This window comes from Drosophila eugracilis, unplaced genomic scaffold, assembly GCF_018153835.1.
Source record: "Drosophila eugracilis isolate 14026-0451.02 unplaced genomic scaffold, ASM1815383v1 contig_367, whole genome shotgun sequence".
NCBI lineage: Eukaryota > Metazoa > Arthropoda > Insecta > Diptera > Drosophilidae > Drosophila > Drosophila eugracilis.
This window is the reverse complement of record NW_024573224.1, coordinates 6,030,026-6,167,549: the sequence shown is the minus strand read 5'-3', so window position 1 is coordinate 6,167,549 and position 137,524 is coordinate 6,030,026. Positions and strand designations below refer to the sequence as shown.

Genomic DNA, 137,524 nt, shown 5'->3' with positions numbered 1-137,524 from the left:
AAATAAATAATAAATCGGTTACAATTGTTAAGAATCGAATAACATTTGGATTCACTTTCGTTTCAACCCATCATGTGAATCATTTAAATTGCCCTTCGACGGCAATAAATTCGTTAAAATTGATCTAATTAATTTAAATGCTAATTTCGCCTCAATCCAATTTAAATTTATGCTATCAACACATTGCAAATTGGACTTGTTCAATATGTGGGTTGTAATAAATAAAGAAATGACGAAGTCTTTTGATTAATAATGAATGCATATTGTTGTTAAAAACTAATTAATATGAAAGGGAATTCAATATTTGATTAATACTCCCTTTTGATTCATACCAAATGTGTTATTAAGTCATACTGCCCTCTTTAAGGGTATTCAAATACGAGAAGATTAAGCCAGGATGACTGGCAATATGACTCGTGCCCGGCAGGATCTTCCCAGATGATTCGTACCTTGGCAAATTGTTGGCCTGCCGCCGAGCCGGGTTAAATTGGCTGAGCAGGAAGCGCTGTCGCCTAAAATGAAAGGCATGTCAACAGCAATTGGCACTCAGCAATGCAGGAGGAGATGCTGCTGCGGAGGAGCCGGCTCAGTGTGCTACCCCGAATCCTGCCAAAGGCCATCATTATGCCAGATGCTGGACCCTCCGCGTTTAGGTGCGGACACATCCCAGCCCTCGGCTCCCTGTTGCCAATTCCCGCAAAACTCTCTCTATCTACACAGGACATTTCTTTTTTCGCAATTGAAATATAAAATTGTTATTTTTTAAGTTTATATCGTTGCAGTTTTAAAAGACAATAAAATCAATTTGATGTAGAAAATTTCTATGAAATTAAATGATTTTTCTTGCACAAAAATTGAAAACGAACCCAGCCTTTGAGAAATGCACACCTACTCCGGAATCTTTGGCAACCAAACTAATGTTCAAATCGATTTTCAAGCCAATGCACATCAAACATTTTCTTTTAATATCAGAAAGAAAAGAGAAAGAATTATCTGAAAAGTTAAAGTCCATTAACATCAACGAGAATTTATCTGATTTTTATTTCTGTGTAGAGACAGCGGCAGTATCTGCATCACTGGCAGCGGTGTCCCATGATGGACGGCCGGCTCAAAGGAACGGCGTGCTTAATGGTGAGCTTCAACCGCCGAGAGCCACGGCGGGGCAGCTCCTGATGGGGCAGCATTAACCCACGGCAGCCTCAGCTCCGATGGATTGGCCAGGAAACGTGCTGAAGTGGCAGGACACGCAAAGGCCGCGGCAAACAGCTGTATCAGCCCCTCCGGGCGGACGAGCGTTCAATGGGGAAATGACGCCAGCTCCAAACTGGGACAGCTCCACGGGCCACCTGCTTAGATTGACCGGCTGGGGATCCACTTGACAGCTGGAATAGCCACTGAAGAGCCCTATTATTTCGTAGTATGATGGCAGTCAGGATAACCCTTATGAAAAGTTTTCAATTAAATAATAAAAAAAAGTATTTCAAAGATTTTTAAAGGTATCCAAAGATGTTATAACTAGTTTCTAAATGATAAATTAACTACCAATTAAAAAATAAGCAAGTTTAAATTGACATTTTTAAGTTACCGAAACCTAATCATTTTCAAGTGTGTCATAAGATTAGCTGATCAGAGCCCTAAAGCCACCACAAAGCATCATTTAATCAGCCTGGTGCAAGATAAATCAGCTGCCAATCGGGGACATCTGGACAGGAGGAGGACACTCTGTGGCTGGAGGATAACCAGCGGCTGTCTGTCGATTCGAATTAAGTCCAGTGCTGAGCCCAGAGAGTTGATTCGATTTGCTAGACATCATGTCGTACTCTTATGAGTACCGAGAGAACCGGACTTAATGCGATGGAAGGGGCACAATGTGCATTGCATGGACTACCATTGGGATCTCACACTGATTGGTCCTAAATCAAAGCAAGGATTAATGCGTTAGTCGAACGGCAGCCTGGGGAGGTGGCGATTACCACCCAGTCAGACGTATACAAATAGAGGGCCAGGACCAAACACAGGCACACACAAGCGCACAAAGGACTGCAGACAAAGTCCTGCCAGGAAGTGGGCTAAAACAAGCCTCACACATGGGCGGGGCAAAGACGTGAGGCGTGACAGCGCATGCAGCCGGATGGATGGTCAATGAGACACTTCCGGTGTAGGAGGCCACAGCAAGAGCATTGATGTAAATGAAAGCCGTTTCGCTTAAGCCGAGCACAATGGTCCGTGCGCACTCCGGAAGCACTGCATCCACGATGGGATTGGATGTAGGATGGGAGCTGGCGGACGGGGCAATGGATATGGAAATGGAAAAGACGGGGTGCCCATCGCCTGTCTCGACGGACAGGATCGCTGAGCACACTGTTGCTCGCCTGTTGGACATTCAAGTAGCAGTCCCTTGGGCACTTCTCTCTCTCTCTCTCTCTCTCCAGGGAGCAGTTCAGGCAGTTTAGCTTTTTTCTATTCATTCTCTTAAAAGATAATTAAAAGTTTATTAAAGTTTTTCTATATAAGGAAAGTGTGACTATTTTTAGGTTTTAAATCGGTTGATTAAAAGCAGAAAACATATATTTGATATCTTTTCAAATAATATCAAAATAAATAAAATAATATAATTTAATTTAACAGAAAAACATCACTAATTTCTACAGAGGTCGATGCTGAACTACTCTTCATTAAAAATGTTACTCACCTTTATTTTTTAAAACTCAAACGAAAGGCAAAAAATGTCCACAAAACCAACTTTATATAAAAACCAAATAAAATCATTTTTTTCCAACTTAAATATGTTGTTAATTAAGTGTGTTTTTTTATAGTGTTCCATGTGGACAAAAAGATAATTTTTTGTGGCATCACTAGAGGCGTAGGAATTGTGAAGCGCTTGCAACCAGCAAATCCCAGTTTTGCGGCGGGACTTTGTCTGAATCGAATCAGTGAACGAATCGTTGCGGTGTCAGTTCGCTTGGAAATCCGCTCGAAAGCCATTCACAAATGTAATCCGCTGGCCAGCTTCAATATGCGGGTATGTAAATAATTGCCACCACCGTTAGCGATTTGTCCAATGCCCCAAAGGGCACTTGATGCGATTCCGTGCCGCCCATCGTAATCATCCTGACCGCCTGAATGCCTTACTGCCTGACTGCCTGGGATGCTGGGTAGCTACGGCGAAAGGAAAAGCGACATGTTGAGTGTCAGCTCAATGAGCCGACGCGTTGATTTCAAATAAATAAAAATGTTAATTTTAAAACTGCGCTTCTCCACTGGAAATTACAGTTATTCGCTGTACGTGTTTAATTATTTTTAAATCACGGGTTCACGGGTCGAGTCCTTCGAACTACGGGGACTTACCAAGCAGCGAGACTACGGCTGTTTTTGCAGGCTCATCACGTGCCGATTGTCAGCTATTCGAGAGCATTCGACGCTGGCCCACAACTGTCCACTTAAAGTATTATTTCCGCTGCCGGATCCTTAATTACACGGACTATTTCGTGTGGTTGAATTTGCGTGTTTTGCGGCCTCGTATTATAAATAGTAATTATTACTTCTTTGAGGGCAGACGACGGGCCTCTGCACATGACACAACTTCAATGCATATTAAATAAAGCAAATAATGACTTTAAGGTCCAAGACAAAGAACTTTCGATGGTTTCATTTGCATAACTCCGGCGCAAAATGGAACAAAGTGAAAGGGCGGCGCACACACACACACTCAAATACCATTTATGAGTGAAAAGTCAAAGGTCAGGCCCAGGAAGAGCATGTAACTTTGAGGACTTAAGCCGAAATTTATGATTTCGCACAAACAAACGGACACTTTTAGGCCCACGGGCAAATGCATTTGACGTTATGCAAATGACGAACTCACTGGCCAGTAACCGTAACCGTAAACTGCTGTCCGGCCGGACAGGAGTTGATTAATTTGTTGCAGTCGTCCGTCGTTTTTTGGGGCACTTTCTGTTTGTGTTTTCCTGGCTGCATAATAATGAAGCCTTTTGTCGAATTATGATTCTATTGTCTTTTGCTATTTATTAATTAAACCGAAACGTTTTATTTGAGTTTCCCAAACAGGAAGAGGATAACCAACCCCCCGAAAAATGTCCTGTTTGCTCTGGTGGTTAGCCACCACCCTCTCTCTGTTTGGTCTCTGTCCAATCTCTTTTTGGGGTTACTTTGCCAACATCATCATCATCATCGAATCAATCTCTTCTCGTTTTCAATCAAATAATTAATTGCAAATTTGCGGTTCAGTGCAATCAGTTGCCTTTGACAGTCCCTTCCCCTTACATCTCTACTCTACCCACCCCCCACATTTAGCTGGGCCTGCTCTTTTCCTCTTTTTCGGATTGGAGAGCCTGGCCAAGGCCGAGCTCCTTATGCAAACTGGCTGACAGTTTCTATTCCGGCGAAAATATGTATCTAAGTACATGTGTACATTCATTTCTTGGCTCTTTCGCTTTTTATTTCCACTCAGCCCAGCAGTGACGTCAATGGCAAGTCACTTGAACCAAATCGTAATCATGTAGAGCTCATTTGCCTTGAAAGCCGAGTGCAGGCAATTGAAAACTGGAAAAAGAGGCTAACAGGATAACAGGTGAACGCCTTCGCCCCTCCCCTCTAGCCATCTCCACCACCAACTCCTCCGCATCTGCCAGCTGGTCGTCGTCGTCATCATTATTGGCAGCGATGAACGTAATGGCCATTCGTGTATAATGTTGCCAGGAATCAATTGAATTATGGCGCTGCTCAAGGGCTCCCAATCGACAGACAGACAGACAGGCAGGCAGGCAGAGCTAGTCGACCTAGACAATCGAGCAGCAAATTGCGTAGCCCGAAACCGAATGCTTGACTGGATGTGTCTACCTCTCCACTTTGAGCTTCCCTTGCTCGCAATCACCTTGCTGGTGTTTGAGGGATCCACCCTCCACTCCTTTCCTCCTGGCCGCACTTATCTCGGCCATTGTCTTCCCGAAATGCAAACGCCATCCGAGCATATTGAGCATCTTGAAGAGCTTCTGCCCACTGCTCTGCTTGATGCTGTAAGCGCCTTAGCTTTGTACATGTTAAGAAATAAGAATGAAATCTATAAATATTACTTTAAGGAAAACAATAAGATAGGTCTAAATGAATATTTTTATACTACGACTTTGGTTTCTGGTTTTGTATACCTACATAGTTCCTACATCAAGTTGAAATAAAGATTTTTCCCAGTGTTTTAGTACTGTTTCATAACGTGCATTCGTGTCCTCACTATTTGCATGCCCCGTTCCCCAACGCCCCCCGATTCTTTGGTGGTGCGCTTCAATGGTTTTGTTGTCCCTCGCACCGGAATGGTATGTTAAATCCTTTTTGCGAACAAATTCAATTGTGCTTGTGCAATTTTTGTTTGATAACTGCAAGCCGGTGTGTGTCTAAATCTTTGATTGCCTCTGTGCGTGTGTATAGTATAGTATATAGTATAGTCTAGTATAGATGGCATTGTAGGAAAATACTTTATGCGATTATGAAAATGCCTGATTGCACCTTTTGAACTGGCGTATTTGGAAGCTGGCCGATAGCTCTAATGCTATTTAAAGATTACCCCACGTCTGGGACGATCGAACCCCTCAACTCCTCAACCACTTGCCAGATTCTGCTCGTGCGAAGTTGGGCAAAAGTTTGCAGCTTAAGCAGGATGTGCCAGGATGTGAGAGTGGATTGCTGGATTGTTGGCTGTTGCCAACTTAGCCACAGTCAATTAAACGCGAAGCGGGGAAAAAGTGCGCCCGCAAGCGAATAAAGCGAAATCTAAATAAATAGCTGGGGTAACAGCTCAAAATGAAAGTAATACGGATCCTTGGGGTCCCAGTCCCCAGTCCTCAGTTCCTCCTTGCACTCCCTGCACTCTCATGTCATTGCACGCGTTATCCTTCAAGCCAAGGAGCACAGCACAAGCAGGAGTGAAGTTTCCGCCAGCAGCTGTAACAAAATTAAATAGAAAACTGGAAACTAAACGAGATTATCGCAGCGCCAAAGCGAGATTCGTATACTCTGCTCCGCCAAGGACTCCTTGAAGTGCCTCCTCTCAGCTGGCAGGATATCCGAGCAGCTCGTCCGAGCCAAAATGCTCGGACCCAAAAGCCATCAAACTCGCAACACAGATAAATGACGGGGGTACACACATATATATATATATAAAGAAGTGGAGCTGAATGGGGAGTGTGTTGCCTGGCATCGAAGGTCCTTGCAAAGGCAAAGGGACATTGCTCTGCTCATTGAACTGCGGCTAAGAATGCAGGGCGCCAGCTCCTTCGCCAGTTGGTTGAATGGTTGGGCTCTTGGTTGGTTATGAAAATGACAAATGCTCTGGTGCCGCTGTTGCTGCTGCTGCTGGTGCTGTTGCTGCTGCTGGTGCACTTATAATTAAAATATGCAAATGTTGCCCGGTATGTCAGCGGCAGGGCTGCCACATGTAAATATTTATGCAGCCCGCCGCTGCTGCACATAGCGCATTTTATTGCCGAGCTACCAGAGTTGGCATAATTTGCATGTAAACGCGCCATTTTTCTTGAGGTCGCCCATCGCAGGCCAGCGTTTAATTATTTTGTTTGCCTGCTCTGCTCCTCGCTATTTATGCAAATGCAAATGTGTTCACATCAATTTCCAAGACTGTGCGGTGCTCATTAAGCCGGCTGTACTGTCCTACCCTGTCCTGGCCCTTCCATTCCATTTGATATTATAACACCCCCGCCCCACACCCGCCGCATTCCGACGACTACAACTACAATTATAATTGAGTTCCGCCAAGTGTTTTGCCGCTCAATTGATTGCGCATACGCAGCTTGGTACAATATTTACGCAATGCCAATTTTTTTCCTGCGGTTGACTTTGCCATCATCGTTGTTTTTCCTTGTTTGCCACCATATTGGGGCCATAAATTACGCAATTGATTCGTGCGTGGGCCCAGCAGTGGCCTTAATCAAATTAACCGGTACAGATGTAAATTAACTTTTCATATCAATTGCAATTCAATTAATTAGCATGAAACGCATCCTCCAATCTCGACCAGAATCGGTGGAGGAATCAGGATCTGTTGGCCTTAAAGTGGCCCCGGCAATGGAAAAGTCATTAAGCCAGACTGCCCGGCTCAACGCTCACAATTCTTTTTATAGCACGCACTGATCTTAAAAAACAGGAGATATATATATATATACAAAAATAAAATAAAATAAAAAAAAGGAAGAGAATGGTAGCAACAGGAAAAGAGGAAAACCTGCGAAACACCTTGCGACGTGCGGGCAGCGGAACGTGAACGTAAATTACAATTAATTACATTTTAATGACGCTTGTTTAATTCAGCGTTTACAATTACATACACAATTATGGTGCCGGGTAGAAAATGGGCGTTAAGATGCAGGACACTCGCTCATTACCCCACTCGCAGTGCACTTGGCCGTCTGCCTGCCATTTTTATGCACTTGCCGCCATTGAATTTAACAAATTTCGCCTCGCTTTCCGTTGGACTTGCAGCGATATTAACGACCCGGGAAATATTTTCACCAAAAAAACCCACAGCCCCCTACCAGCTCCTCGACCAGCTCTTTCGTTCGTTCGTTCTCAGCGTAATTAACTCGGACCGGCACTTTAATTAAAGTGCTCGCAGAACAATCAAAGGGAATTTAAACAGGGGGCCACACAAATAAATGACAAACCGAAAGGCGAACGAGCCAAGAAATGAACCATCCAGCGATCCGGCAGCGAACAATTTCCCTGAAATATAAGCACATTAATTCACCGTGGCCTCGGGTGGAGTGTACTGGGGGGACAGGGTTTGGGGGAAGGAAATCAGACAACAGGCAAATTAAGGTGCGAATCCATAAACACACAAGTGCGAAGCTATAAAATGCCGGGCGTTCAACGGAGTGTGCCATGGTGTCTGCCTGCCAATGGGGCGTATGCGTAATGCAGCACCAGCTGATAGCGGTCGTCCTCCGGCTCTCTGCTCCGCCGATTCCTCTCTCTCTCTCTCTCTCTCTCTCTCAGTGTGAATTGTGGCCATTGTGGCAGTGGCAATACACTGAGATAATTAATCAGACTCATTGAAAAAGAGCTCATATTAATGAGATGACAGCAGGACAAGGGTTAAGTTATGGAAGGCGGTGGAAATCTCTAGAGATTTTACCTTGGCTTAATAAGTTGCTTAAGGAAAAGTGGAACGACATACTTTAAGTAATTTTTGGTTAGATGATAAATCAAGAAATTAAACTTAAAATTTTAATTTAAATATTATATAAAAATTAATAATTATATTTCAGTGTACTTATCAAAGGAATGGCAACAAGGAATGGCGAGCTGGGGAAGGGAAACAATAAATACGCTTCAACTATTTGGCAATGGCGGCTGGCAAGTTTAAAACGAATTCAACAACAGCAAGATGATGTTGTGGAGGCCACAGCGGGCAGACATTAAATTGCAATTTATGCCAATGAGTTCTTAATGTACAGCGGCAGCAGCAGAGCAATTGGTTCCCCCTAATGGCCGCCAACTCGCTTGTAATTTATTTGCAAATTATTATTAAAAGTTTGCCTTGACTTCTTGCCGCAACAGCTGCCCCCTTCCCACAGTTTGCCCCTCTTCTGGCACTGCCAGTGTGTTCATTTTCAGGGCAGTTCCTAAATGATTCGCACTTAGTTTGCTGTCAGCCACAAAAACACAACCGCAAGAGTCGCAGCCATAAATCAAACAGGAGGCTCACGATTGTACCGAGTGACCTTCACTTTCGCCCTGTTTACTTCAAATATCCGGAATGCCTTCAGTTTCGCTTCGAGTTGATATTAACACGCTCGCAATTAGTTGCCAATTAGTTGGCTCTAGGGCCACCGATCCTTCTCCTTAAGTAAGTGTAGGTTCTAAGGGGTGGACTATGGGTTGTTGGCTGTGGGCGGTACCCAATATGTGGGCGGTGATAGCTGACATCGTGCTTATTCAATTAAATGCTCTGCACCAGCTCAATTTCAAAATCACATTTATCAAGCCATTAGTGTTGAATAATCGCACACTCAAATCGCGTTGAATAGTGCTTACACAGGAAGAAATATTTATGCATTTTATAGGAATTTTGTATAGATTCTTACAGAAATCGAGTTACGCTTAAAAATAGTTATGAATCATGATAATATATCATGAGATTGTTAGATACTTTATGATATTAGAAGTACTTTTATTATATTTCATGTACCTATTGTTTTCCTCAGTGTAACGAATCTGAAATTGAGGTAGGTGGTTATGTCAGAAGACACTCGCATTAAAAGCAGTTGCCGCTTTGCTGATAACGAAATTTGCCTACCATTATAAGCAGGCTTGCATTGCCATTGACAATCCCCCTGGCTGAGACTGAGGCTGAGCCTGAGCCTTAAGATGGCTCGAAGGATGCGGATGGCGGATGGCGGATGCGGATGTGGATGTGGATGTGGTTGTGGCTCTGTTAGTGGCAGCAGAGCACATAGATGAGGAGCTCAAGCACCGACGAGTGCACTCGAGGTTCGCAGACAGGCAAAGGCAGCAGAATAACCCAATAAGGTGGGATAAGATGGGGACAACGAGTACGAGGCGCTCCGCAAAAACCAATTGTTGGCCCGGCCATAATGCACGGCAGCAATCGCATTAGAAATAGTTGGGAAATCAAAAAGATTATCAGAACGAGAAGAGAGGGCCGAAGGGCAGGAGAAGGCTCTAGAAAGGAAGACTAGCTGGCTGGCTGGCAAAGAAGAATGGAAAATGAGGACCCAGCAACGCCACAATGGCGTGCGCCGTACAATGGAAGTCAATTTGAAGTGGTGCAAAATCCCTGGAATTTAAATTGTATTCCTTGCCAATATTGCATTGCATGTATTCTTGATAAATTACTATTCTGAAACTTACAAACTGGTTATTACATTTACAAAATGTATCTTTCATATAGAAAATTAGTCATTAATGATTATACTTGACTAATAGTGTTAGTCACAGTTAAATAGTTAACTTTAACTAGATCTGTTAGTCAATGACCGCACTGATGAATAAATCAATTAATATAACCTGCCCATTTATCAATTTGTTGCTGCACAACGTCCTACATACAGCCACATTTGTTCTGAGCTTATAGATCTGTGGTAATTGAACTAATGCCCAAACAAATAATTGACCCGCTCGAACTTGCATTCAAATCTGATTGGGAACTTTTCAGCGTAAAATTGCATTCGCAGCCATTGTGCGGCTGCCATTCTGTGGAGCCGCCAACGTTTACCACCGACCGCCATTATGATAAATGCGCCCGGAATCAAATGATGCTGAAAAGTATGCTATGGTTTATAAGGCAAGCAGACAGCCGCAGAAGCCGAAGGATGGGTCCTTTCGCATTCGATTGCCTGGCATTGCCGGCTACTGGCTCTACCACTGCCGCTGCCATTGCCACAACGAATTAGCGCCGTAAATCGCATTTAAATCGTAAAATTCCCTCAGCCAGCAAGTCACTTTACATGCAGCCAGCCAAAGTAGGAAACCGAACTAAGAAGGACGAGAAGAAAGAACGATGACAGGACGAAGTCAGAGACCGAGATAGAGATAGAGAAGAGCCCAAAGATTTTGATCCTATCAAGTAAATTGCATTTGGCAGTTTGCGAAAAACTTTACGCCATAATTTCAGCCAAATCCTCGCCGAGCTGAGAAAGCAATGAATCAGACAGTGCAGAAAGCCAAAGGAGAGGGTAATGAAAGTCAATGGCATTGGCCATAGCACGCCTCATTTGACCGAGAAGATGACGTGACATCGATATCGGCGATGTGTTCTGTAATTAGGTCGATTGCCAAAGCCCATTAAAGTTTACGGCGTGTCCCGTACACACTAGTATCAGTAAACACTTAAGCCAGGGGTGCTACACCAAAATTACGACTTCACAAAGCAAATACCTCACCGAGATTACTCACGTTTGAATTGTTGAATATCATCAAAAGGAAAAATGCAAGTCATTTGAGTAATCGTGCTTTAATTTAATTGCACTCAGTTAGATTTCAATTCTTAATTTGAGATTTTAAGGGAGAGATTTTAGGTTAGGATGAATGATTTTTACTTTCTACTTTCATTTTTTCGAGAAAGCACTCTTCCCTATAATGATCGTAGAAAGATATTATTAATTTAGTCCTATTGTGTTCAAGAGAGAATCTTCCCTTATATAAGCTTAGCCTTATGATAATTTTTTCCTTCATATTTGCAAGACTCTTTGATTGCTGTGGTGATTCAAAACTGGCCTTAACTGGCTGCTTATGCCGCCGCTGATGCTGCTGCTGCTGCAATTTCCAATCGATTGCGCCATGTTCGCACTTCATACGATAATGTTGAAGTTTTGCAATTTGCGGCAGTGGAAAGTTGGTCTTTGTGCCTGGACGCTGCTACCTCAAGATTTATAGAATATTTTTTCTTCGCTGCCGTTCGTTCGCCGGCAAAGTTCTCTTTTTTTTATATGTTTTTCCTTTTTTTTTTTTTTTGACTTTGGTAAGATTTATGCGGCAAAGTCGCCAGGAGTTGTGGAGTGTGCTTGCGCATGTTTCGATAATTTGCGTGATTTTTGCATTTATCCGGCCCAGAAACGAGCAACGCGAGTGCATGTGAAAGTGGATTTGGATGGGGGAATGTGGAATGGGATTTGCCGAGGATGGGGCATCATTAAAACTTGCTGCCACTACAAATGTGGGCCAGGCCCACACTCCCCTTAGCTGTACACAGTTTAAATAATTTTATAATGATTCCGTATTTATTTCAGCTGGCAATTAAAACTGGCTTGCCGCATAAAATATTTACTTGCAATTAGAGCAGCAGCCAAAGCCACTCAAGTGCAGCTCAGCCGCGCCTTCGCGGATGCTCAGCGGATTGAGGAGTTGTGCAGGAGAGAAGGATGGACGATATGGAGGATATAAGAGGGGTTTGGGAGGGTCAGAAGGCGTGGTCGGGGGTCGGGGGTCGAGGGTCGCCATGACAGACACTAATTATGGATTCTGCAATTTGCGACGTGCAGCTAACCGCAAGACATGGCAGCGACACAGGAAGGATGTGCCACAGGACACACCTCACTGCCATTCGCGCTGCCATTTTGCGGTTCTTCGAAGGGGATTGGCCGCATTACCGAAGCCCAAGCCCCATCTTGGTCAGGGGGACACCCTGAAATTAAAAGTTTGCCGGGCTGCAGCGGTGCACGGAGGAAAAACAAATAAATATTAACTTGCCATCGGGGCGAGCTTTAATTGGGTCTTAGTTAAAAGAGCTTTAGCTTAAACTTTAGTTTGAGATTTTACTTTCGCTATGTTGGCTTTGATTTATGTCTTAGTTTGGCGAAGTATTTAAGCTCTAATTTAATATTTATAGAGTTGAAAAATGAAGGTAGGAATAGTTTCTTTGAATAGTTTCTTCTTTGAAAAAAGGTTTATAATATTTCTTTGAGTGCATTTTGGTGGTACTTAGATGTTGCAATCGCCGCCATTAATAAGAAAGTTCGGCGACTGCCTGCTGGTAATAAGCAAATTGAGATGACAAAGTTTATTGTTGATTTTGTGTGGCCACATACTCAAGAGTCCATGCTCCGTCTCCCCCACTCGCCCAGCAGCCTTCTCTTTTTGGTCCTCTGCTAGGACTGGGCCCCTAAATGAGTTATTTAAGTAGCACTCGCGCCCCAGTTTAAATGCGCTCGTAATTTGCCTTTGTGCCATCAAAGTTTCCTCCGCATGTGTGTACATACATGGCATAGAAACACACTCACACACACTGGTGTGTATGTAAGCTATTAATGCGCCTCCTTAGGAGACGGCCTCGAAAACAGCCAGCATCCCCCTACCAGCCACCTACCGCCCATCCACCTACCACGAAATGTGGAGTGTACAAAATGTGTGGCGTACTTTTGAGCTGCTTTCATTTCGGTCTCTCTGTGCTTCTGGGTCTGTGCGCATGTATTTTACTTCGCTAAGTACGTGATTTGATTAGCGCCCAAAAATCCTATTTCGTCCCGCTTTCGAGGCCAAATCCGACCCGCACAGCCCTCCAGCTAAGCCGGAGAAACATGAGCGTTTAAATCCGACGTGGAAATTAACCCTTTGTTTCGGATAACTACAGGATTTCGTTTTAATTTGATTATGTATATGGAATAGCTATTGGATTACCTTATACGAGATATCCCCTACAATATCCAATATCCCAGCCATAAATAACAGTTTTAATTAACTTATAAAAGACTTGACATAGCACTCTATCCTGTTAATATTTGTACAGTTTAAAGGTCTTTATATTTTTAACAATAAAACACAAACTGCATGACAAAAGTTTTTTTTTTTTTGACAATTTATTGTATATCGTTAGGCTATCACTTTTCAAAATGTAATAAAATAATAAACTGTGTAAAAAACTAAAGTAACAAAGCCCATTCTATGTTCTACACTTTCATAAAAAAATATAAATGAAAATTAGCACTTTGTCAAAACGACGGGTTAAATGAAAATCCTTTGTTAAGTGCTGGCGAAAATCGCCTGTTGATGCTGCAAATTATAGCGGGCAATTTCTCATTTCATTTTTCACTCGGTCAGTGTCCGATATATAATGCTCCCCCGATGTCCGATGTCCGATGTCCGATGTCCGATGTCCGGTTCTATAGCTCTTCAGTGCACTGGAATGTCAACAGCTGAATACGTGAGCAAACATAGAAATGGCTGCCATTGACATAGCACACCCATATACACACACACACTCATTGCAAAGAGAGTCCTGGGAAGAAGTAAACGAGACATTAATGCTATTACGCTTGTGTTGTTGGTGAGTGTCGCTTGTGTAAAAAGCAACTAATGAAAACGGAAATAAAAACCGCTCGAGGAATGCTGATGACTCTCCAAGGATGGTATTTAATATGCGTAAATGTATATGTGTGTGTATGAGTGTATAAGTGTGTGTTGGGGAACTAAAGAGTGTGTAGCTCCTCGGAATTGTGTGTGAAAGTCTCGTGTGGGCAGGACCTTCTTTTCAGCTCCCTGCCAACCCATTTCGCACGCGCACCCAAGCACTTAGCATCAATTTGGTGGCTCGTCCATAAGACTCGGCAACTGGAGTGAGAGGCAACTGGAGGGAACTCGCCGCAGACAACTAAGTAAAAGCATAAGTAAGGCACATAAATCAAAAATTCAGTGCCGCCTCGCATTGCTGCCTGTCAGTGTGGCACGCACAAATACTCACTCAGTGCCACGGAGTCCTGGCCATTGCTCCTGTCCAGGTTCTGTGCTCCGTTTTTCCACCAATCCTCTGACCTCCGGTCCCCCACCGTCTCATCATCATTGCGAAATTCCTGGCCAGCAAAGCGCTTGTCCAGCCCTTGGCCAGAGCAATTACCAGACAAGTACAGAGGTAAGCCCACGGCAAGTCCAAGTCGGAGCCAAACACAATCGAAAACCCAGCTAGCGTGAAATATTAAGGCTCAAGCGGAATAACTGCACTGCCACAAAATGAGATATTATTTATTTCAATATAAGAAAGTTTTAACTTAGCTTCTACATTTTAACAAAGCCTTTTAAAAAGGAATTAAGCCGCACTTGCTGTAATTATGGACTTAATTTATTTGGCGTGTGCAACAGCAATATAAATATTCCTGTAAATTAAGCTAATTGCCTTTAAAGTTTTGTTTACTTAACGCAATAATTTGTTTATGATTGCTGCATTTACCCTAATTAGTTTTTACAAAATTTGCTCTTTCGAAGTGCAAACAGATTTTAAAGCAAATATTTGTCGGGCAAACTATTAATAAGAACTTTTTAATAATGCTTTAATAGTGATGAATTGCTGTAAATCATTCTGCCTAGTTTTTTTCTAAGTGCAACTAAGACCTTCCCCTTCACACCTGCTATTATCCTGCAAAAGGACTTTGACTCGGACGGCGGTATCCAAAGGGACAGGACGAGGACCGCTCCTTGGCATTTTGTGGAGACGGCACCTGCGGAATGCCGCCGACGCTCGCTGGAATCTCTGTGAAAAATATTTCTATGCACTCCTCCTGTCTTATCTAGCTCCTTCTACTCCTGCTTCTCCTGGAATCCTTCCCCCAAGTCATGGCCATAACTCTGCCAATGCGGGGGATATATAAATTTGCTGTGGCCAGACAGGTGTGTAATTTATTGATTATTCCGCTAGATATGCCACGCCCATGCCCCCACACACACTGCCATATAGACGAACTCCCACTCACTTGTTTAGACATTTTGTCATCTTCAATTTGTGTCTGTCACTCCGGGCCTTCCTGGAGGCATTGGATCGCTCGAGGGGTATTGGGGATGTATGTGCGGTGCATTTCCGAAAGTGGATTACAAGCTGAAGGCACTTGTAATCGCTGTGTTAAGCCAAGACGAGATGGGGGTCTGGATGCTATTGAACCGGGCGAAAGTGGATGTGGAAGTTCCTGGCCTCGAGTTGGCAGATGCCACTGGATTGCTGACTGGCTGACTGGCTGGCTGGCTGGCTTGGCATCTTCATCTATTTGCCAGGATCTGGCAGGCGGCGTTTATTGAGTTTTAATTGGATAAGTTATAGATGCTCATGTTGCATAAATTCCGCAAGCTCCTTTGTTTTGACACCACCAATGCCAATCCAAAGGGTGGTTGGAACAGCTGCAGAACCTTGGGCAAAATTGTGCGGCCGTGCGTCAAGTTCTAGGGAACGTGCAGCTCATTTACCTGACCAGCAGCCGAGAAAGACTCCTTCCACTCTAACTCCCTTAACCCCCTGACGACTACTGTCATCCCCACGTCAGCACAATCATTGAAAGTTCGCCAGGAATCTCGCTTAATTAATGCCAACTATGAAAAGCGTTTGCCGAGCTCATTTTCATTATATAAACGCAGCCACTTTGATTTCCATATAAAGCAAGGCAAAGAGGCACTAAAAAAACACACCAAAAACAAAAGCAATAAATATACAAAAGCTGGGAAAAACAAAAGCGGCGAGAAGGGAAAACAATGGGAAACATTTTACTGGCTTGTCGCTGTCTTTATTGCCGCCTAATCGCAATGGACCGCGCCGAAGTTGTTCTTTTTCCAGGCTGCACTAAGGCGGCATCATCAGTCATGCTACTTCATTATTATCGCTGACACTGCCACCCCATACCATACCATCCTTAAGAGGACCCCACCCACCCACTCTAAACACCCACTTCCTCGCCCGCTTGTCGCTTATAATTCATTTCTATTGTGCCCCGTCTGAAAGTCCTTTTTGATCCAGCAGACTTATTTGTCTTGAGGAAACTCGCAGTAAAATTGCTTTTCCTACTACGCTCTCACTTCCTGTTGCCGCTTGTTGCGCTCCACTCTCGAAAGTCTGGAGCTGACGCAACTTTCCCATTGTCTTGCCGGCTTTGTGAGGACCGGCCAAGTCCAAAGGATCGGTGTTAATAGACGCCTGGTTGCTGGACTCGCCTGCAACACGCAGCATCAGCAACAGAAAACAGCAGCAGAAACAGCGTCAGCATCGTAACACTTTACGAAAAAAATGGAAACTTAAGAAAACTATTAAATAAATGAAATTCAAATATTTACATTTTGTTCATCAAAGACATTAAACAAAGCACTCAAAAATCTTCACTGTTTTTTTCTAGGAAATTACAAATTTGTACATTTCCAGCAGTTGGTTTTCTCAGTGCATCACCCTCAGCAGCGGACGCTTCAAGTTGGCTCTTCATTTGTCGCTTTGTGCTTATTGTCATTGCGCCCGGCTTCATTTTCTTGTGATTAATGTCGTCATTAACTGCAATTAACTTTTTTAGTTGCCAGCCGCGACAAATCTTTGCCGTTTTTGCCTGAACTTTGGTCGCCAACTTGACTGGCATGTTGAGCAATGTCAATTTGAGTCCTCCTCGCCATCCTTCACTGGACGTCATCAGTCATGTATGTGAGTGTGGGCGACTGTACGGGCGACAACTTAATAGTTTTTGCCCTAATTATTTGTCAAGCATTCTGCTAATGGCCTGGGTTGACCTTCCACCACCCAAAGTTCTCAAAGTTCTTCGCAAAAAAAATAGAAAGAGAAAGGGAAGCGCTAACCATTTTCGGATAACGAATCTGACATGCACTCGACAACTCATTGGGGAAATGGTCAGTGAATGGGAAATCGCAAGTGATCCACAAGTTCTTTTTAGTTGCTTTAACTTCTAATCGACACAGGAAAAAGGACTCATTTGCAGCTTATTCCACCTTATGTATATTCTCTTAATATACCTATAACTTTTAATTTTTATTTTAATAATTATTAAGCCATGTTCAGGGATATGTGATAGTTTAAAGTCCTTAAAACTGTATCTTAAAAGGCACTCAAAAAGTAAGTGTCAAAACATTATTCATAACATTAAATACTTTTGAGAAATACAGCAAAAATCTTTCATCACAATTCTGAAATCATATGGCAAAGCTCTATTTGTTCTTTAATTTAAGATAACAGGGTGCCGAATTTTTTAATTTAGATTAATCAAAACAGCGCCTTGTATGATAAAGCCAAGCCAAGGAGTCGTGAGTCTCGGGCGAGAGTAATTCCACTCCGGGCAAGTGCACAAAAATGTCCTGCTAAGTACGAAATAAAAGCGTTACGTGTGTGTCCTGACGTGCACTTGCCGGAGCCATAAACTGGCCGACATCAAGGGAGTCGCGGAATGGTACGTATATAGCCATATAGCGCAACTACAACTGCGACTCCGGCGAACTTATGTATTTACAACGTGGACGCACGCGTGCTCCTCTTGTTCGCCGGCCTAGAATTATGCTACAAATTTTATAATTTCACACCTAAAAGGAAGCGGAAGGAAGAGCAGCCTCCCAAAAACGGAAATGGCTCGTAAAACAGCGGCAAACGGCATTGAGAAGTTTTACGCCGAGGCCGTGGCTTTGTTGTTGTGGCTTCCCAGCCAAAAATTGCGCCATAGGTACTTTTTGGATATTTTTTTAGTGCCCCTCCTCGAACACCCCACACATACTCATACACACTTGCCAGCTGGGACTGGCTTGCATTTTCTTACAATAAAGTGATGTTATCTTGGTGCCTGCCAGCTACTTTGCGGCTTAGGCAACAGGCATGTGGGCGTGGGTTGGTTGGTTGTGGTGGCTGGTGGGTGGTGGTTGACAGGATCTAGGGGAAATTACTCTGTGCTTTATCGTGCATATAAATCTATTTGCTCAGGTGTTTTTAGCTGCTAATATGTTTGTGATGACTTTATTTTGCGTTTACCGCCAGCTTTACCTTCATCTGGCTCTTGGCTCCCGGCATTGCTTTTGCCAGCTTTCTTTTTCTTTATTTTCCCATCGGTCCGCCCACGGTCGCATTTTTCCTTTGCCACTGCCTTTAGCTTACCTTATTTAGATTGGGCTGGGCGGCGGCAGCTTAGCAGTTTTCTTCTTTTTTTGTTATTATTTTATTTGGTTCCAGAAAAGTTGTAAAAAGGTTTTTAGAACAGGGCCAGATGCGCTGCAGGCTTAGGGATCGCACTCTCTCGAAATGCGAAAATAGAATATATATTCCAAGACCCGCCTTTAATAATTCTGCAAGCGGACGATGCGGCGTATGCGCAATTTGGTTAAATACGTGACGAACCCGGAGCAAATTAAAAGGGTCGGGGCATTAAGCTAAATGTTTAAAGCACTTAGCCGGGCGCATGCATGTTGTCATCAGGCTGAATGAAATATTCATAGGGAACTGGGGCCAATATACTCGTACATACATATGTGGGCTTTGGGGCTCTGAAAAGGCTCGTCAAGCTTTTAAGCCTTTTTTTAATGCCTTAACTACAACTAGACCAGGTTGTACATTCCATCCTTACGCCCATTTGAACGCACACACTCCCTGCACACCCACACACGCACCACACCGCAGTGATGTCGTCGCGACCACACAGCATTTGCTCAAGGGATTAACTCTAAAGATCTTAATGCCTCTATTTCGACGGTCTTAAGTAAACTTCCGACCAGGCCGTTGTCCCAACAACAATGTGTGACAAGTCAAGCAGCGCCAAACCATCTCCTCTTTTCTACCGCTCCCCTTTCGAGGAGTAAGCCCAACCACCGACTACCCCTTGGTTTTTGGCTTTTTATTTGTGTTTGTATTTGGCCCAGTGTTTGTTTTGCCCACTGGCTCCACTCATGCCTTCTTCTGCTATTGCACAAGGAAAAAATAACTTAAAATATTTTTTTATATTCTATTTTTCGAACAAAAAATAAATCAAAAAAGAATATTATCACTTGACAGCTTGCACTCTGAACTCTCAGCTTTAAAACATATAAATATAGAAAAAATGCAGATTTTCAAGCATAAAATTTGATTTTTTGATAATATAAATTTTGAAATGTGTTCTTAACATTCTTTATTCAATATGAAACGAAGACGAACACAATAAATTTATTCATTATTTATTATTATTTTTATTTAAGAGTTTTCAATTCTAATATTGTTCTAACTTTTAAACTTGTATATTCGTGAACCCACTTTCTGAAGTGTAACTGTGATTCTAGCGCTGCTGCTCTTGTTGCTAAGCCTCAAGCAGCACTTCCGCATCCTGGCTTATGTGTGTTCTTGTGGCCGTTGGGCCTCCTTCTCATACTGGGCCACATATGCACATTGTCATTGCCAAGTACCACTAATATTATTTACTTTTCGTTAGGTTGTGTTGTGCCAGCTCAATAGATAAACACGTGTCGCCATCAGCCATTTTTCGTATGATGGTGAATGGGAATGGGTCTTGGGAAACCCACCTTATGCTTATGACATCCCCTGTCATCCCATAGAACATTGCCGGAGGCAACAATTATGCCGAATTAAGTGCTGGAACTTTGCCTGCATTCTTTTGGCCCCGTTCAATAAGCCAAACTTTTCCCCGAATCGGAAAACAGAAAATTATAAAACGTTAAAATTGAAAAATCGCGGGCACCACCAGCACGACGCAACAAGAAGCCAACATCCAGATGGTGCCCACGGCCAGCAGACGAGGCCGGGTGTAATTGAAAAATATAAAGTATCGCCGCAATCTGATTAAAATTACATTTAAATAATAATAACAAAAACAAGGCAGTCAACTGGAGGCGGGAAAAGGACAGCAGCGAGCCACAAGCGAATATTCTGTGATGTGCGTCAGGCACGAAACTTGCAATTACAGTTTGTAGCGCGGTGTCAGGTAAAAAACTTTACAAAACTTTCCAATTGCTTTTCATTGAATTGTTATCGATAGTAAAGAGAATGAAAAAACCTAGGATAAAATGGCCAAGACAAAACAGAGAAAAATGGGAAAATATACCTGCTGGATAGCCGCAGGTAAGATATTTTCCAAAGGACTCGACAAATTCTTAACATATTTCCTATCGATTTGTACATTTAACCACTTAAATTGAAGTTCCATTTTGAATTTTGCTGATCCAGTTGAAAATATTGAATAAATTTAAACACTTTTAAAACAATATTGAATAGAAATATGAATTATAAAAATAATATTAGTACTTTCCCGTGTCAGCTTAATGATTTATTTATAAATACAGATTGATCTTACAAAATATGGATCGATTAGGGGCTAAGGCTTTGATTTTGATGGGCATGGAATACATATTAACAGATGTATGTATGTTATGCTTTTGAACTGATTGCTGATGGTGGTAAATGAACACAGCTCAACTGATTTTGTTGCGCAGATAGTACTTGATGAGCTGGATACACACCTCAGCATCCTCAGCACTGTCATGACCGGCCTCTGTGGACGAGTAAAAAATATTGAAATTGTAAACTCTGCAACGTGAACTCATTTCCATATTTTAAGCAAACAATACTAATTTGTGGAAATACCCAGAAAGTAGACTGACCATTTTCCTGTATAATCCTTTTGAGGTTTTCTATGCACAGTGTCTTTAAAGCACGCTTTTTGGGTGGTCCCATCTTGTGAGGAAATAGCACCGAAGTGTCCACCACAACGTCATGAATGAGTTTGAGTGCCTTCAGGTCGCTCTCCAAACTGTGACCAACGAGCACAGTTTTGGCATGAAACATGGACATCAGAACGGCCTGAACATCGCGTATGTTACGCGTCTCTTTTGAGAGCATGGCTTCTGTAATGCCCGAGTAGCTGAAATATATGAATTGGTTATTAATAAAGGTATTACAAAAATCGAGGTTCACCTACGTGGTATTATAGTCTACAATCTGGTTGTCCGGCTTCACCAAAGCATCGTAAACACTGCGTCCATTAATGTCTACCACCGTGACACGCGTCAATTCAATTCCGTGCGTGGTGTAGCACATCTCGCAATCCAAGGCGAATATGTCCTTCTTGGTGGGCACCACCTCATCCCCCGCTCGATCGTCTTGACGAAGCAGGTGAGCTTTTCCGGATCGTAATAGTCGCTAACGTGGTAATTCGCATAGGTACATCCCGGCGTTCCCGACGGCTGTTGGCAGCAACGATGGTGGTTGTCGGTGAATCCTCGTCGGTAGCCTGTACTTTTCGGGTGGTAGTTACACATGTCGGAACCCGGGTGCTCATATATGTCCAAGCTAAACACCTTGCCGCAGCGGGAGCAATAGCGTTCATGCTCGTTAGGTCGACGGTTGGGACGGCAAGCGCGAATCACAGCAGATCCGCGTTTCATACCCGGTCGCGGATATCCGTTTTCCACCAGCTGCTCTTCTGTCAAGCGAAGATCGAAGACCATTTCATATGCTTTTTCAGCGTTTAAAGCATCGAAAGGTTCACCATTGCCCATGGAGCCAAGTTTTCTGCAAAAAATAGATTATAGATTATTTTTTAATGTTTTTCTTATTAGTGTAATACATTTATATATTGCTTATATGCAAAATAAATGCCAACATTTTATTACTATCTTCTATACACAAGCAAATGCAAAATCATAAAGAATTGATTCAGTTTACTATGCTCTATTCCCAACGGCATCGCTAATAAAAAATCTTTTAATTGCATATAAACAATATCAAGTTTTTAAAATGTACACCCACTCCTTTTTCTCTACACTCCAGGATGTGGTGAGCGCCCGCTTGCCACCCAACATCATCTCATGTGACACCGTCTTACTGGCCACGCTTGGTCTGTTTCCCGCCTCAATGGCCTCCTTGCGGAGCTTGTTTATAGCCAACATACAGCTGTTCTTGTATATGGCAGGTGTGTTGCACTTCTTGAAGACTGCCAACTCTTCAACCTGTGCCCGCTCCCAGGCATCTGCCAGCTGTGGGTAGATGACGGTGCAATGCTTCACCATCATCTCGTAATACTGCATGCGAACGTTGTACGATATCTTAGAACTGCTGGGATCAAGAACAGGGGGCTTTTCGGCATTGGCCTCACTGGCCGCAGGAGCAGCTTTGTCCAACGCAGCCGTGGGTTTATGGGCCACCCGTCCGGCACCCTTGAAGGATTGCGCAGGCGTAAAAGCGGGTTTTTTTTCAGCTTGAAGCTCCTCAATCTTTTTCTTGGCCCGAGCGATGGCCACTATGTTGGCCACGGGAGCAATGCTGCGAGCTAGAAAAAAAAACAAATGAATAATTATTAAACTTCTTTTAAAAGATTTGCGAATGTGGTGAAAATGCCTTATCTTTTTTTTGGCGTGATGATAACATAATAAACTATTGTAAAATAAAGCAGGTTAGATTATTCAATAAATTTACATTTTCTTGTGAAATTAAAGAAAATATTATATGTACTCACCTGAACGCACTGGTGGAGTCAAAGCACTTCGCGGGATGAGGGGCGTGAGGTTTGAGTTAACCTTGGCCTGACGGAGTTCCTCCTGCGCTTGGCGCACTCGCTCCTGGGCCTGACGTAGCTGCTCGGCAGCGGCCTCGGCTTGAAGTTTCTCCTGGCGACGCAGCTCTGCGCGCCGATCGAAGATCGCCTGCATAGCATTACGGATATGATTTGGCTTACGCACCGATACCGAAGGTGCCAAATGTGGTTTAATTCTGTCCGCATTCTCGTGGGCCACCCTCCGTTTCTGGAGAGCCGCCGTCGCTGCCTCGGTGAAGGTGTCAATGTCCGGCGAAGGAGCCTTGCGCTTGCGAGAGCCTTCTGCGTTGGCTTCTCCTTCTCCGTCTTTGTGCATCTGAGCGAACTTCTTCTCCATCTCGTCAAAGATCATCTCGCATTGACGCACAATCTCCCCCTCGGAGGTATCTACTTCGAAGTCAAAGTCCAGTTCATCGAGATCATCAATGGCATCCGCTTGCGGTACCGCAGCAGCTTCTGCTTTCTTTTCGGCATCTGTATCGCTTTTAGAATTGCTAGTGCTTTTGCTGGACGACGAACTGCTTTTTGACTTTGAGCGCGAGGAACTCGAGGAACTAGAGTTGTGGTGATGACTCTTCGATGCGGATGATGAGGAACTGCTTTTGTGCCTGCTGCTGGAGCTCTTCTCGTCGCGATGCTTGTCGCTGCTGGACGACTTCTTGCTTGAAGAGCTAGAGGAAGACTTGTGCCTTGAGGAACTGGAGCTTGAGGTGTGCCTCTCCTTAGAGCGTTCCTTGTCGCTGTGGGATGACTTTCGCTTGTCCTTATCCTTGTCCTTTATTTCCTTATCTTTGTCCTTGTCTTTGTTTTTTTCCTTATCCTTATCCCTATTCCTGTCTCTGTCCTTCTCCCGGTCCTTGACCTTGTCTCGTTCTCTGACCTTTTCCTTATCCCTTTCCCGCTCCTTGCTCGATTTGTGTTCCTTTTTGTGGTTTTCCGTGACACTCTTTGGCTGTTCGTCCTGCTCAACCTCCTCTTCCTTGGACACCATTTGGACATCCTCTTCGAGATCGCCGTCCTCGCCAGGGTCGTCAATTTCCACCTGCATTTGCTCATCGATCTCTTTCTCAAGATCAGCCTGCCAGTCGTCGTCGCCTCCGTCACCATTTGTGCCAGATGGATGCGCGGGTACATATTTGGGAGCACTCTCCACAGCCGCCTCTTGCTTTTTCTTAGCTGGCGAAGCATTCAGAGCCGGCTTTTCCGGGTGGTACTCCAAAGTGGACTTCTTTCGAGGCGCACATAACGTGATCTGGGGCAACGGCAGGGAGAGCAGCTTGGGCGCCGGCTTGTACTGGGGCACGGGAACGGGTTCGGCGGGCGGAGCGGCCTCTACATCGTCTGAAACCGGAAGTAGTTAGCGTTTTATGCAAATCGAATGAAAGTTCTTACCTTTGCGGGCGTGCTTGAAGTGACAAAAGGGTCGCCGGCATGTCTCCGCATCCTGGCCATCAAAGTATGGACACAGGAAACCCTTAAAGAGGCCCGTGGACGGCAGCATTCCGGCCGCTGGCTGGGATTCGGTATTTATTTAAGCCGCCCAATAAAGCAAGCGTCCCGATTTCCTTCTAACTTCTCTATGCGTCTCTTTCGCTCGTTTCATCAGATGTCAGCTGTTGCTAGCGATGCCAGATAGACGGAAGCTTGGTTGCTTAGGCAGGAGTATACAGATTTCTATTACCATATTTTGTGAAGTGAAATTAGTGAAAAAAAATGTACAAAATAAAAATAAATAAAAATAAGTTTATAACCGTACTATATTTAAAAAACTATCAAAAGTATGGCAACTCTGACAGACTGCGGTGTTGCGCGATTCATTTGGTTAAATTACACATACCGTTAAAATGAAAAATGAATTTATTTAAAATTTAAAATATATTGTCATGCTTTAAAAATTTTTAAATATTTTATTTCTGCTTGAAATTACTAGGAAAGATTATAATCAAGCTCGACAACTCTGGGATCAGCTGCTCGTGCTGCAAATTTCCCACCGGGTTTGTCGCCGCTTGTAAACAAAGTAAACTGGGTCTCGTTAAATGATTAAATCTTTAATTGAAACACCTATCAAATCGTTCTTTTATCTATTTAAATGAACCTGATAACTGCCAAATCGCATTAATTAAGACCGATTGCACTGCTCAGTAAAGTTAAGGTACAAAATTCAATTGCCTGTTCGTTTGTTGGTGTGTGTGGGTGTGTCCGCTGGAATCTATAATCTAGAAATTTATATTGAAATTCAAATGAACTGCGCTCTATCAGAGGCCGGCTGTCTGCTATTAATGATTTTGGTGATATATTATCAAACTGAGTCAGTGGCCGCTGGTGGCCGATCCCACGATGCGATAACACAAGTGGTTCTCCGACGAGGTGTGCTTTGATATCAGACCAACTTATAGATTCAGTCGTATAACGGCAGTGTGACTGTTCGGGTGTCTCCGGCGAACGTAAATTCTCCATCGAGTCCAAAGGTCAGTGGGTGAGAAATTGGCCAATGATTTCACCAGTGCACTGGGAATATAAATATTTATAAAGTTCCCAATTGCGGACTTTGTTCCAGTGATTGGGGGAGATAATCGTCTAGCTCTAGACAAAAACAAAGATTACTTTGAACCTGACCCACACATCGTCAAGTTGCATTCCAAAGTGGCAATACTTTCCGATATTTATTTCTACATCATTTAAGATAAATATGCAAATATGCTAGGGTGAAAATTTGTATTTTCGATGGGAATGTGCCCAGTTGTTTATTGATAGAACTTTGGACCCGTCGAATGCGAAAGTGATCCCCTTCGATATGATTATTGATTTGCTTTGCAATCTGAACCATAGGCCTTTTGAAAGGCACCACACGCAAACTTATCTCAATGACTCTCCCTTATCCCCTGCAGATAAACCAACATGGATCGGGCTAGCTTATATTTTATGAGCAAAGATGATAAGAATACGTTTGATTTCGACGAGACGCTACCCTCGCTTCCTCTCCCGGATCTGAAGGACACTTTAGAGCGCTACTATGCCTGCATCCAACCTTTTGGAACTAAGGCGGAGTTGGCTCAGGCTAGGAAGACCATTGATGAGTTCCAGCATGGAGTGGGCGCCGAGCTGCATGAAAAGCTTAAGAAGAGAGCGGCCAATATGAGGAACTGGTTGGGTACGTGGTGGGAGGACTACGGATACCACCCAATTAGGATGCCTCTTCTACCATACCAACTTATGGTCATGCCCGCACAACTAGAGATGGTTGGCGTTCCTGAGACCCCGGAATACATGCTTAAGGTAAGTGGTTAGATAATTCCATTTCTATAAGAGCTCTTAAACGCAATAGTCATTCCCATTTGATTTGAAAAGTAAACGCACTTAATCATATCTAAAGTATTGATTCGCAAATTACCCCAAAGCTCTGTTTGTAAAGGTCGCTTATACTAAAATTTAAATGCCATTACATTCGCGTTTGAATGTGTTTGAAGAAGCTCTTTTTCTTACACAAAACTTTCTTATCTAATGAACAATGTACTTTATGCTTGAGAATTCATCATCGATGTCTAATCTAAACAATCTATTTAAACTGTTAGACTGATATTTACCTATCTAAAAATGTACTTAATTTCTTGTTTTTTGCTGACAAAGCTGTGAGCTTGTTCTTATTGACTGTATCATTTTCGCAGAGCTTGGCACGGCACATTCACCATACGCTTGAGTTTTGGGATCTGACGCGGAAGTCTATTATCAAGCCGCTTTCCTCTAACGGCGGCAAGATCAAGTACTCCTCTGCGCTGTATAAGCGGTTCTTCTCTACATGCCGCATTCCAGGCGAGGAGCAGGATCACATCGAGAAACACTTCCTTACCAAGGACGAGGGCAAGACGCCCACTCACGTCTTGATCTCTGGTAAAGGACGCCAATTCATCCTTGATTGCGTGCACGAGGACGACACTATCCTAACGGCTCCTGAGATTCTGGTAGTCTTGCAGCGATTGCGCAGCATCCTAGATTATGAGCCGGTTGGCGACTGTGTTCCCACTCTGAGTCATGACGATCGCACCACGTGGGCGCGCAACCGCAACCGTTTGAGAGAAATCTCCGAGGCCAATAAGGAAACACTTCTGTTGGTCGAGAGCGCCAGCATGGAAATTTGCTGGTACGAGCAATCGCCCAAAGACTATGAGGAGTCCTCGCAGCTTGGTCTTTTTGGAGATCTCCATTCCCGCTGGGCAGATCGCAGCAGCAGCATCATTGCCTTCCGCAACGGACGCAGCAATTGGGCTGGTGAGCACAGCTGCTACGATGGCACAGTTAGCATCAGTTTCGCCACCTTCATGCAATTGAGCTTCTTGGAGGTGCCAGAGCCTGACTGGTCAGAAGCCGAGAGCTCCAAGGTGGCGGAGATCAAGGAGCTGCAATTCCAGCTGGATGACACCCTCAAGAGCGAGATTAAGCGCGTTCAGAAGGATATAGATGACAGGGTAGATAAAGTCGACATTTTTATCACCTATTTTCTAAACTTTCCAATCTTTTTTTTATGGTTTCCCTAGGGCATTGATGTTACAACCACTTTTACTGTATTTGATGACTACGGTAAAGACTTTATGAAAACCCACAGACTGCATCCAGATTCTTTTGTGCAGGTTGTTATGCAGTGGGCCTACTATCAGATGCATAAAGAGTAAGTTGATCTTAGGAATTTCAGATTACAATAATAACTTGATTCCGAACAGAATTGCTCCCACCTATGAGACTGCGTTGATGCGACAGTATTACAACGGGAGAACGGAGACTCTGCGATCCTGTACTGGTGCTGTGGCGGAGTTTCTAAGGGCATCCTCTAACAAGCAAGTTGGCGATATGTCACTGGCCAGGGCTTTTCGCAAGGCCGTCGATGAGCATAAGCATTTCATGAACGAGGCGCGCAAGGGACATGGCATCGATAGACACTTGTTTGGCTTGTGGTGCGCAGCATACGAAAACAAAATGGACATTCCTGCCTTCTACGATGATCCCTTGTACACCAAGAGCGGCGGCGGTGGCAACTTTGTACTTTCTTCTAGCACTCTAGGCTTTACAGCCAACGTCGGCTTTGTGGCGCCTATGCTTGTTGATGGCTACGGCGTATTTTACTCCATCACCTCTGAAGCGTAAGCTATTTTCTTCTATTTATAGAACTCGATTTTAATCTTATTCATTGCCAGTGTGTTCATCCATACCACCGCTTACCGGGATAGCCTCAAGACGAGCGCCCGCAAGTTCAACGACATATTCAAGGGCTCGTTCCGCCGCATTAGTGTTTTGCTGGAACAGCTGGCCAAGGAGTCCAAGCTGTAAACAACTTGCCTAGTATTAAGAAACGGATACAATCTTGATTCATGTCACGAAAGCTGATATCCTGTTCTCGTTTCCGATTCCGATCAAAAAATGCATTTACTTCTACCCATTTTGTACTAATGACAACTGTGTTTGTAGTTTAACAAGCGATACACAACATTACCTATTTGTTTTGCAAATATTTTTAACGTGATCTTAAAGATCTACCTTTCCAAAACCCACCTCAGATCGGAATCAAATGGAGAACTCGGATTTTAAATCTAGTTTATAAGTTAAATTCTGTCATCACAGTGGGTGTGCAGCATTCCAAAGTGTTTGTAGCTTCGTGTTAAACGTTTATTTAAATTCAATGATCAATTAGTTTACGCAAATACATTTCTCTCGGTAATTCTTTTCTTTTTCTTTCAATTCTAAAATGCGGCTAAATAAGCTAAGCGTCCAACCGCTTCAATACGTTCAACACTTTTTCACTGTCGACTTAATAAGCGAGCGCCGCAGCTGGCCCTAGATTCTACATACAAGATAAATGGAGCTTGCGCCGGGATACATATTAATATATATATACTCGTTCTATATACGAAAACTTTTCGTTAGTAAGTTCGATTATCTGGGAGCTAAATGCTAATTACAAATGGTTCTTACTGCGTTTCTACATTTTATGCAGTACTTCTGAGTCGCAGACCCGAGGACAGAATGGGGAAAAAAACATCAGATGAGCTGAATCGTCCGCACTAGTGCGGCGGGGGTGGAGGTCGGTAGTAGCCAGCGTGCGGCGGCAGCATTGAAAAGCCGGAGGAAGGAGAAGGAGCGATCCTTTGGCCTCGTCTTTGTTGCTGTTGTTGCGGCAAGCCGGCGTACGCCTGCACTCATTCCTGCCCAGTGGCCGGGACCGGTTGAAGGTTCTGCTCGGCAGCTGGGGGAGTGGCTGACGCTTCATCCTTTGATCCTCCTCCCGGTGTGGCACCCTCTCCAGTGGCCTGGAAGGCCGAAGGTCGCTGCACGAACATGTTGTCAATGATGTGATCGATATTATCTGAGATGCCTTCCTCCTTGGCGCCGCCTTTGGACTTGTGCTTCTCAGATGGTGGCAGGATGGGAATCGCGTTGGTGGGACGACGCTGGGGCAAAGCAGCTGGTCGGCTGGCGTTTTGTGCCGGCGGAACAAAGTAGGTGGTGCCCCCCACCGTATTGTAGTTTTGATACGGCTGAGATGGCTGTGTTGCAGGCGGAGCCTGGGCAGGCGACGGTGTGGGCTGCGTAACTACTGATGGCGCCGCCTGGGCATAGGCCACAGCAGCCGGAGTTGTGGGCAAGTAGGCGGCACTGGCCGGATTCACATATGGAGCTTGAGGCACGGGCACAGGCTCCGTTCCGGTCACGTAGTACGGAGCCGCTTGTGCTTGCGGATATCCGGTTGCCGGTGGGGCAAGTGGCTTTGGTGGCGTTGGCACTGCTCCCGCGGCAGTAGGTGGTCCTAGTTGCATATTTTGCAGTTGGGCTTGCAACTCCTGTTGCTGGTAGGCAATCTGCATCAGCATGTGTGGGTCCTGAATCATAATTTGCGATTGCTGCTGTTGTTGTTGTTGTTGAAGATGCAACTGTTGCTGCATCTGTTGTTGCTGCTGCTGCTCCGCCAAGTGCTGTGATGCCTCCTGCTGGGAACGACGCAAACTAGAGTACCGCTTGGGTGCATTTCGCTGTTCCTGATGCAATGGTTGTTGCTGCTGTGGCGGCTGACTTTGATTGGCCAAAGAGTGCATCTGGACACTGCCAACGTGGCTAGGATCGTTACGTTGCTGCACTTGCTGCAGTCGCTGCGAGAGGTTAGATGTAGAGAGCGGCGTCTGTGGAGGCTGCTGTTGCTGGGGCGGCTGTCGCTGCTGTTGTGGCTGTTGTTGGTGCTGAGGTTGCTGTTGTATTTGCTGCTGGTTGGAGCGTGGAGTGGTTTGCTTCTGATTGCGGTTATCCACTTGGTCAGGTCCCCTCTCCCGGTCTCGTGGCTGCATGCCGCGGTTGTTCTTCTTAAACTCCATGCCATTCTGACGTCCTGGACCACCATTCATCCGCCCAAAGTTGCGGTTCTTGGGTTCACGATCCCGTTCCCGCTCCCTATCGCGCTCGCGTTCCCGCTCTTGGGATCGGTGAGGATTTGATCCACTGGCCAATGGCTGCTGTTTCTCTGCAACCAAACCGCCAGCACCTCCAGACCGACGGTTTTCCTTTTCCTCCCGCGAGGAAGAAGTACGCGGACCACGGGGCTTCCTTTCGTTGAGGGCCGGAAAGTCTTGTGGTCGTGGCGGTTTGCGTTCTTTGTTACTCGCTTTGAGGTAGGCTTGTTCGTCCTCCCAGTTTCTTGAGTATTTACTCGGACCTCGTGTATATCGTCGGCGGCGTCTGGCTCGAGGCGGTGCATCCTCATTTCTTATGTCGTAGCCATACGTTTGAAGCAGCTCTGCCCGGGACTTGGGCGCCTGCTCCGTGGCCTCGAAACGGTCGTGGGACCAGCGGTCGCCACCTGATGCAGGTTGCCACTTACGCATAGTTTTAGATGCCTGTGAGATCTGTGGAGTTTGGCCAGTAGGGGTGGCTCCAGCTACCGACAAGCCATTGAGTTCCCCATTTGGCTCTGCCGGCGCCTGGCCAGCACCGTTCTCTGGCTCGATTAAGACTTCGCCCTCGGTTTCCGCCGTTCGGTCGTCATGCTCGTAAAAGGTTCCACGTTTGGGGATATACTGAGGATTGCTGCGGTCCTCGTCCACCTTCTTCTGGGCCTCACTGTCGGCGACAGAGCGATCCATTGCCTGCTCCCCCTCGCCGTCATCCGTTTCGCTGCCCACCTCCTCGTCCTCGTCATCGGTTTCCGATTCTTCCTCTTCGCTTCCACTACCACTGGCGCTCCCGCTGGCACTCTCGTCGTCGTAGTCCTCGCCGCCCTCCAGGTCGCTGGCCGTGTCGTACTCCGAATCATGCGGATGCGAATTGGAGTTAGGCTCCTGGGTGGGCGAGGTGCCTGGCTCCACGTCTCCGGTGGCATCCGGGGTGGGTGTTACGACAGCGTCACTGGCCGTTGGGGGCGTGGCCTGGGGAATATCGGTCGGTGGCGTGGCCGCCGTCGGTTTCTCCACTTCGGCCATCGCGGGGTCTCTTCGATTTTCTGCCTCGCTACTGCTGCTGCTGCTTCTTCTATGCAATGAGATAGAATGGGATTGAATGTGTCAGTGGAAAAGCTAAGCTAGTGCCACTGATATCAACTCACGTGTGAATCCTTGTCAAAGGCTGAGTCCTTTAGAAATTGTGCTCTTCGGAACGGTAAATTGTGCAGGAAAAGCACTAATTTTGCTGACTTTTCTCGACAACAACGCAATGCAATCAGAAAATAGAAAGTCTAGGGTTACCTTTCTCTTGCCGCAGAGATGCCACACTGCGCTAAACGTAAGAGCGGGGCGAAAAACGTATCGCAGTAACGTATAAAATGTATTGGCCCAATGGCAGCACCCGTCAAAGTTACAGTTTAAATTTCATAATTAAAACATTGGTACAATGTGGAAAGCTTTTTACGGATGAAAATTATATTTTACTACAATAAGTCATGTAAGCCTTAAATCGATTTTTTTATTAAATAATTTACTATTATTATTTAACTCAATATAGAGAATAATGAGAATGAAATCCACAACTCTGTTATCGGTAACAGAATCGACAGCTTGTCATCGCTGGCCAGCTGTTGTAGGGGAAAGAAAGAGCGCATAGCGGATTGAGAATAAAGCGACATTAATTAATATATATTTTATACTACTTGAAATCAGAATCGGCCAAAAAGAAATCCGCAGAACAGAAGAAGATGTCGAAGTTTCTGGGCGTGCCGCTAAAGAAGCCGTCGGAAGTCGACGTAGTCAAGCCGCTGAACAATCTCATTCAGAGCACCTACAACGGTGCGACGGAGGAAGAGAAAAGCAAGTACTCAGAGGCCGTAAACGAATTTTCGAAACAACGCAATACAGCGATTTGGAAATTCTTCGAGAAGTACGAGGCTTCGCTGGACATTGTATATGCGTGAGTATTATAAAGTTTTATGTGGCCTTTTTCCAGGAATCACCAGATGAGTCATCTAAAGAAAAGAGGTACCTAATCACACCCATTCCATTCCACCTGGTGCTTTTGTGTTAGTGCGGTGGTCAGACGTAAACAAGCTCTCAGATGACGTAGTCGTTTGCTAATGGATATTGTTCGGTGGTATTATTGCCTCCGGATATTGTTTTATTTCTAGCTATTATGACCAGATCTGTGCATTGGAAACAAAGATATCAGTTAGCGAACTGCAGATACCCTTCAAGTGGAAGGATGCCTTCGATAAGGGATCCATTTTTGGCGGCAAGATCAGCCTAAGTGAGTGATTCATCCATTGAGCACATATTTCGTCATTGTATTTATATTGAATCTTCAATAGCCCACACCTCCCTGCTCTACGAGAAGGTATGTGTTCTCTTCAACATCGCCGCCCTGCAGAGCAGCATCGCTGCCAATCAGCCGCTGGATTCTGATGAGGGTCTTAAACTAGCCATTAAGTTGCTCCAGCAGAGCGCTGGCATCTTTCAGTACTTGAAAGGCGCCACGCCTGCGGCGGTGCCCTCGGAGCCCACGCCCGATCTCAGCCAGGATACGCTGACTGTGTTGCAGGCTCTGATGGTCGCCCAGGCCCAGGAGGTGTTCATTCTGAAGGCCATTAAAGGTAAGCTAATACGTATTCATACTTACTATTCAATCCTTATCTATTAGATAATTTCCACTATTTGCATTAGGTGATAAAACTATATTATCAGTTAAAAGCATCTTCATACCGCTCGTTGGTAATGATTAAAAAAATAAGTGTTTTAAACTTTTGTATTTTCATAGGGTATAACCCTGTTATATGTATTATGTGATAAGAAACCTAGCATGAATCATAAGTGTCAGCGAACGATAAAGTTATCCCCACTAACTGAAGAATGTTCTAAAGAAATATTCCAATATAAGCCAAGATTAAATATTTACATCTCCTTAGATAATATGAAGGACCAAATCATCGCTAAGTTGTGTTGCCAGGCGGAAGAGTTCTACGCCGATGTGCTGCGTGCCATGCAAAAAGAGTCTGTGCGCAGTCTGTGGGAAAAGGAATGGATACCCACGATTGCCGGGAAGCAGGCTGGGTTCCATGCCCTCACTCAGTTGTACCAGAGTCTGGTGTGCCGTGCTTCGAAGAAAATTGGTGAGGAGATCGCCCGTTTGCGCAATGCCATTGATCTTTTCAAGGCGGCGCAGTCACGTGGCGGAAATGAGACCTACTTGGATGAATACTTTAGCCGGGCCAAGCGCAACCTGGCAGAGTCAACCAAGGATAATGAGTTCATTTACAACGAAATTATACCCGATTTGAGCTCCTTGGCCTCTCCTGGAAAGGCCCAGTTGGCCAAGCCATTGCCGATCGGTGTGCCCATGACTTCGAATTTCAAGGACATCTTCACCAGCTTGGTTCCTGTCGAGTTACATCGGGCTCTCACCGCCTCTGATATGCGCCGCAATGAAATCGTCAACGTGGAGATAATGAAGCTTCGTGAATCCACCCAGACTTTAAATGCTGTCCTCGCTAGCTTGAATCTTCCAGCTGCAGTGGAGACGGCTGATGGCAATAGTGGGCTTCCACCTTCTCTAAAGGATAAAGCCGTTGAGGTTCGTCAAAAGGGAGGCATTGAAAATGTGCAGACCCTGCTAAAGGATCTTCCCGAGCTCCTAAACCGTAACCGCGAGATCCTAGACGAAACCGAGCGCCTGTTAGACGAAGAACGCGACTCCGATAACCAATTGCGGGCGCAGTTCAAGGAGCGCTGGACTCGCATCGGCTCCGATAAACTGACAGAGATGTTCCGCACCAATGCGAAAAAGTATCGCGAAGTCATTACCAATGCTATTGAAGCCGACAAGGTGGTTCGCCAGAAGTTCGAAGCTAATCAGAAGGGCATTCAGCTGCTATCCTTGCCACCCGATCAAATTCAGCAATCTCTGCCATCGGCCAGCGGCAGTGTGGATCCAAACTGCTCCAGCGTTCAGCGTCTCAAGAAGCTGATGGACGACGTAGAGACCATTAAGGCGGAGCGTGAGGCCGTTGAATCGGAGCTTAAAGGGGCCACGTTCGACATGAAGGATGAGTTTTTGATTGCCCTTCAAAAGGACGGTGCCATCGATGAACCAGCTTTGTCATTAGCTCGTATTGGCCAAGTGCTCAATCCCCTACAGCAGCAGGTGCGCGAAAGCGTAGACCGCCAAAAGACGTTAGTGGCCGACATCCAGAGCGCTCACGGAGACTTCGTCTCCGAGACTGGAAGCTGTGGCAGTTCGCGGGACACATTGTACCAGGAGCTTGCTACCGCCTACGATAGCTACATAGAGCTATCCGGAAATCTGCAGGAGGGTACTAAATTCTACAATGACCTCACACAGCTGCTGGTCGTGTTCCAAAACAAGATCAGCGACTTTGTGTTCGCCCGAAAAACGGAGAAGGAGGAGTTGCTCAAGGATCTGACCACGGAGTCAAGTCGTCAAGCCTGTCCGGCCACTCCGGCTCTGCCATCCCATTACGCCTCCACATCGGGCAGTGGCAGCGGTAAGTATGGGTTATTCGTAAAATAACAATGTAATCAATGTCTTGCTTTTCATCAGATATTCCACCTGGTTCCGCACCCGGTGCGCCGCCTGTGGCATCAACAGGTAACATTCCATATCCGGCCCAAGTACAAGGTATGCCCGTACCATATGGGGCACAGCCCGGTATGCCTTATCCCGCCTATGTGCCCGCACCCATGCCACAGAGCTTTAATCCATATGCAACCTTGCCGTATCCTGGCAGTAAGTTATATATCCCAACCATCATGAGTCTCTTATAATGATTTACTTTTTCTGCAGACTATCAGTACCAAGGATTCCCACAGGGACCTCCACCCGGTCACTACGGAACCTATCCCGGCAGCTATGCCAACCAGCAGGGCGGCTATCCCAATCAAAAGCCACCGGGCTGGTAAACGGCCATGCAGCTTATCAAGTTCATGACCACATATGCACAGCATGTTCCACCCAAGGGTCAATCGCATGGTAGTCTCAGATATGAGTCTGGATGGTGGAGAGGCAAGATAGATGGTATTCGGCATTTAATGCTCCGTGTTCTGGTTCTGTTTGGAAATTGTATGATACATGTTGATGGCTTATTGGATTTTAATCTCATATATGCAAAAATATTATCACGCATCACAGTAAACGTTCTTTCCCTATACTTTTGTGTTTTGCTATGACGCGTCACTTTGTCGCAGTCTTCGGAAGAACTCTCTCTTCATTCCGGCAATGACCCGCGGAGCACACATGCTGCTCACGAGGAGCTCCCAAGTGGAACTGATGGGAGTAAGCTCTGGTGGGATGGTACGTGCTTGAAATCTCTTAGAGTTGGAGTTTAAGAGCTTTTTGTACTCCTCGTGGGGGATCACCTCTAAAGGGCGCACATTCAGATTGATGCTATTTAGGATGCTCTTCCAGTCCGCCTGGCTGAGGTAATCTGTTTCCCAGAGCTTTCGATTGCTTTGACCGCTTTCCATATTCTGAACCGCCCGCTCGAACTGGGCAAAGAGTTCGCTTGGCTTGGCTGAGATGTCTGCCAGTTGGTTGGGATTAAGAAGATATTGCTTCAACTGATCGCTTTCGCCCTTGACGAAACTCTCAACAATATGTTTGACCAAAAATTCGTCAAGGGCCAGGTCCATGTCCACTTTCAGCGGCACCCAGTAGTTGACACTCAGCGACGAGGACATGGCTTCGACGTAGTGCCACCAGTGGCGCGGGACGATGAGCACATCGCCAGCCTGCAGGTTGCAATGGTAGGCCTCCCGGCCTAGTTCTTCATATCGTTCAATCTTATCTGGATCCGGGGCGTAGAAGTTTTCTAAGCAGTAGACACTAGACTCCTCATAGGGAATCCGTGTGCTTTGCAGCGGCGTTTCAGGTGGGAAGAGTAGCCAGGACTTGCAGCCATGCACTTGCACCACAATGTTAACGCCGAAGGTGTCGTAGTGGCATGGTGTGTTGGCATGCTCCGATCCCACCCAAAAGCTAAAGTCGTTGTTGTGCTCTGCGAATCCGAAGCAGGAGAAATCGATTCCTTTCAGGCTATTGGCGGGCAACTCGTTTGCTCTCTTGTACTGGTACGCCGCCCAGTGTGTGTGATCCTCATCGAGGACGCCGTACTCACGTAGGAACTGCTGCATTCCCATGTGGCTGACTTTAGTTCGTTTCCGCTCCCATTGTGGTGTACTGCTGTCCGCCAAGGCCATCAGCTCAAAAGCTGGAGGATCGATGGCCTCCTGGTCAAACCGCTCGCACCAGTCGTGCAGAGACCCCTCGAAACACTCCCATTCCAGCGGAAATTGGTTTAGGACCAGTGGTACGCGGGTGTTTAGGATTAGATCCCTCAGCTTGGAGTTTAGTGCCATGTTTGTTGTGTATTTTTGCCGCTTGGCCAGTGTGGCTGATACCCAACCCCCAAAATAACCTTTATTATGATCCGGTCACTTTGAGACAAAAAAATGTCATGGCGGGATTATTCAACTGTGAGAACCCAAACCATTTTTAATCATTTTAATAGACTTACATACGTATCAGTTATTATTTTTTGTTTATATTTATATATATTATATTTATATTTATATTTGAAAATCTGGTTCTGTGGTTCTTTACTTATCGGCCTCCCACAGTATGTCCTCTCAGTCGAGCCGAAGCTGCTCCCAGGAAGGCCAAGAAGAGGATAACTAGCTTCATGTTGGTTGACTATATGGTTGAGGGCTAACAGCAGTCTTTTATAGTTAAAACTTTTAAAATTATTTAGGCATCACGAATTAATCCGATACACTTAGGTTACATAAGCTTATTTAATTGCATTATTAATATCCATAACTACATCTTTACATTTAGTAAAAATATCGTTTTTGATCTATCAAATAGGACCATTTTCAAAAATTATATATACTCGTATAAATGGTTTTCATGGATAACCTTCTATGAGCCGATAAGGGCATTTAAAAGGTATATGTTTCTTCTTTCATTAAACGTTTTATTATATATCGTTTACGTGCACGAAAGTTTAACTTGAAATTTAGAAATATTTACTAGTAAATAAATAATGACGGATGCAATTTGCCTTGAGGGAAGCTACGGACGAACTCCGAATAAAGGTCCTGGCTTGCGGGTGGCAGCCGCCTCGGGGGTCATCGGATTTTCGGGGATTCCGCCCAGAAGGGCCAGAACTAAGAAATGAATTTGACATTTTTAAGCTTCTGCATTCCAAATAATAAAACCACAGCGAACTCATTCGTTATGGCAAGGACTGTAATTTTTTTTGACTTTTGGAGAATTTAGTTTGGACTTCATCTTATTAAATATTGTATTAGTTCTGCTTATTTAATGTTTGAAATAGTATAAGATATTTTTTTAAGGAGTCTTTTTCTTGTAAGGGTAATAAAAAGTTCCTTTGAATTTAGTTTCTGATCATGATTCCAGTTGCTTGTGTTTGGAGTGCAATGCAAATACGATTAGGCAAAATGTTTGTTTAATTAGTAAGAATTTCGAATTACATAATTGCAATCAAGATTGCGTGAAGAACTTGTTCTCCAGATCAAGTTGTCCAGTAGTTGCAGATAGGCGGCACACGCAAACGAGTCTTGTTTGAGATCGGTTTGGTTTGGTTTAGAATAGTTTGGGCTGGCTTGGCTGGGACTCTTGGCCTGAGCCACACTTTGAGATAATTATTTTGATATGACAGGCGGAAATGGCGTTAACAAGTGGCAACGACTGCGACCAGCATTTGTTGCACATTGGGCCAAACGAATGTTATCCGACATTTGATTGCCAGAACGGTTATCCCATTTCCACTGATGACGGCCATAAAAAATCAATGAGAAGGTCCCATCCTCCATTTGTCATAAAAGTGATTTACGTCTCAGTCGCGAAACTACAAGTCATTAAATCTACTTAAGCCCCGTACTTAAAGTGCCACGGATACGGGTGAAAAGTTCAACGCTCGTGAGTCAGCAGACTGAGAATCAGAATCAGGAAAACATAAGCTGCAAAAAACAATTATGCGAAAGAGTCGCCAAAAAAATAAAAAAAAAGTTTACACACCGAAGGGAAAAGCGAAATTAAGAAGGAACAACATTATTTATGCGGCAGTTTGGAGGTGTGCCGTCTGTCTGACCGATTTTTTGTCATTATAGGGCTGTTACTTCTGGCGACTTGGCGCTGTCTTATAAATATGTATCTGAATCTCTGTCTGCGGCTTTATCTGCCGAATGAGAAACTGCGCATGCGCACGCTCGCCCCGCTTCCGCTTTTTCATGTCCAATCTTAAATCTTCCCATAGGTCTTAGTCAGAACACGCCCGGCTTATAGCTTCTTATATAATTAGCTCGATTTTTGTTTTTTTTTTTCTGATTTTTTGCTCAGTTTGTTCCGCTGAATGGTCTCTGTCGTGACAGCAGCCAAATTTGCAAGACACTCACCTTTCCCCATCCCTCTAGATCCGACTCGACTTCACCTTTGTCCAAGTCAATAAACTTGGAGCAGACAGTTCCGCCCCCTTTGCGGCTCTTTGTCTGACTGCCAGGTACTTAAAGGGATTGCACTTAAAAATCAGTCAATATTTATTTATCAAAACAAAATCGTTCATGCACTTAAACCTAGCTTGATATATGCCATAATTTATTGCTTGCCGTAGATGCTTAGCTAAATGCAGTTTAGGCTGGTCATTCGGAGGGATTCCCCTTCACAAGGCTTAGGCTAACAGATATGTCTCCAGGTCAATTTAACATATTCAAAATTTAATGGCAGACTTTAAGTCCATAGTATTATTGCTTGATTTGTCTTAGTGAATAAAACAGGTTGTGCGATACTTCGGGATAATTTTGTTCGTTGGCATTTTAAAATTTCAACTAAAATGCATATTTCAGACTACCTTAATATCTTATTAGGTAACGTTTTTATCGAATTATTGTTTAAATCTCAAATGAAGCTACTAAAATAATAAATTAAGATTGACCTTTCCTGTGCTGGTTTAACTTATTGATTGATATACGGCATACCCTCCTCGCTGGACCAGCCCATCTGTTATTGTATTCATTGCCGTTGTATAAAAATAGACTTTACTCCTCGCAATTGTTAAACAGTTGCTGGAGTGCTCAAATATAGTCGGGATTAACTCAGAAAGGATTCCAAGTGGAAATTGGACGGAAGAGGGGAAACCCCTGGTTAAAAGATTAAAAGCAGAACGCCCGGCACCACAGTCTTTCGAGGGTATTTAGGAGGCCCAATTAATCTGGATTACGATATGATGTTCTGATAGAACTGCGGCTTATTCTGGTGCTCCTTGATGACGTAGAAGCCCTTGGGCTTACCATTGCCGGCGAAGTACTTGTGGAAGCTTTGTTTGCTTACCGCTTGGGCAGGTGCATAGTACGTAGGAGATTTTGGTTTGAGGGACTTGCGGTACTTGGCCTTTCCGCCACCCGCACTGAAACCCTTCTCGGCGGTCTCATTTTCCCAGGGTTGGCGCCAGGTGGGCACACTTTGTATGTCCAACAACCTATTTCGATCCGCTGCCGAGACGTGGGCAAAGTGGGGCTTTTTAGAGAGAGCTTCCTTCAGGACGGGGAGGTTCCAGTGGTAGATGCGACCGGGCCGGCCATTCGAGCTGAAGGGAAACGAGACCTGCAATTGAAAGCGCACTGATTAGACAACATTACCCGTAGACTGCGACTGGCGTCCCATAAATCAGCCGTGCTCTGGCGTCTAAATCAGGAATACCTAGGCCCACTCGCTGGCGGAGTGGCTCAAACAAATTGCATTTTTAATTGAAGCTCGGACTTGGTTAATGGCCTGCATATTAATTTCTGGTTCAGGTATCGCAACTCCAGAACTCTAGAGCTCCGGAGTCGTGAGAGCGTAATAATTTTCGTGCCATTGCCTGTCCGACATCGACTGACATTGACACTTGCTGCATTAATTCAGCGCCCAAGCTCCACAAAGGCCATGTATTACAGCTCGGAATGCTGTATGGTATTGGAACCTCTAGATCTCTTTAGACCACGAGATACCCACTGGCCTGAATGACCCTATCGAATGGCTATTTATAGGACAGCTAACCAAGGTCCAATATACCCATTTCGGGCATTGGGGGTAATACGCATAAAAATAGCAACTGCAAGACGCATGTTCTTGGCCTTCTTCGCCGACTGCTACCAAGTCTACAAAATGGGTAATCCATTTCGCTTCCACATCAGCTTCTCTTCTCCTGGTTCTCCCCTCACTGTTTTGCAATTTGTTTTATGCGCATGCGCGCCGATGTTTATCGTGGTCTAGGTCCAAACCTGGCCAGATCTCCCCAGATCGACTTGGGTGAGAGCCAGTTTTAGTCATGGCCAGAAGGGGCCAGTCAGCCAGAGACAGAGTAACAACCAGAGCCAGAGCCAGAGCATTGTGTGTGTCTATGGTGTAACCTAATGGAATCCCGTTTACCTTTTTCCCGTTAGCTTTCAACGCCGACGCCTCGGCAACAAGCGATGTTGCTGCTGGAGTGCTTGATGTTGCTCGTGTGTCCGCTGATGTTGGTGCTGCCGCTGTCATCTTGCTGGGTGCGTTACCTTTGCCAGACTTGTCCTGCTGATCCGCCACAGAATTCTTCGCACCGGGTCCTGCATAGTAGTGCATATTTGGCGGCAATTTGATGATGAACATGTGTGAATCATCGCGCGAAGAATGGCGTCGTGACTCAACCGCCAGTCGCTTCCTGTTGTGGCTGTTGGGCGCCTTCACCTTCATGAAGCCCATCTGGCTGCAACGACACAGTGGAGTTTTAGAATTGGTTTTGTATGGAGCAAGATAGATTGGGGTGAGGACATTGTGGTGGAGAATGTCTGGAAAACGTTGTAAGAGTTTTCCATGAATATTTCACTATAATTATGGCTTGGCTAGGGGGATGAGTTGGACACGGGACTTTAATTAAGCCCAAAATAAGAGACGTTTACCAAACCTCAACCTGTCTTACTTAGCAGGGAGGAGAATCTAGCTTTAATCTCTTGGCGTTGTTATTATCATATCCCAGCTCATAGATGCGTAACTAACGTTGGGTAAATTACCTATCACTTGTCCAAGAATTGCCATTACACATTTTTTTAAATCTTTGTAATCGTTTTATAAGACAGCTTAATTACGACGCTGTGTTATGGCTTAATTAATGTTACAATATTAATACACTGAGAATCTTTTAAGATTAATTTCTATATTAAATCATTTGATACGAAAAAAAGTTCTGTAAGCAAAATCAGCATTTAATCATTTTGATTAAGACATTACGACTTTTTGAATAAAAATCCCCTAACACTTTAACTCACCTGAGCATCTTCTTGTTGAGGCCGTGAGCACTTCTGGCCAGTTGTTTGGGCTGTTTGATTGGTGTCAGAGGACCAGATCCCGTTCCCAGTCGCTTGTCCAGCCTCTTGGTCTTGTGCAAGTGGGCCACATCCTTGGCCAAGACTCGCGTTGCAACTGCTCCTGAATTGCTGGCACCCTGGGCCATCGAAGCGACGCACAGAAGGCAGTAGAACCTGCGGGATCGAAACTGCTTTTATGGCCATCGTTTTATGGGCTGACATTGCTCGTTTTATGTGCGAAATTCTATAAGGGATTAGGCTGCCTGCGGCTTTTGATTGGACCCCACGGCCAGGCCAGGTTTTCAGGGTTCAGGGTCGTTCTGGCGGCACTCGCTTTGACAGGTGAGATGCCTCGAGGTCTTAATTTCGAGTCGGTGTATCTTTCCGTTTGGTTTTTGGGTGGGGCCCAGGCCAGCGTGAAAAGCAACTCCTCAACTTTAAATAGATGTTGCCCCTGCCACTGCCCCTGCCCCTGCCCATGCCCCTACCCATACTTCTGCCTCTCTGTGAAACTGAAAACCACTGAAAACTACTTGCTGTTGCTCGAGTGTCAAGTAATAATAAGGAAGAAAGCGGAAAACAAAGCAGATAAAAATGCAAATAGGCACGTACAATTACAGGGAAAACAGGGGAAATGGGAAGAGGCTATCATGGGTGAAAGACAAACGTTCTGGAGCTGGGAAATCCTAGAGGCATGGGAGCATTAGAACCAGCTACATATCTCCGGGGGTGTTGCAATCACCGATACCTTAGCTCAAAATACCACAATAGGTAATTATATTGCTGGACTTTCAGCAGGTCTTAGAGTCTCTTAGGAGATCCACCATCGACTTTGTCAAGAGAAATGCTATTGACCGACTAAGCGCCTAGATAACACATACGAGTACATATGGTACGATATAGAACTGCAGCCCGTTGGCGGTCTTGCGCTCGTTACAAATTATCATGGAAATTGGCTGGGTTTTATGCAATAAATGTAACCGAAGGCCAGTCGACGTGCCCGGCATTCTGAGCCAAGTCTTAGCCTCCAAGCTCAAAAAGATAATGCATGCAAAAAAAAACTGAAAACAAAAACCTTAGAACCCAAAGAAGCTGCATAAATTTCGAGTGCAAGACAGAAAGGAAACTGTGCCTGCAGGCGGGATTAGAGGCCAGTCAGGAGCAGGAGCTGATGGACTGGAATGGGGGCCAATCGATTTTGTGGATTGCAAATCCATGGGAGCCCAATCGATAGCGCCCAAATCAACACGTACTTAGCAATGGCCACCACATGCTGCCATCGTCTGGAGTTCCTGCTCTCCATACCCACCTCCATCCACATCCTCACCCCCAAGCCCATCCACATTCACATCCCGATGCAAGCCAAACAAACACCCCAGGCGGGTTGCTCCTACTCCTTTTGTGTCCTCTGTGTCTGCGCTGTGGTTTTTGTGGCCATTTTCATGTTAACTCTGTATTGATAAATTGCAGAATAAGTGAATGCATTTTTTTTTATTTTTATTTTGTAGCTGTTGCTGACGTTGTTGTTGTTCTCGTCCTGGTCCTGGTCCTGAACATATGCGGCATTTTTGAATTATTAATGAATTGCCAGCACAAAGGAGCCCGCAGCCATACAACACGAGAGTATACAACATGAGGTTGCATGTTGGGTTCTCTGAAGACAAAGTTTCGTAAAGGGTTTCGTGTGAAAATTCGGCAAAAAGCCAGCTCACATCACACCACCTTCGATAATTTTGAACTAAGTATAGGCTAAGATTTATTATTCGGAACCTCACAGTCCTAGGAAATTATTGTAAGGGAATAGTCTTGTCAAAATTGCACGTTGTATAATTGTTGTGATTGGCAGAAAGAGTCAAAATGCGGTTCGATCTAAAGGATTTGCTGTTGATGTCCATGTCTATATCCCCCAATAGTGTAATACGCCGGCACAAGCGATTTAAGTGCGGCAAAGTGAGGTGAGTTCGGAATCAGGGGCTTAGGGTGACCTTTTACCAATTAATCAGTTGAACCCCGAAGTTTCCTGGTCCACTATGAGCTGCAAAAGGGAAAGCTAGTAATCCGACAGGTGAAGATGATTCGTCACACTCCCTCCTTGAGCAGCCGACTGCGAAAGCGACTACGACTTCTGCAGCGGGTGTTAAAAAGAGAGAGTGAGATCAGTGATGGACCTGAGAGACCATTAAGCCAGGAGGATGAGCTAATTCCGACCTCTTTCCATCACAATTCCGTAGCCGTGGGCACAGATCTCGCCTTTGACTGTACTGCCAGTCAAACTCCTTACCAGGAGTGGGTAAGCAGCCAGGTGGATACCTGCGACTTGGTTGAAACCATTTCCAGGGATCAGCAAACCTTTAGCCCTCTACAGCAATTTTCAAGCATTGCTGTGGGCACAGAGCTAGAGATGGATAGCTCAGCCTCTCAAACGCTCCACCAGGAAAGGATCACCAGTCAGGTGGATACCTCTGACTTGATCCATTACATTTGTAGTGATCAGCAAACTTTTAATCCTGGCCAGCAAACCTTAAGTATCCAAACAGATAAAAAATCACTGCAAAGTCGGGCCATTCAGTTGGAATTCTCCACTAAGACCTCTTCCACCCAAATCAAGTTATCCACCGCCAGCTTGGGCACTCAAATAAAGCATCACTTTACCAATGCTACTGTCCAGACAAATATAGATACCCAGGACGTAAATACGCAGACCTACGATGTCGAAGAAGAGATCATTAAGCCTCATATTCAAGCTCTTTATCTCATCCACGACTCCATCAAAAATCAGAGTGACCTTATACACAACGAAGTACTGGAGGCTGTCAACCAACTGGTTGATCTCACCCTGCTCGAAGTGAAGAATAGGCGACTCGAAAGGGACCTGCCCAGGGAGGCTTCACTGGAACCAATGACACCTATCCCGTCGAACCAGATCGGGGATAATTTGCCCTTGGAGAAACTGTTATCCGAGACGGAAAAAAATAAGCTTTTGGGGATAAAAAGGTAAGGGCCACGTGAAGTCACAATCTAATGACTGAATTATTTTGAAAAATAAATTTATATGAGTGGTTTCAGAATAAGTACTTCTTAGCTCATTTAATATTTAGGTATTTCAAATCACTTTTTTAACAAACTCTGCACATTTGTTCACTCTAACTGGTCATGGCATCATTAAAACAAAATAACCCAGCTGTTTTTGTTAGAAATTCCACATTTTCTTGAGAAAATTCATTTAATTGAAAAATAAATTCGTTTAAATCTTGTAATTATTAATAATACATTTTTTCTGAAGAACAAATTTTATGGGGGTGAAAAAAAATGATTTCCTTTATGCCAAAAAAATTTTTAAAAGAAATTGCAAAATGAATACAAAAATGTTCCCAAAAAATATTAAGACGTTGTTATAAAAACTTGTGTAAGATTTCTGCAGTGTAACTTTGCCATTCAAATAACAATAAAATTTCTTCTCGAAGCTGATTTAGCAGCCAACTAAAAGCCTTGTCCCTCATCCACAGAGGCAGCAAGGACAAGAGGTGGTCCGTGTGGAACTGTACGATGAAGAGCAAGCGCTTTGGTCAACACATGCACCGTAGCAGGCACCGGGTGACCAGCCAGTAGGTGACTCAGACCTATATCACACCTCATCCCACTTCACCAACTCGAACAATCCATACTTATTCTTTGCCCGCAGAAACCAAGAAACCCAGACTGAATTCCTGGAGGCAAAGGAGGTGGTCAGTGTAGAAATGGCTACGCAGACGGAAAAGGAAAGGAGCCGCTGGACTCTGAAACGTAACTAGGAACCTTTGGCTTCCTGAACTTCCAATCCTGTGAACTTACCCCAGCAGCCAGGCCGCCGTCTTCATCCATGTTGGACTCATTGTGATAAACTTGTGTTTTTTGTTTGGCACTTTTAGTATGTGGCAAGCGATGATTTCATTTAAATAAGTCGAATCAGAGTCTCAAAGTCTTTTGGTTGTGGCGCCAAACGTTAGAAAACTGCATCTAAAATCGTGTGAGTAACGAGCGGGGTTTTGGTTTTGGAGTTCGGAATTCGGATTTAAGTTCGTAACTCAGCTGCAGACACGTCCGCACACGATAAAATCTCGCCAAAGACTGAATGAAGCGGGCCGGTCGTCGCCGTTTATGCCACAGAACGAAACGAAACCACCGTGTGGGTACGGGTATTTCAGCTGGTTGCTGCACCACGACCAACTAACCGTAATGACTAACCGCATTGGTTTGACCCTACCCTAATACAATCACTCTGGTTCTAGGAAAGAAACCTCATCCGAAATCCCATTTCAAATAGTTTTAAATTAGTATGCAAATAAGATGTAAAGTTCTTAAGCTTACTATTTTTTTTTTAATTTTTTGGGTTAATTGGTATTATGGCCAATAGGACTTATTGCAAAAAAGGATATAAACTTCTTAATGGTAGTTTAAATAATGCATAAAAAAAAGGAAGTTAAGTAACAAGAAATGATTAAAAATTATTAAGGCAGTATTAAAAAAACAAAACCAAAAAAACCAAAAAAAAACTGATTTTAAAATTAGTTTGTACAATATACTTATAGGGTATTCAGAATTCGATGATTTAAGAACAATTCTTGTTTCTTTCTTCTTTGCCTTTGGTTATTCGTGGAGTGCCTTCGACTTCGAGTTTAGAGTTCGGCTTTTTGTTTACGTTCCCATTCCCCAACCCGCTCCCCTTTCCACATATAACTTACCCATTTTTCCGGCGGTATGCAAAAAGCAACAAACAACAATAACAAAAGTCACGCTTAACGACTGTGACGTCGTCGCGACTTGGCTAGGTCCAAACCCTCTTTTTCCCCCGGCTTCCTCTTTTTGCCACGTTCATACCACTCTTTGTATGGACTGTGTCCAGTCTGCAGATCGGGACCGGCTTCTAAAAGGCAGGCCAAATAATAAACATGCAAGTGCCGCATGGCGTGGCATAGAAAAGAATAAAGAGTGGCAGCCAAAAAGTTGGAGTCGGAGTTGGGGTGTGAATGTGCGGAGACATCTGTGACATCCCAGGAAACTTGGGAGTAGCCAGGCTCGCTGATTGATTACCAGGATGGTGAGGTGGTCCATGGTCCGCAGTCCATGGTAAACGCCCCCGTGGAAAAGGGGTTGCAGTTTAATTGAGATTTATTTATGGTATGTGCGCGGTCAAAGACAAAAGAACTCGGTCTGCCCAACCCATTGCAGCCCATGCCACTAGAATATCCAATCCCAATCCCAGGTCAGGTTCCCATCAGGAGCCACGTCCATAATAACGAGCAAACAATGCGCAACGTTCCCGGGATCTCTGGCAATATTTGGACAGTGGGCAATTGAAGAACTCCAATTGTGTGGCTGCTGTTTTAGTGGTTGTTATCGATGATGTTGTGTTGCCGAGCCACTTCAGCACTCCAGCACCACCAAAAGAATAGAGTGGGGCGAACCAACGGTTTGGGTTTGGGATTGGGTTGAAAATTGGGTGGACGCCGCCTGCTTGTTATTGTCAATTGTTGGCTATGAGTGGCATTGGTTTTGCTTTTGCTTTTGGCATTGGCTTTGAAAGTGGCAGCCTTTGTTTTGGACAAGTTAACAGATTGCAATTGCAATTCCAGGTGGGCACTGTTTGAGTGTGTGGGTGACATTCTAACTGTCTGAATCTGGCCTGGAATTCGTTACTTCCATTCTCATTCCATACCCATCATTGATTTTGAGTTCGGGGCTAAGTGGCAGTTGCGGTCTACTCATACAGCAAGTTGGCCCAGCTCACTTTAACTACTACACGCAAAAAAAAGTTTAGCTTTAAACTTTTATTAGAGGAAAAATTCATTGGGAACCTAAAATTAAGTTAGTTGAAGAATACTCCCACCCATAAGTCAGATTTTGTGTTGTTTAAAGAAATAGTTAAATTAACACTTTAAATAAAATTAAAACAATTAATATATGCAAATTTTTCTCTCTGCAAAACCAACATCAAAGTAACGCCCACCTCGAGTTCAGCTCGTTAGGCCCAATTAGGCATTAGCAATTTCTGGCTGGTCAGCTCGTTCTAAAGCGGAGCACAACTTTCACTTTAACTGCGAACAATGGCTGCAAATTCGCAGACATGAACTTACAAAAAGTGAACAAAAAACCACAACAAAATGGCGCAGACAGCGGATAACAAAAGAAAAATGGCGTCTTCTTCCTTCCGGTCTGCCAACTTATGATTGAGGTTGCCAAAAAGTTTACCATAACACAAAAGTAAAGAATCGAAGAAAATGGAATAGAGAAACTTTGCCTTTTGGAAACCCTGCCCTCTTGGCCGTAAAGAAAACCGCCTTTCATAAAGCTGCCATAAAAAAGTGTGCTGCGAGGCAATCATTTCCCAGAAGTACCTAGTATACAAGGTACTTGCAAATTTCCACAAGCTGCCGCAAATGATTAATGTCAATAAACGTTGGCCGATGGAAAAGCGCTGGAATCATTCAAGAAAGCTGCCAGGTTCTGGGTAGCCCAGTCATGTGGGTCGTGAACCTGGCGAATCGAGGACAGCTCCGATCCACGAGCGTCGTGTGGGTGCACAAGTTCAAGTGGTGCGGTGGTTGAGGTGATTCTGGTGGTTCTTCTGATGGTCAGGTGCCGCGGTGGATAACCTCGATAAGTTGAAAATTGCCGGGCATAGGCACATACATGCACTGAGCAAAAATTTTTTAAAGAGATTTTAAAAAATATTTAAGCTTTGCATTGTTTTTAAGTCAATATAATTTTGAAATTTGTAATATATCAGTCTAATCCCCAAATTGTGGTTTTAAAATTAGGTCAGAAAGGTTCTCGATTTATTTTTTTTTTAGATGTATGTATAGATGTTGCAATTACGGCCGCCATGAGGCAGCAATTTGGTGGGAGCAAAAATCGGGTACGCCTCCCAACCACGATAATTAGCTAGGCGATCTAATGAGGAATTCGAAAGTGGCAACGCCTGCGCCTTGGGATATGACAACTGTTTTTTTTCCTACTTGTTTTTTCACTATTTGTTAGCCATGCCAGGCATGTCCAGCAATTTCACCGCTCGTTCAAACGGCGGCGGCATTTGCCTATGGCTTATTTTATTTGCCACGTCACACCCGCCGCACATGCGCATTGCTCAGTCAATGTGACAGGTGAAGCAGGGAAAACCTTTTGGCTTGGGAAACCTGTGGAGCACGCGATCCGATCCGATCCCAAACGAACCGATCCAAAAGTAATGGAATGCTCAGCTTTAAGGGTCATTGTCATCGCATGCAGACTGGAGGATTCACTCCCATGTGGCGGAGAGTCTCCAATTCAATTACCAACCAACTGCATTCTGCATTCCAGGTGGCCCCACACACAGCGTCCCATTCAGTTGCAATTTAGCTAACGGCGGTTCTGCATTTAAGCCATATTTGGCTGGATCCGGTAAATGCTTTCAGACGCCGTGATTGACAGCCGCAAGAAATCGTGGAAATTGAGGTGTTGACAGAGTGTCAACCAAAAAGGATCTTGCCGATCTATATTAAGCACTGGATCGCATTTGATAAGCCATGGAACTTAACCCAAGTCACCTAAGAATCATAAATTTAACATTCTTATTTATAAGTTACAGAGCGTGCCTTTTAGAAAATATCTAGCGTATTTTTTAGTTGTTTTACTTCCATTGAAAAATAATCACTTGATGTGCTGCAATCCTACGTGTCTAAGCTAAAAAATTTGAGATAATATTGTTTTTTTTATTTGTTCAACCATTTAATAGCAATTTATGTCTTTCTAAAAGATTAACAAAAAAGTAGTTCAACTTTTTTTTTTTTTAAATTTGCAAGAAACTAGGATGACAACAGGACACTGAAACAAAAGTTATCAGATATCCCATAAGATCTAAAGTTTTTAAGTGAACGCGCCAATTTTAGTACTAAAATCTAAAAATACTAAAACTACAAATGACTTTTGTATTTTTTCTTCGGCTTTGTGCTAATTTTACTAACCGCCCTGAAACGGTCCCACTGCAAGACAATCGATAGACCAACATATACTACTGTTATCGATAAGCGTCTATGTTTTTTTCCAAGCGAAAATTTTGTTAAAAAAAATTACAAGCCTCAGAATTGGTGTAAAAATGACTTCGTTGGACCCGGCGCCAAACAAAACTTGGGAGCTGTCCCTTTACGAGCTGCAACGCAAGCCGCAGGAGGTGATTACGGATAGCACGGAAATAGCGGTGTCCCCGCGGAGTCTTCACAGCGAGCTGATGTGTCCCATCTGCCTGGACATGCTAAAAAAGACGATGACGACTAAGGAGTGCCTACATCGCTTCTGCTCCGACTGCATCGTCACCGCCCTGCGATCCGGAAACAAAGAGTGTCCAACTTGCCGGAAAAAACTGGTTTCGAAGCGCTCCCTGCGTGCTGATCCCAACTTTGACCTGCTAATCTCAAAGATCTACCCCAGTCGCGAGGAGTACGAGGCCATCCAAGAGAAGGTGATGGCCAAGTTTAATCAGACGCAGTCGCAGCAGGCGCTGGTAAACTCCATTAACGAGGGCATCAAGCTGCAATCCCAAAACCGACCGCAACGATTCAGAACCAAGGGTGGCGGTGGAGGAGGCAATGGTAATGGTGCTGCAAATGTGGCAGCTCCTCCGGCGCCTGGTGCACCCGCTGCTGTGGCCCGTAATGCTTCCAATCAGTTGCACGTTCACGACACAGCCTCCAATGATAGCAACAGCAATACCAACAGCATAGACCGCGAAAACCGAGATCCAGGCCACTCGGGCACCTCGGCAGCCTCGGCCATTACAAGCGTCTCCAATGCAGCACCGTCCTCTTCGGCGAACTCGGGCGCCAGCACTTCAACCACCCGAATGCAAGTGGACGACGCCTCCAACCCACCATCTATGCGAAGTACACCCTCGCCGGTACCCTCTAACTCGAGCAGTTCTAAGCCGAAACGCGCCATGTCTGTGTTGACTTCGGAGCGGTCCGAGGAGTCAGAATCGGACTCACAGATGGACTGTCGGACCGAGGGTGACTCCAACATTGACACCGAGGGCGAAGGCAATGGCGAGCTGGGCATCAATGATGAAATCGAGCTTGTGTTCAAGCCCCATCCCACAGAGATGTCCGCGGATAACCAGCTAATACGGGCACTTAAAGAGAATTGCGTGCGGTACATAAAAACCACGGCCAATGCCACGGTCGATCATCTCAGCAAGTATCTGGCCATGCGGCTCACCCTAGATCTGGGCGCCGACTTGCCGGAGGCCTGTCGCTTGCTCAACTTTTGCATCTACGTAGCTCCACAGCCCCAGCAACTAGTTATCCTGAACGGCAACCAGACATTGCATCAGGTCAACGATAAATTCTGGAAGGTAGGGTACTCCTCAGTCCACCCTTTTCTAAGTCTCAATCTTATTTATCTTCTGTTTCCAGGTTAACAAGCCGATGGAAATGTATTACTCGTGGAAGAAAACATAAGCATTACGAAAGTTTATTTGTATTAGGCCGATTATTTCTAATGGAAATATCTCTAGCTGTAGAGCTTAACACGTATATAAAACATTCAATACAAAGCAAAATAAATTTGATTATAAGTAAAGTCTTTTTTGGTTTTACAAATCTTATCTGTTCTTCGAAGGCTAAAGTCATTGAACTCCCCCCTGATCTTTTTGGGGTTTGGATTTTGGGATCTAAAAAATAATGAGTCCAGAATACAGAAAAAGACAATGGAAATGGCCGCATACAGGATCAGGTATTTTATTTCTCAACTGGAAATAATTTCATACCTATAATGCGTAACAACATTACAAAGCGTATAATATAAAAACAACTATATATTTAATGTTAAGTAAAAAGGTATATGTTCCGTATCTGTGGGTTTAATAGAATGTGAATGTTTGGTGAGCCTTGGCTCTAGCACGTCTCGGAAGCCACATTAAGATTAGGAGGACGGTTTCCGTTTCTTCGTTGTATGAATATGACTAAGCTGCGGTCTTGAATCCAGGGTGACGATTGTGGGATCCCCTAAGGCACTGGGGAAGGTGATAAGAGGAGCTATGTTAAGTGCGGATCTCCAAAGGTATTCAAGTGACTTTGGTAGGCGTTGCACAGTGAACACAAAAAGCATAAATTTCCACCGACTATATCATTTCGGGACCCGACGCATCTTATCTGCAATGGCGTCCCTGAAGCACCGAAAATCGCTGCTGGCCTCGATTTCGTTGCGACATTTGCCCTGGATGCGATAGAGACCGCGGTTGATGTCCGTCCGGTCAGCGCTGAGCATGCGCCTAGAGAGATCCTGCTCCAGATCGTAGGGCAATCCCAGGTCAACCAGTTCGTCCACCTCGTCCTGGGTAAATGTGCGCTGGTGCTCCGCCAGAAACTCGGCGCACTTCTCGTAGATATCTAGGTACTGTTCAGCCTCGTCCTTGTCACCGGAGCGCCTAGTCTCCATGAACTTCCGAAGCAGTCGGGTCGCCTCTGGATCTAGAAGGGTCTCGTGGACGCTGTTCGAAAGAGAGTAGATCCTCCGAACCTCGGCGACGGTCATGTCGCTGCATCCGCAGAAGCACTTTATTAGCTGCAGGGTTTTGTTCTAGCGATATGATATGAAAATTGATGATTAAGCCACTTCCGGTTCGCCTTATCCATATGTCTATTCACCTTGTACGAACTGCAGGCCATAACGAATAGATTTTCTGATGTCCTTTCTTTCAATTTTTAGTTATACTCAGTGGCTCATAACTCGTCCTCACAGCCGGTAAGATTATTTTACTCCAAATTTTATTGGTCAACAAAGTGTGATTGCGCAGAGGTGCGCCAAAAATACAAAGTTTTTTGTTCGATGATTTATATCTGGTCTGTCTAAATATGCTTGAAAATTTGATACCGCCTTTTTCAAACCCAAGTTATAAGTGAAAAAACAAACTGTTCGCAGTGAAATAATAAAATTAAATTATCCACGATAACGTTTCTCTCTTCAAAGATACAAGTTTGGGTTATGGCAAATAAGAAATGGAAATGGATGGACTCTATACAAAGTCAAATTGGGTCCATTCCCATTTATTAGATGGGATTGGATCCTTTCAATATGTTCGATCGTAATGGGCTTCCCCATCAAGTTTTCCTCAAAACTTTTAGGCAGGTTCAGATGTTTCCACTTAGCATCGCCTCCATCAAAGAGGAGCTTTGCCTCCTCAAGGAAACTGCTGGCACGCAGCAGCACGCTCTTGATAATTTTAATTTAGACCATTTCTATGTTCCATTGGGAAGAAACGTGTAGATCCCTTACTTCACATCACAATTTTGACCACTTCTGCTTGTAATTCGGATCTTGACCATAAGCAACCCATATTTTAAAACAATCCTGACATTAATCTTTTATAAAGACATAAAAATGTCGTCAATGAAATAAAGTTACTTGAAACAACAGAAAGCTTTTGCTTATCAATTAATTACTCGGTTTTATACAGTTAATAAGGAAATTATAACAATCCCAAACTTTATTTAAGAAAATACATAAAATGAAATAAAATAAAAGTCTGCGACTCAATTGCACCTAGAGCTTAGACTTTAGGGCGTTCATTAACTTCTCCAGCTTTAGGGCCTTCTGGAAATCGCCGCTGATCTTCAGCTTGCCGGTCATGTAGGCGGGTGCCGCCTTCAATTTTCCGGAGAACATGTCGAAGAAGTTGTTAGAGTTCATGGTCAGCGTAGCGTCGGGATTGGATGGTGGTGTTCCGGATCCACAGGACCCAGACCCGTTCTTAAGGTCAAGGAACCAGGTTCCCTGCTCAGCGCCACTAATATTAAACTGAAAGACGGCCTGCGTTTTCGAGACGATCTCCGGCGAGAGAAGAGATTCGATTTTCTGGAACAGCTGGGGTATCTTTGCACTTCCTCCATTTGCAGGAGCAGCAGAAGCACCTCCTGTCGGCGCGACATCATCAACCGGAGCTCCCTTCGCTTCAACGAAGAAGTCCACCATTAGTTTGTCGGCGTTTTCGCGGAAGCAGGCGTAGTCCGTGAGATCCGTAACTCCCGCTGACTCCAGCACCTCATCGTCCACAAGAAACTGACCGGTGGCCTGTCTGGGTTCTCGGCTAAGGATGGCGTAGGCAGCATCGGCCATAATCTCCGGCTTGCGTGACCACTTGGCAGAATCAGGACCTGTAAGCATCTCTATTGCCGCCGTGTGGATAGCAGTGCGCGGCCATAAAGCATTGACGGAAATTCCCTGGTCGCGAAACTCTTCAGCCATGCCCAGCACGCACATGGACATGCCGTACTTGGCCATGGTGTAGGCCACATGCGGGCCAAACCATTTGGGCTTCATACTCAACGGAGGCGAGATGTTGAGGATGTGGGCGTGGTTGCTTTTCTTCAAGTAAGGAAGACACTCCTTGGACACCAAGAAGGTGCCGCGTGTGTTGATGTTGTGCATCAGGTCGTAGCGCTTCATATCCGTATTAGGGGTGCTGGTCAGCGAGATGGCGCTGGCGTTGTTTACCACAATGTCAATGCCTCCAAACTTGGCTACCGCTGCCTCCACGGCTTTGCGCACTTGTACCTCATCTCGCACGTCCACGACACAAGGATAGGCCTTTCCTCCAGCTTTCTCGATCTCTTCTGCCGCCGTGTAAATTGTTCCTGGTAGTTTGGGATGCGGTTCCGCTGTTTTGGCCGCCACCACAATGTTGGCTCCATCGCGGGCCGCCTTCAGGGCAATCTCTTTGCCAATTCCTCGGGAGGCACCTGTGATGAACAGAGTCCGTCCTGCCAGTTTTCCTGTGTTGATCATCTTGTCCAAAGTTTATAGACCGTTCGCTGTGAGATCTTGATTCCCACTGGTAACGGTGATACTGCTCGAAATAAATACTCCAAGAGAAAGTCCAAAGTACAGATTCAACCGATTTGATCCACAACAAGTCGGCAAGCGATAGAGCGGTAGCGGCATCTTGCTCTCTCTTTTTTCCCTGTGGGGTCGTGCTCATGTTAGAAGTGGATGCATGTGAATCACGCACGAACGCGGAATTAAATTTTAACCGTATTTTCACTATTCTAACTAACAGCTTTGGAGACAAATTTTTAAATCTTTTATGAAAAATTGCAAATTAAATTTTTAAAATTAAGAAGAGCTTTAAATAAACATATATTCAGTTTGAACAAATCGATTTTTGTGATTAAAAAAGACAGCAAATGCTCATCCTTATATTCGATAGCATCATGCTAAAATATCGATTTAAAGGTGACCGTATTAGCACAACTTTTTAAAGTTAAGCGCCAATTGCATTATTGAAATTTTGTTTAACCCATAATGCAATTGTAAAGTAACTTGAATGACAGAACGGCTACCAAGTATATTTATTAGTTTCTAACTTTATCTATTCAATACAAAAATGGCACACAATGGAAAACAACGATTCGTCTATAAAACTTAACACCCAACAACTATCCTTTATCTATGTATGTATGACTATTCCAAATTCCTGTTAGTTAGAGGAACCACATGGGTTCTAAAGTTCGTAGGCTCGGTCGCCGTTCTGTGATTGTTAAATAAGGGTGTCCTCGTCCTGCCCTTCGAAGACCATTAAAAGCGAGTGCTGCGAAGGTGAGCGACCCAGGGTCAATCCACCCAAAGATCCATCCGGTGAAAGTAGACCCGTCTGCAGGCTGTTGTTGTCTCGATAACCGGAAGTCGAAGATGTCTGTGACACCGAGTCCCAAGAAATCTCACCCAGGGTTTTGGCCTGTGCCTGCTGGGGCTGCTCCTCCTGAGAGGTTACCTTTAAAAAAGTAAGATCTGTAGCTAATGAGCAATAATATTTTGAAAAACTTACAATGCTCGGCGGCTCCATGGGCGTCAAACGGCTGCGCTTCAGCCTAAAAGTCTTTCGACTGGCCGCTTTCGATCGTTGAAGTCGGGAGCGAGTATGATCTCCAGAACTATCCTCGGCAGGACTCTCCGGTGACAGAGGCGTGGTCGAGGTTTCCCCGGATGAATGCCGGAACTCCACGGACGAAACGAAACGCAGCTTGGGAGGCTGGGCCTTGAAGGGAGCCTGCTGCAACGACTGCGAATGCGAGAGATGCGAGGGCACGGTGGAGGCGGTACCGGTACCACCGCCCGATCCATGTCCCGAACCGCTCGGCGTGGGCCCCACCAGCGTGGGTGCCGATCCTGCGTCCGCCTCGCCGCTCTGGCTCTCGCTGGTCGTCGTGTGCGGATCCCGGCCCGTGGAGCTGCTCGACAGCGACTCCCGCGGCGGGTGCAGCGTCTGCTGCGACAGCGTGTCGCTGGGCGTGCAGATCCCGCCAGATCCGCTGCGCGAGTCGATCGGCACGGCGGAGACGTGGGAGTGCGAGGCCTGGCCCGTGGTGGTTCCTGTGAAGATAGATATGAGTGAAGGTCTTTGCTGCGACTTGTGGGCTTCTGCCGCACTAGTTGCCGCCGGTGTGTCGCTCTTCTTCTGCTCGGAACTCTCGCGATCTGTGGAGACTAAAACATAAGTGGATGTGTGGAGGGCGGAGTTTTGGAGTTTATCCGTTTCGTGCTCTTACCGTATCGCTTCTCCTCTAGCTCGTCACGCAGATCACGCAGCTCCCGGGCCAGTTCCAGCAGCAATGCTCCCTTGGACTTGATTCCACCCTGCGGCGGAGTTCCACGCAGGCGCTCCCTGATGATGAACTGCATGTGCCGCTCGTGATCTCCAATAGGGGGTTGTGAGATCTGGAAGAAACAAGATTTTAGTGCTCGTCATTTGCAAAATGATCAAAATCTTGGTGGTTTTAGGTCAAGGGGATGGACTTATAGAAATAGTTCGGATCCAAGTCATAAAAATAATGGGTTTTTTTTTGAAGGCGTGGGGCATAAAAGTGCAGATTTGGGATTTACTTGAAGGAAAGAATAATAAGGGAACCAAGGAAACCAAGGGCATTATATAAAAAAGTGAAGTTATATGCGGAATTCTTCAGGGCTGCGCCCTCAGCTCAGCAAGTTATACTTAGTTAGGTAGTTTTTTGTAAATGTTACCAATATACAAGAAGCACTACTTCATGGTTCCTAATTCCAATATCAGCTAAGACTAAATTTTCAAAAAAGGTTAGAAAGTTTTTATCGCATATGAATGACATTTCACCAAAAGAGTTTACATTTATTGGGGAGACCAACAACGACGATATGCCCAAGTTCAAACTTTACGTAGAGGTCACCAAAATGGAAGTTCAGTTAAACTTATTCCAAAGAATACAAATCATTAAACAAGACCCCGTCTCTTACCTTGTGCAGAATGAAGGGCAGCAGGACAATGTACAGGGGCGTTCGGTGGGTGACTACGAACTCCATGAAACTCCAGAGGTCTGGGGCCGCCTCGTTACGTCTCCCAAGATCTCTCATCACCCGTACAATACGCGGCCACTCGTTGGAGAGCCGGCTCTCGAAGCAGATACACACGATGCGCAGGGCTAAGAAGGCGGCCTGGTAGAGGGACCCGGAGATGCGAGCTGGGCGTTTTGCATCCCGACTGCCGGTAAAAGTGAGTGAGCCGGCGCGTAAGTCGCCGGTTACCCGGTTTATCTGAGATACGGCCTGGCCGGTTCGACCCGCCGGCGGACTCATCGCGTTCAACACGGCAGTCAGTAGAAAGGACACGTCCGTCATCTTCAATTCGCCCACGTCGGAAACGCCTCGGCCCGAGCAAACCTTCAGACACAGTGGCATTATCAGATGCATTAGAAAGCCTTCGGCCTTTTCCTGCGTGGCGAACTCAGCACTCCCGCCACAAATCTGAACCAGGGAGAAGCAATCCACGGGGCTGACCACTTGCAGAGCCACCAAACGCACCACAGCTGAGCAGAAAAAGGCCGGTGGATTCTGAGACATGAGCGCTGCACCTGCGCTGGAGACGCCCTCGGGGATGCCGGATCCGGGCTCGTTGACGATCAAATTCTGCACCGTGCTAATAAGGGTTTTCATCTGCTGCCAGTGCAGCACGTACGAGTGCCGTATGATCGTCTCGTGGATGCCCTTCAGCAGTCCGGCGGCCGCCTCCCAGTCCGTATTCCTCCTTATCGATGGTTTCTTAGAGATCTTCAAAAAGACCTTGTCGATGCGCCGTAAAATAGTGACCAGTGCGTTGCGCAATGTATCGTTGGACCACTCAGCCCGTGGAAGGACCGCCTGCATATAGCGCTGTAAGCCTCGGCAGGCCATGGACTCCGGGTCATAGGGCGACACCTTCAGCAGAGAGTGCGCAATGTCTGCAAGACGGATGTGGCACTTGGCGTCTAGAACCTCGGTGGGCTTAGTATCACTGGGCATCTTCTTAGCCAGCTCAGCTAGTCGAGCAGTTGATTTGGTGAGGAAATCGGCCACCACGGAGAGCAAAACATCGCGGGGTCTTCGGTATTCAGTTCGGATCATTTCAGAATCCTCTGCTGAGTCCATCATGTTCTTTGTGCGGGCATCAGTCAAGTATTTTGGGTGTGTCTCCTCCTCAAAGTCAAGGCCCGGAGAACAGGGAGGTCCCCTACTGCAGTTGCGTTGTGATGAGCCCTTGTGCTCTGGGCTATTCCGATACGGTCCATTGTAGCTCTTGGCTAAACCCTCACAGTTGTGGACCATGGTGCGTATCGCCACCGCCAGCTGGAGGATGATATCGCGCTCGGACTTCCCTTGCAGCGGAATATAGCTGGGCGATTGAATTTGCTGTAGGTAGCAGGGAAGAATGGCTTCCAAAATAATCTGAAAGGATCAATGGGTTATCTTATGTTTTAAAATTGGAAAAATACTATTTTGAGCCACCAAATACTTTGAAGATCTATATCTATGTATGTCTATATCAGTAGTTTGGACTCACTAGCATTTGGTATCCTCGAGTGCTCTCAGCGGAGTAGGATACCACCATAACACAAAGTGTAATGCAGTCTAAGACTGTGACATCGTCATCCTCGTCATGGTAACAAAAATCAATGGCCTTCAGAGGTTTGGGTTCCTTAACCAACTCCGCAATGTTCAGAGGATCAGGCGATGGATCCTCCAGACTAAGGAGCAGATTAAAAAGGCAGCTTGACTGCACTTTGTGGGCCTCACCATATGTGCCATCTTCATCCGTATCGAGAATGGCAGAAACGGATCCAAACATTTGCAGAATGAAGGGTTTCCGGTTTAGCAGATAGAACTGCTTCACTGCGTACTCTATAGTAGTGGTGATCAGCTTGTTGGTCTGATGTAGGGAATAGACTTGCAAAAGAGTTGGCATAATCATAAAATAACCGTTGGTGGAGAATATATTCTTAAAGTTGAATGCGGCGTTGATGAAGGTGGCCATCACATAGCGCATGATGCACGAATCTTCGGCGTGCAGAATGGAGGCGCCGGAAAGGACGTTCAGAAAGAGTTGGATGTCCGCTGAGTATGCGAAATTCCCAGCCATGGCCTCGAACATGCGGGCTATCAATCGTACCCACATGAACTTGTGCAGAACGTCCAACCCGAGCAGCACCTTTCCGTATTCGCCGCCATGATGCAGATCCAGATCGACCTCAAGTGCCTTGCGCGGGAAGGAGGGCAGCTTCATCAGCTCCTCGTGCAGGAACACCACCCGCTGCACTACCATGTCCACGTTCTTTAGAATAGCCCAAGTTAAGTGCACCTTTCCAATCTCGACAAACTTCTTGGTTAACTCTTGTTTCTGAAGGGCCAGGAACGACTCTTCTGGGCGCATTAGCATAAGACGAACCTCCGGGTATTGAGACCTTTTGAAAGAAGTAAAGATCACGGATGTACCAGTTAGGATTAAGGATTTTGCCTGAAATACACAAAGCAATCAGCATAACTCAGTGGATAACGAGGTTTACTCCACTCACTGCTCTTATAGTCCACCAGGCAATAGTGACTGGTATTTTTCTCATCGATGGGATAGTAATCTAAGGCCTCCTTGAGCAGTTGACAGAACAAGGTGTCCTCCTGCACTGGAAACTGAGAGGGTATATTGTAGTCATCATCAGCTGGTCCATGCACTACAATCTTTTTCGCCGCGGGGACATTGGCCGTTAGTAGGATGGAGGCATCGCATTGCTCCTTTCTCAGAATCTGCTTCAAATCCTTGAACATAATTCCGTGGACCGAGTGCACCACCATCCAAAGTACCGATAAAGCTGAGCCAACGAGCTAAAGAACAAAGGATTAGTAGGTAAGATATTTCTGTTTATTAAAGAAACTAATACCTCCTGCTTTAGTTCGTTGGAAGATCTCACGTAGAACATGATGTACCCAATAATTGAGTTATAGAGGGCAAATGCCGCTTGCTGGGGCAGACGTGGCACAAATCGGATAAGGTGTCTCAAGAGTTTGAACATCTGATCCTGACGATCGCGTGTCAGGCGCTCAAATACATAGCGCAGAAATAGGGCCGATTCTTCTACCAAACAAACCCAGATCACCTGATAGGCAATCTCGTACACAGCATTACCATCCGATCCAATTGCAGCATCGTCCAGACAGCCGACGATCTGCATCACGGAGGAGCATAGTACGGAGGGGAAAAGCGAGTGGGCATGGTGTAGGTGTGAGGACATGCGTGTACCGTCGAGGTCTTCCTCGATCTCATGGTCCTCCAGCTTCTCCATTCCTGGCTCATGGGAGGCCTGTTGGCTAATGGGTATCATGGTGATAAGGAAGCTGTGACGCTCCGCCCGCTGTTTGTCCCTCTGCTGGCGTAGAGCATTCCTGATGGCCTCCGTTTGCTGCATTTTACGGCTCTTGGTGGCAGTGACCAATGATCGCTGAAAGATAAGCATGTATTAAACTGCCAGCAAAGTTTCCCTCGCGACCAGTACATAACCCAGTGTCTCGGCTGCCTTCTCACTCACATGTCTATCTTGATTCAGGGTAACATCCATATCCTTTGTCTGCTGCACTGGCATCCATGGCGGATCCACCACCGGTAAGCTTTCAATGCCAATCTTAGGCGAAGGCAGTGTGAATTCAATACCACCTGGTGGCACCTTAAAGGTCACATCGTGGGCATTTTCCTCCATTCGGGGCCAGACATGGAAACGGCACTTCCATAGCACTAGATATCGCTGAATGGCACCAATCCTTATATCCGGATCCTTGTGCTTCAAGGCCCTCTGCATGATGTCAAAAGCAAAGTTTTGGGCCTTCACCGATCCCATCAAAAAGACGGCGGCACTTGAGGTGGCCGTGTCGTGATTCGTCTCCAGTAGAAGTTCCCAAGCGGCAGGCATAGCCTCGATTACCATCTCCTCGGTTAAGACAACAGCACCCTTTAGCAATGTGGCCAATGGAAAGTGAAACAAGTTGCGTATGTGGATGCGGATGAACTTGAGGATGGGTGGTTCCTCCTGCATCTTCTTTTCCTTTTCCTGACGGAATGCTTTTGCCAACTTTTCCGCCATCTCCAGGTCAGGATCATCACTTATTCTGAAAATATGGAATTAGTGATGCAAGGGGAAAGATACAGCTACCACATACCGATCCTTCCGGGACAAACTATCCTTTCTTTTAGATGGCGATGTTTGGGTAGAACTCTGCTCAGATACTTTGCGTGTAGAACGGGCTCGTGAAGTATGAGGCTTGCTGGATGTTATTATTGTAGGTTCAATGTTAGGATGGTCTGCATCGAAGGTGAAGCCGAACTCCTCGCCATAAACCTAGTAAATGGAAATTGGTTAAAATTAGGTTGCACTTACTAATTAACTAGAAATACCTTTCTTGTGGCCTTAACCAAACGTGTGCAAGATCGCATGTGTCGCTTGTAGCAGAATGGATGACAATATCCTTTGTGGGTGCAATAGTAGTTATAGCTGGACATTAGATCTATGATCGCTTTAAGCCAGGGCATGTTCTTGGCCGTATCATCATTCTCATTGGAATCAGTAGGCGATTCGGGCTGCTGATCGTCACTAAGTATTCCAGGTGACTCCTCGCCACCACTGATCATGCCTTGTTCCGAGGTGTCACTGCGATCGGAGAGCGAGGAAACTTTGCGCCGCGATTGCATATTGACTGTTACGACATTTTACATATAAAAAAATCTGCGAAATATTTTGATAGATATTTCCACTCACAATCGGTTTCTATGTCCTTGCTGTCCTTGGTGTTGCGACGAAGCTTCAGAGAGCGACGTTTGAAGGATCCCCCCGTCGTGGTAGCAGTGCCGCGTCTTAGCAAGAATGGACGTACAGCCGATGCAGTGGGTCGACGGGCTGGATGTAAGTTATAAAATTTTGTGAAATATATAATAAAATATGAATTTAATAAACAAATACCTTCTTCGCCCTCTTTGGTTAGCGTTGTGTTGCTGCTATTCTCCGACTCATTGTCGGGTTCGTGGAGTACAAAGGATATTTTCCGCTCCGACTGGCCAGCTCCGTCGTTTCCAGCTGCTATCGACTGCAGGCTCTGGGCGGAGGTCTGCGAGTGACCCATGGAACTGAGGGCCATGGACCAACGCCTATTGGCCTCGCGGTAAACCTTCTCCCAGGGCGCCGGCTTGTCGCGATGGATTAGCTTGGACGTCTTGGGCAGCATTAAATAGGTATCCCTTAAAAATGCAGTAATTTCGAAGAGCAGCACACAGGCGATCAGCTTCAAGGAGTGTGGGCAATCGTTGCCGTGTGGATTCACCGAAGTTTCATCGAGGAAGTCTTCCTCCTCATCCTGCTGCAGTAGCTCGCGCTGCTTTTCGGGATCGGTGAGACTGGCATTAACCGCTTCGTACTGCAGCCGCTCCGTGAATAGGATCTCCTCCAACCTGGCACCGACCATCTCCGCCCACTGATGGAACATCTTTCCGGCGGCTCTTTGCAGAATGTGAGTGCGTCTGGCGCTCGTTTGGCTCACCTGCTGTTTCATTTGGTTGAGATTAATGTTGGCTCCCGATGCACGGTAGCTTCCAACGTTCTGTTTCATCCAGGCAGGCCACTGACCTTTGTTGCACAAATGGACAAAGTGGGCGCACTCAAGTAGGAAAGTTGCCCTCGCCACGAGTGGAGCTTGGGGCTGCCGGAATAAAGGATTTAGGTTTATTAAGAAATGTTCCGAGGATTGTCAGAGAGTTATTCATCTTCACTAATTTGTTACAACATTTATTACAGTCCTTTTGGAGAGAACTAAATAGTTATACTGACCAGATCTAAAACAGCGGCCACCAGCTGGGGATCGGGAAAGGAACCGGGGGCACATGTTTCTAGGAGGAAGGAGAGCCGTAGCATGCCCACGCGGACCGGTTCCGTGGGGACCAGTTTGCGCTCCTTAAGGATAACCACCTCCGACTCTCGGGGACCGTCACACATGTCTGAGGAGCTGCGCCGGCTAAAGTCTGCCGTCTCCTCTATGCCGCCAACCTTCTTTTTGCCCTTCACAATGCCGCCGAAACGGTTCAGCCGCCGCTCGACGCGTCGCTTGGCGCGCTGAATGGACCGCCCAATGCCATCGCTCGATCGTCCGCGCTGGATCTTCAGCGAGGCGTGCCGCATGAACGTGGAGGAGATCTCCGGGTTGAGCGACCCGATCTCCAGATCGATGGACGATGCCTCCTTGGGCGTGCCGCGGAACCAGCGCACCAAGCCGCTGAGCCGTCCCAGCGAATTGCGTTCCGAGCTGGACGTGGAGTCGGACAACAGGGCACGTTCGCTGTGCCGCGGGGTCAACGTGGGTCGAACTCCAGTAGTCCTTCGCCGGAAATTACTTAGCGGCGACTGGCTCGTCTTATAGTGCTCCTCGCACGCTTCCGTCTCCAAAAGGCTCTGAAATAGATGAGGCGGGGATAAGCTTTAGGTTGCGTTTTAGGAATAGGTCTCACCACGGCGCAGGCGGATGAGGTGCTGCGCTTCTTTAGCAGCAGACGACGCTGGGAGCGGTTGTCGTCGTTCTGCAGGCTCTGGGTCACATTGGCCTGGGGAATGTGTCTGAAAATCCGGAAGGGAATCAATTATCGAAATTCTTCAAAGACAATGTTATTTACTCACCTAATCACGCGAGTGGTCTGTGCCGAAGGACCCTTTTTGTGGGGCCTTGGAGTGACGGCTAGAATGCCACTGAGGGCCACCAGTCGAAATGGGCCGCCATGGGCTCCCTTAACATAGGTCACCAGCTGTCTAATGTCACCGTAGAGGGCTATGTTTTCTGGGCCCTTTAGGTCCTTGCTGGCCTCCACAAACCGGCTGACCAACGGCTTGAAGACAGCTCCAACTACCTGGGCCTCGGCTCCGCCGCTCATGCCGCCACTAAAATTGGTCGAATAGCCGCCCTGACCTGGTACGCCGCCAATATCGGTGTTAGCATTTTTAAATCCACTCTGACGTTTATGAGCTATTGCATCATTTCATACATACATATATATATATACAACGTATTGGTGGTGACAGTAAAGAACCAGGAGGGATAACTCAAAAGCATTAGCAAAAGTCTTGGCATGCAAAATGGGGAAAAGAGAACCACAAACAGCATGGGGGATGCGGATTCCGGCCGGAAGAGCAAATCAAAAGACGTATGGGAAGCCCAACTCAAAATGGCCAATGGAACTCAAAAGTCTGGTTGGATCGAGTATTAAATGGGGGATTTGGTGCGCCTACATTGGGTTGGCATCCAAGCCCAGCATTTGCGGTTTAGCGTCGGCTATCGAACGGGTCAATACTTACTCAAGGGCGAAAGCAGCGAGCTGGGATCCACGCAAAAGGCCAAGAAGGCATGGAAGTAGTCAATGAGCTCCGGCAATGGCGAAGTCTTTACCATCTCCTGCATGAATCGCTTGGTTCTTTGACCCGCCTGACGCAACATTCGGGAGAGGATCTTCTGGCATTGGTTGCGCAGGAAGTCGGCAGGTGGACCTCGAACACCTAAAAATAAAATTGATTAATAAATAAACCAGATTTTTTTTTTTTTAACCAACCATCATTGCAACCGTGTGGGCAACCCAGGACCTGTAATGCACGCCTGGTAATGCTCATGGAGATCTCATGAGCATGTTCGCCCAACTTAAGAACTCCCATTTCGATAAGAAGTTCACAGATGTTAAGACCCGCTTCCAAAACACGTAGGGAGCAAACTTGGGCCGGGTCCCGCTTAAAAACATTGCTAATGGCCAGTAGGATAATCTCGTAGTCAATGCCACCATCGCGTGTTATATAAAAGGAAGAACCTGGAGCCTCCGACTCATCCACGCCCGTGTAATCAATGTGAGAGTCCGTGTGGGAGCGCAGCATTTGGCCTCGGTAACGGGTGGTGGTGCTACCCATACCTGTACTACCATTACCACCTCCATTCCCACCCATGCCAGCAATACTGCCGCCATTACTCAAGGCATCCAGCTGAGAGTCAATGGAGCCCTAAGAACGAAATAAGCAATATATTAATATTTATATTTAAAATTTTAAATAAAGATTAAAGTTACAAAATCCTGCATAAAGATAGTTTTCATGAACCCTTGCATTAATACTTAGTAAGTATGGATAATAACTCACCTGTCGTTTCATATAATCAGGTGATGGTGTGGGGGTGTGTTCCGTGACCGTAATAATGGGATTCCGAGGATAAAACGCCGTAGAACGCGGACAGGCGGTCTGCGATGGCCTTGGGGCTTTGGGTGGCTCAACGTATCTGTAAAATCTTGTATTTTGTAGGATACGTGCGAGAAAGCGTGTGTGTGGCATTAGTCAAAAACGGAGTGCGGCAAGCTGAAGGATCAAGGGTATTTGGGGGAAAGGCTTGGGGTTGGTGAGAAAGAAACAGGCTTGGACAGGTGCCGAAAGGTGAGCAGGCAAGGTTGCGGAAAGGGGGGAAACCAACTTTGAGTTTGACAGCACATAAAGCACAGAGTGTTTCTTGGAGATCGAAATATAAAATATGTTTTGTTAGCTTGATAGACCAAAACTCACCCGCTATCAAGCAGACAGCTGGCAGATAGATCATTGGAGAAAGTAGAATAAGTCAGGGGGTATAGAATATATATCATTAGCTCGAGAGCAAAGAATGAGTCTCTGAAGAGTGTGGAATTTCGAGAATCGTTTTGAAGTGTATATGTATATTGTTTCTGGTGTCTGAGGCCTGATTAAGAGTCAGTTTTATGATTTTGGTGGGGTTTTCTGGGATTTTCCTTTTACCTGAGACTGGGCATAGATTTGCCTTTGATCAAGTTACTAGCCGGTTCGCGACTTATCATCGATGCAGATCTCGATAACTTCTTCTCTCCCGTGTCCAGGCTGCGATGGTACTCCTATATGATAAAATAAGATATCATTATTATATTTATAGTAAAAGATTCAAACGCCAATATAACAATAAACTCTCAAGCCAAACAAACACCATTTAGAATGGAACATTTATATGGGGATTATAAGCGGGAGCCAGGCAGTAACACTTAAGAACAGTAAACATAAGTTTTTGCTCCGCTTACTGCATGTTGCAGTGGTGTCTTGCCATTGGCTGAGTTTGTATCGAGCCCTACTTTTTCCAAATTCTTCTCCGACTTCGAGAACATCTTTGTCTCTACGAAGGCTCGAAGATCAGCCATTTTAACGCGTTTCTTCTTCTCGCTGCCTCGTCTTTCTGTAGTACTTGGGGCACTTTGAGGTTCTTCTAAAAGTGTATGTTAAAACTATATTTTAGATGATTTTCTGGAATTTGTTTAACTGAGAACTAACCTGCGACACACGTGGTCACTGTTGGTGATGGATCTGGTATTTCAATGTAGTCCTTCACCACAGAACTTCCGGGACTATCTCGACTATTGCTGCCAGGCCCTTGGTAGAGTGAAATCTCGATTTGTGGTATGGGCAAGGAGTTCGAGCGCTTGCGAGGCTGATTTAAAGTAATGGCTGCCTCCTCACCAATGTCACTAAGTCTGAATCGGGAATGGGATAGATTTAGATGTTTAAAATTTCTGTATGTTACCATAGAAACATACCTATTATATAGATATTGAAGACTCCAGAAGATACCCTCCTCCTGCCAATGCGAGATAAAAAGACAGCGAAGAACAGCCACATCTAGAAAAGTGGCGGCCGACACATCTGCTTTAATGCTTTCCGACTTGTCTGAATCCGTTTCCTTCTCGATGGAGGCACTTCGCTTTTCTTTCATCGAAGCACCACGCATTAGCTCCTGCTGATCAAACTCGAATTTGGTGGAGGGCACCTTATCCTTGTCGCGGGAGTTCATAGACTGGCGACTTCCCCGACGACTCTGAGATTGCTGCTGTTGCAGCAAACTGGCATCGGCCTGATATATGACACATAAGTTGCTCTATATATCCCTCAAAATGTTGTTAGTAAATTAAGTTACCGTAAAGAATGAATTATCCATTAGTTGTGGCGCCGAAGGCAGCCTGAATATGACGACACGTTCGTCTTCCACGCTGGAGGCCTCTTCCGGTATGGTTTCGGGAAAGGCAAATTCCTTGGGTGAGGATACCCAAGAGCCCTGGATATTTATACAGATATATGAAATATTTCTTAGATATTTTATATACACACCTCTTCATCCTGCCTTCCATAGTCTGAGATACCACTCTGAGGTGAATCCGCTTTTGGAGACATTGCATCCGCACTGAGAGAATGCTTTCGGGCGGGAAACACATCTGTTGATCCTTTTGGAGTGGGAGCACACAGTAAATTTCGGGCCTTGGGTTTTACTGGAGCAGTAAAACATGGTGCTCCGGGTGCTCGGTTATCCCACATTCCTTGCCAGAGCTTAATGCCATTCTCCAGGCGGAAGTTCTGGAAATCCGATTCCTTCAAGTGATGTATAATAGGTGCAAAGAGGTACACAAAGAGCTGAAAAAGAGAGGTGTTAAAGGATATGAAAGGGGTGTACAGCTAAAAGTCAACTCACTGTTATAGTTGGCACGGAAAACAAATACTGATCTATGGACTTGGACTTGGGTTCCGCTGCATCGCCCAAGCCCAGATCCTCTCCGCCTTCGTCATCTGCACATTCCTCAGCTGCATAGAGAAGGATCCATTGCATGGTGTACAATAGCTTGGTCTCCACGGGCCCGATGGCCTGCATGTCCTTGACACGATTGTACAGTAGAGCGGCACAGGCGTGCATAACATGTGGAAGGGCTCCTTGCAAAAGGCGCCATCGGGGAATCACACCCAATCCTTTGGTAAGAGGCGGTGACAGGCCAAATTGGATGTTCTGCACAAGAACTTTCTCGAAGGACTGTGAAAAGAGTATATAAATATTTAATACAGTACATATGTAGTACTTAAGTTGAACTTACCTTGCAAGCTTCCTTCGACTCCTGGACACCGAAAAGTGGGCAAGAAAATGATAATTTATATTATTGGTATTAAAGCAGATATGGTTTAAAGCTACCAAGATTACAGCAAAATAAAGGGACTTAACACAAAAACAAATCTTAAACGTAGGCACATAAAACATTTAACATCTACAATATAAAAGGGAAGCTATAGAGCTTGTGAACTCAATGAAGAAATCATGTTTCAATAATGTTTTACATTGAGCCCACAAACCTTAGCGGTTAGAAAAAATAGGGTTATTACTACCACAAACATTTATAACTTACATGGTGTCCCGGTGCATGTTGACAAAACTACATTCAGATTCAGACAAATTGCGAAAGATTTTACAATGTTAATTTGTACAGTTTGTTATTGTTATTGTGATTTTAGTTGGTTTGTGTATTTAAAGCATACTGAATGTAATATTCACAGGCTCAGGAAAAGCTTCTAAGCCTAGGTTAGGAAGAGCAAAAAGTAGAGCATACTTTTTTGGGTGAGCAGTAAAAATATGTTTTTCTTCATCTGAAACTTTTCCTGGCCTGTTATGAATGAAAGACAGGTCTGTTGTTCAGTTTGTGGATGGTGGCCGTGTTAGTAGTTGTTAAAAGAAAACAAATCGAATGCAAGAAAGAATATAAAACATCAAACATCAAAGTTTTAATTTGGTTTTGGCTTCCAATTTTCCATATTTTTTTCTGGGAAATCAAAAAGAGAAGACATTGAACACAATTTTTGTTTGTTTCGAATTGGTTGTGCCAATATGAATGCCAATGGTTTGGGTTTCGGTATGTTACACAGTCCATCCTTACAACAAACACGCATAGCGAATATACAGCACCCAATTTTTGGGGGAAATGTTTCCATCTTTTCGGCCATCGTAGCTTTTTTTTTTGGTCTTTGGCAAACTCAATTTGCGCTTTAGTTTTGTTGGCTCACAAACCAAACTCACCAGACAGGTAGACTCGTGCAGTTTGCCCAACTTGGGGCGGATGAAGGGCGCTATTTGACGCCACAGGAATGTTTGCACGGACACCGGTAAGCCGAGGTCCTGCAGTCCACTATCCTGGTCAAAGTCAAAGTCATCGTTATTGTTGTTCGCCGCATGGCTGTTGTTGTTCGTCTGCAAATTGTTGTTGTTGGTGGCGTTGGTTGTTGTTGTTGCTGTCCCCGTTGTCCCCGCGGCATTGGTCACCATGGTGGCCAGCTGGAATGGCAAGGACACATATCAAATGGCGTGCAACAGCTGGCTGGTCGAGAGTCATTCATAAAAATAAGTAAGGTGCCATTAGCATGTGCAACAGGTATTTGCGTGCGCAGGCTCGACACGCTGCCTTCCTTTGCTCCTGTTGATTTCTGGCTTTTCCGTCGACTAGGTCAGTGCCATATCCATATGGTACTCCCCCAGCCCAACAAAAATAAATGGCGAGATTTCGGTCCTGGGACGCTGCGCAGAACGCAGACTCCGCATCAGCGGCGAGAACGAGGCGACTGGGTTATAGATACAGAACTGGGTTTCTGGTATACATGCTAATTTGGGGCAAAAATTTTCACAGACTTATATAACCAGAGCTGGGATTGTGGAAAATTTCGCTTTTCCCCAATTAATTGCTGTCGCACCGTCAATTATTTGGCACTTAACACACACTCAAATCAAACGTTGTAGTTTGTGCCAACATTTCGCTTGATTGGTGCCGCACCCAGTGGAAATCGCTACTAGCCATCAGTTCCTTACTTCACTTAACTGGGCTGGGCTTTTGGACAGTCACTAATTGCAGACCCCTTTTATGACGGCGCCTGAGCTGAGGCTCTGAAGCACTTTGTTTGATTTCAAATTGTGTTTAGTTTTCTTTACCATTTTTTCTGCAGCTTTTGGAAGTTCTGCAAGGGCTTACCTTGATTTGCGCGTAGCCAGTTTCGGATAACGTTTACTGCTGGAGCGTTCGGATGCAACTGAGACAAGCGTCGTTAACTGACGAGCTATGAGCTCCTTGTCGTGGTTATGCTCTCCTCGCTTCCGCCCTCGTCTTCCTTCGCCATCGTTTTCAATGCCGACAGCAGCGGGCCAGCAGTGCGTATACAGGATATTTTGCGGAGAAACACAAACACTGAGAGCCATAACCACCCGCACTCAATATTAAGAATACGCACTGGGTAAAAAGGCTGCTCTCCACTTAGAGGGTGTCCCTGCACTTGTTATTTAATGTTCAAATATGCTCTTTGATCAGGACACCCTGTTTCTGAAGCACACTTATCAATGATAACGAATGCCAGAGGGTGGATATTGCGTATACGCTGTGGGGTAGCCATTAAAGTCCTTTGTCTACGAGTCTCGGGGGTGCGTCTGCAAATAAATGGTGTAGTATTTAAGTAATAGCCAGATATCAGTCACTGTCCGTTTGGACTTAAGTGGGAATTAAAGCAGCTTGCATGTCTCTAATCACTAATTAATCTTTATTTTAGGTAAACAAACATTGCTTTAACTTTAACTTGAAATCTAGATGTAGATTTTATTGGGAAGTAATTTTTTATATTTCGGAACTCATCCCTATTTTCATAGATTTATTTGTTTTGTAAAGAACATTACATAATGTCTAATAATAATAATAATAATAATAATTATGATGTCTTTAATCTGAAAACTTAAAACATGTTTAAATTAAAACACTTTTTATTGACAATATAAATTCGATGAGTTATATAAGAACGAATGGATTACCAGCGCATAAAAGCCTTAAAACAAACTTTGTTTATATAAATGAGTTCTATAAATACATCCGCATGATTTCACATCTCAGCGAGCGATTCATCAATGACTTGCGCACTTTAATCTGCGCAGATACCCGGCAACAATCGGCTGCTGATAACAGCTGTTCAATTAAGGACCAAATCGGCCTAAATCCTCATGCACCAATTACTCTACTCCCCAGACAACAGGTGGGCCCAAGGAGTAAACAATAACAAAGCCAGGGAGGCTGCGCGGCCAAAAGCCGAACCGAAGGTTCTATTGACAGAGAGAATGGAAGGAAGGCATCCTTAGAGAGTGAGTCTGATGAGCATCAGCCGGAAGTTGGCAACACAGCTGGGCTCAGAACTGGGTCAAAGAAGGGCCTGTCTGATGGGCACGTACATTTACATAGAATGTCAAGGACAAGGACAAGGACATGGACATGGATATGGATATGGATACGGTGGTGATGCCAATGGCCTGTGTGTAGCTTAATTGCCATTTCCTTGGCAGATTTGCCGTCTTTTAAGCACCTCCTTCACCCTTCAAGCTTGATCGGGCATTATGTGGCTGGTATTTATGTACCTATATACCTATGCAAACAATTCGAATGAATATTTGTTGCTGTACATTTTTGCTCTGAATACGCTTCGTGTATCTGTGTCATAGTTTTTATAAATAGCACGCATTAAAATGTTGTAGAGACGGCACACAATAAGGCGCCTGAGGGGCCAGTAATGCGCCTTCTATGTAGATGAGATGCGAACGAGGAATAGAACTTTTGGAATATGTGTGTATAGTATAAATATTGAAAAGGCTTTCAGGTGTTGCGGCCGACAAACAAGAAATCGGGCATTTAACACCCCCACGTTTGACCGGCTGACAAAACATTTCGAGTGATAACACGCAAGACCTGAGGAATACGTCCGAAGAAATACTCAAACGCCGCGGGCTTGCCAAAAAAGACGATCAGGGTCGATGAGTGTATAAATATATACATATATATGCCAAATACATAGTACATAGTAGCACCTAAACATCCCCCACAAACCCCCTCCATGGAGGCAGCAATCTATTGCGCAGCGCTTAACAATAAATTCCCACCGAACACCCCCGAACTACACTCTGCATATGTTGCCCAGAAAATATTATCTGCAAAATCATCTGTAACATCGAATGATATTCAACACTATCCGGCTGGGAATGCCACAAGCGATTATTATTTTGCCTTCACGAAAAAATAAAAAGAAATTCACAGAATAACCGAAAAAACAAAATGTTAAAAAATAGCCCGGTTAGAGAGCGGACAACAAATGGCTCTGGCTCCAAAGGAGAGCCCGAATATCTGGTGGTCGTTGGGAAACCAAGAGAGTGGCATTCGAAAAAGTTCCCCAAGATGAAAGTAAATTCTTGGCATCGTACATACGGCCATATATTATGGTGTGTGTATAGCCTTGCGCAGGAAAAGAGCGAGCGTTTCGTCATCTATTCGTATTTTGAAAATGTATATGTATCTGTATCGGAGTGCTTCGGCGATCGGCTGGTTGGCTTTCACCTCAGAATTACCTTGCCGTACTGCCGCTGACGAATAACGTTCAGTCGAGACCGAGCTCATCCGCGATACAGTTGATTTTCGCATCAAACAGACAAAATGGTGAGTGTCCAATCGGCCAAGGAATCTTCACACATCTTCCTCGAATATCCAGTGATATATATATGCAGCCAAATCGAAAAACCAACATTTTTCACACTCAAATTAATGCAAAACTCTACAATCTTTTTCGATTCCGTTGACAGGCTGATGTTCCAAAGCGTGAAGTTGAAAGTAAGTTGAAACCCTCACGAAAAGGATTATCTTTAACCTCAAACGAAATCCATCAAAGTTTAAACCAATAACCTATAATAAATCGAAGAGAGCACAGGAATAAAACTAGCCAAAGGACTAAAATCCATGAAAAATGCCTCAAAAAATGATTACATAATGTGCGCGTGTGAGATACACAACAAAAAAGTACACAAAAAGTCGGTGAACATATTTCGTAATCACTTGGAATATATCGCATACATATACGCGTGCCTATATATAACACTATGCGGAAAATTTTCATTAAGGAATGTCGTCTATATGCATCGCCTGAGCTATTTTCATCGATCGACAGTTGAACGATGAACCAGAAACCAGGACGTGAAAAGGTTGCCAACACAATTCCGGTAGAAAATCTAGTGCAAAGTTAAGTTTGAGTTATAGAAAAGCCGCCGAAAACATTGAAAATCGTGTGTATATGTCGGGAACACGAACGCGCGATCGTCATCGGGCCGAAATGCTGGTCGTTTAGATATCTAATTTTGGCCAAGTTATTTCTTCAGATTTATTTTCGATCAAACGCACAGAAAAAGAGAGGAGAAAACTACGCGAATGTGTATATATGCCTATATACCGTGCATATAGCATAGACGAGGGCGAAGGCGTTCGGTTCGGGTGTCGGATTACGTATACGTAGTGTGTTCTTCGGGTTGGCAACGCTCCCAGATCCCCACTCACGCATACACACGCAAGTAACTAATGCCCAGCCATGTCAAGATTTTCATGATGACCAAAAATGTGCGTACCAGAAATTTCAGGGTTACCACATCGACCCCATTTTCGAAGGGTGGTGCCAACACTCACCGCCCCCAAAAACCTAAATTATTTTTAAAACAATTAATGCAAACGCAAATGCAACATGAACAAAATAAAAACAATAAAACTTTAATTTGATGCGATTTACGTTCGGTTGAGAGCTACCTGGATAAACATATTAATTGGGCTTCTTTCGTGCAGATGTCGAATTCGTTTTCGAAGTCATGGGCTCCCCCGGCGAGGGCATTGATGCCGTCGACCTAGGTGATGCCCTCCGCGCTCTGAACTTGAACCCCACCTTGGCGCTGATCGAAAAGATGGGCGGCACCAAGAAGCGCAATGAGAAGAAGATCAAGTTGGATGAGTTCCTGCCCATCTACTCACAGGTCAAGAAGGAGAAGGAGCAGGGCTGCTACGAGGACTTCATTGAGTGCTTGAAGCTCTACGACAAGGAGGAGAACGGCACCATGATGCTGGCTGAGCTGCAGCACGCCCTGCTGGCGCTTGGTTAGTTTTCTAGTTCATATTCTTTAGAGGTTATCTCAATTAACAAACATTATCCACTTAAAGGTGAGAGCTTGGATGACGAGCAGGTTGAGACTCTGTTTGCCGACTGCATGGACCCCGAGGATGAGGAAGGATTTATCCCCTACTCTCGTAAGTATTCGTTCCTAGAACGACCCATATCGAATGTTATTTGTACGTGTACGATTTGTAAACGCCGTTTGTCTATTCCACATGTCACTCTTTATCTTCGCACAAACCAAAAATCCCAACCACTCTGCACTGTGCACTTTGTACCATCATCTCGACCTGAAAAAACCCCAAAAAAAACAAATCCAAAAATGTGTTTGCGTATCCATCTATGTTTGCGTGTGAAATCCTGAACCATTACACTCGAAAAAATACCACCTCCTGAATGTCAATCGAATGGTCTCTGCACGGTGATTGCGTCTTGTTTTCCCGCCGTTTGTCGTCGATCCAATCACAAATCACAGAGTTCGTCCAGCGCCTGATGAGCGATCCAGTCGTCTTCGACTAAACAGTAAGTAGGGATTGAGCCCAGGCCCTCTGCCCCGATGTCTGGATGTCTGGATGTCTACTTGTCCAACAGTTTCTGTATTCCCTTGCTAATAATGCCATATTTTACCCTCTATTCCACAGCATTCCTCGCCAGAATGTGTGAAAGACCAGATCAGCTAAAATAGTTGAAAACAACAGCAACAAACCAACTACAACAACACCAACAAACTTTTAGCGACAACCATTCTCCATAGATGTTATATTCATCGCTAACTCTCTCTATCTCTCTCGTATATTATTTTAATTAAAAATTACTTCTGCTACTACAACTGCAAAATTGAACTTCAAGATAATATTATTTTTTAAAAAATAAAAAAATTTAAATTATAAAATAACGACAAAAAAACTGAAAAAAAATCAAAGTTTTGTGCCCATTATTTTGTTATGAATTTTTTGTTGGTTCACCCAAAAGCAAAGCAATAGTTAATGATTATTTTATATGAGACGTAAATAAACCAAATAGCAAATAAAATAATGTTTAGGCAAATTCAACACCCAAAAAACGCCCAAAATAGGCATTAACCAAGTCACCAAATGTGTTTCTTGCTGCCTTTGAGCCTTCTCAGTTTACCATGTGAATGTGTGAAAGTGAAATAAGTCAAATGTATTTAAATAAACACTAAGAATAAGTGTGCGCCCGAAAAGGTGTTGCACAATCAATGAATGAAAAGCCGTTCAGAGGGGGTGGAGAGGGTGGGTAATCCAATTAAAACGGCCTATTTTAGGGAACCCAAATTTTATTTTCAAATTTGTTTTGCTAGTGGATTTAATATTTTCAAAACATCTGGTAAGCATAAACTATTTTTAAACAAATTTTATTAAATGGGATTATGAGCCTTAGTAGTAATAAGAGTTGTCAATAGATGGAGGCACGACTTAGTTGAGAAATGAACCGCAACTAGTTTGATAATAATTGGTTTGAGTCTTTACTTGACGAAGTGCATTTCGTTAAGCTACTCTGTACATAGTAATCATAGCATAGTGCCACAGCAGTTAGACCCTTACAGTTAGCAATTTGTTCAATACGTAGCCATTATTTTCCACGTAGCGTAGTCTGTGTTTTACGTTCGCGAACGTTAGGACGTTAAAATCAGTTGAAAACGAGATAACAAACCGACAAGCCGACCGAGCGGGTGCTTTCTCGCCGTTTTTAAAAATTGCTCTAGCAAACATCCAAATAAATTAGCAGAGTGCCAGTGTAGTGAGTGAACGTGAGTGTAAAGCACTGTTTAAAATATATAAACACACATATTGCGAGTCGAAAAATATATATTTTTGGGAATTTTTCAGTCCTATAATATACCCAATAATTTTCATAGAAAGTGAACCCAAAATCTTTACTGCAAAACCAGAAAACAGTGCAAAGTGCAAAGCAAAAGTGAAAAGGACTAGCCCAAAGATACACACACACAGAAAAATACCGACAGATCTCAGGTCCTTTTCAGTTTTCCCGTGAGTGCAACAAATACAGACACGGTACGCACAGATACACTTACGCATACACATACACACCCACTCGTTCGACTTTCAATATGGCGGATGTCCTGGAGAAAAGCTCGCTGCTGGATGCTGTGCCACCACTAGGCGACCCCCACCCACCGTTGCCCCACCAGCAGCTGCAACAGGAAGCAGCAGCAGCAGTAGCCGCACCACCACAGCAGCAGCAACAACAACAACAACCACCGCATCAGCCACCACCACAGCAACAACAACAACCACAGAAGCCTGCAACTGCGAGGGCTAATCAGGATCAAAAAGGTGAGGGGGGTACGAGTATGCACAGGGAAAAAATTTATAAGACATGAAAATATTTTCAAGCATTTTCTGTGATAAGAAATTTCTCAAAACAGACTAATTAAAAATGTATGAAATGGGCACACTGTTTATATCACTTTTAGCTTCACGTTAAGGTAATTTCTATCCGTGTAGTGTATACCTGCAGCTAGAAGTAAAAGTGACTTCACAGCCCATTACGCATACGCCGTGTATACTTTAGAAAATCAATTAGGAAAGTTCAAGGCACGCCCCTTCAGCCCAGTTGCATTGGTGATAGCTATAGCTCAATTAGGCGAATTATACAGCCGGCACACCCCAGGACATTGATGGTTATGTCAGGGGAACATGCAGACCCAGCGCGAGTCTCACGTCATGCCCCGCACATTATGCAAATGGATTTAGCCGGTTCAGTGTTCTGTTTTGTGATCTGTTTGAATAACAGCTTAGACCGGCAAGTTTACGGCTTTTGGGCCCGTCTGAAGGGGGCTCAACTGCCGGCAGGATGTGGCATGGGCCAGGATGTGACTACGACTTCATTGTGCCACCAGCTCTCGGTTTAATGACCTGCAACTGTGACAAGCCGCCACCCACACGGCTGCCGGGTGCAGCTTTTAATTGCGTCTAATGCCCGGTGCCTTCAGTTCAGGCCTGGTACATGGTCTAAGTGCAAGTGTGTATCTATCAGATATATGGATACAGATATAGCCGACCGCGATAAAAGTTATCAGCCAGTTGAGCTCTTGCTGATGTGGAAAATGCACTTGGAAAAAGATTATCACTGACATTAAAGCAATCACGGAAAGCTCTTTAAATCTTCCGATGAATTTGTATACGTACATTGTTTACAAGCGCATCTAAAATAATTTTAATTCAGTTCTTGATACGATAACATAACTATTTTTTCTGAGTGCCCTGGTGTTGTGGTTGCTCTTGCAGTTGACCTCATTTTAAATCAAACTGTGTGTGTACCTTGGAACGGGGTCGTTCAGTTTTGCAGAGTTCAACAGCATCAGATGATTAAATTCTACATTCAATTTCCTGTTGGATAGAGTATTCCTAACACGACTTGGATCCGTTTAGCTATATTTCTAAAACAGTTGACTTCATTAGGGCAGTGTGATATGAGTGCAGCAAAATAAAAAAGATACACCCCTGCCTCGGGTGATGATTAGATCAAGTGTGTTCGAGTCAAGAGCAAACCGGCTCTGCTAACTAATAACAATAACAATGCGCGGTGCGGCTAAAGCTTTGTTTAGCGCGAATAATAAAAGTAAAAATATAGTTGCTGATTACTATCGGAGCTCTCATCCCATGAAGTCACCCGCTCTATGTATATCATCTAGATTACAAGTGGCACTCGTTCGTGCTTTGTGTTGATAAGCAGGTGGGAAAGGCTTTCTACCTGACGACTTTGTACTTTCTTTGTCAATCATATTTTACACCCAAGATTAATATTCATCGTGTGACGTAATGGTGCTCTATCGAAAACAAACAAGCAACTGTTCTCACACTGCACTCACCGATTTTATAAATAGACAAAATTCGCTGCAATTTCTGTCACCCATTTCGCGGTGGCTTTTCAATTATCACAAAACGCTGCCAGTTTCGTTTCTCATTTTTGCATTTGGCGCTGCAATTGATTTTTCTTCTCTCTGCCTTTGGTTTTCCTATTGGGGGCGTGTGCTAGTTTCCCGTAGATACTTTTTTCTTAACGAAAAGCTTTAAAAACTCTGCTAATTGTTAAGGTTTCCGCTTTGAGAAACAATTACCAAATATTTGGAGCCATATTTGTGGGGCACACCTCAGTACAAGCTAGTCAAGCAAGACACATTTGGATTTTTGGTTTTGATTTTGTGACTTTGGGATACGCATGGCATGCCCATATGGTCTTTATGACTAATTAGTCGGCAAATCGGTTTGAGAATTTGTAACTATTTATCAATAGAAAAGCTTACCTTATGGCTAATTTCTTGACTGCTATTAGCATGCACATGGCGTAGAATAAGCGTTCATTAAGTTGTTATTGTGCCCAGGCATTTGGCATATTAATGCACTTTGTATCTGCTGGATGCATCTCCAAGCTTGAAGTCGGGAATGCGGCAGAGTTTGGACCTGATTAATTAATTACAAAATTAAAAGTTTGATCAATAAAGTTGGCAACAAAAAATTAATAAAGACCTACCTAAGGCTGGGTGTTTGCTTAATTGTTTTCCCGCGAACAAAGTGTCGCTAGACACGCGACATGCGCGATGCAAATCCCTTTAGATTCGTGTACCCCTCTAATTAAAGCCACAAAAGAGTTGTCAAATGGCTTCGACGCGAACATCGCCCCTTGAAAAAGTTTGAACCTCCTATTCCAGTTCAATAAACTCGGCCAGGGAGCTTGCTTTGATTTCGATTTGGTGGAACTTGCCCGATTTTCCACCATTTTATGGACAATTTACACTTTCGCCCGGCGCCAGTTGGGGAGTCTTCAGCTGGATGGGTTACCCAATCCCCATCCCAGTTGGCCAATGCCTCTTTGGACAGACGCCGCATAATTTGTTGTTCTGGTTGCAGTTGTAGCCAAGTCCATATAGGGTATATCAGCCCGTTTTGGCTGACGTATCGTGCGTGCGGCTGCCGCACTGACAATTGCCACATTTTGTGGAAGGCAATCAATAATCGAAGTGCGTCAAAAATACAAATGTTAAAGTTACCAAACCGCCAGCGCCATTCCGTCCATAAATACAGCCATGTTCGACACGAAATACGCGCCCCCAGAGGTCCTAGTCAATATAGCCATAAATTTGGCTCTTGATTAATTGATAAGCTGTCGCGAAGGGGGGAACAACTGTCGTACTCAACTTGGGAATATAAGAAACAAATTTAGTACCTTACTATGTTTGTTTGTGTTTACATATAACGTTATAGGTAAACTAGGTCAAAGGAAAATCCGCTTAATAAGTATCACCGAAAGCTCTTAAGATCAAAAATGCTTGAAATTAATTGCGTAATTAAACTTGAAAACACGCAATTATATGCCGTTAAGGATGCTAAGTTCATTTTAATTTATGTATAGATAAATAAACTAAAACTGACGGCAAAATGTCTTAGTAGCGTGATCCACGGCCAAAACCTCCACGATACTCAAGGTTCCCGGATCCAGGTCCCACATCACCTTTCTTGTCTGCTCCGCCTTCGCCAGGAGGAGCACGTCTATAGTTTGACCTATCCTCATCAGGTTTGGAGGCTCCTCCAAAACCTCGAGGACCTGATCCACCAGTACCTGAACGCGGACGCGCCGCTTCGGTGCGAGCCGGACGAGCCAGAGTGGAGGGCACGATCTCGGGGGGCAAGTGTAGGTAGTTGCGGAGCTCCTCGATTCCCTCGTTAGTGATGCACCAATAGTAGTGCCTCCAGGCGAACTGCTCCTTGACCAAGCCACGCGAATTAAGAGACTGCATGGCTTTGATCACATGTAGATTTGGAATGGACTCCAGATTTGGGTGCTTCTGGACGCGAGAATCCTTCTTGGCCACGATTACGCCTTCCTTGAAGAGGTATTCGTAAATGGCTACACGATTGGCTTTTGGGATGAACATCTTTGTTTTATTCGAATAAGCAAAATCAGCTTGTCAAAAGTTCGAAGGAAAATGAGGTTAAGTGCAATAATGTGACCAGCCTAAATCTTCCTTTTTCTACAGTCCCAGAGCTTCCATTAAAGGAATTCCTCATTTTTCATTAATCTTTGTTAACACTTAAAAGTAACTAAACTCGTACGCTTGTACTTTCTTAGTTTTTAGTCTGAAAGTTTTAAATCCCAAGTTATTGAGCATAATCTTTGATCTTTAGATTGAAAGCAAAGCTTTCCTATTTTTACGAAATCACAAGTTGCCTTTTTTTTATTTCGGTGCATCCCCGCACCTTGTTCGATTATCTGGGTTTTATGTTTTCACACTCCTGTGAAACTGTGATTCATCTTTTGCGTCGCAGGATATGGACATTCTGGCAAAACATGCGCAGTTCGAGCGGCAGCAACCACATGAGGAATTCCTCCCCCACAGGAATGCTGAATAGAATAATCAATGAGCGAAACGCAGACACAAATTGACCAAGGGAAGCCAACCAAAAGGAAGGCATGCCGATAGATACAACGTGAGCTCACCCGCCGACCGGCTGCAACCCCCCAAAAAAGCAAAACAAACGCCGGGAGGAAAGGAAAACGAAAGCGATTTGGGGGTGGTAAAGCCACCCCCATCGTCAAGTGACATCAGAAAGCAGTCGACCTTGCTTTGTATGCGTTTTTCGATTAAATGCACTTGATTTACATAACATTTAAGTAGTTCACTACTAATTTAAATGTTTACTAATTACATAAACTCATTTTTAATTAAGGCTTAACAAGTTTAAGAAGGTTTCCCAATATTTATTTTTATTTTAGACCTCGAGTGCTAAAAGCCATGAGGCTATTTACTATCGTCACTATATTTAGTGCATATTTATTTTTAAAAGACATTAAATAATTCAAATTTTGAATTCAAGCCGTTTATGCCTAAAGGCAGTGCTGCCAATCACAGGTTTGAGCATTAACTTAGTTCTGGGTTTTTGTATTCGCTTAACTTGGACAGAAACCAAGACGAAGCGAATTAATAATAATGAGGCGAATTCATTTGAAATATCTATTAAGAAAGTTCGTTATATTTATATTTACTGTTTAATTTGTTTTTATAATTTATAACTATATGTTGTTGTAACTTTTAAGTAGCTGACTTAAGCTTCAAGCAGCAGTTTAATAAATGCAATTTCTCTATTTTTTACAGGTTTGTATAGAATTTTATGGAATACAATTTAATGTAATATAAACTTTAAATGGTTTCACTAATGGGTATGTAAAATATATAAATATAAACTGTGTCTGTCAGTCCTTGTAAAATCCACCTAACCTAGCCAACAAGGCCTGCAACCTTGGCAATCGAATTAGGGTAAAGAACTAAGCAGACATTAGCCGAGGACTAAACTCCTTCCATGTCTAAGGATGAATCCTGGGCTACCCTTATGTCAGTTGGGATCGTCGCTGGTTTACTTTTATGTCTACGCATTAGAGCCGTGGAATCTTGCGTGTTGGCTGCTTGTAAATAAATAGACAACAATTAGGGGAACCTATGACAACAACACCTGGATAATGGAAAGGCCATAATAAATATTTGCGGTGCGTGGCAGGCAGTGCAAGTTGCCCCTATACTGGGTATATGTGTGTGCCCCATTGCCGTTAGCAAAGGATTACGCCTAAGGAATTGCACAAATGCGCGTCCAAATGCCTCCCCCAGTGCCCATTAAATTAATCAAGTCAAATGAAATCTGCATATAAAATCAGCGTTCTCATTGTTGGCGTGTTGAATTTGCATTTTTCCCCGGCGCCCCACTAATAAATTTGTATGTCAATAGAATAAGCCGCCAGGCGACGGGGTGCTCCACAAAACAAAATATCCTGCTCTTTGAACTGCGCAAGGACACATTCTGTTTATGCGCCCCGAGAAGTTTACGAGCAGCCACGCTCCGCCAGTCCAAGTTGGCGTATCAAAACAAATTCTAAGTATTGTAATTCGAAATTTTTCAAAGCAAATAAAACCAGTCGAGTTTTAACACTCGCGCCAAACACAACGCAGTGCAGAGCTGACGTCGCGAACTTGGCTTAAATAAGAAAATATTTAAATAAATCAAATGAAAACCAAACTGTAAAATAAATAAGAACAATATAAAAAACAGTTAAATAAACATTTTCCCAGAGTTAAAAGTGCGTGGTTCTCCTAGGTAAATAACCCACTCATCCTCGTGGCCAACGCAAAGTGCAAAGTGCATTAGCCTTCTCAGACTGTACGTGGCCAAGTTATTGCCCTCTGGCTAGGAAAATCGATACAATTGCATGGCGCTTGTTTTTTAATGGCCAACTGCAACAATTGATAGTGGTCTGTGTGATAGGAATCGCTACTGCTACTGTTTCTGCCACTGCTACACTGCAGTGGGAAATTCAATTGTCAAAGGACCAAGTTTTGTTAACAATATTTCTGGTCTCCCTGCGCTGTAAAAGGGTGAATCTAATTGAAAAGCAACCTGCGCTTAGGAAACTTTTCTGGGTTTTTATGTGTTGCACCTGTGCAACTGTTGGATTCCCTTCAGCCTACTAGAAACCCACCCTATATTGTTGATAATCAATTTGGCCAAGACCATTTGGCCACAAATGACAGTTCAGTTGTCGTTGTTGCGGTTGACATGAACATTGTGTGGAATTTCGGTTTATGTCAGCCGCTGGTAAATCACAAATCATTGTGCCCCTAATTTGCAGTTGCTGTTTCTGTCAGGCCTCCTTTATATTTTTACTATTATTTCTTTTGGCTGCCAGGAAGTTGGCGAATCCGACTCTGAGTCGGCACAAGTTGCAGTTGGGTCTTTAGTTGCCAATCGGGTGTGGAACGTGCTGAGGTTACAGCTGCTCCTCCAGTTTAAAGAGTCCGTCGTCCGTCGTCGTCCTGTGCAATTTTATCGATTCGCCCGTCAAATGTAACACACCCAAAACTAAATGCAAAAGTTTTCGGCTCATTTTTTTTCTTATACGCGGCCGCATTAAGTTAATTGCCAGGCAGTGCCGAGAACCACAGTCTACAGTCCACAGTTCGAGCAGCAGCAAGCCACTCTGATATGAGTGATACCGATGCGGTGAGTTGTGGTTCAAGTACCCAAATGTATATATTTTGGAGCTGCACCAATAGCACAAAATTCGCTTATGCACAAATGATTTACGAGCATAATTTGAATAATAAAGCCATGTTAATGGATGTATTATGCCGTCGTCGACCTTGCATACACATCATTGTCAGACGAAAGAACCCTTTGCGAAACAAATCAAACAGCGATTTCTTGTGGCCCGTCGATTTCGGGACTTAGAACTGCCGAAACTTTTGTTGAATCAATAAGCCACAAAAACAATTTGGGTCATGTTACAACTGGCAACCGAATTTCATGACAAAAATCCCTAATGGTAACCATAGACCGCCACGAGAAAGCCAGAAAGTCAGAAAGCCAAAACCCAAAATACCAAATACCAAAACAATAAAATGTAAACAAATGCAGAAAGAGCCATCAAATTTGAAAGCACCCACTCAATGTGAACTATATTGATACGTCTGTTCCGATACACGAGCTTCTACTTTAGCATTGGCACTTGGCACTTGGCACCCCCACAGTAGACAGTAAACTAGGCCCACAACGATATATGGCCATACATATGCAAATGATATGGGCCAGTCTTCCGCAGCAGGAGGAGCATGTGGAAATTTATATGGCATTGGCCACCAAAAGCGGCTCTGCCACGTATTGGGTTACCCGACACTTGGACATTTCTGCACCGACACCGCAGGCGAGAAGTTCTAGTTCTCCAGGATGTACGGCACGGCGAAAGAACGATCGAGTCAGGAGATTTCCCCACAGGATAACCCGGTAACAGAGCGTCTATTGCAGCAACAGCAGCGTGCTCAGTCCAAGACAGAGTATCTACCAGCAGATCGTTCCAATTATGGTGTAGATTCCGAGTCCACAGATCGTCCTAAGCAGCAGCTAAGATCTCAACCCACTCAGGAGTATGTGCCTTATGAAACCTCTGAATCATCTGCGGAAAGAGTCAAACAGCAGCAAAGACCTCAAAAGGCCAATGACTACTCCAATAGTAATACTACCTCAGATGGTCAGTCTTATGGTTCTGATGTCGTGCCGACTGATCGCCCTAAACAGCAGACACGATCCCCGCAGAATCCAGAGTACTTAACCAATGCAGGTCCTTCTTACGACGCAGCTAGAGATGAGCGCAACCCACAGCAGGCATTGAGATCCCAACCAGCTGCTGATTATCCAACCAATAGCTCGTTATATGAGAGGCAACAACGTCCGCCGCCAACAACAATTGACTACACCACCGGCTACAATGCACCACCCAAAGATCACACCCTTTCACGCAGCAATTCTAGACTCACCATCTCACCCAATCCCATGCTCCAAAGTATACCCAATCCCGAGTATGTGCGACCACCACAGAACTTTGTCTTGCCACCGCAGATGCGTCCGCCCGTTGGGCCACCACAGCCCCGTCCTCCGTTCGCCGGAGCCAGGCCGATGGTCGGAATGGGACCACGTCCACCCATGCCACCGAATATGGCGGCCAGACCACCACCTTTGCGCAGCACAGACAGCAAAAGTAACCTGCTAATGGGTCCACCAGGAATGCGACCAGGAATGCCACCGCAACTCAATATGCAGCAGGCTCGGCTGCCCAACTCCGGTGGACCACTTAGTCCTCCGGGACAAGGACCTCCAAGGCCACCGGGTGGATTTCCCTGGAATCCTGCTGGGGCTCCAGGAATGCCGCCAGGTGCTCGTCCACCCCAGAATATGACGCGACCGCCGCCACCCACTTTTGCCCGCCCGCCACCGGGTCAACCACTGCAGGCACCCTTCAACCGACCGCCCTTCAACCAGCCGCCCATGCAACCGCAACAGCAACAACCACCACAACAGCAGCAGCAGCAGCACATGCAACCACCGCCTCAGCAACTACGCCCACTTTCGGCAGCCAGTGCACACAACAACAACGATGATGACGATGACGTGGTCATGGGTCCGGCGGTGACTCCGCTCAAGGCCTTTAACCAGAGAGCCGATCCCATGGGCGAGCCCCTTTTGGAGGACATTGAGCCGCCCTTTGAGACGAGCCCGCCAGCGGGAGATACAAAAAAGGGGCCCGGCTTTAGTAAGGCTAGATTGCAAATCAGAAACCATTAGTGAAGCCATTTTAGAGTTTACATTACCATTATTGTTATTTATAAAGTCGTTCCTACTTTTATTTTCATTTTGTTTTGAAATTAAGGTAACATATATTGATATGAAAGCATATTATGAATTGACTCTCATCAATATTTTCAAATAATATATTTAATTTGCCTTATCAACCTCTTTCAGAAGGTGACAATGACAGCGGCGTGGATGAGTCGACTCAGGAGAAGGTGAGTTAATATCGGCTTTGAACTAGTTAGCTAGTTAGCCATAAATTGTAACTATGGCTGCGTCTCCGTTAATTGAGAGGAAATTAACTGGAACTGGCAACAAATTAATTTAATTCCGTTGACCGTCTCTGTCTGCCTGCCGCTGAGTTGGGTTCTCAAAATCATAAATATCTGTAAAAGGCCGGGGCAAGCAGCGGGCGAGCTGCGAACTACGAACTACAGCGAACAGCGATCTTCGAGCTACAAGCTCCACGCTCCATTAGAGACCATATAGCAATATAGCATGTACCATATAGCATATTATGTCTGCGACAGTTCCGTCGTTCAGTTCCCAAGTTGGCCCGTGTGTTCGTGTGTGCAGACGCCAAAGTTCAGACTAAGTTTTGAGTTGGCAGACGGCAGTTGGGGCGTCGGAAAAACCCGCAGAAAGTGCGACAAAAGTCGAACAAACAGACGGATAACCCAGTCAAATATATATATAGTATATCTATAATATATATATGTGCAGTACGTGAGCTTTACAGGTGCGAGTCAAAAACTCCCAGAAAGAGGAAAAACTTGCCAAAACCAACAAAAGAAACACACAAAAAAGCGATTTATATGCCTGGTGATATCTGCGCACAGATAAGTGCCAAACACGAAACGGGTCGAGGATTCGGGGCTGGTATTAGGGAAGGGGAAGGGAAAATCATAGCACACACACATATACATATCTGAATCGGAGTTGTTGTCTCTATAAATACCCATCCATATGCAAAAAAGACACGAAGCGGCGACAATCGATAAAACAATGCATAAACTATAAGTCCTTCGTACCGAGACATCCAAATCGGCAGGCGTAGGGCCAGCCATAAATGCCATTGGCATTACGTTGACAGCTCCGGAAAGCCCGGGAGTGTTGAGAGCGAGTCGTAAATAGTTAATAAACCGCGTCACCACAACCAGCCCCAGGATGCATCTCGTTATAATGGCTGATTCGTCCTACTTGCTAGTAATCTTCATTGAGAAATCATCTACCAAATCATTCAGTTTTTTAATCAACGTTCTGTGCTTATTTCTCGGCAGGATCGCAACGGACCCAACTCACCCAGTTCACCGGTGAAGACACCCACATCGACCTCATCGAAACCAGACAAGTCGGGCACATCACGCCCACCGAGTGCCACTCCTTCGAACAAATCAGCCCCCAAGTCGCGCAGTGCATCCAAGAATCGCTTGCTCCTCAAGACCCCAGAGCCCGAGCCAGCCAAGAAAGGTGAACTAAAGATGGTTATATAATCCATATAATATGATATACCATTGTTGATATATGGTCCAAAATACCTCCCTTTCTGACCCATTAGTTCCAATGAACAAGGTACAAGTCGGACATGCGCCTTCGCCCAATCTGAAGGCGGTACGTTCCAAAATCGGATCCCTGGACAATGCCACCTATAAGCCGGGTGGTGGCCATGTGAAAATCGAGTCCAAGAAGATTGACATCAAGGCGGCACCACGTATCGAGGCCAAGAACGACAAGTACATGCCAAAGGGAGGCGAGAAGAAGGTATGTTTGGGATTGTCCATTCTTCGATTTAGTGGTTTAATTCATGGGAGGGATCGGTGTATCCATTTTCTGGGCTAACCCATTACATAAGACTCTCATAAATCTTTGTAAATTTCTCTCATCTACAAATGGCTTTAAAAGAAAAAAACAGAGAAAAGCTCTCTCTAAACCAAAGAAACGTAAAGTATAGTCGTGTAACGTAAAGTAATGTATTGGCAAAAATAAAAGCAATTTCACGGTCGATTTGCTATTTGAGATTTATGCCCATTATAGATGGGCAATCGGCAGCACGGTATCTTGTATCTCGTATCTTGTTGTAGGAAATGCAATTACCAATTCGCAGCGACACTTAGCAGCATAATTTCGTTGCCTTATGTAGCGTCCATCCGTACTCGTAGAATTGGGCGCGACTCTGACATTGAAGCGGATATCATCCATCCGATCGATATTTTGACTTTGGCTTATAATCGTTTACCTACCTTGTATCTATTTACAACTTACGACCATCGAATCCGCACACACTCGCACCAAACCACACACAAAAACACTGCAAATTCGTAGATAGTTACAACAAAGTTGCAGTGGAATGCGAAGTCGAAAATCGGTTCGCTGGAGAATGCCGCCCACAAGCCAGGAGGCGGGGACAAGAAGATCGAGACCCTGAAGATGGACTTCAAGGACAAGGCCAAGCCGAAGGTGGGCTCAACGGCCAATGTGAAACATCAGCCAGGTGGCGGTGATATCAAGGTATGTAGCCGCCCCTCCTTTCCTGACCTCTCACCCCCAAACCGATTTCATGTTTGAGTTTGACCCAGAGACGAGAACGAGTTCATATAAATATTGATTTTTGTAGCGGTTAAGTATGATTTCCGATTGCTGTTGGCTTTTGTTGGTTTTTGGATGCTCCACTTAAGTTACCAACTGGCATGGGCATGGGCCGCATCTATCTCTATCCTATCTATCTATCTGTTTCTCTCAGTGCATGAGCTGCAATGTTTTCTTAGTTTTAAAACAGCATGCTGACACATTTGACCTACCTTGGAAGGTTAACTAAAACTAAATAAAACATTTAGAACAACCAACTAACACCCAGAACACCCAAATACCAAAACCTTGAAACGCTTTCCAGAACTACGATAGGAAGATGAACATCATCTATGGCGAGGGCTCCAAGATAGTCAACCATTGCGCCAATAACAAGCGCCTGGATCAGAATTTGTATAATGAGGAGGAGTAGTTATTTAGTGGGGTAGGTAACACCCGTCGGATGTACATATGGTGCTAAAACGATATACACACACACCTAGTTTAGTTTTTGGGGTCAGCATTGTAAATATCCAGTCTAGAAGGAGAGCATTCTGTTTAGTTCCTAACCATACCGAAAACCACTCTGAATAATTGAGAATAACTTATTGTTTTTCCACCCTTATTTTAACGAACCGAAACATGTTTAAACAATATTTTGGAAACTGTATTTTGTTTTTAACTAAACCATTAAAACAACGAATTCGAAGGATAACAACCCCAAGGACGTAAGTAGTCGTGATAACTCTTTATCTCAGTGTAATAAGTGTGCTTTTGTATGAAACCTTAGATGTTATTCCCTCTTTTTTGGTATTTTTGAAACACCTAAGCATCACTTTTTGAGATTCCCAATTCACCACCAAACACTTTGTAGAGTATTTGTTTATAGATTTAAACTTTACCTTTAATATAAACCATTTGTTACGTTCTGTGCTCTGCTGTTTCTGTGTTTGTCGAAAAAATTCCAAATTTCAGTTGTGTCCCCGATTGGCCGTTGTCGTGTGTGTGTCCATAATAATCCACCCGCAAAGTCGAAAACCTAATCGAAATTGCCCATTTGCCAAAATGAATCTGAAATATGATCTTGCTAATTGTTTTCTGTACGTTGCCGGTGCCGGTGCTACTTTTCAGATCCAAACGCAAAAACTAGAAATTAAGGCACAAAGCAAAGTTGGCTCTTTGGATAATGTAAAGCACAAGCCCGGTGGCGGTGAGAAGAAGATTTTCGATGATAAGGATTATTTGAAAAATGTTGAACACTCTGTTGCACTGACAACACCACCAACACAGGTAAACTACGTGTACATAAGCTCAAAAGTAGTTACGTATTGAAAACTAGACCTTAACCTTAACCCTGATTTATTATTAGAGATTTTGATTTCATTACGAAAGCAACAAAAAGTAATCAATACCAGTATTTTATATATACATATATAATATATATTATCGATATCCCATTTTGTGTTTACGTCGAGAAATTCATTTTTATATTTAATCTGTAATCTGTATTTAATTGCGTTGCATTTGTGGTTAACACTTTATGGTTTACAATCAGCAACTAACAGAGCACCACACCCCAAAAGAGGCCCACACAACACCCACAATCCAACCACCCACAGACACCTCCCACCCTTAACCGCTTTCAGAGAACTCCCACCAAAAGATCAATCCGTTTATGGGGATTGTACTTGATGAGATCTAACATTTGGACAAAGTATTTTGGCACTCTTAGGTATTGAATTGTATTTAATGGTGGGCATTTGATAATTTTTTTGTTGTGGAATGCCATAGAAATCGCTGGAGATTTGAAATCACCATAAAGGGTAGCATACATTTTGGCGCCCTCTGAAGTGATTTCAAACTCCAGATCTTTGTAAAGTGTTCCCTCTTATTTGTTATCCTTGGTTTTAGATGAGTTATTGTATTTACCTTTTCGTTCTTAAGTTCAATTACTTTTAGTTAACATTTAAAAATGAATTTCTTTCAAACTCAAACTGAGATTCATTGGCAAAAGCGCTTTCCATCCATGTGTTCCCGAAGATGTGTTTGAAGATTTTACACGCAATTCTCTAAACTATTATCTTCTCTTTCTTTCTCTGTTCCCCCCTCGCTCGCTCTCTGCCACCCCCGCCGGCTAACTGTAGTTTGCGGCACAAGGGCGCTTGATTGCCACGATCCATCTAGAATTCGGTCTCTGTAACTCAGACTGTGTGTGTAACAATATATTTGAGTCGCTTTTTAAATGAACTCCCTAGCTTTAACAAAGACATCCATCAACTACTGTACTGTACCTAAAGCCAAACGATTAACTCAAGCAGGACTAAACAGAAAGAAACTAAAACTTAAACTAAATCGAACTCAACTAGAAAAGGCTCAAACCGGAAATCTCGAATGAGTTTGCAAGAGTTTCTATTTTAAATTGTAACCAATATACATACATATATATGTTTATGCATTCTTCAATGGTTAGCCCTTGGAAGGTGTATAGATAATGTAAACTGACCTGTCCCTAAGAAACTCCCTAATGATCTTGGGATTCTGCTTATGGACAAGGACAGTAGTGCCCTCACAGAGGGCCCAATGTTTGTTAACATCCTTTAGCATGTAGCAAATATCCTTTAACAAAGTATTATTTATGGCAAACGGTCAAGAAACCTTACACTACTTAGGATAGTACAAATTTTTATCAATATACTGAACCGCTATTGCTCAAAGAACCCCGAAACCCCAGACACCGACCCTGAGGACGGTTTAGCAAAAGGCTGACCAGCATTTAAATCATCTAATCATCTAACAAAACAGTGCTTTGCTCTCTCACACTGAAACAATATACCACTCAAAAATTGACCTCTTACTCACAACAGTTTTAAATTACGATTAATTATTATTATTATTAAGTGTTCTTAATTTCTGTGCTTAATGTTTCTATTTCGTTTATTTTAGGAATATATATACAATTTTTATTAGGCTAGTCATACGAAACTAAGTGCATTAAATTCGAAATTCGTATACACGTTACGTCCATTAGAGTTATTTATCGCCTATTACTATAACTACTACTACGTCATATACTCGAAATCTGAATGCGATGCGGTTTTAACCAATATAGAAACATTCGATCCGATCTGATCTAATTCGATTCGATTTGATCAAGAAATCGTCCCGTAAGTTAATGTGCGTTGCGAGTTCTTCTAGGATGTGTCCGTTGCGTATATAGATAGTTATATATACCTAAATATTTAACAGTGCTGTGATAGACTAACCGAACCGTTGGTACCGATCCAAGTTGATTTGCCAGACCACCTGCATCAATACCAAAACCAAAACCAAAACCAAACCATATAGAGCCCCTTAAGACGGTTTCATGGGGATTTGCTTGCGACTCCCTCGTTTACTCCACTGCATTCCAACCAAACTCATGACTTTAACTCTAACAAGGCTTATGGTTTTTACCTCCTAATAGTTTATTTTATGATTTGTGCAATCGATACGCATTCACTTTTATATTTTTATCTTGAACGCAGAGTCCACTACCATCCATGACGGCTTCTGGCGCTGATGAAAATTTAAATCAACAAAGCTAAATGCCCGAAATGCATCTGAATCCAAATCTTTCTTTGCAATCTAAGATCGAATGTGAAATGAACATTGAACAAACAAGCAGCTAATTTGAAATGTATTATCTAAGCAAAACAAAAACCACACAATGCAAAACGAGAGTTATGCGACTATTTCCACACACCCTCACATGCCAGTAATAAGATCAGAGCAATTCGATAGAGATGCAAGCACGCAATGAGATGCAGATACTCGTACATCTACACCACCACAACCACCACACATAGAAGCGGTATTTGGTATACAAATCGAAATCGAAATATATTTGACTAGTTGAGCAATGCACTCTTTATCATCAGATACCAGACATAAATTATATATCTCAATGTATTACCAGAACTTCATATATATACATACAAATATATATATATATACATATATATATAAAAGTATCTAAATATTTAAGCAAATTATACAAGAATCGTACGATTAAACTGTGTGCTTAGTTGAAAATGTTACCACTTGACGTCTAAATGTTAAACGACTAAGATAATGCGACCCATTCATTGATTTGTAAACAGTTTTAGATACTTTTGCGACGAATAAAAGACCAAAACCAAACCAAACATAACCGAAACGATCAGATAATGAAAACCACGTATAAGCATATTTTTACTATTAATTTGTATCTTATTAGTCAAGCGCATCATTCTCACGATTTATTTACACCCTGTTACAAAATGTAAGAACAATGGCAAAATTTAAACATAATAAACAAACAAAAAAAACGTTTTTTCATTTACCAAATCTTGGCGTTGTTGCACTTAGTTTTTGAATTTCAACAGCCACTTTATCGGCCACGTATCGGTATATTGAGATAGACAAATAAATTTTGGAGATACTTGAGTATCTTATTTGGCAAGCCACGCCCACGTCGCAAGCGTTCCAACAAAGCCACGCACGAGCACACATCCTCTTCTACCTCATTGGATGCATTGGTAATCGAAACAAATAAATTTGATCAAGCAAATTGTAAGTCTCCATCTCAATCGAGCTATGACAACTTTTTTGCATCTCTCTTACTAGCGAATCCGAATCGATTTTCTAAGAACTCTTTTTTGAATTCCCGCAGTATTGGAAGGCTCCGCGCATTCAACGGGCCACCACACTCACCTCGTCCATGTCCCTGCCAGCGGAGTGCTTGGTTCTTTCCGTATCCATGCCCTCGCTTAACTCGGAGCCCAAGCGTCCCAAGAGTGCGGGTCCCAAGAAGAAGCCCGGCCAGGCCGTCCACTCGAAGCCATTCCGTCTGTATTGAGTCAAAGGACTTCCTAGCCTTCGGCAGTCGACGGAGCTGCTCCACAAGTTGCACGAGACGTCACCCAATCGAAGCACTCAGAGATTTGTGCACAAGTTGATATCGAGGCACGCACTTCTAAAAAACATATGCAGAATACATTTTATCAAACCGTTGATTGTTTAGAACCGAAAATGAAAAAAAGCGAAACGTGGCATTTACAACAAAATAAACGACTAACTGAGAGGCAAAGTTAAGCACAAAAATTCAACTGTTTAGTTTCTTTAAATAATTACAGTATATATTTTCGTAAGTATTAAATCAGTTTTACGGCTGCTACATCTCTTGAGCCAAACGGCCTTCGTTTACATTTCATTTACATAAGATTTGCGTTAGATTTATTTAGGTATATATGTATAATTAGTACAAAAATTGTCCTGGGATTTCGTTACGTCTCAACTTTACCATCATGCTCATTGTGTTCTTCTTTTGTTTTTTTTTTTTTGGAAAATTTTGTGCCTTTCTTGGTTTCTTTAGGTTTTGTATTCGTTTTTGATTCTTGTTTCTTCGATTATTCGAGTCGCGTCACATTTAAATGCATTTTGTTTTCATTCCATTTACATAATCCTTTTGCTATACTTACGCCGTAAAAGTTGTTTATACAATTAGTTTTTTAAATATAGGGTAATAAATAAGTCATTATAAAATAATAAACAACAGTTGTTACATTTTCAAAAGACATGGTCAAATGAGCTTCAAGTGATTATGATAATGATTCGAGGGGTCGAGTTAGAATAAAAAAATGCGCATGCTTGAATATCGTAAAAAGTTGCTTTCTCTTAGAGGTCATCGTCAAGTGAATTGGCCTGGTTTCAGGTTTGTTAAGCTTGGTATAGGCTGCCTTAGCTCATGGCTATATAACTATAATACATTTAATGGGAAATTAGGAAATGCATAGATGCTCATGATATGCGAAACCAATTTTTAGCTGCGAGTTGGCTGCGGTTCTTATAATTTTCTCTTTCTGCTTGATACTATTAGTACAATACATTCGATTCAATTGACTAGATTTCTACATATGTAGCTGCATTACATTTATGATTTTTCTGTGGTTCCGATTTTGTTAACAATTCTGTTTCACTTGTTGCGGGAGGGAGTCGTGGTGTGTCAAATGTAAGACCGCGACGACACCCATCAGAAACCCTCAAGCAACTAGAAATTTCGCACGAAATTTAATGGCAATACATATTGCTTCTCAGAATTTTGCACGACATTTATGATTGGTTTAGAGTTTCTAACCGGGGTCGTTTGGTGCTTGATGCATTACGAGAATATGGGAAATTTTATAAATAAATACATGTAATTGATTTGTCGATGAGGGCGCTGCGTAAGTGTCTATGTGTTGCGGCCGTTGTGCCGTCGTACGTGTCGCTTCCGAGGAATCTCTATACTCTGTCACTGCCAATAACATGCTACCTTATTTACATAACTAAACACTTTCGCTGGCGTCGCTTAAGCGGCTCTGGTCTGAGCACGGCGCGCACCGCTTCCTCGAACACCTGAATGCGATCGAATTGGGGGGAATTAGCCAAGAGTAAGAGGTGAGGGTGTGCCGAACGACGATGACTTACCGGCTTGAGGCCACGCTGCGTTAAGGCGGAGCACTCCATATATTTCACAGCGCGTATCTTGTTCGCCAGCTTCTGACCCTGCTCGCGCTTCAGCGGCGTCAGCCCCTGCTCTGCCAAGCCACTGAGTGTCTCTCGATCTTCACGCAAATCGATTTTGGTGCCTGTAAGACGCCCAAAGATATATGTATTTTCGTTTGAAGGCTGTGTATCGTCACATCGCTGGCAACTTACCAACTAAAATGATGGGCGCGTCGGGGCAGTGGTGCTTTATCTCCGGATACCATTTTGAGGTGACGTTCTCAAAGGACGAGGGACTGGCGACACTATAGCATATCAGGAAAACGTCTGTCTGCGGGTAGGAGAGCGGTCTCAGTCGGTCGTAGTCCTCCTGTCCCGCCGTATCCCATAATCCCAATGAGACTTGTATTGTGTCCACTTGCATGGGAGCCGAGTAGTTGTCGAAGCTGTGAAGACATCATTATAAAAGTTAGATATTGATCTGCGGTTTGGCAGCAAAAGGAGGCGCAAACTTACACAGTGGGTACATATTCGCCGGGAAAGCAGTCTGTCGTGTAGGAGATTAGCATGCAGGTCTTTCCGACGGTGCCGTCGCCAACAACAACACATTTTATGGGCCTTCCGGTTGACATCGTGAGTGCTGAGTGTGCCGCTAGCTATAAAATGTATGTGCTGTGGGCAAAAATAAGATGGAAGATGAATGTCTTCGCCAGCTTAATTCAATTAATTAAGTTCTACTCGAGGCAATAAACTCTTGCCAGACCAACTGACCGCACATTTGTATACAGTTGAACTTCCATACCTTGAACCAATATTTATTCTGTACAGAACAGCTAATAGAAGGTTTTACCTATCGAATCAAAGTGGTAGTACCTGGAGTTATAGAGAAATTACAATAGAATTTTGACTCAAAAGACGAAACAATATGGTACGTATGTAATGACCAGGTTATGGAAGTTCGACTGTATATGGTTTAATTGAGAGGGTCTGTGGTATATCACTCGGATGATCAAAGGCAGGGCTCTAAAGGTGTGTCCCGGCCGCAAAAAAGAAAACAACCGCAGGCTGGCAGGCCCATAAAGCATAATAAAACGAGAGTCTCATTTCGGCTGCGGTGGCACTTTGTTTTCGCAAATAAAATTTTTAAAAATAGACCATGATGGGCGACACAGTCTACAGAGAAAAACAAAAAAATGGGAACAGCGGACCAAATGGCGACCGCCCCTCCAGTGGCGCCCCTTCAATGGTGGGCGGGGTCGACCGAATGTTGTGGTGACGCGGAAGCCACCGGCAGACGCACCGCACAAAAGCCGCCCGAAAATAGACACAATTAAGTTCTCATAACCGATTCAATTAAAGTTCAGCAGCACACATAGACACATAACACACATTGCGCCACATGCAACGAGGGGCGTGGCAGAAGTGGGCGGGAGCCCTGAAAATCTTTTGTTATGGCACAATATCGAATGGGGATATTAATGTTTTACCGTTTTCACCTCCTATCCTTGTTCTTTGTCTGGCAGGCGGCGACTGTTTTGTACTTTGCTTATATCACTGTGCGTTTCCTTGTTTCCGGTTTTCTTTTGGAGCGCTTGCTCATGCGGCGCATTTAAATAATTGATTCGCACTATTTCGCTGCGGTTTTTACTTATAAATATCTGTTTGTGTTCCTCAACGCAGCGTTCTCGAGTAATTTTCGTGTTTTATCTTTTTGTTTCCACTCCACACAAACACACACCCACCTTTTTTGACAGCGCAGCGTCGCTCTCTCTCTGATAGTGCTGCCAACTCTTAAGCAGACGGTAAGTGTATTGGAAATTAGCTAAAAAAGCCAAATTTGACGGGAAATTGGCAGTCCAAAAGGCAAGTAGTGTTGTAAAATGCATTACCGAAAACAGCCATTTTTACAATGCACAACACTAAAGGCATGGGTGTTGTTCAGATGGGTGAAGTAATACTAAAACAAATTTACATTAAAAAATATCTAAATACTGCCCAAATACGTTCGTAAATTATTCTGTTTACATTACTTAAAAATATTTAAGAAAAATGCCAGGACACAATAGAATAATATATTCCCTGCACTCATATCTCATCTCTTGAGACCCTATTGAGAATTTCCGCTGACTACGTCCATATTGCCAATGCCAGTGTTGTTGTTGTTTTGTGCGGCGTAATGAGCAGATTTGTTTGTAAACTTTTACAGAGCGTAAACCAAACAAATTCGGGCTTCAGAAACCTTTATTTGTCTGCTATAAGGTATGCAGAGGGCGGATCTGAAGATGGGAGTCCCGCCCGCACAGTTCTAGTGGAGAAGGACTCTCGTATAACACTTATAGGCCTAAATCGCGAGCAGCAGCGCAATTCTATTGATGCCAACACCGCAGAGCAACTAACTGAAGCCATCCGCCAATTTGAAGAGGATGATAGTTCCCCAGTAGGTGTTCTCTACGGTATAGGTGGCTCCTTCTCCGCTGGCTATGACTTGAAGGAACTGGAGGCGGAGGCACAGCGCGGTAGCCTTAACTTTCTGTTGCGTCACGAGGGCTCAATTGGACCAACCAGACGGCATCTCCGGAAACCACTTGTTTGCGGCATCAGTGGCTTCTGTGTGGCCGGAGGAGTGGAACTGGCACTTATGTGCGATCTTCGGGTGATGGAGGACACCGCCGTTCTGGGATTCTTCAACCGTCGCTTGGGAGTACCGCTAACTGATGGAGGAACTGTACGTCTAGCCGCTGCAGTGGGGTACTCGAATGCCTTGGATATCATTGAAACAGGAAGACGCGTTTACGCAGGGGAAGCCAGGCGAATGGGCCTAGTAAATCGCGTTGTAGCCACGGGCACAGCTCTGGGTCAAGCTGTTAATCTGGCCTTCTCAATAGCCAAGTTTCCAATGGCTTCCTTGATGCACGACAGAAATGCTTTGTTGGAAAATGCCAATGCCTACAACAAACATGGTTTCCATGTAGCAAGTTACAATGAGATCATGAATGTAAGCTCAGATATGATAACAGATATGCAGGAGGGCGTAAAGCGCTTCAAGACCTGTGAGTACTCTTTATTACCATTTGCTAATACCCCTGTTAATAACCAATTTTCTTAGCTGAGATCAAGGGGCCCAAAACGGATTCCTGGCAAATAAAAGAGAAAACCATTCCAGAGTGGGAAAAGTCAGAAATCGAGATCGAAAAGCAAAAGACATGACATAGAATGCTTATTAATTAAATTGTATATGAAATCTCTTGGTTAGTTGCAATACTTTGTTGTTATTTATAAAACGAAAGCCTTTATTCACGTAAAATACATTTATTTAATGATTTATGTAGTTGACCGCCTAAATCGTTTACGACTCGCGCTTATTTCAATATTCACAACAATTACAATAACGAATTTTCCTTGAAATTAAGCCTAACTACCAAAAAGAGTTGAGAGGAAAAGCACAAAGTTCTGTATTCCTTGCTGTCGATCGATTCAACATTCACAATTAGTTTACACATATAAAAAATATGCTAGCGTCAAGTAAATCGGACTTGTCCGTTCACTTCAATGAATTTTTCGACTGCTGGGCCAAGCGGTTAGCTGGGTTCGCCAATATGTCTTAGATCTAGGAGTTAACAAAAGGAGTTTATTGCACTTAAATCGAGTAAAGCGAAAAACGAAGCTCTATGCAAAAAAGGCTGCTCTTGTACAAACTAGTGTTAAAAACCGACTGATCGTTAATCGTGTTATAGTAGTTTGATTTAAAATACATCGTACATCGTCTACGCCTTACATTTACACTCGGCTACACTTAATCCAAAAAATTTGTCATACAAATATTGCACAAAAATGGATCGGACTGTGAGTTTGCACACCCATGCGCGCACTCGTATTTCATTGTGCTGCACATGGCAAAACCTTCAATCAAGTGGTGGTACGTGTTCACATACATAATCACTAAAGTACGGTATTCGGAAACCTAAAGACCACAATACATATACAATATATACAAATGAAGAAGCAATTTTCGCTAATTGTCCATCCTCCCACCGTGTCTGGTATAAAAAATATATATAGCGTAGGCCAAAAAAGCAATTGCTGCAATCAGCTGGCGACATGCCATTAAAGATGCGATGCGATACGATAGCTTATCCCTCGATCCTCGTTTACTTAAGTCGCTGTGTCACATTGGCCAGGGCCACTGCAAAGGCCTGGAGGGCGGAGAAAGGATACTGGAAATCCAGGGTATAGGCGTTGCCATCAATGCGTCCAAACTGCATTACCTGTTTGGTGAAACGAAATATAATTTATATTGAATTACGAATTTATTTACTTATAAATTATAGTAAGCTCAACGTACCTGCTTGCCGCGGAACTCGATTTGGAAGTTCTTGGCGGACTCTTGGGTAACGCGACCTCCAAAGTCCAGCTGGTACACCTGGCTCATCTCATTCCACATGGGCGCCTTATTGTGCATCACAAACTCACGACGCACTGGCGCCGGATTGGCACAACTAGCACTGCCGTTCGGCTCAATCTTTCCGCGCTTTAGCTGTGGATAAGGATTTTTCCATAAAAATGATTTAAGTTTGATTACATTTTAAGAAATTAAAAAAAAAGCATAGAATCAATATGAATATTCAAGAAAATATCGAAACATCGTAGCTCACCTTCTGGCGCAGTTGAGCCTTTTGGAAGGTCTCCAGGTCGCGATACTGTTTTCCATTGCCCGCGTTGATACTCTCCTCACCAGATCCATTTGTCTGGTTTCCCTCATCGTCGGAGCTTTCGATAATACTCTGCTTTTTGCGTTGGCGCCGATTTAACAGCGGAGAATTTAAAATGTGGCGAATGGGAGAGTTACTCTGCTGCCTTTTGTTCTTTTTGCTAGCTGCCGGCGAGGCTGGAGAACTTCGTGGTAGTCTCTGGGGTGTGGAAGGTGGCGTCAGACGACCCTCATCCAGATCACGAAGGCGGCTTATTATGTTCTCTAAAGTCGTAAGTGCCTGAAATTGAAGAAACTTTTTATTTTAATAAAATTATTAGTAATAGACTCATGATATATCCCACCTGAGTATGGAGAGAAACCGAGGCCTTGGCCTCCACGGGTGTTGCTTCCACAGCGCCACAAGCTGCTCCCGTGATCTCTGGCTGCTGTTGCCGCTCTAAAGTGCTGGCATTACTTGAACCATTTACTTGCACCTGGGATGGCTGTTCCTTGCGCCTCCAGCGAACCTCGGATAGCTGCTTTACGAAACTAAAGCCGTTATCCTGCTTCCTTCCTAACAATGGAGTTGAGTTCTCAGTGCTAGCTGTTTCCTTGCTGCGACCGATCCCAAATCGATGTTTCCTAGTAAAGAGCGGCGAGTCCGTGAAGCTAGTAATGACATCGAAGCGTTTTTTGGGCGTCGGCTTGGCCTGCACCACTGTAGCCTCCTTAGCCGGTTCAACTACGGACGTCGCCACGACAGACGTAATCTCATCAAGAACGGAACTCGCCGAAGGCTGACACCGCTTGCAGGCACTACTGGGACTCATGTTGTTGCGGCACTTGAAGCACAGTGTGTTGGCCGCACTGCTGCAAGCGCTACTGTCGGATATTTCCTGCAGTTTGCGCACCACTTGTTCGTGCTCCTTGCTGGACAGCTTCGTCTGCAGAGACAGAAGGTCGCAGGAGTCCAGACTCTTTGACTTCCCTGTTTGCTGCAGTTTGTGCCGTCGAGCGTCCTCCTGCTGCTGCCTTTTCCGGCGATTCCTTCGCTTGTCCACCAGTATCAGTCGCTTATTCGGAGCATCCTTTCGCAAGGCGGACAATGCCTCGTCCGAAGGTGTAATGGCCACAGAATCCAGATATCCAACGCTGCAACTGCGCGTGATGGAGTCGGGCAAAGCAGGAGCTATGGAAACCACCGTTGGAGTCCGCTTCATGCTGCTACTGCTTGGCGTGGGCGTTGGCGACTGTGTCTCCTCATCGATGTAAAGCATTTCACGTCGCTTGGCGGTGGATGAAGTGGTAGGTGCCATGCATTTGACCCGTGCATCCATTCTCTCCAAATTCAGATTGAGATTTAGTGGCACCGGATTCACATGGCTATTGGCCGAGCGTACTGGCTCCGACATTAGGGCATTTTTCACCTGAACCACATTGTTGGCATAGTCCGCATTGCTCGAGTAAGACATCAGGGTGGTCTGTCCAGCGGCGGGCACTGCTGGGCGCTCGAATATTATATCCGAAGGAGCCACTGCATTCTTGGGACTCTGCAGCGTGGGAACTGCTCCATCGCAATACAGCGGCGAGATGGCGTGACGCGACTGGCAACTGGAATTGGAGCTGGAGCGACTGTAACTGTTCTTAAAACTGCTTATAGTTTTGGGACGTGTAATAGTCTTGCTGCTGCTAGGTCCAGGACCCGAACCATTCGAAGGTGCCTGGTGGAGGAGCACAGTGGTTGACTGGCAGGCTGCAGCTCCCGCCTCCTGGGATTCATTCGATGAATCATCATCATAGCTCTCAGCTCGGGCCAAAGGACTCAAACCCGCTGAAGAGCCAGATCCCCGTTCTCCGCCATTTATAGTCAAGGAGTTCTTGTGACGCGCCAGGATTCGATTTGGACGTGGTGACATGGGCGCTATTAAAGGTGCAGAGGCTCCATCGGTGAGACGACGCTGCGGTATTATTGGTGGCTTTAGGGAAGCCCCATCCTGAGTGGTGATCACATTCACCTGCGGCACTGCATCGTGATGATTAACCTGGTGCTGGTGATGCTCATCCTCATCCTCGGAGAATATGTTCGGATTAAAGCTGGGATCAGGACCAGGTGGAAAATCGTCGCGCAGCTCGGTGATGACCAGCGTCATTTGACGCGGCTGCAAATGCAGTAGGGACGTCTTATAAGTTACTTGGCCTAAATTGGCTGGGACGGTTTTGGCAAGTCCATGGATCTTGAACTTGGTTCCCCAAATGTTGGATGTCACCTCCACCAGCTTGACTTCCTGCTTGAGAAAATGAAAAGAATCAGTGATGGCGTGGATCTTCTCTTACAGTGAATGTCACCTACCTCCGGCAGTGTGTCCACATAAGCAAGTTCATCCAGGCTGTCGGGGTCATTCGTTCCTCCGCCACCAGAAGCACTCAGCCTATCGCCAGCTTGGTTACGTCTTTTCGGACGCACTCGCTTCTTACGAGGAGTTCGCGGAGAGCCAAAGCGAGATCTCTCCTCGTAGTCACTGTCCGAGGAGTCTGTGCGCCCACTGTTGCCCGTAGTGGTGGACTGGCTGGAGCCCGATGAGCTCTTGGCCTCGGCGGAGTATTGAAAGTACAAAGGGGTATCTGAAGGAGGGACACTTGTTTATTTGCGTTTAAAGCCATTTAGTTAAGAATCTTACCATTAACCTGAGGATCAAAGATTACAAACTCTGGACGAATCTTAGAAGTGCGCTTGCCTTTGAGAAGGGGCACCAATCCGCCTAGGTACTCCAGATACAGGGTGTAACATGTGCCGGAGCTCAGATTGGAGTCGTCATCGTGTCGAATCATGGTGCAGTGCAGCCGGGTGGAGCATAGCGGTGGTCGCGAAACAAAATCACGCAGCGACTTCAGGTCAGGTACACAGCACTACAAAATTGCGAAATTATTTAGATAAGGGTGATATGATCTTCCTTGAACTTGACTTACTCTTATCGTTTGAGCAAACAGATTGCCAATGAGAGACTTAATCCTAGAAGGCAACGGCAGCAGGGGCAGCAGCGACTCGGATCCAACACTCGCCTGGATCTCCAGGCGGCACAGGAGCTGCAAGGAGGCCACCCGTCTGGAGACCCAGGCGATGTGAACCTGCGTCCCCGTGGCGATGAACAGCCTTTTGTCGTTGTGGCCCCAAGTGATGGCGGAAACAGTGGCACTGCTGCAGGGAATGTGCGCCTGATACAGACAGGTTCCCGTCTCCGTGTAGAACTTGACCAGATTCGTGTAGCTACTGGGTGTTCCCATATCCTCTGGCTTTGTTCCATCTAATCCGGTTCGCAGAGTTCCTGCAACGGCAAGCAGCTCGCGGGAGTTGCTCCACTCCATGACCATACCGAGGGCGCCGTTAAGGCATGTGTTGATATGTGCGGGTGAGACGTCGTCGAACGACTTTAGCAAGTAAATATATCCATTCTGGAAGCTAACTGCCAGGACAAAGGATCGTTTGGCTATGGAAAGGAAACCAAGGATTACAAAGTTTCATATTTTCCATTAGGATTACTCACCCGCATTGGTTACACCGGGCTCCGCTTCCTCGCCCTCCTCCATCTTGAACTTTTCACATGACCAGGCCATTGAGGTAATGGGCACATCGTTGGACAGCTGGACTTGAGACACCATCGCTCCATGAACATCCATCACAATAACCTGTCCTTGTGTGGTTCCAAAGTAAACCTGCTGGTCGTCGGGCGTCCAAATGCCGCAGGTGATAGTAGACTCCAAATTGAGCATGGAGGACCAATACCTTTGGCCAGCCACGGAGCCCACTAGAACGAAGCCATCCTGGTAGCAGATCAAAGCCATACGTCCGTCATGCGACCAGGAAAAGTGGGTCACCGGTGTATTCCGATCGTTTATCAGCTCGATGGACCAGCGGCCCTCATACTTGATCCACACAAATATGATTCCAGAGCTGTCGCAGGAGGCCAGCTTCTGGTATGGTTCGTTCCACTTGACCAGGATGACCTGCGAATAAAAATATCATTAATATCACAAAATTTGGGGCTCTTCTATATTCAACTTACATCCGATCTGTGGCCGCGCAGGTTATAGTTGGTCCTTAGCGGATAGTCCATGTTCTTGCGGCAATGTGAGGTGGTAAAGGTCACTCCCACAATGCCGCGCACATTGCCCGTGGCCAGCCATCCCTCCTGGTAGTAGTTGGTGCGGTTTAGCTTCCATCCCTCGTCCTGAAAAAGCGTGGAGAAAAAGAAAGCCCGTTGAATAGGATGTCCACAGCTGCCGACAGCTGCTTGGCAGGTCGCCTAAGCAGTCGCCAATTGCGAGTCAAGTGCCCGTTGCTGGCTTGTAAAATGGATTACCGCAGGCTTAAAGCCAGGGCCGGCCCATTCACACATTTCCCACAATCGACAGCCAGCCAGCCGGCCGGTTGGCTTGGTAAATATGCTCCACTTTGTGACTGCATCTCTTATTCTTTACTCTTTGAGCCGCTCAACCTGCCAGATGCCTCTTTCACAGCCCGAGGCAGGGAATTTTCACTCAATTCGTTTGGGATTCCTAGCAACTAGCAGGTCGAAGGGGTATGCTCACCATGTCACCATGGAGATGGGCCCAGATAAGATGGATTTCTGGACTTACTTGATATTTTACATTTTGCCTTCATTAGAAGCTTAAGGCATCCAATTCTTTTTCCCCACCCTTGCTAATTGCAAATGGTTTACCGTTTCTTAACCTTTCTTAATAATCTGACTTCCCTGATGTAAGCAAAGTCATTAAGTTTAATTACTTAACTAAGTTAATAATCTGTTAAATACATTCGTTATCGAAAGTATTAAAACTGTATTCTCAAGAGTAAAACCTTCAACTACTTCCATTTAATCACTATTTGGACTTGTGCAATTAAAATCAGCAATCAACACGTAACTCAAACGAATTCGGTTATATAAAGGTAAATGAAAACTCGCACTGCATTTCCATTTGAGGATGAATTAAAACCAATTATGCCATCCAATTAACATTTCAAAAGCTTCCCTCAGTCGTCATCAGTCAGTCGAGCATTCATTCTGCAACTTTTAACTTGGTTTGTTTGCCTGCTGCGCCTTTCTCTCTGCGGGCTTTCTTTGGCAAACTCTTTGCCAGTTTATCAACTGCAGCAGCAGTAGCAGCTGTTCCTGGTCCTGCTGCTACTGCTGCAGTGGCACTCAACCGCAGTTCCCCGTCCTGCTGCTGCTGCCTGAATGCTCAACCTTCTGTTTTACAATTTGATTTGATTGTTGAGTAGCACCACCCACCGAATTGATTGTTTTTCCGGGCGGGGCCGTTCACAAAAGCTTAGCCTACATTTCGGCGCGCGCTTTGACTCGGCGATAAGCGAGGAATATTTCAATTTAAACTGAAATTTTAGGCGCTTTCAGCATTTTGGCTAATCCCCGCTAAGCCAAATGGGCGTTTTCTGGCGCCCAAATCCAATTTGTGGGGCATAAATTAAAATGCCGCCGCAGAGGCAAAAACAAAAATTACGAAAATTTGTAATTTCCGTTTCGGACAGCGGACATTGGGCCTCGTAGACCTTGCCGAAGAGTTAGCCAAGTTAATTGCTTTATTGGCCTGATTGATTGGTGTGCATATGCTGATGTCCTTGCTGATTCAATTATATAATTGAATGCACACACACTACCCAGGCTGGGGTGCAAATGTCCAAGTGCCGTCGTCCAGGCCATCGAATGGCTCACTGCCTCATTAAGGCACCATCGAGCACACATCGAGAAAATGCTTCAGTGGCAACAATTATGATCAGGCAATCGGCATTCTCTTTGTGGAGTGTTATTAACCTTTCACTGGGCCACTTGAACCGGATCTGGACCGTGCTCTTGGCCAAAATAGATGCACTCGAGCCACTCGATTTTGCATTTTTGCTATGCATGTCCGAAGGCACTTCAACTTAATAAGTCTATCACGAAGCAATAAATTGCTACAATGCCATCAGTCAAGCGCAAGAAAATAGAATTCATTCGGAAAATGTTTGTGGAAATGTCGAACTTGTAATTGAATTAACCAAAGTTTGCTTTAAACATTCAAATGGCTTAAATTTCCGTTTTCACTTTGACTAATGCAATTTCCCTTAAACGTTGTAATTTCATTTTGTACAAAGCAGCAGCAGCAGCAGCAGCGGCGGCAACATCAGCAACCAGTAACATCAATGTCATAGCTGCGACATCAAGGCAACGTCGTTGACAGCCTCACACTTTGGCCATGTCTTTTGCTCTTGCCTGAAATGTTTAAGTGGCTACTTGTAACTTGTTAACCGTTTGGCGACGTTGACATCCTGCCTCGCTTAGAAAATTACCTGGCAATCTCTTAGTTTTTCCCCTCGTAATATTTAAATTCGTTGCTCTAAACTTTATGGTCTGGCCATAGGATGTATGCCAAAAAGGAAAAAAACCAACCAGATGCTTGCCTGCGATTATGCTGCAGTTGCGGCTGGTGCAACATCGCCTCCATAAATTATGTTGCAGCCATTTGGCACACACGAAACAGCATTTTCGTGCTGCTCCATTTCGCAAACACACAGCAGAGCAGCAACACAACATACGCGTTTAATTAAAAAAAAGCCATTTTTAAGGCAGGCACCTGACGACTGACCCTCCACATTTTCCCCCACTCGAGCACATTAACCATAATTGCTATTCATTATGCATGCCAATGGCAACCCGCGACGCATTCGCTTTCGCATCCGCTTCATTATCCTCATGAACACCGGGGTCTAATGGCTAAAACTGCGGATAAACGGACAACTAATGCTAATAAACATTTAATAAATTAAATATTTGGTTGAACGCTTCACGAGTGGCCAATAGGAAATCAAAATGATGTCAATTGCCAGCTAAAAAACTTAAATAAATTATAAAATGAGTTCGTGATTGTATAACTATGTTAAAGAGCTCTTTAACTAAACAATGATGCTAATAAACGTTTAGTATACATTTTAGCGAAGCATTAAAATCTAATTAGAATCTATAACAATATAAACAGTAATTAAAATTGTCAAAGCTTAACGTCAAATTGCCAATAAAGTTCGAAAGCCAATTCAAATTCAAAATATGTGCATTTGATAAATAAGCAAAAGTGTTTTATGGCTTTTCTCGACAGCTCTTTGACTAAGCACTAATCCAATAGACATTTAACTAATTTATTATTTAGTTAAATGCTGAGCAAGTGGCCAATATAAATTTGGAACCTAATTTATAACATGATAAAAGAGCTTAACGTTTTTCCAAGAAAATGTCAAAAATAACTTAATTAATTGATAAAGCCGAATAAAATTTGTTGCAAATTCGTTTGCCAAACAGGCTAAGGCCAATAAAGCTGCTTTGTATTGGTTTCAAAATGACTTGAATGAAACGGTTGGAGCGCTCCCATGATAAAGTCAAAGAACTCTTATGCAAAACAGTCCCCATGTATATATAAAAAACGAATTTATATATATATCTTTTTGGGCTATTTTTGCGCCTTTCTGTAGCCAATTTTAAACGCCATCCCGAAGGCTGTTTTTGCTGGTGGTCTTATTTTCGGGGTCGTTGACAAAGAGTTCAAAGTAGCGCCTGGAAAGCTATCGAATCCATTCGGGTCAAGTGCACAAGCAAATAAAAACAACTTGGGCGAAAAAAAAGAGAACTAGAACTGCTCGATTGCCAAAGAGTTTCGAGAGCATTTCAATTTCGAGCCACTCGTCTCTCAAAAAACATTTTCTCTCAACGAACGAAAGTGAATTTACGAAAAAATAGCCACGATCCATCAGCACTTGGTCTCAGTTGCCAAAGTTCTTTTGCGCGGCGCGATCGAAGAGCTCTCGTCTCCGTGAGGATTTTCCGGAAAATGTTCCACATTCTCTAAGTACCAAAATCGAAACAGAATCAAAAAAATATGTCTGCGAAATTGTTTTGGTTGGGTCTAATTGCCTGTGTAGTTTTGGCAAGGAGCGGTGTCTGCTTTGAGGCCAAACGTTTCTTCGGAGTGGGCAAAAGGATCGATGGAGACCAGCTCCTGGTCAAAGACGTGCGACACTCTCGTATATCCGGTGCCGATGGGCTTCCCCGTGTGCCTTTCACCTACGAAGTTCAAGAGCCTATCACTTGTGTGGAAATCCTTTCGGAGGATGTAAGTAAAAAGGATTTCTTTCGGGTTTTAGAACTAATATATCACAACTAATACAACGGTTATGATTATATTTATATTTCATTCGATTGGAAACCTTTTATAAAAGCAACATTTGATTAGTTTGATTTGAAAGTTTTTAGTTGGTTTTTTGGTATAGAAAATGGAAAAGAAATAAGTTTGAAATATTGGATATGCAGTTTATAAATGGCGATAATACAAATTATAAAACCAAATCAACATTTAAAAGCTAATTCTTTCGAACTAAATTCAAAACACAAATTCAAAACAAATATTTGTGCATAATTAGGCAAAAATTGTTTATTTTGGGTTATGAACAAGTGAGCAATATGAACGGATATTATGTGGCTGGGCATTTGTCGCTGACCCCTTGTTGTGTTTTATTTTGCACATGCCCAAACCGAAAATAGAATTAGAAACTGACATTTTTTTCGTCACGGCAGCCGACAACAAGTTTGGCCCATAGATGTATTTTTATATCCAGTGCGTTTGAGGCTGCCGGGCCTGTGTTTACTATATCTGCAGAGTGCCCCATATATATATATATATGTATTCATATTTTTTTGTTTATTTATTTTGCCCTAAAATATGATTGGGTTATGAGCTTGCACAAACAGTTTCTAAAGTGTTCAATATATCGACATCTGGGTCGATAATTGATAGTATTATTAATGAATATATATTGTATATGAAAATCGAATACTTTGAAGCCAATAAAAATAAAATAGCGTGAGGAAATGTGGCAATTTGGCAAAGCCGCCAAGCTAAATGGGCAAAGGAAATGGAGGAACGCGAACCGAGAGCGACTATATATTATTTCTCAAATAACAAGAATGAAAATCTTGGCGAATGCAATTTCAATTTTAGCAATTATGACGCGGGATTTTCCCTAGAAAATGTACGAAATTGTACAAAGTACATATATGTATATGCCCATGAATGTGATTGTCAGACCGAGTAAACATCTCGGAAAAATGTGGCAACCGATGATGGATGTTGCCGTGATGGTCACGCCTGATTGGGTCTGTCCAGATTGGAGAGGATTTCTTATTTGGCTTTTCTTTTGCTATTTCAGAACATTGCGGCGGAGGTGAAATTCAGCTTGGTGAATCGCGTGGTTACGGGAAAAGTTGAGCTGGCGGCCAGCAACGAAACCATTGACCCCAACTCCCTAGCCACTGCTCCACCACCCCCCGAATTCGATGTGACAATCATGGTGTTTGGTCTAAACGAGACCAATTTGAATGTTGATCCGTCTCTGTTCCTCAATCGTGATCAACAATTCGAGGGCATGATGAAGTCCTACGAAGAATTCCTTCTGGAACAAGAGCAATATGTCGAGGTATTTGATTACAGCCAACGTGATGCTTTGGAGGTGGACGAAGAACTGGACAATCTCTCCGACGAGGACATTGAAATGTTTACAGAAGGTACATACGTAGAAGATGGGTTTGAGAAGCCGGACAAGATTATTGACATTGGAAAAAGGCAGACGGGTAAGTTCAATACTAATATATTAAGTGATTATACTAAAGATTGATCTCCTAGGTGATATACTCCTTTACCAGTGCTATCAGACCTCATCGGATGATTCGGAAAATCCAACCAACCACTCGGTGGTGTTCTACTACATCGACAGCAACTCTATAACTTATGTACAGTTTGCGTTAATGGATGTAAGTATTCAAATCTTGATTAGAAATCCCTAACTTCTTCTGAATTCTAATGTTTTGTCTCATTTTCCAGCACTTTTCCAACAGGAACATCTCGGATGAAGGATACCTTCCGCCCGTTGCGGATTACAGTCACTACACTAGCGGCACCCTGAAGGCGGTCATTACGGATTTTAACTCGAAGAGCCTTTCTGTCCAGATGTATGTTTTCGGTTATAAGGGTCGCCAGGCGCCCGCCAGTTATGTGCCCTTTCTGCCGCCATCCATAGGACAACGGACGGCTTTGGATAAAAGTTCGCCGCATTTGACACCGCTGCAGACGATGCAGTTGCTCCTGATGACCGGTCAAAGGACAACACCGCCACCGGGGGCCTTTAACGACAGCGGCGAGCGTGAAGAGCAGCGGAGCATTCGGCCGGAGGAGATGAAGTTCGAGCGGTTTGAGGATGAGAATAGTTCGGCCCTGCGACAGATGAACCACGGAATGGGGGCACTGCTGGCCCTGCTGCTCCTGGTCCTGCACAACTAGTAGCCGGGGGAATCATTAGTTAATCCACGGAAAGCTTTATGAGTAGTCTTTAGTCCAACATTCTGTGTATTGTATTTTACGAAATAAACTTTTGGCCTAAGCCAAGGCACACAACACACACTCTTCAGCAAATTGAAAAAGTTGCGGCGAAAGTAGGTCATGGCGTTGGCTTGGCCCCCTGACCCCTTACCGCCAACCCGATACCCAACCCCATACCAAACCGCACCCACAAACACTCTTACATGCGCCAACCCCTAGCCCATAAACCAACTCCCTTGGCAAATTATCTGCGTCGGCGGTGGTTGATTTGGCCCGACTGACAAAGGGAAAGGCGGAAAAACGGAAAACGGAAAAATGTGGAAATCCAACTGACGACAGCGGCAGTTTTCCAAAACCCATCCATCCCACCCACTCCCACTTCTGGTCCCCGTCCTGCGAATGTGTTTATTTGCTTGGACATTAAGTCAGACCCAAATGTGTCCTTTGCCTTGGCAATTTATGTGCCTTGTATTTTGTTTCAACGCAGTCCGAGAGAAAGAAAATAGCAAAAATTGGAAAAAGGCAAATATATATAACCTTCGCAGAGTTCGAGAGGCGAGAAATCAAGAGTTCCGTATAACAAATAATCCTTTAAGCGTTTAAAATGTTTGCTAAGGATTCCCCACATTCACATAACTTGTGTGTTCGTTCGCCCAGCGGTTGTCAAAGAAATCTAATAACTTTTATTTCAATTTCCGGCTAGCTACATTTGTACACACGGATATGTGGCAGTCGTCCTGCGGCTGCAATGTCATTTTGTTCTTTGTTCCATGTCTCTTGCAGATGGCAAGAAGTACAAAATACAAAATACGTAATGCTACCTGGGAGTCTGCAGGAGGAGCAGTAAAAATGTCACAGCCACACACATAGTGCGAGAGAGAGAGAGTGAGACCAAGATGAAACCGTAGCGGGATAATGGCTGCCACATGGGAAACGAGGAGCACTAGGACTGTCCGGCACAAAGGACATGTGAGTGAATGAATGACTGCAGCGGAGTTGGAGAGACACAGAGAGCTTGGCAGATTGGACTTTTGCCTTAAGCAGAAGGAGCACCCCAGGGCACGGCTTACCCAACAATATTTATGTTTAATTTACAACTGAAATTTAACAATATTTACAGCACTTGCCGCGTTTCCCAGAGTTACCAAAAAATAAAAACGAAAAACTTCCACAGTTTTGAGGAAAATACCGAGCGCAGAGCCACAGCTTGTGCGGAATTGAAAATTTCTTTTTACGCGTGCAAACGCTTACAAAAGTTTTTATGCTCAGACATATAATTCAGGAATTATACGAGTAAACTGTCGGGTTTTTTGCACTGAGGGAAAACAAAATATATTTAAAGGTAACTTTTTTAGCATTTTATTAGAATATTTCTATCAAAAAAGCTTTTTTAAACTTAAAGTTATGTTAAATAATAGAATAACTAACTTAATACTTCTCAAGAACACTTTTTATCTGAAATACATTTCTCAGTGCTTGTTAGTGTGCTTGTGCAACTAGACGTGGCACTGTAAACAATATGGATAAGCAGCGCACAAGTGTCGTCCGCCTCCAAGCACCAGGCAACATGGACTCAACTCAACTCAATCCAAGGCAAGCCAAGCGCACCCAACCCAATCCACTACTAACCCAAACCCAATGCCAAATCCCACATCCCAGAGCAACCCAAACCGACGCCATAAGGGGTGACGTGAGCTTTTGTCAATAACTTAATAACTTAAAATATGGTTTAATGCTCACGTAACAACATTTTGCCACTTGTGCCAAGCACACGTAGGTGTGAAAGGCTTCGATGGTTAAAGGGGGGAGGCCAATGAAGGGTAGGAGGATGGTTTCTCCATGGAAGGTTGCTTAAGGTCTCATCGCACCACCACCCATTCACCCCTTCAGCCATTCAAAGCCAAGGAAATATCCACCGACCAGGGCGACCAGACAATGCCAATGGCAATGGGAATGGGACTGACTGACTTGCAACTGGCAACTGGCACTGGCAACTTTTATGGTTGTGCGGCAAATGGCTGGGTTCCTATGGCTTACAAGTGTATAGCCAGGATATAGTCGTACCATGGCGATATAGCCTTATTCGCCTCCTGGCCGTGCGCACGTGCTCCACCTTTTGATCCTTTTTAATGCCAGCCCAAAAAGCGATATCGATTTTTTTTCTTGTATGTAATCTTTTTTTATATATTTTTTTTTTTTGCCACTGCCTCTGGAGATGCCCCAAGTCGAGTTGCATATGTGCTCGCATTTAAAATAATTAAAAATACAGCACGTTCCAGAGATCTGGTAGTTGGCAAATAAATATTTAATATGGTATTTCAGTTAATGTGAGTAAATATGGGATTTACTACATATTGGAAAGGTTTTGTTTTTATGGCTGAACTTTATGGGTTTTTATATAAGAAGAAACCAGATTAAAGCTATTTCATTTGAGTTTAAGAAGTCTCCTAAATAATTATACTGTTTAATAGAATCTACTAGAATCCATTCCCAGACAGACCTTTATGTTCATGGAGCGGGCTGTATGTCCTTATATTCGCCATTACCACAATTCGGTGGGGGCAGTCGCTCCACTGCATCCTTTCGGCTCCAACTGCACATGATGCATTCACTCTCTGTTTTTGTGTGTTGGAGACAAAACTCAACTCATTAGCGTGTTGCAGAGGCTGCGGGTCTGTGGAAAGTGGAAAGTGGGGGAGATGGGATTCCCAATGTGAGTCCCTGGGCCACAATGGGGACACGGGGCGTGGCATGTGCCACACATGTCTGGCTCACTGGTTTCTGCATTTGAATTTGCATTTTATTAAATTTCAAAAGCTCTTCTCACATGTCCCCATAACAGGCATACCTCTCCTCCCGATACCCTACCCCTAACCACTTTCGAGGACCCACCTGAAGCCCCCATTGTTAGACAGGTGGGTGGCGGGTGATATGGTGTGGGTGGCAAAGTGGTGCCACCGGGGTGGTGCCGAGTGCAAAAGGTTGAGCATTGCATATTTATGCACTTAATAACGCATTTTAGCATGCTCAAGTGCAACTCATCTTTTGTTACATTTCGCTGGAAAAATGCGGGGGGTTGAGGGAATGGGTTTGCTTGGGGATGAAACACAGATGGAAAATTCAGGCGAAATTCAGGCGAGAGACAAAGCGAAATGAATTTCCTCTGTGAAAGCAGCCAAATGCTGGCCGTGCGAGTTGACAAATGGAGCATGAGCGTCGCTGACATGTTCATATGCAGAATCCATTCTCATGTTACATGAAAGCCAACAGTGAAATTAAAACGAATTGTACACAATAAAAAAGGTATCAGAAGAAAAGTCATGAAAGGAATACAGCTCACAAAGTAAAATATCGAAGGTTGATTTATAATATAAATGTTAAAGAATCCTTAAAGAAAGTCTTGAAATCTACAAAAGATTTTATAGTACATTCTTGTAGTTTTACAGAATTTTCCTCCTCCAGCAATCCACTTATATCAAGGAAAAGGATTTATCCTTTTTTTTCGATTTAAAAAAGTATCCCTACATGGGAAATGAAAATCAAAAATCTGCACAAAGTCAAGAGGCATTCCAATCAAATTCTGAGCCCTGGGGACCACAATCAACTTTCGTTCCTGCATTCTTGGCAAGCGTCACTGGCATCAGACTAGGATTATGCAATAACAATGGCCAGGCAGGCAGTTGCATAATTGATTGATTGAATCCGTATGCAACAATTGGACAGAGACGGTTGGCCAGTGAGTGGCTGGCTGTCCAGCTGTCCTAGCTGTGCTAGCTGTCCTAGCTGTCCCGGCTGTCCTCCACCGACGAGTGTGTGGATGGATACTGCTGTGGGCTTGTCTTTTGTGACCGACCATTGTTGGCAAGTGGCAGAGGCGCAAAACACAAAACACAAAAACCGCAGTTCCTGGCGAAGGACTCGATCGAAGGCAGCGCAAACAAACAAACAAACAACGAAATGCTGGACAAACCAATCAATGACACAACTGAAAGCCACAACGTCATTCAAGTGTGAAGAGCCAAGTGGGGATGATTGAGCAGCTCAGCACTTGGGGAAATAATTATAGCCTGGGGATAAGTTACATGTTTACTAAATTGAGTAACTAAATATTTAACTCTTGTTAAAACATAAACTAAATATATATAAACTCTAATATTGAAATTCAAAGCTTATATAAGTCATCCTTGGGATTTTCCATTAACTTAAACGAATTTCTCTCTGTGTTGCACACAAGAACCATCGCTCAAGACATGTGTGGCAGCAGCATTGTGGGCACATTAAATTACAGTTTTCAGAGCCAAGAACAAACAATCGAAAGTGCAGACGCGCCTTCGGCAAAGGCTGTGATGTGGCCGAGGGTCGATGGTTTGGAATCGCATGGCACAAAGGAAAAGCGGCGCCAATCGGTAAATCCCCGCCCCCTCTCGTAGCCCAGCAGATACGTCCTTGGCCACAGTGCTTTCTAATTGAAACTGTCGGCGACAGAAGCCCGTGGGTCGTAAATCAGGGCCCAGTAAGCACGAGAAACTAAGCCAAGTCTGTTTCGAGATGTTGCCGCTGCCTAAACAATTAAAAAGTTTTCAATTAACTCGCGCTGCTACGAAAATTGGCACTTGTAATCGGCACCTGTTCAACAAGCGTAACAAACAGTGAGGCCTGCGGATGTTTTCCAGGGGATTGCGTTGGTTTTTCGGGGGTTTCTGTTCCTGTTTAAATAAGCCTACAGGGGTGGGGGTTGGTACAGGGTGGGGTTTGGTACGGCACTACCACAAGCAGGCACGTAATACATTTATTACGCGTGAGCACGCCGTTCCATGATGAAAATCCCTGGGTGCGTGTATGTGTGTGTGCAAATGAGTTTCCAACATTGCGTTGCATACTTTCAGGGTGGCAAAAGTTAGGCTTTAAAGAGCAAAATGCAAATACCCGTGCTTTATTTTGTCACGGGAAAATTCTTGTTGCCTGTGCCAGTACTTAACCCTTAGTGTGTATAATAAATCCATACTAGCTTAATTAGATGGAAAATTAAATATATTATCTTTGAGGTATACTCTTTTATTCCCCGAACTGAAAACTTTTCCTTTGTTTATATTTTATATGTATTCCTTGAATACAAACCCTTTTCCCAGCCATACTATAAAAGCGGAAAAGTGGAAAGGTGGCCAAAGCTGGCCATTAACCAGATCCGGCAGAAATTAACTTAGAGCACGCACCGCCAGCACAAAATGCGCGACTGAGAGCATAATGGTCTGCTGCACATAATTATCCAGTGGCTATGGCTATGGCTATGGCTGTGTCTTTGCTGTCCAAAGGCTATTCAAGTGGTGTTGTGGTCAGTGACCAAGCTTTCAGCATTCACAGAGTCTCTCAACTCTGTCGCCTCCGCACGGAGAGAGTGAGATTGAAAAGAACTCAATTATTTTTTACTGCGCGTAATTAAAACTCAGCAGCAAAACACGAAATGGTAGGGGGATCCTGGAGTCCTGATTGTCCTGTGTCAGTGGCACTGGCAAATATTAATGATGTTAAGCCCTCCTCCACCGACTGCTAATGATGATACTGCTACTGCTAGTGCCACTAATGCCAACGTTCGTCGACTTCATCAACAGTTGCCAAGTTAATTACGCTAAGTGAACCATTCCAGGCAAAAAGCCATCATCTTCAGCTTCATCTGCAGCATCAGTAAGCGTCTACTTGAGCTCAAGTAGAAATTGTTATTCTTTTTGCATTATTAAAAGTTTTGCAAGGCGAGGCAAGTTCATAAAAATACGGCCAACTCCTGAGCTTGCCATAAATATGCAAAATATCTTCCCATTTGCAGCTCAAAGTTTAAATGCCTCTTGGGCATCCCAGAATTTTTAAGCATATGAAAGTAACTCAAATAAATGAGTAGACACTGAAGAATATTCAAGATACATTGCTCCTTTTAGCCTTAAAATAACACTTTGAATTTCCTTTTGACATAGGAAAACCTTTTAATGTCGGCAAATAAGAAAAGTTTCCACTTCTTGTTATCGTTTCATCATTTAGTTATCATTATTTTTTATTTGTTATGGATTTTGCATAAAGCCCAAACCACTAGAGAGGAAATTACGATGTTGAACCCAGGGATTTCCCATGGCAAATGTGACATGTGTGTCATATGCCGGGGAGTTGGCTATTAAATTTCATTTTATGATTTCAGTTTGCGTCCTTGTCCTCTGCCATGTCAATTTGCTGCGTCAATTTATGCGAAAATCCCGCGACATTTGTCCCACCCTAAGAGTAACAAAAAAAACGGAGTCACAGGATTTTCCGTGCAGTCCATTCTTTGTTTGCGCTGTCCTTCAGCCTTTCCTCCAAAGTGTGCACAAACAGAAGACGAATAAATCAACATGCCACGCCGGCGATGACGCACTCCATCATCAATATTCTATTAATGGCAGTGCAGTTGTTAAAATATTATGACCCTAAGAAAAATTTGACTACTTTTCTGGGGTGGGGACTGGGGCGACGACAGTGGGTACTTAAAAAATCACTTCAAGATATTTTCTCGCTTGTTTTAATACGCATTTTCCCCAGCAAGATGATTTATGCCGGTGGAGGAAATGGAAATAACTCCCCAATGGGTACGATTTTGTTTCGTATTGGGGGGAAATTCCTGCTTATCGCTCGTAAATTGCTGAAAGGCGTAACAAGAAATTAAGCTTGTGGCTTAGCGCACTTGCAACAGAAATGGAAACGCAATCGGAATGGAAATGGTAACGGAAATGGGTTGCTTACTGGGTACTGGGCAGTGGGGGTAGCATTATGAGGGTCCATGGGATGGGAAAGACACGCGTTCCTCACAAACCTCGACACGTGCCTGATGCCACACGAACACATTCTGGACAAGCCACTGAGAGAAAGGCAAATACCATTCGAATAAAAATAATCTTTACAAATAGTTTATAATTGTAAATATTTGTTTCATTGTATTTTGATTAAATTATATTTACTAGCCATTTCCACACTCAGCATCTGCTTTACTTTATTCCTGGCATTACCATTAGTACTTCTGTGTAATTCAAAACTCGGAACAATAGCGAACAATTTTTTCAAGTGCAACCGCTTGTGTTGAAAACGAAATTGAAAACTGTTAAATAAATCGCAAACGAGTTTATTGCTCGAGTGGTGTGCACCGCGGCACAAAGAGAGGTCGAGATAACCAGCATATAACCAACACATTCCAACCAGTCGACATCCATATCCCACTCAGCCAACTCAACCAACTTATCCAACTCATCCAGCATATCATGCATATCCCGAACTGAAAAGGACCGCAGACAGACGGAGGATCCACTTGAGGCTGCGTGGGCCGCATTCACTTAACTTTAATTTTGCGCTACAAAACACAAGGGTGCGGGCGTGGGGAGGTTGCTGGGCAGAGCCGAGACAGACGTGATTGGATTTTTATATTCAATATAAAAAGGATTATATGGCATTTGTTGTGCGGGCATTGAAAGTTCATAATGATTGGAAAAGTTAGGGCCACTCAGACGGACCCTCTTCCGTTTGAGCTTTGGCTTACACGTGGCGTGTAAAATCAATTTTAAGCCCCGAAATGAGTGCAACGTGGCCATTAGGGAGTCCTAAACCAGCGACACCTGCCAGCGTCCTTCAAAAAGGTGTATATAATAGCTCTATACTCGTGTATATAAATAGCTCATGCCATGGTGGCCAAAGCCATGGGGCTTTTTGGGGCCTAAGCACTTCCGGCGTGAAAATGTTCGGCATGTGTGAAATATCCTGGCGCCGTATGAAGATTATCTAGATTATGCAGAGATGCCATGGAATAGCCAAGCAGAAGCCACTTTCCAATTTAAGAGCTGACCACCATTCATTCTGGCTAATGGATAATGGCTAACGGTCGGTCTTAATAGTTTCGCCTGACAGTTTAAAGTGTCCGACAGTTTAATGGACCTTGTCCAGTATTTATTGTATTAATATTGCACCGATAAAATGAGAAAGGAAAGGCCTTAACGCACACTAAGGAAAATTAATGGGAATTGAGGAAATCGTCAGCAATTCAATTTGAAATACTAGAGTTTAAAAAGTAATATGCATGTACCTGAAAGTATGCAACAAAATAGTCTCTAACATTGATTTTAGACGCCTTGCATTACCCATTTATTTATAATTATCTACTTTTTAATAAAGAAATCGCTTAAATTTCCCTTAGTGCAGCCTTGGTAAAACCCATGTTAATGGCTTGTGGGCTGGTCAATTGTTAATCATCGTGTACTTACCTCGGGTATATCATCTGGCACCTTTCCCATCCATGATAATGAGAGTATCGTGCAATCGCATTTTGTGTTGATGTTTCGCTCAAAGTGTAAATGCATTTTATGGCCCAGAAGCGAAGGCCGACTAACTATATCCTCAAGTTGCGGTCGGTTTTTTTTTTTTTGTGTAGCTATAGCTGCTCAACGCCGATTTAAGCCACACACATGTTGCTAAAATAAACAGAGAGTGAGAAAGAGAGAAAGAAAAATTATATTGGGGGTTTGGGGATGAGTTTCATTATCGTTTAGTATAACATGCCAATAACTAATTTACGATGAAAGCCAAATGGAGTAGCTGTTCCTGCTACTCGTGTTGCCAATGTTGTTATTATTATTCTGGTTACTGCTGCTGGTACCTTATCAGGCTAAAACACAAACACACACAGCCAAGAGCCAGCTGCCTTTCGGGTCATTGGATGTGCTTTGTACGGGGATTTATTGGTGGGTGGAACGATGTTCCGGCATATGTTAGCCGTGCTCCCCCTGAAGCGGTATCAACTTCAGCGTGCTCCTTCAAGGGTTGACAAATTGCACCACACACACAAACACACTCTCGCAGACACACAAACTGGCTTACAAGTAGAACGCACACCCACGTACACGACATAATTTGAAGCATGCTTTTCAGGGCACACTAATTGGTATTAGTGGGAAAGTGGATGTGTCCTATCTTCCTTTACTTCGTCAGGATAACCCACTCACACACACACAAGCGACCCGCTCATAAAATTCCTTTTTACCAAATGGCATACTTATATTATATAAATATCAACTTGCTCGCAGACTTTGAAAACTTTATACGGAAGTCGAATGCCTCGGTGGCCAAAGTTTGAATTTGTTAATTTTGTTACTCTTGGTCTTTGAAAGAAAGTTGAGGAGCACGATAAGCTCAATATAATAATTTAAGAATATTTAACTTTTCTTAAATTGCTTTCAAATCTCAATGCACTAAAGAGTTAAGTTATTTCCAAACTGAGCATGAAGATAAACAATCTTTTAAAAATTCTAACAGAACATTGCACTCTGTTGGAAACAATTACATAAATACAATGCGCCCCTATTTACAAAATATTACAAAATGGTAAGAGCTAAAACGTTGTCAAAAACTTCCACGTCACTTTCGCAACGCCACTCATTTAAATTATTTAAAAAGTTTTCAGGCAAAAAGTCGAGTAAAGTCTTGCCGGGCTAAGGACTAAGAGCTCTGGGCAAAGGAAAACAATCCCTCGCTGAGCAAAGCAAACGGAGTGCCCTCCAGTATGAGAATGTTTCAAATTATGCTTGAATAATTGATATGGCTTGCTGCTGTCTGTTGTCTCGTTTGATGACTGCTTGACTAGCCGGCTTCTCGTTTTCTGTATTTGGTCTAGGCAGGATGGCATTACACATAGAAAAAAAGATAATACTGAATTACAAAAGTTTCAGATAACTTAACTCTTGCCATGACCTTATTTAGTTAAAATTACATATTTAAGTTGTAATTACCTAGTTTGGATCTACCTTTACATTGTAGAAAGTTTTTCCCAGTGTATTGCCTGTGGCTGAGAGGACTCGAAGATGTAAACGGCAAGGAGGAGACGAGGGTGCCCAAGCAGAGACAAAAGCACACACGCATTTGCTTCAATTATGTCGTGCGCTTTGTCTGATTGAATTTGACATGTGATATACCATTTTTGATTGCGTATACGCCCCGGGGGCGAGCCTTCATCAGGGCGAGCATCTGAAAGCCAACTAATGGAATCTTTCGCTAAGGATTTGCCCTTTTGCCTGCTTAAATATTGATAAAAAGCCAACTACAAGTCCTTATAAATTGAAGAGTCCTTTGAATTCCATTTCAATAACACATACACACACACACACACACACACACACATACATACATACACATAGACAGACAGACAAGCAGGATAAAAAGCGAACGAATATGGGAGGAATGCATTCTCGAGTAGTTCACGAGATGAATGATTGCACAACCGTGGGGCACATTCCGAACGTGTTACTTTCGCCACTCTGCGATTGCCAGACAGCCATTGTTCGCCTGCTTTTAAATTGTTCAACGTGCCGCATTTGGCAGCCAACCTGCACATTTCCACCCACCGAAAACCCACCGAAACGCCAGCCTTTCGGCGCTTTCATGCGACACTGAGCACTTTTTTAGCCGTGTGCGGTTCATGGTCGCCATAACGCGTCAGAGTAACGAAAATAACTGAGGAGGAGGCGGCGTCGGCGTCGTCGTCGGAAAAGCTGTCGAAATGCCAGTCAGAATATGGCTAGAGCGGAAAACTTCGGGCAGGTGATGCAGCTGGCTGTGCAACGGACACGACAACCTGGGCCAGACATCATGAAATATGCATTTAACCATCAACAATGGCAACCAGCCTTGGTAATGGCCACCAGCCATACTTACGAATAAATAAAGCCAAAATTACTCTGTACAAGATTACTTAATCCATTCGAAATGCAATTTTGTTATTGATGCAATTTACTGCACTCAAAGGCCAACAAAGGCTTTGTGTAAATAAATCAATTAAACAATTGAATCAATATCCATCAAATTCCTGTTCAAATTACAATTTGTTTTCTGTTTACGCCAATACTCTTTTCTTTCCCTCTTTGGAAAAACAAACCCCTAAAGCATTTTACTTCTGCCTAAAATATAGGATTTGTTTCGGCTTTGCCATTAAAAGTTAATTATGTGGAAAGAAGCTGAGACGGTATATACACAAAGTAAACTTTGTTTTTCCATCTCTTTCATTTGCAATTAGCCTGCCAAAATTAGATTGCGTATACGCTCCATAGTACACAGTTCGCTGTAAGGCGCTTAACTATTATGTAGTCGTAACTGCTGTTGCTCTTGTTGTTACAATTAACACTGTTTCGGGTAAAACTTTTGCTCTGTTCGCTGGCTAGCATAATTTTTGGCATGCGGTAACTATTCTGACAGTGGTAGCAAAAGTTTCAGTTTGATAAATCAACAACTGTTTCTGAAGTCTTCTTAATATTTATATTTAAATTCGATTTAAAATAAAAGGTTTCACAAAAATCATTTCCATAATACTTAACTAAATTGCTTCCTCACTGTGCTTTAAGGCAAAAAAATTTGATAATTACTAATCCGATGGTCAAATATCAACTTTGAATGCATTTACTTTTTTTAATCACTTACCACAGTAATTAACTGATTTTAATTAATATTATCTAAATGTAGTCAGCGGCACACACATGCTCATTACAGGATTATAATAAATGCAAGCTAATTCCAGCCTTTATTTACACAATAATCGAGATTAACATTTTGCTCCCCACTGTATATTTAATGCATAATGTCCGGGCCAGTGGCTTGATATCCGACCCGTCCTCGGCCCCCACTTAATGCCGCTAAAATCCTGATTTACTTTTTATCCTTCGCGCATGTCCCTCCATTATGTCTGCGAATTAATTGTGGCAATTTTCTTTTGATCCTTGGGGCACAGGACGGAATTTGAATGCACGCAATTATTTCATTTTCATCATGCTTTTCATCTACCTAACGAGCTGGCATTGTTCATATTTTCTTGTCCCTGTCTCGTTTATTGCTGTCAGCGGTCCGGGAATGCCCTTGAACCGCCTGAAACTAGCCCAGTCCGCTGCTCCTTTTTGCATATACCCCCGTACTGTATATAGTATAATATGGTATAATGGAAGTGCAACGGTGCATGCAACAAGAATACCAAATACAACACACAGCAAAGTCGAGTGGAAGGAACGAGCAACTTTTGTTGTGCCCAATTCGAAACTTGTGTGTGCGTTGCCCTCGACTCGAAAGTTTCGTGACGTTGGCCACAGGAAAAATATTCCACATACTCATGTATAGTAAGTAGCGTTCACATGACGACTTGTATCGGAAAGCTATTTATGCCAGCCTTTGGTTTCAGTTTAGTTTATAGAGTGCAAAGGCCGTTCGTAAATCAAAAACCTTGGGTGGGGAATCTTTCTATATGGCAAATAATTTTAATTATGGAATTTTTGTTTCATAAATTATAAGGCTAGGACGCGGGAATATTTATTGCAATAAATTGCAAAAGTTTAAAGATATATTATATACAGAAAATTACTATTTACAATGTTAATGTTACATTTCAGTAAGTTGCCTTTCATTGTAAAAGGAAACACTTTAGAAACATCAAAACTTCTTATAAACGAAAATGTTATTAAAATCCATTTCTATACACTTCCATGGAGTTATATCGATATACCACTATCTTTTAACTTTCCAAAGAACCTTCAGTAATGGAGAAAAAACATAATGCACTTTTGCAATTTACTGAAACTTTTAAAACTCAAAACCTATAATTTTCCGAGTAACCACCGTTGTGAAAAGGATATAATATAATCCTAACTTTGGTTTTAAGTTTCCCCTAATTATGTGTGTGTGCCTGCTTTGTTGTGTGCCGCATGCCAGGCAACCAGTGAGATTGAAACAAGTTCAAAGCCCACGTATCCCACAACAATTTTTTTTTGGTTCTGTTTCCCCCGTTGGGGGGAAAGTAATTGCCGGCAGTTCAGTTTCCACTGCCCATGGGGCATTCGGTTTAATTAGCCACACGCCAACAAGCACAAGAAATGCGTTTGAAAAGAAGAAAGTATTAAAAACTAGGAAGCAACAAAAGGCGACACCAAATAGGACGTGCATGCATTTAATTGGCGAGCTTTTCCAGCCAAAGAACCACTCCCTTTTTTTTTTTTTAACTCTTCCCTTAGAGCTGGAGCTTGGAAAAACCAGAAGACAAGAAAAAGCAATAAAATTTTGCATAAATGACGAAATAAATGACAGCCAAGAAAAGCAACATTGACAAATACGCACACAGGGGGAAGAAAAGGGAGGTTGGGGGCAGATTGGAGGTTGGAAAAACAGCTCTTCGGGGTGCCGGCTACATCGAATGTCTTTCTATGTGTGCACTGAGCTTTAATGGTGGAAAACCGATGGGGAAAACACAGGGGAAATGCCATATAAAAGCTGACGCTGGGCTCTTTTCCCTGCTGCCCTCCATTGTTCGTGCTTGTTTATTGACTTTCTGCGGGGTTTGGGGCAGTTTAGGGGGTGTGTGTGTCGAATAATTTGTTTCTACTTTAACCTAACCTAAACCACCCCATCCCTCATTCTCCATTCCCATCCCCAATCCCATTTCCATTCCGATTCCCTTTTTGGAAAACATTTTGGGGAAATTGTGCGCCTCAGTGGCGCTACAGTTACCCAAAATGTATCTGCTCGTTGTTTTGGGTGCGTTTTTCCTTCTCCTCCTTGACAATATAAACAATTTTTCCATTATTTCCATTCCGCCGCTGCTTCTACTGCTGCTTCAGTTATGCAAAATAATCAACATGGCAGATATTCAGATATTGGCAAGGCAAAGAATAACACAAACAATAACAATCACGAAAAACAAAAACCAACCAACAAAAAATAACAAAAACAAAAGCAAAGCCGTCTGTTGTCAATGGCGAAAATATTGGCAAAACATTCGGAAAAAACCGCAAATCGAGCAAACTGCACTTGAACTTGCCACAAAGACCCGCCACATCGTCCTCCCAACGTCAGCTCGAATTATATAATGCAAATCGCGATAAATTACAGTCTAACATCGTTAGGTTGAACTTCTTATTTATGAACAAGAATCTTTAATACATATTTCTAATTCATAGCTTAAAACAATCTGAAGCCATTAATGGAAATGAAACGTTAAACAATCGTACTCAAACGAATTACACGAAAGTGAAATCAAGTACAGTCCTCTGTAATGCTGATGAATAGATGCTTTGAATAGTATTAAAACGTTATGATTAGTTAAATGATTAGTTAGTTATGATTAGTTAAAGAAAAAAATATTTCAATAATATTAAAACAGATCTTACTATTTTGCTGATATACCCATATTAGTTTTGAAAATATAATTTTTAATAACATAAAAAGTAAACAAAACAACAATAAAATATTCACGGAGTATTTGAGTGTGTTTTACATAACAAAATAAAATTTCGGATTTATAAAAGAAAATTTAAATAATTTTTAAAAACTCCCCAGTTCTGAAAGATCCGATCTATCGACGTTGGACTGTATTTGCGAAATAGTGGACGGGGGAAACTGAAACGCAGCGAAATAAGACAAAATGTAATGACCTTGGCAGCCAAGCGCCACAGCAACGCTAACACACATTGGCATACACACACTAGCTCACACACCCCCGCATTCAAGCACACACAAACTTAAAAATAATTTCTCAAAGAGAAGCGCCCAAGAACAAAAACAAGAACAAGACATTGGCGGTCATGCGTCGACGTCGACGTTGGCAGCGGCATCTAAATTATGCAAACTGAGAAATTGCGGCACATCGCACACTCTAACTCACACACACACACACGTACCCATTATATCCCGTCCAGCTGTCGCCCCAATGCAAATGTAACGGTTATGTGCTATGTGGCTTAAATGCTTATCGCTCCGGCTGACCAACTAACGGAATTTCAATTTTGGCACGCATTTCCACGGGCTTTTTATAGGCGTGTGCTCCTGATTGCTCTTTTCTCCGGCTATACTTTTCCCGCCGGAGTCGTTTTTCGATTAGAGCAGAGAAAAAAACAAGTTTTGAATAATATTATGATGTATTAGATGAATTTACATCAAATTTTAAACTGGATACCAGTATTTCAGATCAATATTACAGATATGAAAATTTTCCTTTTAAATTGAAAAAGATCCTTGGCCAATTGGGTTCTGAACCCAGACCTTTGCTATTCAATTCCCTTAAATAATAATAACTTTTTCCAGTGCAGGGAAAACATAACACACCCGTTGTAACCAACTGCGAAAGCCAATGCCGATCGATTTTCACTGTCATTGGTTGTTTGATGCGGATTAATCGAAAACGTGCGTGGGCAGCTCACTCAACTGAAACTAGAAACGAATCGCTGGGAGTTAAAGTCGTGTAAGCCAAGCAAATATGGCTGATAAAAAACGTTTAACCAAGGTAAGAACTAAGGCAACAAAGCAGCTTTAATTAGCCCAGAATTCAGGGAGTTTTTTTTGTGGCGCCCTAGGTGTTGTGCTGATGTGGCCACAACAAAAACTCACCCACACACATACATACGGTCGAACTTCGTAAACACGAACTTTTTTATACATCACAAAACTAAAGTTAGGGGATGTAAGTTAAAGATACTTTTAGAGATGATAAGTTTTTGAATATCATATCTATTATCTTTGTCTTAAAATAGATTGAATTTAAAGATGACGAAGCAAAATCTTATTATCTTAAAAAATAAAAATGTTTCACTGTTTTCTGCTTGTTCTTGTTTTCAATTTATATTTAGGGGGTTCCTAAACTCAATTAATAAGATTTTATCTAAAACAAAACATTGCTATAGACTCTTCTCATAACCATAATTTTAAAAACACAAAAATGCAATAATTTTGGTAAGACTTTTTGGTGAGCACTTAGAAATTCCAAATATTCAGTAAACTAAAAAGTTATTTTCTCAAATCAATTCGATTTAGGGAATTTGCCCTGTATTATAGACATTCACACTGTCCGTGGGCTTTGGGGCCAATCCACCACCGAGTGAGAGAGGCTAAAAGGATGTTTGCCAGCCAGGGGACAACGGAATTCCGCAACTCACCTGTGAAGTCCCCGTCCCCGTCTCGGCTGCTCCGGCTCCTTGAAGTGCTACCGTACCGTTGAAAGTCCTGCTATGGGAAATCTGAACTGATCCAATCGAATTACAGTTTTTCAACCGAAAAATTGGTGCACCGCCAACGGAATCGTGTGTGTTCTTTTCTTGCAACTGTTTTGGGGCAGACGTTCCCGTTACTTTTTCCCGTTTTTCTGTTATTTTACTTTTTTCTTCTCCTCTCACACACACGCACACAGTCACGGGCAGACGCACACAAATGCAAACGGGGAACGCACATGCAGCGCGGTTGGAGTACCGTTAGCACACACTGCTTGCAACGACGCCCGAACGTGGACTGTCTGAGAATTTGGATTCCGGAAAGTTTGCATGGGCACTACGTAGGATAAGGGGGCGCCAAAGAGCGCGCCTGCGCTTCATATAGTCCGACCGCATAGTTCTTATCAACGGAACTGTCAAACTGACGGAATTTACGCGCTCCGGTTGTTGTTAACGGGTATTGATTTTTGGTTACTGGCAAGCACTGCAGTTACTTTGTATTAAAACGGAGTTTTGGACTTTTCTACAAAAGACTACATTTTTCACACTACTTTAAGGTCGAAAAATTAATACTTTACTTTCTACATTTATTTATAGTTTTTAAATAAACAAATGAACATAGCAGAGCTACTAACAGAAAGCTGTAACTAGGCTGTTATGCTTGTAACGCCTGCGAGGGCTGCACTGCTTGTCACGATAAGATATCGATTGGTGGCCATATCGACCAGGTGGTAACTAGGGCTGTAAAGTCGATATATTTTATCTTAAGGTTTCACGTTATATTTAACAAACCTTAACAAACTTGTTTAACAGGAATTAATAATTTAAATATAATGAAAATGTGATGTATTATATATTTCTTAATTTATCTAAGGCAAACAAAACTAAGAAGTAAACTAAGAAATGTTCTATTATAAACCTCAAAAGTTGGTCATAATGGGAAAATAGAATAGAAAATGTAACTTTACTGCAGAACAAGAGGCTTCATTTATACCTTAACTTTATGAGCAATGAACCTCTTCTAATAATAATAATAAGTATCCGATTTTTGTCGATACCGAATGTGACCTGACAACCCTGTTGGCAACCCGTTAAGCAGTGCTCTGCAACGACGAAGCAGTGCAACGTTGTGCAGCACTGAACACCCAGCAGATTTCTCGTTTCGTTTCCCTAATAAATTGTCAATAACTTTGCCAGTCGCTGGATGCAGGTTGTTTCTTTATGCCAATATTATTTGTTGTGCTGCCGCGTGCGCGAGTGTGTGTGAGTGAGTGAGTGTGTCAGTGAATGTGTGTGTGAGCGGGCCTTGGATTGCCCCGAATTGCATAGATTGCAAAAAGGCCAGAGAGAAAGGCCCAAAGGAAAATTGTGCAATAGTCGCGAAAATCGAAGGACTCACAGCAGGACGACGACGATGTGAAGCTGCAGGCGGGCGGTAAATTGGAATTAACTAAGGAAATCATGTGCCTGGCGGAGCAACCGCAGAAGCAACCAAACCGGAGCAGCACCTCACCCACATTCAATGCGAAATACAGGCGAAAATGCCTGCTCCTCCTCACGCTGCTCCTCTTCCACGGCTGCTTCAGTGGACTCCATCGAGCTGCCGCCTTCAACTGCACAGCCCACGGCGGACGCTGCCAGAACGACGGGCAGTGCCAGGAGGATGGACAGTGCCTGTGCGCCGATGGATGGCAGGGACCAGAGTGCCAGTTCTGCGGCGGAAAAGTCCGGTAAGTAGGGGTCAAGCATGTTGAAAGATCAGTTCCAACTCCTATATTGGAGAGATTAGGTCACCTACACAGATACAGTATAACCTCCTTTACCTGAAATGCCTTTATGTGTATTTTGTCTGACATTCCCGTTTCTTATCGTATCTTGTTTAAGGAAAAATCTATAAGATACGCACCACTTGATTTTGATATTATCCAGGTCGCTGCTATCTTGATACCATAATAAATATTTTGTGATAATTTCTCATGTCGCTTTTATGTTATCTACATATCAAAAGATAGGCCTCGTATCTGCAAATAAACATTTCTAGTTATAGATTATATATTTTGACTCATTCCAAGGTCAAGTTCCCAATATAAATTCTGTTGGAAGAGATTTCCAAAGCACCCCCTTTCGACTTGTGTGCCAGGAACGTTTGAACTACGCAGGGTGGACTGTATTTACATTTTCTTATCATTTTGATATGCGAATAATCTTAAGTTGAAAACAATTCTTTACGTGAGATATCATGTTGGAAACCCACCCTATCGCTTTAATGAATATGTTTTTATATATTGACATTTTTATAAGTATTTGATTCTTCTGACATATTTAATTGAAATGCTGGTAACTGGTAGAGTCATCAATATAAATTTGTCTTTCTGCTTAGTCGCTGTCCCCACTGTGATTCACTGCACGTTATTCAATCAGATCTCCTCTACCTTTTTCGGACCGGCCTATTTGTGTCAGGCAACGGTTCAGTTTCATCTGGTCGGACGGGTTCTTGGCCGGGCTTATCTCAACTCTCTCCCTCATCCCACCGTCTCCCATTTCTCCCGTTCTCTTTCTACCATTTCTCTTCAAACATTCTTTCACCTGCTTTCCGCTTTCTACGCCTCCTGACGGTTCCAATACGGATTACTTAATTAGTTCTCTTTGACTTTGAACTTATTCGGGGCAGAGGCTACCGTTTTTTGGGTTCTGCTTTCAGCCATATGAGCTTCTTTGACAGGTATACTGCATGGAATATATATTTTTGCTTATAAACTACAGATACAATTCAGTCACTAAATACTCTTATTATTCATCATGTATTTTGTATCTTATTCAAGTCGAAACAAAGATCTTTATGGTCTACTGTTAAAAAACAGTTAAAAAGTACTAAGAACTATAAACTCCAAACAGTAAAAGCAGTCTTAAGCTATGCGAAGATCAAAAAGATCGTTCTTGACCTATTTTCTAGACTCTCGTTCGTATAATTCCCAGATCTTATTCTAATAGCCAGATTTTGTTTCGCCAAACAATAAGATAACCGTTTTTTTTGCCAGCTATAAAGTGATATTTAAAATTAGAGGTCAAATAGTTATTGTTGCTTTCGCCTGCGTGCATATGTTATACTATATAGATACATGAGCGATGTCGTTGGGCCAGTTTGGTTGCTCACGCTCACGTTGGCGTCATAAAGCTTATGAAATGGTTTGTTTATGTTTCTTAACAACGGCTATTTGCTCGCGGAGCCCGATAAGAGAGTGTTCTATCTTGACATTAATTAAACCCATTCACCTGCCGTGATGATGGGACCTGGAATTTGCGCACTCGACCATTGAGGTCGTCGTTTCACCTGCCACACCATCCAGAAACCAGTTTGGTCTATACAGAGACCCCTGATCTCGACCTGCGGTTAAGCTGTCGAATTGCTGAATCGCAGCTTTCAGTGGGCCATAAATTCCGGGGCTACACATTTTGTACGTTCAATTTGAAACGGTGATAAGGGGAATTCTTATCAGCAGTGTGTGTGTCCGCTTATCGCCTGTGAATTTCTATTTTTTTTTTTCACGTCCAGGTCCAGCAAATGCCTGTGTTTGCCACACGGCTCTTTGGCTCTTTGAGAGCCAAACGATTTTGCCGGCTTTCTATGCAAAAAAAAAAAAAAACAGGGCGCAATCAAACTGGTTTCCCTCACTCCCAATGCATTCCAACCCATTGGCCACATGACGAGGGCGCCTAGTCACCTACTCTGGCTCTCGATTCACCAGATATAGCTTAGATAGCTTCATTTTCCATCTCCAAAGCTGTGCGTAAGCTTGGCGCTCGAGTGCACAGAGTGACTCACCGGCTGCCAATGAGTGTGTAAATATATCTTTGCCCAACATTGATTTTTCGTGGCTATCGCTTGATACGGCCCCAGGCACGGGCTGCATCCCGGCTGGACGAGTGTTTACTCAAAGTTTAGAATTGACCGAGACACAACGCCCACACGCCGCAGTCTCCAACAGTTGCGGTCAGAATAACAGGAGGCTTTCTTAATAACAGGCCTAGAATGTTATAAATTTAACAACAATTTAATGATTTGCTCATTACACCAAAATAATAAAAATATAAAGACCCAAAAATGCAACCAACTTTATTTGATAATGATTGGTGGTTGGTCATCGTTTATATGCGGAAAACAAAACAAAGTCTACTTTAGATAAGCTAGTGTTACTATCAATAGATAAACAAGTAATTATATGGTAAAGCAATTAAATAATATTTATGCATTGAAAGTGTTTTCCATTAGCCAAAAAGGGTTGAAAATGCTATTGTTTTGGCTGCAAGTGTGTTTGTGCTACATGCAGTACTTATCGGCACTTGCACGATGTAACGTGAGTCGCATTTAGAATGCGGAAGGCAGGCTACTGATTCCACTTTCTCTGAGTATGCTGGCTATGTGAGTTAATTGCTTAAACTAGTGCAAATAAGCAAATTGAAAGAGTTTGTAAAAGTTTTCTTCACATGATACAGAGTTTAAAGCTGCAATGGTACGAATAATAAGAAAATGAGGAACATTTGAATCTTTTTATAGAAACAGGAAGCGTTTATAATAATTCAGTTTAAAATATACTACACTATTCCACTCAGTTATTCTGATATAATGAAATGCTGTCGCTTTTATCTCTTTGAGCTTGCAATATATTGTGCTTAGCTTGGTGGGATCCCACTATTCTATATAGTTTAATATAATTATTAAACTTGTTTGGGATGCATCAGTTCAGAATTTAACCAATGAATATTCATTTTTAATTAGTTTTCTTTGGCTTTCTAACTATTAAATGGGCTGTCCTCTTGACCGTTTAATTGAAAAGTTTAAAGATCAACTATTAAGACCGTTACTGCAAGTAGGGGCTAAAATATAATTGTCACATTTGTAGAGCAGTGCGCTTTGTGCCCGGCACAGCTGTAAATTGAAATCAGAGCGACTAAATCAGAGGAAAGCAGTTATTTATAAGCGGATGTACAAACAAAACACTAAGAAAATATCAAGACAGACAAAGGAAGGCTTTGGCAGGCGACTGCCGGATACCCTTATCACATTTCAAGCTCTTAAATTGTCACAAGTTCCGACCAAGACTGTCTTCCAGACATATTTTCACTCGCGTAATCCCTGTTAGCAAGACAAAGACGATGGGGTAGAAATGCCTAAAGAGTGGAGAATGTACGGCGACTTTGTGAGACTGCCCCGAGTCAACAGTTGAGCGGCTTCAGGTCGGTCACACACACTACACGTATTACGTAGTATTATATATAGGAAACTATACTATCTCATATACACTCCCCCCATATAAATTGTAGATTGCAATTGCAATAGCGCTGGTCGGCTGACCGGCAAATTCAATTATCTTCTCACAGCATCGGACGGGCTATTACCATTTGCATACGTGCATGTGCAATGAGCGCTGCACTATCGCTAAATCGATAGAGAAATTGATTTATTTTGCCACCTCGAAGCTAATGGATTCCACAACCCCTTTCTCCGTATCTTTTAATCTATCTTTGCAGCATGTACCACCCGATGGGGACGATACACGACGGCTGGGGCAACTATTCTGTGAGTGTCAAGTGCAGCTGGCTAATCGATGCCAGGCATCCGCACTGGAACCGCCGACATAACACCAATCCGTCGCGTACCGCCAACATAAGGATCCACCTGCGAGAATTTGCCACGGAGTGTGGCTGGGATCACCTGTACATATATGATGGCGACAGCGTGGATTCGCCCCTGCTGGCGGTCTTCAGGTGGGCTTTATGTTTATTTGCAACATATTCTGTTCATTACTTACCTTTCGATTGCCATTCTTCCTTTTAGTGGCCTCATGTACCGCGGCAACTTCTCTATTCGCCGAGTGCCACAGGTGATAGCCAGATCTGGGACAGCCCTTGTGCACTTCTTCAGTGATGATGCCTACAACATGTCTGGCTTCAACCTCACCTACAAGATGAATGGTTGTCCTTCGGATAGTGATGGTAGGATTATCCACTTATTTAAAACGATTTAGTTACATGTTTAACATCGCTTTCAGAGGTGGAGTGTTCTGGCCATGGCAAGTGCCATGATGGCGACTGCATCTGTGATCCCATGTACAGGGGTGAAGCCTGCAACATTGCCGCCTGTCCCAACAACTGCATGGAGTCGAAAAGCCAAGGCCATTGCCGACCCGACCAGGAACGGTTAGTTGGTTATATATTTAGCACTCTCCGATTTTCACATAGCACTTTACACATAAGTTTCTTGAACGTACTCTTTAACTTATATCTATAAAAAACGATTCATTCATCTAATAATAAAATGCAATTGCTTTCCTGCGTAATTGAGTTTAAATTCAAACAAACTAAACTGAATCTGAAAGAAAATCCAGTAGAAACTAAATCTATGTGAAAACAGAGAGGGACTTTTCAAATTTTCAATTACTGATTAAACCTTGTAATTTCCCGCAGCTGCTCCTGTTACGAAGGCTTTGCCGGCGACGACTGCAGTCAGATCAGCGCCCACGGCGCCTGGTCCACGGTCCATCCGAAGCACTCACAGGCGCCAGCAGGCAGCGCCTCCCATGGCGCCACCATCTGGCGAGACACCCTGCACATCGTGGGCGGAGAATCTTATGGGCGAGGCGAACTAATGAGCACCTATGACTTTAACGGCAACGTGTGGGAGACGGTTCACCCCGCGGATGGTGGTGAAGTCCCTGACAAGCGATACGGTGCATCAACAGTGATGTACGGCGACAAGATCTTCATGTACGGTGGTGTGGTCAAGGGCCAAGGCATTTCCAATGAACTTTGGGCCTTCGACGTTTCGGCTCGAACGTGGACAAACATCACAGTGCGGGTGGATTCATCGTGCAATGCCACTGGAGGAACCACTGCATTGTGCGGACCCCTGCATGTGGTGGGTCACACAGCCACGTTGGTGCCCGGATACGGGGATAAGAATAACTACCAGTACATGGTGGTCATCTTTGGCCACTCACCGAACTACGGCTACCTCAACACGGTGCAGGAGTTCAACTTTGCGTCGCGGGAGTGGCGCATCGTTACCACCACCGGCTTTGTTGTGAAGGGCGGATACGGACACAGTGCCGCCTATGACTTCCTTACGGAGAAAGTCTACGTTTACGGTGGAATAGTCTCCGAGAGTGAGTCAAGTCAAGTGCTCAGCTCGAGGTTGTATGCCTATGAACCAGCCACGCGTATTTGGAGTCTGCTGTCGGCGGCGCCAAGTGCTCGACTGCTCCATACGGCTAACTTTGTGAACCAGGGACTGATGATGGTCTTCGGTGGAAACACGCACAATGATACCTCGCAGAGCTATGGAGCGAAGTGCTACAGTCAGGACTTGCTAGTGTACGATGTATACTGCGACTCGTGGCATTATCATTCGATGCCGGGCCACCTGCAGGCGGACCTGGCCCGCTTTGGCCACAGTTCGGTGGTTTTTGAGGAGTCGCTGTACATATATGGTGGCTTCAATGGCCAGCTGCTGAGCGATATGCTGAAGTACCAGCCGGGATACTGCAGCTACTACACAAAGCAGGAGAAGTGCACGGGAGCCCGACCTGGAGTGAAGTGCATCTGGGACGTGCAAAAGATGCGCTGCATAGCCATCACGCAAGTCCAGCGATCGGCTATTTATGGGCGTGAGCAATACGATTACGTGGCCTGCCCGTCTAAGAGCAGGCTCACGCTCACCTCGGAACTGCTACACGATGTTCACCGCTGCCAGGAACTGTCCAGCTGCCAGTCGTGTGTGTCCACTGCCTTTGGTTGCACATACTGTGGAAACGGAGTGTGCAGCAAAGAGCGGTGCCGTGAAACCACCTCAATGGCCTCCGTCTTTGAGTCGTCCACACAGCATACAGTGTCCACAGTGAGTCCGCCGTTAAATGCCAAGCACCTGGACTCGTGTCCCATCACCGAGGAGCACCTGGTGTCCTCCGTGTGTGAACAGTTGCATAATTGTCGGGCTTGTTCTGCCGACCTGGCCTGTCGCTGGGACTCGGAGCAGAACCGCTGCCGAAGTTATGTTTATTCCGGTGGAATGGCCATCAATCGGACGCAAGATGAGGTGGCCTGCTCTCCGTCCTGCGCTTCAATGACCAACTGCCAGAACTGCACCGAGGATGAGTGCATCTGGTGCCAGAATGAGCAGCGCTGCGTGGATCGAAATGCCTATACAGCAAGTTTTCCGTACGGTCAGTGCCGAGAGTGGACCACGTTTACGGCCAAGTGCAGATCAGCTCCGGTCCAATCGACTGCTTTAACCGTGGGCAGCACTACGGCGCTGTCAAGTGCTCAATGTGGCTACTACAACAGCTGCCAGATGTGCCTAGATGATCCCGCTTGCGGCTGGTGTGACAATGGCTCCAATACGGGCCTGGGCAGGTGCGTAGTTGGCGGAGCACTGAGACCCTATGATGAAACGGAGTGTGCTCTGAAGCATTGGTTCTTCACATCCTGCCCTCGATGTAACTGCAATGGGCATTCGTATTGTAATGATCAACAGCACTGTGAACAACCATGCAACAATCTTACGACAGGAGCCCACTGTGAAAAGTGTCGCACTGGATACTGGGGAAATCCCATCAACGGAGGCAAGTGCCAACGTTGCGATTGCAATGGCCAGGGCGTTTACTGTCATCCGGACACTGGAAAGTGCTTCTGTACCACAAAGGGTATTGTAGGCGACCACTGCGAGAAGTGCGATTCCCAGAACCATTACCACGGTGATCCGCTAAGGGGTTCCTGCTATTACGAGCTGACCATCGATTATCAGTTCACGTTTAATCTTTCAAAGAAGGAGGATCGTCATTTTACGCAGATCAACTTCAGGAACTCGCCGGGAAAGCCAGAGATCGATGCGGATTTCACGATTACCTGCAGCGTGCCAGCGAAAATGGACATCTCGGTGAAGAGGGCCGGCTTACCGGACATGCTCATCCTAGTGGGAGTTAACTGCTCAACGTTCCGTCATCGGTTTCCCAAGACGGACTACAAATTCGGGCATTCGCCCGATGATAACAGCTCCCTCACCACGTTCTATGTGTTCGTGCACGACTTCCAGCCCCCAATCTGGATACAGATTGCCTTCTCACAGTATCCCAAGCTCAACTTGCAGCAGTTTTTCATCACATTCTCCTCATGCTTCCTTCTGTTGCTGCTCATGGCTGCCGTCCTGTGGAAGATCAAGCAGAAGTACGACATGTTCCGTCGGCGCCAACGATTGTTCGTCGAAATGGAACAGATGGCGAGTCGACCGTTTTCCCAGGTGAGATTTTTGGAAGGTTAATAGATAATTAAGACTCTAATCCATAAATGATTTTGAACAGGTGTTGGTCGATATCGAAAACCGCGAAAGTATTGATCTGAGTCTGACGCTGGAGGGCATTGGCCATCTGTCCAAAAAACGAAAAAAGGTAGGCGAATAAATCAGTAAATCAGTTCTAGAAAAATTGGTTTGGCTAAGTTGGGCTGTAACCATATATAGTCGTAGAATCGATTTTTTTATAAACTAATTTCTTTAAATATAGATAAATTGTATTTAATAATGTTATTTTCCTCAGGAATGTCCCAGTCCCATAGCTTTGGAGCCTTGCAGTGGCAATCGAGCCGCTGTGCTCTCGCTTCTAGTCCGGCTGCCCACGGGTAAGGATGACTACTGATCATAAATGCGTTTTACTTATTAATATCTTTATCCAAACAGGCGGTCTATCGCAAGCGCCGTCTGGCCAGTCCGCTGGTCTGGCCGTGGCCAGCGCCTTAGTCACGTTAGGCAATCCGCGTCGTCCGTCGATCGAGCAGCATCCCAAGGAGCCAAAGTCGAAGCGCAAGCAGAGCCAGCACCCAGACAGTTGTACATAATAACCGTAACACTATGCTTACCTACATAAAGTAATAATGATAACGATAATGATAATAATTATGATAATATGTAACTAGCGAATAGGTACGAGTATATAGAATATTTGCCCCGACTTTCTTCTACTAACCACACACACACACAAGGCAAGCTAGCAAGTTGATAATCCGCAGTTATTATTACTTTAATGCATTAGACTAGTAACGAAACGAGAATGAAAGTAAGAAACAAACAAATAATAATAATTTTTAGCAAAAGGAAATATTTATATACGGTTATATACAATTTGATATAGTTGATAGGTCGAGTAGCGTTGCAATAGTTATAAATGTTTAATTTATTATTTATACCGCGTACGTGAGCTAAGTTCGATGGCAGCAGCTGTATTCAAATTATTAATGTATTTTTTTTACTTAACCACATAGCCTAAGCGTGTTGTTAGAATTTATTTATGCAAATTTTGTGAGCTGCCCTGGCAGTAGCTGCACCAAAAGACGCGACAGTGTCAGGGACAGAAACAGAAAGAGAAACAGAAACCGAGTTACAACAGCATAAAAGACATTCAATTGATCTAAGCAAAAGTTGATGATGAACAGACAAAAAGCGATAAAGATACATGTACAAGAAAGACGAGGAGTAGGAGGAGATAGATGACGAAGACATGCAATACTGTGTTCAATAATAGAAGTATTTCTGTTTTTTTAAATCCGTGCAAATATTTACAACGCAAGACATGAGTGGATCAAGACATAAACCGAAGTGAACAAAACAATGCAAGTGTAAATAAAATACGTAAATTATGAACGCTATATATATAGATAGTAGTTATACATATATACTAATAGCTCTTGATATGAGAACGCGCCCAAAACAAATCAAACGATTAAATTGTACATGCAATCTAGATGAGATCCAACATTTACCAAAATTCCAATTAAATCACAAACTAATCGTAAGGTTTCCTCTTGGCAACAATTGACTACAGAAACACACTCACACACACACACACAGTTAATTAACTTGATAATTCAAACTAAGACAAGTCACAGCAACTAACTAGATGCACTCTCTGTAATACAAATACAAATCCAGAAATGGAACAAACCTCTAGAATCAAAAGGCACTCGTCGATAAAACTTTTACTAACACCTAGAGATCTTTTAAGAAGACACAAACTTTCAAAGTACACAATCTCCAGCCGAGATGTTGACGATCGCTTCGAGTTAGCAGACAGCAGACAGAAGACAGGCAATTGTAAATCAATTTAATTTTTTTAAAAACGATCTAATAAAGTCCATTTACGAAATTTAATTTCAAATTGTAAAATGCGTTTAGAGACATACACTTAATATATAAATATATAAATACTTGCCAACCCAGTTCCAAACCCCGCAAATAAACAAACGAAGATTATAACAAACCATTCGAAGACTTGTTTCTTAAACCAAAAATACCCAAACTAAATGACGACCCCTGACCGCAACAGCTGCAACAAGATATACATAGATAAAGAATCATATATTAGTTTATTAACCAATAAAAAGACACTCCAAATGTAAGCAAAGTGAAGTGAAGTGGTTGTGTTTTTCATTACACTCGGTACTTTGGAGTTTCAAGTTATCCCATCCCATCACATGCATTTCGAAGAACTTTCACTTTCGGCAGCCGGCGTGGGGGGCGCGGCTGCATGGCCTGATAAACCGGGTAAATGTGAGATGTTTATTCAGGTCGAGGTTCGGTTCGATCGGTGTAATTGTGGGTCTCTGATCCGTAGAAGCTCTCTTTCACGTACGCGGATGTTGGCGATCGGGGTGGCCCTTTCCTGTTTCTTTCTTTTCACCACTTTTCTTTATGGCCACAACATTTTCGAATATCTTTGGCAATTTGTGCGGCTTTTGTGTCACGATATCGCCAAGCACCGCATTTAATTTAATGATGACGATTTTATTAATGAAATTAAAGAAGAAAGCCGACAGCTCTGAACGATGGCAAAAGCGTGCGAAATCCGAAACGAAGCGGAAGTGCCCACAGCCAGAGGAATCTCTGTCAAAACATCCATCAGACGAATTCATCGCCCTTGGTTGACTGACTGCCTGCATTGACGTAGTCACTATCATTTACTTTTATATATATATAAATTTTGTGCATATCCAAGTTGAGTCAGCCGATGTGCGGGTAAGTTTTTACGGTTTTACCCACCGCGTTCAGCTAATTCTGGCCCGCGAAGGCCAACACGCACTGCGTTAAGTGAACTATTGCGATCCATAATAATAAAATAATCAGCATTAGCCGATCGTTATGAATCAACGTTGGAATGCCCGAAGTTTAAGCCAGAACCAAACCGGCAATGCTTCGAGTGGAATTGGAGCATGAATAAGTGTCCACATATGGGAGGAACCCACAAAAACTCCAACAGCTACGCAGCATATTTTGAAATTCCCCCATTAACACAACAGCATAACAGCTTTACGAGTTCCAGACAAAAGGGCAAAACATTAAGTGCTTTGTTATTTTTTGGGGTTGCTAATTATATAAAAAAGTTATTTATTTTTTACATATTTAAATAGAAAAAGGTTTG

At 43.9% G+C, this 137,524-nt stretch overlaps 19 protein-coding genes and 1 pseudogene across 34 annotated transcripts; 10 read left to right on the top strand and 10 right to left on the bottom strand.

Annotated features, from left to right (window-relative positions):
• Positions 1-20,500: 20,500 nt before the first annotated feature.
• On the bottom strand, positions 20,501-24,442 carry LOC108115880 (RNA exonuclease 1 homolog). The gene is given in 7 exon segments (XM_017227520.2): positions 20,501-20,747; positions 20,857-21,116; positions 21,174-21,339; positions 21,342-21,766; positions 22,004-22,523; positions 22,710-24,128; positions 24,180-24,442. Coding segments are annotated over 7 exon segments (2,979 nt in total). The 5' UTR covers positions 24,289-24,442; the 3' UTR covers positions 20,501-20,667.
• A 337-nt stretch (positions 24,443-24,779) lies between these two features.
• LOC108115852 (peroxisomal carnitine O-octanoyltransferase) lies at positions 24,780-28,494 on the top strand. 2 transcript variants are annotated; one of them, XM_017227468.2, is made up of 6 exons: positions 24,780-24,939; positions 25,676-26,063; positions 26,453-27,250; positions 27,320-27,450; positions 27,503-27,919; positions 27,974-28,494. In XM_017227468.2, the coding sequence occupies exons 2-6, from the start codon at positions 25,686-25,688 to the stop codon at positions 28,104-28,106; spliced, it is 1,857 nt and encodes a 618-aa protein (XP_017082957.2). In that variant the 5' UTR covers positions 24,780-24,939; positions 25,676-25,685; the 3' UTR covers positions 28,107-28,494. The 2 variants fall into 2 exon arrangements, with proteins under 2 accessions (XP_017082957.2, XP_017082956.2); XM_017227467.2 differs by lacking the exon at positions 24,780-24,939 and adding an exon at positions 25,158-25,255.
• LOC108115851 (protein CASC3) lies at positions 28,429-31,518 on the bottom strand. Its single transcript, XM_017227466.2, has 2 exons — positions 31,363-31,518; positions 28,429-31,289 (listed from the first exon to the last, which is right to left on the bottom strand). The coding sequence occupies exon 2, from the start codon at positions 31,238-31,240 to the stop codon at positions 28,973-28,975; it is 2,268 nt and encodes a 755-aa protein (XP_017082955.1). The 5' UTR covers positions 31,241-31,289; positions 31,363-31,518; the 3' UTR covers positions 28,429-28,972.
• Positions 31,519-31,804: 286 nt separating this feature from the next.
• On the top strand, positions 31,805-35,406 carry LOC108115845 (programmed cell death 6-interacting protein). Its single transcript, XM_017227458.2, has 6 exons — positions 31,805-32,159; positions 32,374-32,492; positions 32,554-32,835; positions 33,148-34,743; positions 34,800-34,985; positions 35,043-35,406. The coding sequence occupies exons 1-6, from the start codon at positions 31,948-31,950 to the stop codon at positions 35,156-35,158; spliced, it is 2,511 nt and encodes an 836-aa protein (XP_017082947.2). The 5' UTR covers positions 31,805-31,947; the 3' UTR covers positions 35,159-35,406.
• LOC108115848 (HSPB1-associated protein 1) lies at positions 35,284-36,627 on the bottom strand. Its single transcript, XM_017227462.2, has one exon. The coding sequence runs from the start codon at positions 36,611-36,613 to the stop codon at positions 35,420-35,422; it is 1,194 nt and encodes a 397-aa protein (XP_017082951.2). The 5' UTR covers positions 36,614-36,627; the 3' UTR covers positions 35,284-35,419.
• A 2,170-nt stretch (positions 36,628-38,797) lies between these two features.
• LOC108115849 lies at positions 38,798-45,852 on the bottom strand. The gene is made up of 4 exons (XM_017227463.2): positions 45,431-45,852; positions 41,561-41,773; positions 40,686-41,001; positions 38,798-39,878 (listed from the first exon to the last, which is right to left on the bottom strand). Exons 1-4 carry the CDS (start codon positions 45,469-45,471, stop codon positions 39,492-39,494), a joined length of 957 nt encoding a protein of 318 aa, XP_017082952.2. The 5' UTR covers positions 45,472-45,852; the 3' UTR covers positions 38,798-39,491.
• On the top strand, positions 43,335-45,548 carry LOC108115846. 3 transcript variants are annotated; one of them, XM_017227461.2, is made up of 4 exons: positions 43,336-43,554; positions 43,616-44,593; positions 45,106-45,208; positions 45,282-45,390. In XM_017227461.2, the coding sequence occupies exons 1-3, from the start codon at positions 43,457-43,459 to the stop codon at positions 45,206-45,208; spliced, it is 1,179 nt and encodes a 392-aa protein (XP_017082950.2). In that variant the 5' UTR covers positions 43,336-43,456; the 3' UTR covers positions 45,282-45,390. The 3 variants fall into 3 exon arrangements, with proteins under 3 accessions (XP_017082949.2, XP_017082950.2, XP_017082948.2); XM_017227459.2 differs by having other exon boundaries at positions 43,337-43,554; positions 45,106-45,204; positions 45,282-45,548; XM_017227460.2 differs by lacking the exon at positions 45,106-45,208 and having other exon boundaries at positions 43,335-43,554; positions 45,282-45,548.
• A 3,756-nt stretch (positions 45,853-49,608) lies between the features above and the next one.
• On the top strand, positions 49,609-51,187 carry LOC108115878 (E3 ubiquitin-protein ligase RING1). The gene is made up of 2 exons (XM_017227518.2): positions 49,609-50,960; positions 51,022-51,187. Exons 1-2 carry the CDS (start codon positions 49,710-49,712, stop codon positions 51,064-51,066), a joined length of 1,296 nt encoding a protein of 431 aa, XP_017083007.1. The 5' UTR covers positions 49,609-49,709; the 3' UTR covers positions 51,067-51,187.
• A 142-nt stretch (positions 51,188-51,329) lies between these two features.
• On the bottom strand, positions 51,330-52,394 carry LOC108115879. Its single transcript, XM_017227519.2, has 2 exons — positions 52,255-52,394; positions 51,330-52,186 (listed from the first exon to the last, which is right to left on the bottom strand). The coding sequence occupies exons 1-2, from the start codon at positions 52,273-52,275 to the stop codon at positions 51,734-51,736; spliced, it is 474 nt and encodes a 157-aa protein (XP_017083008.1). The 5' UTR covers positions 52,276-52,394; the 3' UTR covers positions 51,330-51,733.
• Positions 52,395-53,058: 664 nt separating this feature from the next.
• Positions 53,059-54,547, bottom strand: LOC108115886 (hydroxysteroid dehydrogenase-like protein 2). The gene has a single exon (XM_017227529.2). The coding sequence runs from the start codon at positions 54,389-54,391 to the stop codon at positions 53,150-53,152; it is 1,242 nt and encodes a 413-aa protein (XP_017083018.1). The 5' UTR covers positions 54,392-54,547; the 3' UTR covers positions 53,059-53,149.
• Positions 54,548-54,930: 383 nt separating this feature from the next.
• LOC108115838 (protein unc-80 homolog) lies at positions 54,931-69,823 on the bottom strand. The gene is given in 31 exon segments (XM_017227444.2): positions 54,931-55,376; positions 55,431-56,089; positions 56,152-56,320; positions 56,870-58,333; positions 58,449-59,354; positions 59,356-59,399; positions 59,458-59,761; positions 59,818-60,375; positions 60,463-61,036; positions 61,088-61,266; positions 61,323-61,621; positions 61,684-61,821; positions 61,885-62,617; positions 62,746-63,363; positions 63,423-63,525; positions 63,586-63,871; positions 64,258-64,455; positions 64,509-64,944; positions 65,080-65,215; positions 65,494-65,511; positions 65,719-65,831; positions 66,012-66,193; positions 66,259-66,458; positions 66,522-66,835; positions 66,899-67,036; positions 67,090-67,389; positions 67,448-67,780; positions 67,842-67,862; positions 68,148-68,174; positions 68,813-69,067; positions 69,756-69,823. Coding segments are annotated over 30 exon segments (9,930 nt in total). The 5' UTR covers positions 69,059-69,067; positions 69,756-69,823; the 3' UTR covers positions 54,931-55,142.
• A 2,316-nt stretch (positions 69,824-72,139) lies between these two features.
• Positions 72,140-74,955, top strand: LOC108115805 (myosin light chain alkali). 2 transcript variants are annotated; one of them, XM_017227393.2, is made up of 6 exons: positions 72,140-72,242; positions 72,386-72,413; positions 73,410-73,715; positions 73,779-73,865; positions 74,207-74,253; positions 74,373-74,955. In XM_017227393.2, exons 1-5 carry the CDS (start codon positions 72,240-72,242, stop codon positions 74,248-74,250), a joined length of 468 nt encoding a protein of 155 aa, XP_017082882.1. In that variant the 5' UTR covers positions 72,140-72,239; the 3' UTR covers positions 74,251-74,253; positions 74,373-74,955. The 2 variants fall into 2 exon arrangements, with proteins under 2 accessions (XP_017082882.1, XP_017082883.1); XM_017227394.2 differs by lacking the exon at positions 74,207-74,253.
• A 424-nt stretch (positions 74,956-75,379) lies between these two features.
• LOC108115798 (microtubule-associated protein tau) lies at positions 75,380-91,814 on the top strand. Of its 9 annotated transcripts, XR_005993850.1 has the most exons (9): positions 84,272-84,846; positions 85,056-85,099; positions 86,165-86,354; positions 86,443-86,645; positions 87,207-87,392; positions 88,160-88,177; positions 88,581-88,739; positions 89,594-90,613; positions 90,974-91,055. XR_005993850.1 is itself a non-coding variant. In XM_017227383.2 (8 exons), the coding sequence occupies exons 1-8, from the start codon at positions 75,824-75,826 to the stop codon at positions 91,031-91,033; spliced, it is 1,086 nt and encodes a 361-aa protein (XP_017082872.1). In that variant the 5' UTR covers positions 75,381-75,823; the 3' UTR covers positions 91,034-91,814. The 9 variants fall into 9 exon arrangements, 7 of the variants coding, with proteins under 7 accessions (XP_017082874.1, XP_041674719.1, XP_017082872.1 ...); XR_001772810.2 differs by lacking the exons at positions 84,272-84,846; positions 88,160-88,177 and adding an exon at positions 75,380-76,049; XM_017227383.2 differs by lacking the exons at positions 84,272-84,846; positions 89,594-90,613 and adding an exon at positions 75,381-76,049 and having other exon boundaries at positions 90,974-91,814.
• LOC108115804 (40S ribosomal protein S10b) lies at positions 79,109-79,680 on the bottom strand. Its single transcript, XM_017227392.2, has one exon. The coding sequence runs from the start codon at positions 79,649-79,651 to the stop codon at positions 79,160-79,162; it is 492 nt and encodes a 163-aa protein (XP_017082881.1). The 5' UTR covers positions 79,652-79,680; the 3' UTR covers positions 79,109-79,159.
• LOC108115756 lies at positions 91,245-93,040 on the top strand (annotated as a pseudogene).
• On the bottom strand, positions 92,584-95,740 carry LOC108115803 (ras-related C3 botulinum toxin substrate 1). 3 transcript variants are annotated; one of them, XM_017227389.2, is made up of 5 exons: positions 95,696-95,740; positions 94,470-94,625; positions 94,167-94,399; positions 93,936-94,096; positions 92,584-93,863 (listed from the first exon to the last, which is right to left on the bottom strand). In XM_017227389.2, exons 2-5 carry the CDS (start codon positions 94,583-94,585, stop codon positions 93,786-93,788), a joined length of 588 nt encoding a protein of 195 aa, XP_017082878.1. In that variant the 5' UTR covers positions 94,586-94,625; positions 95,696-95,740; the 3' UTR covers positions 92,584-93,785. The 3 variants fall into 3 exon arrangements, with proteins under 3 accessions (XP_017082878.1, XP_017082877.1, XP_017082880.1); XM_017227388.2 differs by lacking the exon at positions 95,696-95,740 and adding an exon at positions 95,441-95,689; XM_017227391.2 differs by lacking the exon at positions 95,696-95,740 and adding an exon at positions 95,450-95,689.
• A 145-nt stretch (positions 95,741-95,885) lies between these two features.
• Positions 95,886-97,205, top strand: LOC108115802 (probable enoyl-CoA hydratase). Its single transcript, XM_017227387.2, has 2 exons — positions 95,886-97,003; positions 97,060-97,205. Exons 1-2 carry the CDS (start codon positions 96,130-96,132, stop codon positions 97,158-97,160), a joined length of 975 nt encoding a protein of 324 aa, XP_017082876.2. The 5' UTR covers positions 95,886-96,129; the 3' UTR covers positions 97,161-97,205.
• A 191-nt stretch (positions 97,206-97,396) lies between these two features.
• LOC108115797 (tubby-related protein 4) lies at positions 97,397-125,704 on the bottom strand. 2 transcript variants are annotated; one of them, XM_017227378.2, is made up of 11 exons: positions 125,013-125,704; positions 117,324-117,530; positions 102,705-102,869; positions 102,186-102,645; positions 101,611-102,128; positions 101,322-101,550; positions 100,994-101,265; positions 99,006-100,931; positions 98,606-98,941; positions 98,296-98,487; positions 97,397-98,218 (listed from the first exon to the last, which is right to left on the bottom strand). In XM_017227378.2, exons 2-11 carry the CDS (start codon positions 117,417-117,419, stop codon positions 98,102-98,104), a joined length of 4,311 nt encoding a protein of 1,436 aa, XP_017082867.1. In that variant the 5' UTR covers positions 117,420-117,530; positions 125,013-125,704; the 3' UTR covers positions 97,397-98,101. The 2 variants fall into 2 exon arrangements, with proteins under 2 accessions (XP_017082867.1, XP_017082869.1); XM_017227380.2 differs by having other exon boundaries at positions 99,006-100,928.
• On the top strand, positions 106,466-109,133 carry LOC108115799. The gene is made up of 4 exons (XM_017227386.2): positions 106,466-106,797; positions 107,891-108,311; positions 108,364-108,491; positions 108,562-109,133. Exons 1-4 carry the CDS (start codon positions 106,564-106,566, stop codon positions 109,015-109,017), a joined length of 1,239 nt encoding a protein of 412 aa, XP_017082875.2. The 5' UTR covers positions 106,466-106,563; the 3' UTR covers positions 109,018-109,133.
• Positions 125,705-126,201: 497 nt separating the features above from the next.
• LOC108115850 (attractin-like protein 1) lies at positions 126,202-136,515 on the top strand. Its single transcript, XM_017227464.2, has 8 exons — positions 126,202-126,793; positions 130,593-130,829; positions 130,900-131,057; positions 131,114-131,261; positions 131,529-134,355; positions 134,417-134,503; positions 134,651-134,732; positions 134,791-136,515. Exons 1-8 carry the CDS (start codon positions 126,525-126,527, stop codon positions 134,946-134,948), a joined length of 3,966 nt encoding a protein of 1,321 aa, XP_017082953.1. The 5' UTR covers positions 126,202-126,524; the 3' UTR covers positions 134,949-136,515.
• The last annotated feature ends 1,009 nt before the right edge of the window (positions 136,516-137,524 follow it).

Coding starts and splice junctions, on each gene's coding strand:
- LOC108115845 (XM_017227458.2), top strand. CDS start 31,948: ATGTCGAAGTTTCTGGGCGTGCCGCTAAAGAAGCCGTCGGAAGTCGAC. Junction 32,493..32,553: donor TGGCGGCAAGATCAGCCTAA/GTGAGTGATTCA, acceptor AATCTTCAATAG/CCCACACCTCCCTGCTCTAC. Junction 34,986..35,042: donor AACCTTGCCGTATCCTGGCA/GTAAGTTATATA, acceptor CTTTTTCTGCAG/ACTATCAGTACCAAGGATTC.
- LOC108115805 (XM_017227394.2), top strand. Junction 73,716..73,778: donor GCACGCCCTGCTGGCGCTTG/GTTAGTTTTCTA, acceptor ATCCACTTAAAG/GTGAGAGCTTGGATGACGAG. Junction 73,866..74,372: donor AGGATTTATCCCCTACTCTC/GTAAGTATTCGT, acceptor TCTATTCCACAG/CATTCCTCGCCAGAATGTGT.
- LOC108115848 (XM_017227462.2), bottom strand. CDS start 36,613: ATGGCACTAAACTCCAAGCTGAGGGATCTAATCCTAAACACCCGCGTA.
- LOC108115886 (XM_017227529.2), bottom strand. CDS start 54,391: ATGATCAACACAGGAAAACTGGCAGGACGGACTCTGTTCATCACAGGT.
- LOC108115803 (XM_017227389.2), bottom strand. CDS start 94,585: ATGTCAACCGGAAGGCCCATAAAATGTGTTGTTGTTGGCGACGGCACC. Junction 94,097..94,166: donor CGCGCCCATCATTTTAGTTG/GTAAGTTGCCAG, acceptor GGCGTCTTACAG/GCACCAAAATCGATTTGCGT. Junction 93,864..93,935: donor CGCAGCGTGGCCTCAAGCCG/GTAAGTCATCGT, acceptor GATCGCATTCAG/GTGTTCGAGGAAGCGGTGCG.
- LOC108115804 (XM_017227392.2), bottom strand. CDS start 79,651: ATGTTCATCCCAAAAGCCAATCGTGTAGCCATTTACGAATACCTCTTC.
- LOC108115851 (XM_017227466.2), bottom strand. CDS start 31,240: ATGGCCGAAGTGGAGAAACCGACGGCGGCCACGCCACCGACCGATATT.
- LOC108115798 (XM_017227381.2), top strand. CDS start 83,487: ATGTACGGCACGGCGAAAGAACGATCGAGTCAGGAGATTTCCCCACAG. Junction 85,100..86,164: donor ATGAGTCGACTCAGGAGAAG/GTGAGTTAATAT, acceptor ATTTCTCGGCAG/GATCGCAACGGACCCAACTC. Junction 86,355..86,442: donor GCCCGAGCCAGCCAAGAAAG/GTGAACTAAAGA, acceptor CTGACCCATTAG/TTCCAATGAACAAGGTACAA.
- LOC108115852 (XM_017227468.2), top strand. CDS start 25,686: ATGGATCGGGCTAGCTTATATTTTATGAGCAAAGATGATAAGAATACG. Junction 27,251..27,319: donor AGAAGGATATAGATGACAGG/GTAGATAAAGTC, acceptor TGGTTTCCCTAG/GGCATTGATGTTACAACCAC. Junction 27,451..27,502: donor TACTATCAGATGCATAAAGA/GTAAGTTGATCT, acceptor GATTCCGAACAG/AATTGCTCCCACCTATGAGA.
- LOC108115878 (XM_017227518.2), top strand. CDS start 49,710: ATGACTTCGTTGGACCCGGCGCCAAACAAAACTTGGGAGCTGTCCCTT. Junction 50,961..51,021: donor TCAACGATAAATTCTGGAAG/GTAGGGTACTCC, acceptor TTCTGTTTCCAG/GTTAACAAGCCGATGGAAAT.
- LOC108115799 (XM_017227386.2), top strand. CDS start 106,564: ATGTCTGCGAAATTGTTTTGGTTGGGTCTAATTGCCTGTGTAGTTTTG. Junction 108,312..108,363: donor CATTGGAAAAAGGCAGACGG/GTAAGTTCAATA, acceptor TTGATCTCCTAG/GTGATATACTCCTTTACCAG. Junction 108,492..108,561: donor TACAGTTTGCGTTAATGGAT/GTAAGTATTCAA, acceptor CTCATTTTCCAG/CACTTTTCCAACAGGAACAT.
- LOC108115797 (XM_017227378.2), bottom strand. CDS start 117,419: ATGCATTTACACTTTGAGCGAAACATCAACACAAAATGCGATTGCACG. Junction 101,551..101,610: donor TGTTTGCTCAAACGATAAGA/GTAAGTCAAGTT, acceptor GCAATTTTGTAG/TGCTGTGTACCTGACCTGAA. Junction 100,932..100,993: donor ATGTGGACACACTGCCGGAG/GTAGGTGACATT, acceptor CATTTTCTCAAG/CAGGAAGTCAAGCTGGTGGA.
- LOC108115846 (XM_017227459.2), top strand. CDS start 43,457: ATGCGGTTCGATCTAAAGGATTTGCTGTTGATGTCCATGTCTATATCC. Junction 43,555..43,615: donor TTTAAGTGCGGCAAAGTGAG/GTGAGTTCGGAA, acceptor TGAACCCCGAAG/TTTCCTGGTCCACTATGAGC. Junction 45,205..45,281: donor AGGCACCGGGTGACCAGCCA/GTAGGTGACTCA, acceptor CTTTGCCCGCAG/AAACCAAGAAACCCAGACTG.
- LOC108115879 (XM_017227519.2), bottom strand. CDS start 52,275: ATGGCCTGCAGTTCGTACAAG. Junction 52,187..52,254: donor TGGCCTGCAGTTCGTACAAG/GTGAATAGACAT, acceptor TCATATCGCTAG/AACAAAACCCTGCAGCTAAT.
- LOC108115850 (XM_017227464.2), top strand. CDS start 126,525: ATGTGCCTGGCGGAGCAACCGCAGAAGCAACCAAACCGGAGCAGCACC. Junction 131,058..131,113: donor TTGTCCTTCGGATAGTGATG/GTAGGATTATCC, acceptor CATCGCTTTCAG/AGGTGGAGTGTTCTGGCCAT. Junction 131,262..131,528: donor TGCCGACCCGACCAGGAACG/GTTAGTTGGTTA, acceptor AATTTCCCGCAG/CTGCTCCTGTTACGAAGGCT.
- LOC108115849 (XM_017227463.2), bottom strand. CDS start 45,471: ATGAGTCCAACATGGATGAAGACGGCGGCCTGGCTGCTGGG. Junction 41,774..45,430: donor ACGGCGGCCTGGCTGCTGGG/GTAAGTTCACAG, acceptor TCGATCCCGCAG/GTTCTACTGCCTTCTGTGCG. Junction 39,879..40,685: donor TGAAAGCTAACGGGAAAAAG/GTAAACGGGATT, acceptor TTTCAATTGCAG/GTCTCGTTTCCCTTCAGCTC.
- LOC108115802 (XM_017227387.2), top strand. CDS start 96,130: ATGAGCAGATTTGTTTGTAAACTTTTACAGAGCGTAAACCAAACAAAT. Junction 97,004..97,059: donor CGTAAAGCGCTTCAAGACCT/GTGAGTACTCTT, acceptor CAATTTTCTTAG/CTGAGATCAAGGGGCCCAAA.